Source organism: Siniperca chuatsi, linkage group LG10, assembly GCF_020085105.1.
Source record: "Siniperca chuatsi isolate FFG_IHB_CAS linkage group LG10, ASM2008510v1, whole genome shotgun sequence".
NCBI classification, from domain to species: domain Eukaryota; kingdom Metazoa; phylum Chordata; class Actinopteri; order Centrarchiformes; family Sinipercidae; genus Siniperca; species Siniperca chuatsi.
The window spans coordinates 28434982-28579160 of record NC_058051.1 but is presented as its reverse complement, the minus strand read 5'-3'; the positions used below and the strand labels follow the sequence as shown (position 1 = coordinate 28579160).

General features: G+C 39.0%; 2 protein-coding genes across 4 annotated transcripts; one reads left to right on the top strand and one right to left on the bottom strand.

The window, feature by feature from the left end:
- The first annotated feature begins 34221 nt into the window (after nucleotides 1-34221).
- Nucleotides 34222-135693, top strand: oprl1 (opiate receptor-like 1). 2 transcript variants are annotated; one of them, XM_044210132.1, is made up of 6 exons: nucleotides 34222-34753; nucleotides 40758-41004; nucleotides 102096-102183; nucleotides 103647-103829; nucleotides 107264-107354; nucleotides 128466-135693. In XM_044210132.1, exons 2-6 carry the CDS (start codon nucleotides 40796-40798, stop codon nucleotides 129011-129013), a joined length of 1119 nt encoding a protein of 372 aa, XP_044066067.1. In that variant the 5' UTR covers nucleotides 34222-34753; nucleotides 40758-40795; the 3' UTR covers nucleotides 129014-135693. The 2 variants fall into 2 exon arrangements, with proteins under 2 accessions (XP_044066067.1, XP_044066068.1); XM_044210133.1 differs by lacking the exon at nucleotides 34222-34753 and adding an exon at nucleotides 42425-42506 and having other exon boundaries at nucleotides 40888-41004.
- LOC122882599 (extensin-like) lies at nucleotides 104045-120337 on the bottom strand. 2 transcript variants are annotated; one of them, XM_044210135.1, is made up of 4 exons: nucleotides 118532-120337; nucleotides 107242-107320; nucleotides 106819-106956; nucleotides 104045-105664 (listed from the first exon to the last, which is right to left on the bottom strand). In XM_044210135.1, the coding sequence occupies exon 4, from the start codon at nucleotides 105545-105547 to the stop codon at nucleotides 104861-104863; it is 687 nt and encodes a 228-aa protein (XP_044066070.1). In that variant the 5' UTR covers nucleotides 105548-105664; nucleotides 106819-106956; nucleotides 107242-107320; nucleotides 118532-120337; the 3' UTR covers nucleotides 104045-104860. The 2 variants fall into 2 exon arrangements, with proteins under 2 accessions (XP_044066070.1, XP_044066069.1); XM_044210134.1 differs by lacking the exon at nucleotides 118532-120337 and adding an exon at nucleotides 110385-110527.
- Nucleotides 135694-144179: the final 8486 nt, after the last annotated feature.

Genomic DNA, 144179 nt, shown 5'->3' with positions numbered 1-144179 from the left:
CTGGTGAGATGTAAAAAAAACTCAAGGCTTATAAAGAGATCTCATGAACAAAGGAAATTTATCAGTGAAGATGAAGAAAAATATGCCAAAAACCACAAGAACAACATACAAAAGATATATAGAAAATAGACAAAAGAAATAATAAGAAATAACTACATTTGTGTTACCTAATTTTAATTACTTCTTCTTATTCTTGATGAACTTTACATTTTTAACCACACAGGCTCTAAAAAAAACTAAAGTGCTCTGTCATTATCCTGTCAGTGCTTACTTTATGAGAATGGCTCCCACATATTTTTCATGTAGTGATTGTTGTTGGTCTTAGTTCAGGCAACTCATCCCATTTCATGAAGAGACATATGACACAATGTAACAAAATCATTCACACGTCACTCTTACAATGGAGTGAGGTGCAGCTGTCCACAGTCCAGAGACGTTCATTAGTCACAAAGTGTAAGTCAGACTCAAGGCTAGAGTCTCCATAATGGTGCAGACTTTACAAAAATATCTATTCATAGTGCACAAATTATAACTAGCCTGGCGTCATACAAATGGGTTTTGGGAGCAATTAATGCAACAGAAAATTCTGTTGCAACACAAAACCAGCAGGACTATCTGTTTTGATTTTAGCCATGCACCTCTATAACTACACTCTGTGTAGATGGCATTTTAGTTAGTAACAAATTACATATACACACACACACACACACCTTCATTAGTTGCAAACGGATAGTTCACCAAAAACATGAGCGAGCGTGTTCAATGAACGGTGCAGTTTTAGCGTCTTCATGCACAACACTACTTATAAGATATGAAAGTAAGCCTACTTGCCACTTTGAATTATGTTTTCATATTTATTTTTTATTTGCTCCCAAGTCTGTTTCACACTGCTCAGGTTGCAGCTGAAAGAATTAGGCTAAAATTGTCATACATGCCATAAGAATACATTTAAGCAACACTTTTTTTTTAATGGAATACACAAATGTAATTTTATTTATGCCCCAATGATGGGGCAGTGATATTTTAACTATTAACTTACGCATTCACACGGCCAGATTTTTTTTTTCCAGCTGTTCTTCCTGCATTTGCAGCTGCAACTGTGTTGCTTTTAGCCTGAATTGTTTAACTTCTTAGTATTTGTCTAATATTATAGTTTGCTCTTCATTTATAAAGTATGTCGCTTGTCCATGTTTGTAATTGTTCATATGCCGCATTATGTGTAGCTAGATTGGGAAAAGTTGATAACCATTATCGTGTGACCACTTAGCATGATTGCGGTTGTTAGGGTTAATGAAGCCAGATAAGGAAAGATATCCAGGGTATGTTGAACTTGCTTTGTAGTACATGAATCAGGTGGAAGAAAAAGGACTTAGACTAAATCAATGTTCAAATGAAGGCTTATAGTCAAGCACGAGAGGGCAGTCAAAACAGTTAAGCAAAGCCCAAGGGGCAAGGCAAACAGATCATAAACAGGCAAACACAGATATCAGGCAGAAAACCAAGAACAGGTAAACAGGAGGCTAGAACACAAGTACATAACATTGACAACATGCCGAACTGGCAAAGGGAAAGAGCTGGTGAGCTGGTTATATACACTGAAAAACTGAGATAGTGAGAGGCAGGTGTGTCAGCAGGTGGGGATGATTTGGGAATGTGAACAGGTGACCTGTGGGAGTCAGGTGACCAGGGTTGGTGGGAAAGTCTGAGGGCATGTGGTGGACAGGTGGAGAATGGCAGGTCTGGAAGGTTTCTTAGATGGGCCTGGGGGAAGTGAGAAGTGACTGGAGGCAGGGACAGAGGGGCAGACTGAGCAAAAACAACTGAGGCAGCTGTCGTGACAAAGATGCACTATATTTTTATAATTTTATTGTATGAATAAATATCCACAGGTATTTTGCCTAATAGAATTAATTAATTAATCATGTAATATTATTGATATTACAGTTGTGCTGTTTCTACAACAACCTGGCCACTCATTTTACTGTCGCATCAGATCAGCTGACCAATCAATGTACAGATTCCGATCGAAGGTCGGGAGGAAGCATAACGGAAAGCACCGTCTCTTTCCCCTCTCTCTCTCTCACACAAACACACTCTGCACATCTCGACCTGGCATATTCGCTCTTTTGTAGAGAATACAATATTGACTTTATAAACTATGTTTTCTAACCAGAATGGTCCATGGTCATGAATATGTGTTTTGAAATTATTCTGATTGATGAAAAAATTGTGATATCACAATTTTTGAAAAGAAAGCAAATCATTTGTTTACATTTTGTCAAATCTGCTTCAATGAATGTAAATGGTGCCTTAGCTAAAAACACTTCCTGTTTACACACAGGCATGCATGTAGCTCTAAGAAAAACTCTAAATTTGATGATTGTGAACAAAGATCTCAGGTTATGAGGAGCGTCTTTTTTCAATGATTTCAAAGCTGATTCATGGATGCTTATCTTGTATTTATCGCGGAGAAATTACAATCATTGTCAACTGATTTTTACAGTATATGTATGATGTCAGTGTGTTCTGGTTTGAATAAAGGGTGCACATTTTTATGCAAACTGCATCAATCGGACTCAAAAGGTTTTTTTACTCTTTTTGTTTTTACAAAGACACCTGAACCTAACGTATATTGTTTGTATGAGTTTTAACAGCTTAATGAGTCACCCACATGAAGTTAATGTTAAGTTAAGGCTTCCAGGTTGCAATCCGCACCCATGCGGTAAAAGCTGGTGGGGTACAAAGCTAAGCAGCCTGTTAGTGAACTCCTAATACCTCAGGAAGCCCAGTCAACCTTTGATAATTACAGAAAGAGACACAGCTACTTTTAATTAGAATGCAAACACACACCCACAAACTGCACAAAGGGTCATCTTTAATTAAAGCTCACGTGCACAGAAAAGCCGACACGCATGCATACACACACCTTCGCTTTTACAAATACACACCTGCTCTGGATTTCCTGAACAAATTAACCTGAGTGACGTCCAACTCCTCTCCACCCCAATAGCATTGACCCTAAAGAGAGAGAAAGGGAGAGATGTTTGTGTTTTTACATCTCCTCTTGTGTGCATTCTATGTATGTGGCTGTGTGTACGCAAATGAAATGTGTGTTTGTGTGTGTTTCTGTGAAGAGGCTTGTTGCATTGGCAGGCCTGTGTATTTAATTGCAGCTATCTTTCCCTGGTGTTTTGTCTCAAGGGAGTCATGCTGCGTCCCCTGGAAACCATCAACACAACTACAACAACAACAACAACAGGTGCTCCAGACCATTTCTGTAATGAAGCTAGTGTGAGTTGAGCATGTTATCATAGACGGATGTGTTAATTTTTATAGTTTTGAAAGAACAATGAAGACATCTTCTAACTCCAGAATGTTTAGAGCCTTTACCAACACATCAATCAGTGTAACAATATATTGCAATAAACAATACAGGCTATATACAGTGATTCTGTATGTGGAACTTGGGTTCTGCAGCAGGACAATGAGAACAAAATGAAGACTTTGGAGTGGCCTAGTCAAAGTCCTGACCTGAATCCTATTGAGATGCTGTGGCATGACCTTAAAAAGGCAGTTCATGCTCGAAAACCCTCCAATGTGGCTGAATTACAACAATTCTGCAAAGATGAGTGGGCCAAAATTCCTCCACAGCGCTGACTCACTGCAAGTTATCGCAAACGCTTGATTGCAGTTGTTGCTGCTAAGGGTGGCCCAACCAGTTATTAGGTTTAGGGGGCAATTGCATTGATTTTGTTTTCCCTTAATAATAACAACTTCATTTAAAAACTGCATTTTGTGTTTACTTGTGTTATCTTTGACTAATATTTAAATTTGTATGATGATCTGAAACATTTAAGTGTGACAAGCATGCAAAAAAATAAGAAATCAGGAAGGGGGCAAACACTTTTTCACACCACTGTAGTTTTGGATAGTTTTTGTTTCCTGTCAATGTAAAATACATAACAATGAACACAAATGTAGCTCTTTATACACAACACACTGTGGAGTGCAGTGAATAAATAAGGTCTGCAACTAATGGTTATTTTCATTATTGATTAACCTCATTATTATTTATTCTATTGTTTGATGAATTGTTTTATCTTTAAATAAATGTCTTGTCTTTGGGAAATAGTATAAAATGAAGTAAAATTCAGAGCCCAAGGAGACTAATTCAAATTGCTTTTTTGTCCAACTAACAGTCCAAATCCCAAAGATATTCAGAGTCATATAAGACAAAGAAAAACAGAACATTTTAACATTTGCAAAGGTTTGACAGTTTTGCTTGAAAAGTAACTCAAACGATTAATCCATTATCAAAATAGTTGCAGATTAATTTTCAGTCGATCAATCTGTCTGCAGAGACACAAAAAAGTACCACAATTATTTAAAAAAAAGTATTTTGTCAACAAGATAACATTTGAGTATAGTGTTTTTTGCCATTTAATTTTGCTCTAATACTGTTAAAAATCTGCACTTACTTACTTGCTGTAATAATAATAATCAAGATAACATCCAGATTACTTTGACCATGATAATGTTCATGCAGACACAAAGACATAATGACAAGCCACCTATATGTTAAGATACCCTCATTCCTGAAAACAGCACTGATTTTGTTTGCTAGCTGCGACCAAGACATCAGACAAAAGTGACTGTGACAGCTGTGTTTATTTTCTAAAACAATTAAATGAGGCTTAAGCTGCATTGACAAATTAAAAATGTTTACAGGACATGACATGTCAACATTGAATACTTTCATATTAGGATTTTACTATTGACCTCTTGCATTCTGATTTTGCCATTAATATTCCCCTTAAAGTTAGGAAAAAACATTGCATGAAAATATTGCATGTATTTTGTGTACCTACTTACTCTAACACGTCATTGAAGTTGTGATGCTTATCACACGTCATCATTCATGCAGTGTGTGTTTGTGATGATAGATCCAAAGGTAGAGCCATGTTTGCAAGGGTTAATAGCCTCATATTTGTTTTTAGGCAGAAGTGTTAAGGTTATTTTAAAGGGTACATTTTGCAAGAACTCTCCCTCCCATAATCTTTAAAAAAAGCAAAGAGGAGTTGGGGTTACGGTTTGTAGGCCCTAAATATCTTGTTAAGTTCTGGATATTGCAGTTGCATATGTTGCGTTCACTGTCACAGAAGGGGAATAAATCTGTTGATCATGTACTTTGACTCTGCCGTGAATTATCAGGCGTGCTAACACTACCAGCAGATATGTGTGAGAGGCACAAACTAGGGCTACGTTTATGCAATGTTCCGCTATCTATACTTGGAGCGGCAGCTGACATACCTAACAGACCTCTCAGTCTTGCCTTTTTCTTCACGTTATGGAGGGGCCAGAGAATTCAGCTGAACTGAATTTTCAAATCCAAGCAGACACATACAAGCTAATTTTGATTTTACAAAATACTTTCATTGGAAAAATCACCTGTAATAACATCTATGTAATTATGTATACAGAGCAAAAAAAAATAGAGTGTGGTTTAAAGGTCCAGTGTGTAACATTTAGGACGAGCTATTGGCAGAAATGGAATATAATATTTCTGAGTCCCAGTCGCCTTCAGAACAATGCCACAACACCAAACATAATTGTACTGTCGATTATGCAAGAAACTGGACAAAAAAGGAACTGGCAGAAACACTTATTTATATTGCAAGCACGTTTGTCTTGATGTTTAGAGCTTTGTAGTTGTGCATCAGAAAGATGGCAACGTGCAGAAAACATATTCACATAGCAATTCTCATTATCACAGAATCAGAATCAGAATCAGAAATACTTTATTGATCCCCGAGGGGAAACTCTTTAGCAACGGCAACAGGCAGCATGCACGTTGGCGCATGCGCACTACATGACTTTGGAAATAGTTTTGAATAGATATCAGAAGCATATTAAGATTCAAGTGGAAGCTATTACGATGCTTGATGTCATGTCATCTTTCATTTCTGCTCTGTATTTGAAAATAGTCTTCAAGTAGCTTTCAACACTGGTGCAAGCCGTCACATCAACATCAAAATGTTTGCTCTGACTTATCTCCAAAGTTAGCTTTTAGTGCTGTACCAGTAAATGGAAACATGCTTTGCTCTTCCTGCATTTCATCCCATCTGACTGAAGCTAAGGTGTCGCTTTTATCATCACACCAAAACGCATTAAGTGACATCTCCAGATCCTCAAACAAATTTGATGTTGCACACATTTCAGTTCTTCAAACCAGATATGGAGGTCGTCAGACTCCCGCTGTGATTAAATACTGTACTGAGTAGTGTGGACAGAGTACAGCCGCAAAAGACATACTTTCACTGAGGAGAGGTGTAAAGGGAAAACAGGAGAAAAGTAACACAGAAATAACTAATAAATGAAAAGCAACCAAAACAGTATTGTATATTCATAAAATTTAACTTTCAGAGTCACCGTTTGATAAATTACATTGAAATTGTAACTTAACTTGTAAATGTGTTATTCTTCGGTCAAGGACAAAATTTGGAATCTTTAATTTTACTCTAGGCAATTTGATGAGGAAAAGTTTTACAGAGAGATGAAACCACCACTACCTAGTTAGAACACGGAAACATAAAGAAGATGTGGGTGTTGATATAGTGAATGATACAGTATGTACAACTGAATGGTATGGATGGATAGATAGAAAATACTTTTCAAGTTTATTGTATCTGGCATGAAACGCCATTACATAATATATTAGTTTTTCCATTTGATCTACCTTTTGATGGGGTAATTCTACATTTAGCACCAAATTTACCAGGTTTTTAAAATGCTTTGTGATCTATTCTTAGACCAAAAACTGACACAGCCTTTACTTTTAGACGTTTCTCTTAACTAGTCATTTTGGCAATGTAAAAAAGTTGCAGGAAAATGGGTACAAAGTAAAAGTAAGCAAACAGTAAACTTGCCATCTGCCAAGAGTACATTTGCCATCTGTGCTGGGTAAGTAGCTATCATTGAATTGGGCAGCCTGGTGTGGACACCTCTCTCAGTGTTTAATACATATGGTGGTAAGCACAACATGATCTAAACCATAAAATAAACAATGCTTCCTACAGCCAGCCATGAGTACAAACATAAGGTCATTCAGATATGTCAGCTGGAAAATACTTACCTCCCCATTGGAAACAGTTTATTCAGTTCTATCAAGACACTGAAGTTGTACCTTCAGGATCATAATCAGCTGTTTACAACTACTGGTGCTAAAAACCTGAGGGCCTACAATATGGCTGCCAGATGTTGTCAGATTGTGTCAACTGGAAGCAGAAGTCAAAGAAATCCAAAAACAAAGGAACAAAGAAGATAAACTAGAAAGAGCAGCTTTCCTTCTGAGGCTGTAAGTGGCTTTCTCTGTAATTACCCATCTGTAGTTCCCCCAAGCTTTGTAATATATTAAACTTGGACAGGGACTTGTCCTCTGAGACCTGCTCATTTGTTGGAGATATTTCTGTTTCAGAAAATGGAGGTAGAAAATGCCCTGGAGCAACATGGGCCATAAGTGCCTTTTGACTAACTTTCAAAGTGAGCCAAACAATATTACCACTTTTCATTGCTTAACTTATCAGATCCTGCTCCTCAGTCTGTATAGACAGGGAAATTCTTGAAATACTTGAAATTCTTGTTAATCTGCGGATTCAACTAATTGGATTTGATGGATTCAAAGATAGTTACTTTCATTAAATTCTGGTCCTTGAAACTTCTCGTCTGGACGTTTTGTTTGATTTGTCAAACTGTATAGTGCACTGCCCCATGGGTTGACAATGCAATATACAAGGGGAGAGGCCAGCCCTGGTGAGACTTTGCAATCTTCCCATTGTCCTCGCAGTGCTTCAAATAGAAGAGGAATCTAATAGAGAAAGAGAGGAGGATGAAGTCACATGGGTGTACTTGAGGAGTTATTGCAATATTTTTCAAAGGCGTGTTCCAGAACTCAAGGCCGCTTATTGGAAGATTAAAATTGGTTATTCAATTAATGAAGTATAGCCCCCTCACCACCCACTGGCCCAAATGTGCCCAGGCTGGCAAAGGGTCAAATCCCACCTGAATTTCTGTCCTATTTCTCACTCAGATTCTAGTGCTGTCAGTATCAATAAAATAGTGATGAGATTAAGAAGAATAAAAGAGATTCAGTAACACTTTTTGACCTTTCTAAAGACTGTCTGTTTGGTTGAGTGTTTATAGCCCTTTCTGGGTCTTTGTTAGATCAAACAAACAAGATTAAAGTGGGATGGTTGCAGTCTGGAGGTTAGAGAAACAAGCTTTTTGCTTGGAAGGCTGTCAGTTCAAATCACTGCAGCTGGCAGACACTCTCTCATGAATGCTGATGCAGTGCTATGAAAACGTTTCTGCACATTTCATTTAGACTTTTAACTCTTTTTTTTTTTTGGTCCAAGAACTGTTTTGATTACAACAATGACTATGACTGCCATACTCTTTCCTTTGGAATTCTGTGCTAGATCTCTATGACATAGTTTGACTTGTTTTAATTTTTTGCACCTGCCACCTACTTACCTGTTTAAAAGAGCTCAAAAGCCATCACAGATCCACTCCTGGAGCCCCTGCAGTTCACCTACAGAGCCAACAGGTCTGTAGACGATGCAGTAAAATGGCCTTTCACTTCATCCTCCAGCACCTGGACTTCCCAAGAACCTTTGCCAGGATCCTGTTTGTGGATTTCAGCTGTGCCTTCAACACCATCATCCTGGCTCTGCTGCAGGACAAGCTCTCCCAGCTGAGTGTGCCTGACTCCACCTGCAGGTGCGACAGGAGGCAGCCAATGAGGCTGGGGAAACATGTCTCTGACTCCCGGACCATCACCACCAGTTCCCCCAAGGCTGCGTTCTTTCCCCTCTGCTCTTCTCCCTGTACACCAACAGCTGCACCTCCAGTCACCAGTCCTTCAAGTTTCTGAAGTTTGTGGACGCCACCACCTTCGTTGGGCTCATCTCTGATGGAGATGAATACGCCTACAGGTGGGAGATTGACCGCCTGGTGACCTGGTGCAGCCAGAACAACCCGATGCTCAACGCTCTAAAGACAATGGAGATGGTTGTGGATTACAGAAAGAGCCCAGCCCTAGTCGACACTGTGGAGTCCTCCCACTTCCTGGGCAACAACATCAGCTCCCTCACCAAGAAAGCCCAGCAGGACATTTGGGTTTCTGTCTGCAGCCGGCCTCATCAACAAGGCCTGTGACCCCCGCTTACTCTGACTCATTACACCCCCCCATTATAGTACAGTAATACTGTAAACTTTTGCACTTTCTCATGTAAATACTTTGCACATTGCACACACTGTAATTTAAATAAGATATCATCATATTGTACATATTCTTTATTTTATTATTATTTTCTTATAATATTTTTATATTCCTTAATATCTTGTCTATTTTATATTTATGATTCTTGAACTAAAGTACTCACTTTATCTTTCTTTATACTTATACTTATATTTTTACTATGTTTATTGTCAGGCACCAAAACACCAAAGTAAATTCCTTGTATGTGTACACCTACTTGGCAATAAAGCTGATTCTGATTCTGATTGGTCTTCATTGGATTACTGAGACAAGTGAATGATTATGAGGATCACACATTTGATTGGCTAACAGTGCATTGCCGTACGTTGCATTGCATTCTGGCAAAAGCTGACCCCACAATTTTTAGTCAGAGCATCAGCATTAGGACCCCTGCATCTTGGCTGCGATTTGTGATACCGTGCTGTTGTCAGTCTGAACACGGTCTAAGACTTATCCTTAGAGCACCACTATCCTTTTGGGCAACTAAATTTAAATGTTTCAGGTTAGAGATGAATCCAACCAAACAGGTTCGATTGGAGAATGCCCGTATTGTATGCATGTGAGGCAGGACGATGATAAAGGGGAGTGCTTGGCCCATAAATTACTATAAAGTAAATACTCTATGTTAAGCTACATAACTTTACTGTGAGCTTTTATGCCAAAAAATGCCTGTAGTGACCCTGACTTGAGTGACAGTGCTATTTATTGCACCAAATTACCAAATTCTACGTCTAATTCCTATTTCTACTTTCAATGTGCTTTACACATTGAAAGGTCTGCCACCTCAGAGTGGATTATAATGAGGCCCGCTGTACACGCAGAGATAGTGAGACCTCGCTGGCAGTACCCAGCGATTGCCAGAGTGAAAAGAACTTAAAAGAGCAAAACACAGATTAATCAGACAAGCAAACACTCAAATTTAAAAGTAAAATGTAATTAATAACCTTGCTGTTGCTTGTGAATAGACTTTATGGAGCAAGATTATGTGACTATTCATGATGGTGCTAAGAGCGTGTACACTACTAAAAATGAAATACACAATGAAATCACCTCCCGTTTAATTATTTGTTAATTGAAACCAATGTGTGTTTTCAGAGAGCTTTAATGTGACAGTGTAGTGTCACACAGTCAGTTACATTAACTCTGGTTGTCATTTCCTAAATGAAGTGTACAGTACTCCATGATGTGAAGAGGCTGGCTCACCCTTTGGAAAGCTGATTGCTTCTATTGTAGAAAATCCCTTGACTTCAGTTACACTGGATGTGATTGACTCATTAATTCCCGTGCTGGTATTACACTTGCATTTGTGTGTATTGCATATGGCCACTGTAACACACTTAATTGCTCTCAAGAATTGGCTCCAAATATATAAAGGCATCCACAATATGCTTACAATAAATATTGTAAATGTTGTTTCAGAGAATTACATTAATATTTTTTCAATGGGCTTTAAGTGTCACATGTTCTGCATGTAATTTAATTAGTACTGGTTGTATTGGTTTCATGTATTTATGTATGCATGCATGCATGCATGCATGTTTGTATTAAGGGAGTTGCAGAGGGTGTAAATGTGGCTTCAGAGGAATTAATTATTTCTTGTTTCTATGAAGGGTTTTAGTCCTCTAGTTTGAGGTCAGTAGACAGAATCAGCACAGTTGTCATTAACAGACTAAAAATGCAGGGGCTGATTAAGTAATTAGCAGTGTTGGGTTGTCTGTGTACCAACCATATAGCCTACTGACACATTTGTATTACAGGTAAACAATATTTGCCTCAGTATAGTTTTCTGTTCACTGTGGCCTTGTTGAGATCCACTTGCCTAAATCAGATTTACCTGAGACCACAACTTTTTGGATACAAGGATACAGGGACCAGAAGGTCCAGTATCATATTAAAAATAAAGAAAAACTCCACACTGCATCTTCAAAAGGCTCATTTACAGTATCTGTCACAGACACGCCAGGCTCCACGATCACCCAATCACAGCGCACTCCCTCACCAGAGTTCTAATCACACACCTGGTCCCTGTCACACACACCTGCTCCCCATCAGCACCTCATCACCACCAATTTAAGAGCACCCTACTCACCTCAGCCAGCTGTCTGGTCTCGTTAATGAAAAGGACTCTTCTCCATCAATGTCAACGCCTCTTGGTTTCCTTCCCGTTCCTACGCCAGCGTGTACTTCCACTCCAGTGATCTTATTACCCATCGTGTGTTTTCCTGTCTCCAGAGAATATTGCTCCGGCTCCCAATCTCCAACCCCAATCTACAAGGACAGTAGCGGTATACCACTCGGTTCTCCATTCTGCTCCACCACCTCTCCTACCTGCCTTCTAGTACTCATTGCTGTGTTCAATAAAACACCTGTCTCCACCTCAGTGTCTCCTGCCCTTCTGTCCGTAACAATCTCTCTTGTGTGTTATTTTCCAAATCTTTGACAATTGCTTGATAAGACATGATGAGACAAATGGAGGTTCAGCTAATGGCGTTAATACTGGCTGCATTCTGTTTAGATCTGCCAAGCTTGTCATCAAAAGCATCTGTTTGCCAAGGCACACCTGACTGTACCAATTTGACACGTCTGCCAGGAAAAGGGCCTGAAGATCTTTTTCCCTGGTAGACCTTTGTCTTGTCATAGCAGAACAAGCTTGACTGTAACTAATAACATTTTGTCTGTCCTGTGGCATTATGGTGTCCTAGTAAGCCATGCCAATAAGCCAGCATGCACAATACCAGAAACGCTGGCAAACTTACTAGGAATGCAACCATTACCAATGTAATTAACACCTGTTTGGCAAGTGAAAATGTCTGCCATTGTTTTCAGAAAATGACCTGAACCTTTTTGTTAAACAGATGAGCTATCAGTGCTTTTTGAGTTCAGCTCTCACACAGAATAATTAGATCTGAAGTTTGTATGAGAACATCAGAATGTTTATTAGGCTCACATTAATTAACACCATTTGACTCCTGCATTATATTATCACTTTATATTCTCACTCACTTGACTTTGTTTTGCCATATGTACTGGGTGAGCAGCTTTCATTGGATTTAGAGGCAGCAATGTGTTTGGATACCTCGTTAAATGTTTAAAACTGTGGTTAACATTTTGACATAAAACAGCAGGAAAAATTTAGGTGTAAGCAATAACATTAATGATGGCTCCATTACTTTTGGATGTCCCACGGAAATGTCCGCACATGGGGTTGGTTTCACATATAAACTGTTTTACTAATGAATCAAATTCCTATAAAGAAAAAAAACGTTATCCGTGGTTCTGTATCTGTAAGGCCTCTCTTTGATTTTCTACATTGTCACAACACAATGTCCACAAGTAAGCCGTAGAAATGCCTTTTTTTTTTTTTTTTTGGGATGTTGAGCATTTTTGTCATTCTGCGTCTGTGTGTCGTACCTTCTCCCATTACTCTTTCATCCTATTGTTAACTCACACATTGTGTTTCTCTCTTTGTCCTCCCAGTTTCATTCATTGTTTTAGTGCTTTTGTATGTGCTATTTCTTCACAAGTCTGCCTTTGTGCTCATTCTCATTCAGCTTCAACTTATTCTCGACTCAATTTGAATCTTACTTTAAAGATAAAATTTTATCACATTAAAAACATTGACATTGCAGTCAAGGATCTAATTTTCTTCCTCACTATTAGTCTCTTGTGCATCCTAATATTCTGAATCATCTTACTTCCCCTCCCATAATGTTGCCTAAATCCTGGTAATTCAACAATACCAGCAGCTATTCACTAGAGTTGTTGTGAAATTGGGATACAACAAGGAAAATGGAAACAACCATTATAGAGCTTAAATGGAAAATGTACTATTATTCGTTTTATCTTCTACTCCTGTATTCTCTCCTCCTCCGCATCCTCTGCAACATAACACTGCCTCCAACCCTCACAGATGAACAGTCTATGATGTCTATTTTCAGGAGTGTTATGGACATTTGGGGATATAATGGTGTTGTGTTTTAATAACCCTGCTTGTCAGAATCAATCCAAATCTCATCAGAGCGAATGAAAAGTGACAGGGAGACGGAGGGAACCAACAGCTTGTTTACAGCTGTCTGGGAGCTGTCCAAAACAATCCGCTAAACTGTCCTGGGTCAGCTTTCACCTCATTATGTCTCCTCCTCTCTCAGATGTTTTCTCTCTCTGTCTTCCCGTATGGGTGCTCATGTTGCTCATTGTCATTTTTGCCAAATTGTTTCTGGCCTCATTTCACCTTTTCTTCTTTGATGTGCTGGAGCCAACAGCTAGTTGAGCGGATCAGAATGTTTGTTGTTATGCTAAAATGGCAAAAAAAAAAAACATCCTGGAAATAAAGATAAACAATATCATTCGATCCTAACATCGTTTGCATCAGTGACTCATGCATCCTCCATGTTGAGTGTTCTCACCAGAAAAACGACTGCATTGTTCACTTGTTTTAATGCTTAAAATGACAAGAGGTAAGTAGCGTGATGCTGCTTTAGAGGCACAACAACCTTTCTGACTGACATTGTAAAACCAAGGTTTAGATCATATGTTGTGAACCAACAGTTGACATTTGGTTTCTTTAAACCATGACCACAATCGTTCCCTAAACTTAACCAAGTATTTTAGTTGCCTGCACCTTACCAACCTTGATCATGGAGGTGTCTGATCATAAAAATTCATATGAGAAGCAAGGGTAGCAGCGAAGGCCCACAGAGACAACTCCCAAACCAGAGTGTAGTGGATCCAAGGTTTTCTGAGGTTTATATTCATCTATCGTCACACGTACTACAGCTCTCCAGTCAACAAGTCCTCCAAATTAAACTATAAAATATGTTTGTCCATGAAGCATTTTCCAATCTGACACTCCCATCAGCAAGACCTACCTGTTTGCTCTTGTGAGTCTGTGTAGTCTGTCCTCTTCCAGGTTTCCATGCTGGAGAGGAGTTTGTGTGGCTCTGGGCCAGATAAAGGCTGCGTATGAAGTATGGGTTGAAATCACAGGGCCTTTTGTGACAGGGAGAACAACGGTTAATTTCAGTGTTACTTCATTGTAACTTTAGCTGCTATCATCACAGAGGACAGACCCTATGAGTATATTTCCATATACCGCTTATTGACATAGTTCCAGTTGGGGGAGCAGGAGTGTAGCACATAATTCCGGGCCCTATTCAGCCCTAGCCTTTCTCTCTTGATCCATGTCTCTCACACATCTTTGGAAATTTTTACTATGGTTAAATGAGGTTTGCTTGGAGTATCATGCTGTTACAGACAGAACAGGCCGGAGACACAGTGATGATACAGATGTGGTTTATTGATACATCAGGAGTATGAATAGGAGAAGGGGAAAGTGAAACCGTCCCTTTACAGAGTGTAGAGTAGTACGGAGGGAACTGCGTTGCACACAGGAAAGCCAAGTAGCCCGGGACCGGGAACTGGAGCGACCCACACAGACTGGCGATACACGGAACTGGGAGCTAAAAAGACTCTGGAGGCTGGAGGACACAGGAGCAGGGAACAAGGATCGGGATACTGTCAGGTGAGACGTTAGTTCGTTGAGGAGTCCGTTACGTAGAGAATGCAGGAGACCAAGATCTGTCCTTGCGTCGAACGAGACCGGACAATGACTGTGGTGAGGAGTAGTGCTTTATAGGGGAGTGGAGTGCAGATAAGGTGCAGGTGTGTAATGAGTCACAGGTGATTGGCATTAGTACTCAGGTGAGGGAGTGCGGAGTGAAGGGGAGTGGCTGGAGAGAACATGACAGACTGTGACACATGCTTAAGAAAACATTATTATCTTTATGTTTATGTAATTATCATTCCCAAGGTCCCATCTTAGTTTTCTAACCCCTACATTGAGAATATGCGTACACATAAAAAAAGACGACTGAACAAGACTTCACTAGAGTCATGTTTTATTTTCAGAAACAAGAAGAAGGTACTGATGCTGACACACATGCCATTAATATTACTTGGTCTTTTGAAGGTCATTTTTAAGCTAATGCAAATCTTGAGATTGCAATGAATCTCTTGATACCTTGATGTACACGTCATGCCAGCTGACTGGGAAAGCGGCTAAATATTGCTCCAAAGTTGAACTGTCTTTACCGTGAGGTCCGCTACACCTCAGTGTCAAATGATTGCTTGTAATACCTTTTAGCAGCCACTTCATGAGCTCACCTTGTCTCACGTCCTCGGTAATAAATGAGGGACCCACTGCTGCTCCACTCTCTGTGGCTGTTTCTGAAACTGAGGGCCATGTGTTTCAAGATGTTGAGCTAGGTAATGTTGATAGATATAATGTCATATGCCATTGTAGCTATGATGCTGATTAATTTATGATACTGATTAATTTGTGTTATACAATGCAAATATGCTCAAAGGTAGATTCCTGGCTGACAGCCTTCAATGTACACAACTGCTGGTATTAGCTTAAATCATTCTCAAACTGTGTTAGTTGTGCTCACCTTTGTTTTGAAAGAAATGAGTCAAAAGCAGTTTTCCCTCAGTTTGCTTTCTTTCTCAATCCTTTCTTTCCTTTCTTTTTTGGTACCTTGATTTCCCTTTCTTGGTTGGTGCTCCAGCATGAGCAGCCACTCGTTCAATTAGCTGTGTTTAGAGAGGAATCCTTGTGCAGGGGCTGACTAAACCATTTTGCGCCTTTTGTAATGGGTGAGAGGGGCCTCAGACAGCCTCCACTATTTTTCTTCTGGATACGAAGTTCAGTAGCTCATATTTATTCAGCCAATTTTAATTTAGTTATGACACTAATTACTTAGAAATAAAAGATTGCAAACAAAAACAAACTTTCCATTCCAGGATTTTCGAGGGCTCTCCATCCATTGGAGCCCTGGGTTGTCAGTCTCACTTTTCCCCCCACTATGATGCCCCTGGGGAGGAATAAAGATTACGTATGTGTTTTGGAGAGACAGATGCATTTACACCTTTTCAAAATCTAGCCAGAATGCAATCGGAGTTGGATCCGGTCCGCCCAAAACGTGTGAAGTGATGAAGTGTTAAAAGGGTCTATTATTTCTATTGTGACAACAGCTGCCAAGATCAGCAGCAACCTGTCTTTCTTTCTCTGTCTCTTTCTTTGCTATTTTTTCTCAACAGAATCCTATCTGGGTTAGGCAGCAAGAAACCATTTTCTAATTTTTTTTTCGCCTTCTATACATTACATTCATTTCTTTAACACTTTGACTCTTGGGAGCATCAAAACACACAAGCCTCTTTCTCTTTCTCTCTTTTTGAAATAATCCCATTTGCGTAACAATAACAAGAAAATGCTCCCCTATTGTGCTCTCTTTCTCTCTCTGTCTCTGACAAATGATCCCTCAACCCGTCTTTCACTGCAAGCAACAAAAACAGTCTCTCTTGTTTCTCTTTTCCTGTCAACAGCACTACTGAACGGTACAAATAACTATTCTTTTTTGTCAACAGAATACACAAGTTTTTAAAGCACAAAATGCTGAATGAGAAAACAGCCCTCGTCCTTTCTCGTCTTTCTTGTTCTCATCAATTGTCTTGCTGTTGAAGTCAGCTATTATTTCTATTATATTATTTCTTCTCCCTGTCTTCTAAAATCTGAGTGTAATAGCCATAACATACTCCTCTTTTCTCCTATCCTTCCAATATTACTCTCCCTCTCTGTCATTCTTTCCATCATTTCTGCATTACCTGCCCACCTGGGTAGCAGCACAACAAGTTTTCACTTCGTAGATGAAATGAACCCAGGGACTGCATTGTGTACCCAGACCAAAACAAGGCTCTCACTTTTTCTTTGCATACAATGGATTATTGGATGCTACAAAGGATACACTGGTTGTGTCCTCACAATTTGGTAAAATTAGGCTATATTTGGATAAGCTTTTGAAATGGTACATTAGGACAGAGTCGATCTAAAATGTGGATTTAGGGGATCAGCACCTAAATGGAGACATAGCTACTATCTGGTTTGCCCTGTTTCCTCCAGGCCAGTCCACAGTGCATTGCAGCCACCATCTCTTCATAACAAAAAGCGTAAAACATTGCAAATCTTTAAAGTTTAATGACTTCACCAAGGTATCCACACAGCTAGCTGATGTCATTTTGCCATATGTGTGTGAGTGTGTGTGCCCTAATATGGTAATCAGTTTGAATGTTGAGGCATCCCAGACAAATTTAGCACCAATGCAGAAGAAACAAGCTGCGTCTCCAGGCTGCAGGCCTTCTGACAATTACTGTGTCTTCTCTCCTCTCTCCTCTTCTGCTCTCTCTCTGTGCTTCCTGTCTCCACCTCCTTCGTCTTTTGCTGCCATTTAATCTATTTCAGTGCCTTTTCCTGGGGTGTGTTTACAACCTGCAGACATTACAATCTTTAGTCTATTTCTCTATTTCTCTGTCTTAATGTCTGATTTTATGACAGTCACCGTAAGCAAACAAGATCATTGTTCAAAAAAACTGCAGGACTGTTTGTCAGCCTCTCTGCATTTCACACTATGAGCCACCGGGTGGGAAATATGCTGGATTGCCTTATGTTACATACATCCAGAACCAACAGCGGCAGCGACAGAAGATGGAACGAGTGAAAGACGGAGGGAGAAAGATCTACTCCAACATGTTTAACCTCTTCAGAAAACTAAGTGTTGACAAATGTGCAACATTACAATTTCAGTGTAATTAAATCAAATATATATCTTTATGTGATGTGACAGGGTCACATAATTTACTGTCACCCAAGTCCACCAGCAAACCCTCTGGATACATGTAAAATGTCTCTGATCCAATTTATTAAGAGCTGACTGATGTTTATATCATTGCCTTTGCTAAAGGCAGTGGTGCTCGCCAATAAATAAATAATAACCAATAAAAATAAAATGGTTTTGTACGATAATTTTACCACAAGTGTTAACTGTTGTTATACCTATTTTGCCTCCATCCATCCTCTAAAGTGATTTCCTAGTTCAGTGTCAGCAGGGTTTGAGTCCATTGTTTGATTGATTATTTTTCCCCACTGCACTTGTATTTCCATCATCTTTTCATTTATCCTTTTGTAAAATAACCTCTATTTTGAACTTATCTTAAATCTTGTTTATGTCTATGTAAAGCAGTGGAATGCCTATGTTTGTGTCAAATGTGTTCCTAGGACTAATGAGAGTTTAACCTAAAACTCCAATGAGGCAGGCTGAACCTCACTGATGTCTACAAAAGGGATGGCTTATGTAAAAGACGTCAATGGTCCTCAGACCACCAAGTTCTCACTGACAGGAGGACGTGCTACATAATTTTCTAAATTCATGAAGTGCATGCAGGAGAGTTAATTTCACTTTCTGAGTCCAGAAGTTTTGTCTTTGTTTGATAAACTTTTCTGGATCTATTCCAGGTTTCATTCAGCATTGATTCTCATTCTAATGCAAACTGTTTTAACACTTTAATCATGTTTAACACCACTGCTGAAAGGCAACTGAGGTTTCATTAAAACCACTTATAAAAACCTTAACCTTTGTCATTTTCTGGCTACCCTGCATCAACACTGCATTGGCAACAGTACCAGAATAAGCAGGTTTAAAACCAAGGCAATATTTTTCTGCTAACCAGTTGTCAGACCATTCACCACAGTTTCTCTCCCCCTCTCACCTTGGTTAACCTTTTTTTTTTCTTTCTTTCTTACGCATTGAACCAAACATAAGTCACTTCAGTGCAATACATAAAAAATCCAGGCTACAGTGGGTTCTTAGCAGCAGTGTACTGGCAGCTGAGGGGGCTAATGAATTGTTATCCTGCAATCGAAGCAAATTCAGCAAGCTGATAGGTGGATACCCGTAAAATCAATCCACTGCATCATACTGCCTGCAGCCTGCAGAACTCTGTGGTTTGTTTTAATGTTTACCATTGTTTTGTATATATTAAACCTTCTGTTTTAATCTTTTTACTACATACTATATCTGCTTCCAATTTTAGCATTTACATTTTGCCAAGGTAACAACAATAAATACAACACACTCATGGTGTAACTGTTATGAAATGAAGTAATTCTCTTGACATTTTGAATCTTGTCAACCTGTGGCAGAAAATGGATTCTCTGGAGAAATTTCTGGAAAATTAGAGTTTTAGACTGACACAGATTTATTAGAATTACTAATTCTTCAATATTTTACTTTAAGAAATTGTACTGTAGATTATCATTAATTTAAAACCGAGAGAGAACCTCCTACAAAATTTCTCATTACTGGGATGTTACAGTTTTGCTGCTCAAAAACTTCCCTTGAGCAAGACAATCACTGCCTGCTCCCCCTATGGAGTTTAAAACATGTATCTTAAATGTATGTAAGAAATACAAATTTATAAATGCACTCTTCACTGTTTTCAGAGCCTTGCCAGCAGTAGGGCTTGGAATGTTTGTCCTAAAGGGGTGGGATTAGGGGAAAGGTCACAGGGTTGTTAAATTGAACAGGGTTCATCCTCTGGGGACCAGAAATGAGCTCTGTCTGAGGGATGTTTATTGCGTGCAAATTAGAAAATTGAGTGTGGCACTGGAGGACAGCTCACAGTGGGGATTCAGATCGAAAAAAGATCGTTAAAAGAGTGCAGGGGGCTGGGGACGTGCTGTTTAAGGTACCGGTGACACATGAAATTTGATCCAGGAAGTCCAGTTGGAGTAACAGATTAATACTTTTACAGGTTTACAAGACGCCAACACACTGCACAATGGTTGATAATACTCACAGACAGGATTTTACAACTCTGGAAAGTTATCACGGCAACAACTTCTTTATATTTTGTCGCAATAATCGCAAGGTAAACAGTGAAAATATGGTCACAGAGTTCTTTGCGTTGGCACTCCCGCTGCGCTGACAGACTCCATTCAGATGAATGGCAGGGCTGCGCTTTTCGCACAGGGCTCACGTCGGTCTGAGTGCAGCCTTAGAGTGTCCAGAATGAAATCTGTTTATCCTCTGGGGAGCATGAATGTCCACAGTCAATTTCATAGCAATCTGCCCAGTAGATATTTATGTGTATAGGTGGATATTTTTCCCTGATGGTGGAACTGGAAGAAAGGTCAGGGGTTAGAGACTGACAGACTGAGTGATGAGGGCTCCCTCCTCTGAGCGGCCTGTGGCTGACGCAGCCAAACACTTCCTCAGCCAGAGTAATGGAGTGGAAACAGATCAGACAGGCTGTGTTGTTCTGCCAACCATGATCCATTTAACACACAACATTCAGCCTTATGTGATTTATTAAAATATCTTCTCAGAGGTTGAGACAATTCTTGTTTCGAGGATCTTCTTGAAAAGATTTCTAAAATTTGAAAGAAATAAAAAGCACTATGTTTGTCTCCTGCACAATATGTGAACATACTATCATGGGGTGATCACAACAAATGCATATCAGTGAATAAATTCTCCATGTTTTACATCAAGACACACTTCTGAATACATTAATGATCCTTTCGATGATTTCTTCATGCACTGTGAGGCTGCAATTACGCTCTCTGCTAGAAATTCCCTGCAGATATTGGTACCCAATGAAGTCTGTAGTCCAGCATCAAGAGGTTGATGGTTTAGCTGAACCAGCTCTAAATGCAGACCAGGAGCAGCCTAAGAACCCTAACATTGGCCCAACTCTTATAAGTGAGGAGCCTGTTGATACATAACGTAAAAAATATATAAATAAACAGAATAAAAAATAATAATTATAATAAATCTTACAGAAATACCTCAGCCACTTGGAGGCAGGGGGGCTTTACCTGGAGCAGCACCCTGCTTCCCACCGCCATGGACTACAGCTACTGCTACACGAATGACCTGACTGGCGCAAATGTTGTTATTTTTTTTTTTTTTTTTTACTTCTAACAACTTCACTCTCATTTTAACGCACTAGAAAGCTCCTCTGGTGGAGGTGGGAACCAGCTGCAGATCTGAACCCAAGACCTGCTGGATCCAGCAATATATCCTAATACCTTTTATTCACTGTAGAAATTCAAAATGTAATCTTAATGATTTGCTGATACTGGACTATAAACACACTAATGTGAAAAAGACACACATTATTTTCCACTCTGAGCACTTTTACTGTTGGCATAAAGTCTTTTAGATCTTGGTGTGCTCGAGAACCACTTACTTTTGTCACAAAATATCTTTTTGTCTAAATTTAAACCAACCAACAACAGACTATTCTTTTGGCATGAATTTTGAAACACACTCACCCACACACTGGCAAAAACACTATAAATTCAAAATACTTGCTGACTTTGTGGTGAGAGCTTAGCTAAGCCTATTTAATTATTATCTAACAGTTTCAGAAAATTGAATGGATCAAATGTTTTGAACTTTCTGAAATTCATAAATGCACTTTGTTTCTTCTGCTGCTCGAGTTTTGCTGAATGAACTTTGTTTCCTGGTGGACTAATAAAATCCAAAGTACTTGCTTCATTTAGAAGTGCATAGACACTCTTGTGATCACAAATAGCCAAAGGAAGTGGAGTCTGGAGAATCTGGGGGTGTTGAACTGTGCGCAGGCTGCATGGACCAAACCTCAAGCCTCACATTGGGCCTGGTGAGATTGGGAAACTGATAAATAGAAGGCTGATTAAAAAAAAAAAGCCATAATTGCTGAATGTACACTGAAGGAGGGCTGTCGACGCAGCTGCAGCTGGATTATAAATGGTTTCTACGGCAACCACCACTTATAGAGTGCGACTTTCAGGTCTGGTTGTGGAGCTCTGGGACAATTTCAAATCACAAATGCTGGTCATTTCTTTGTTCTTTAAATTTGACCGGTCCACTTTGTTTTTTCCAGATGCAATATTAGCTGGAAATGAAAAGCCACTTTCACAGAAAATCTCTTAAAGCTTTTACATTTACCAAATGACTCTGCTAATCTGTCTTTCCAGTATAAATGTATAAATGGAATACTCCGGTAAAGGACAAGTACATTGTACTTAAATACATTGCTTGAGTAAATGTACTTACTTTCCACTACTGCTTTCCAGAGAGGTATGATTAGCAGGGCAGAGCTGTGTGATATTTGGAGCAGAAGAGGATACATCCACGCATAGAATCGGTACTCATTAAAGTGAAAAATCACAGCTCACCTCGGCTAGTTTCCTCCTGTACCTGTTAGTAGCATGGTAGAGTCTGTTGAGTCCAGCGGAGTGACATCTGAAGTGATGAGGTGTTTCCCTTCTGTGGCTGACTCAGACAAACAGCTCTTTAGCCAGCGTAATGAGACAGAAGCAGGTAGAACAGCCTTTCCTGTTGTTTGATCCATAGCGCCAGGTTTGTTATACCGCTATGTTCGTGTCGGAAAGGCATTGATTCAGATTTATCTGGCCAAAAACAGCAGGTTGCTGATGTGTCATGACATGGGAGGAAATTACAGCCCAAAGATAGAGGCCATGCGTGCTCACTGTAATTTAGAGCAGTAGTTAAGATGCAACAGAGGTCTTGTATTCTATCTTGCTCTCTCCCACAGAAGATTAGTGTGCAGAGTGCAGTACAATTGTGCCTGGCAGAGACAAGAAAAGCAAAGTAGAGTAGAATGCAGTCTAGTACAGTGGATAAGACTATTTTCAGGGTTGTTTGTTATTTTCTTTTTAAATTTTATTTCTACGATTTCGCCCCATTTTCTCCCTATTTTAAAATGTCCGGTCCTGTCCTCTGCAGTCCTCTCCTGTTGTCCTGTGGACTTTGCAGACCGAAATGTGCTACCTTCGTGACACTTGCGGTCAGCTTTATGATCATTTTGGAGGTTGTAGTTTGTGGTGCTGTTGAAATGTATTGCGTTATACAGAGAGGTGTGTCTGTCATGTAGCCAACCCTCACTGATATAAATGGAGTGGACAAAATAATGGCCACACTTGTCAGTATAACCTTCATGAAGGGAGGATTTATTGCAGGACTGTTGTATTAGATTGAATTAGTTTTAGCTAAGTGTACCTAATAAACTGGCAACTGAGTGTAGTTTTTGCACTGATTTAGAATGGTGTTGACCAGAACTGCATTTGAGGGGTGTCGTAACACAATTTTATCACCTGCCAGCCAATCAGAAACGAGTTGCAAAGTGGGAAGGAGCCACTGGTTTTTTCCTCACTATAAACATAGACACACAGAAGTCTCCTGGATTATTTAACGCTACTATTGGTTTATGTTATGGCCATCAGTTTTAACTTTTGCTTCTCAGAAATCATGTGTTTTTCATCTGTTTAGTATTGCAAATTGATCCAAATGTACAGAATTTTAAGCTCGATTATTACAAGTTTCTTCCCAAAATGCTTCTTGGGAGTTGTACTTAACTTGCCTTTGTCTTTATGTCTTTGTTTTTAATCAAAGACTTAACCAAGAGAGGTTTATCTCCATCCAAGTCTTGGAAGTGCTTCAACTGTCAGTCAACTATGCAGACAATTTAATGGACTTCTACTTCCAAAACCCCAGACACCAAAAACAATTATTCCTCTTTGCTACTCTATTCAGTAATAGTAATGCTATCACAAATATCAATACCTAATACTAGCATTCAAACATTCACTTATGGCAGCTTCCAGACCAATAAACAGTATCTACTATAGATGAGAGAATACAGCACACTGATGATTGTGATTTCAGCCTAGATTACAGACAGAAAAAGAGACAGTGGTGTATGAGTCTGATGAAAATTCAAGGCTGCAGTATTTCAGTTTTTACATTATGGACCACTACCTGCTTTCTTATCAACATCAGCCTGTTTTATAGACATAAAGGCTTCATAAAAGAGAGCAAGAGCACTATACTGCAGATCTAATATCAAGCATGCAGGAAATTCAAAGCAGCGGGTCTGGGTGTTTAAGGCTTTGTCTCTCTTTCTCTCACTTTGTTATTCACCTCAATTTAAATTCCACATCTCCGGTCCGTCCCTGTGGCCGTCACTTCACACTGCCTCAACTCAAGAGTATTATGAAGCAGGAATTCATTCATCCCCAATGCAATTAGTTTAGTTAATTTGTCTATGAATTGATGCAGCATCCACCGCCTACAAAGGCACTTTGTGTATTCACTTAAGAGTGATATAATTGCACAATGAATGGGAATCAGAGCCTAATTGAGCTTTGTATATGGTTTGTATCAAAGTACTCAGAGTGGGCATACATGTGTAGATAAATATAGATGTATATATTAGCCATGTACATAGATAAGGGCTATTATTGACGAGATCACAATTTAAGCCTCTCATCATCTTGAGGAATCATCTTGTGTTTTCGTGGTCAGGAGATAACAAAAAAAAAAAATTCTGGAAATCACAGCAGTTCACACGTGTTTCTGCTGTTCTATGCCAAAATGAAATTCAGATGAAATTAAATTTTTTTATATATTTATAAGCTAACAAGCTTTGCAACATGGAAAAGCACACATGTGACAGAACAAATTAGACTTTTATTAATAGGAATGTAATATAACAGGCCATCCTTTCTTGAGAACACATAATTTAGGAGCAAAGCAACTCCTGTATTGCTTTGTTATTATTAGGCATACTGTAAGTGTTGTGGATACCAACAATCAAACCTAAAATTCTGAATAAAAGGTGTTTAACACTCAGGATTCATCAGGACTGTGTGTGGTTTGATCTGATTTGACTGACAGTGTTGGCAACATAAGCCAACAACTACTTAACTGTCAACACACATTATGATTTCAAATATTGCTAAATCCCGATTGGTGCAGGGAAATATATGACATCACATTTTACCAACTGAGTCCCACCCACTTCAAACCAAACAGACAAATAGATTTGAAACAACCAAAACTGTTCTAACTTGACAGAAAAAAAGTGTGTTTTTGTAGGGCCCTGTTACTCATAGTAAGAAGCTGATTTAGAAAATATGTTTTCAGGGCCTTTAAGTTATTCTTTGTGTGACCAATGACTAAAGAAAAACATGTACCCTATCTTAGAATATGGACAGAAATTCATCTGATCTCCAGTTTTCTGTATCTTTTATAATGGAGCTCTATGGGTTAAACACGTTTTGGGCCGAATGGGATTGTTTTGTTGTAGTAATGTAGTTGGCCACTGGGACAAATTGGGAGTAAAGCTGACTGGTCGCGCTATATCTAGCCCTCTTAATACAGTATATCCATTACAGAAACACTCCATGAGGACATACATTGCCCCAGGTGAGGCTTTAAAAGTAGCAGGATCTTCAGCTCTCTATAATAATCTTGAAGCCAGCAATTAGTGGTCATTAGAGGAACTGCAGCTTCAGGTTCTGCAGCATCTGTCTTGGTGGGAGGCACATTAAATAGAGCCAGTGCACTGTTAGATAGACCACTGCAGTTCATTTTTCCATAAGAAGAATAAAATAAACGCAAAGAAAAAAATCTTACAGAAGCAGAGAAGAAGCAGCTGGAGACTGTATGTATCACAAAGTAGTACATTTCTGTGTGCAACCACCACAGGACAACAGGAGAGGACTGCAGAGGACAGGACTGGACATTTTAAAATAGGGAGAAATTGGGGAAAGATAGTAGAAACAAAGTTTTAAAAGAAAATATTAACATATAACCCTGAAAACTTTGTCTTATCCACTGTACTAGACTGCATTCTACTCTACTTTGCTTTTCTCGCTAGGTACAACTGTATTGTACTCTGCTCAACAGTATTCTTCTGTGGGAGAGAATAAGACCTCTGTTACATCTGAACTACTCAAGCCATGGCGTCTATCTGTAGGTTGCATAAAAGAATAAAAGAAAACAATGTAAATAAGTGCCACAAATATCTACTGACTTCCTGCTTTGTCTTATGAACTCATTTGTCTGCATGGAATATGTCTTCACTTACAGTATGTGTATTTATCTCCAGAGAAATTCTGTAATTATCACATGACTGACAAACACATAACCAGCAGGTTCCAGCTCTTTCTCACTGCGTCTCTGACTTTGCAATCTGATTTTCATGTCATGCTGTTAAACCATCTGTCTGCACGTTGCCTGCGACAGTCGACTCAGGTTAGTTAAACACAAACTACCCCCACCCCCAACTGATCTCTCTATATGGCCCTTTTTTCTACATCTTCCTCCTCTATCCCAGTCTCTGTACTCCAGGTTACACTAAATAATTCATCAAAGACACTAACAACACATACACAACCCTACCTGCCCCACACGGTCTCTGCCTTCCACTAAGGCTGAACATTAGTGCCCCCTATGGCCGGTACATGAAAACACCAGCAGGCTCTGTGCACATCCTCTTCCTCCTCTTCCTCACTGCCACTTCTTCAGGTGTGTTTGTCAGTGTGTTTTTTCAGAAGCCAGAATGTTGTTGCATGAATCCCACATCAGCCTTTACAGGGGGGAATGTTCCTTTGAAAGTGTGAACTGAATTCCTTCCTCTATTTGTAAAACTCTTAGTATATTTAGTATGCTGGTTTTTGAAAAGTGCTCTACAAATAAAAGTTATCATTATATTCTTACGGCTCAAAACTTGAAGAATCAGAGATTTGAAGCCATTAACACAAGTGTGCACAAATCAGTTTTGCCATTTAAACAAGTGAATGTCATCAATATTAAGTCTGTCTGTCTCTCTCTCTCAGAAAACTGGCCAGAAAATTCACTCACTGAAATGAAAATGTAGACGACATACTAACTAAAAGCATCATACAGTCAAGCTGAAGTAGAAACTGTTCTGTAATACAAACCCGGAGAACTAAATCCTGCAAAACCAACAGATTGTCAAGATATATGCTGAGCAAGACTGAACATAATGCCTGTTTATGGTGTGAGTTACTCTGGTGCTAAAATGTCTAAAATAAGGAAAATGTTTTATTCTGGCTTTATAAAATAATAGGTTATACGTGAGACTCCTCAAGGGCACGAAAACAAATATCAGTGGCAAAGACGGGGATATTGGATATTGGTTTTATTTAAACTTTTGTGTAACCTGGGAGGCTGCATGAATCTTTAATGCAATCTAAATTCATCAAAATAAACCAAGTAACAATATGCGCATGATATTGATCTCCTAACCCTGCTCTAATTGAGTTTCAGATAAAATGTGATTTATTTTATTTAGAGGATAAAGCAAAGGGCAAACACAAGCGTGCCAAGGAGAGTTTTTTTTTTTTTTTTTGTATACGTACATATCGCTCATTCAGTTATTACCAATAGAAGAAAAAAGTGTGTTTTCAAGACAAAACTGGCCAAGCAGGCAGCATCACTGACAAACAACATGTGTGCACATTCTTTATTTGGATCCCCATTAGCTTCCAGAACGTGGTCACAAAATACGTTGTTTGTCCATGCCGTCTAGAACGACACATAGGCAGGACAACATCGAATGTCTTTGCCTTCCAAAACCGTTATAAATCTGTTTTATGATGAGACAACGCTATGGTTGAGATTTGGTTAGGTTTAGACACAAAAGCGACTTGGTTGGGGTTAGGGAGAGATCATGGTTTGGGTTCAAATGACTACTTTGCTGAGGTTAGTCATAGTCGTCATAGTTACAATAATAAACACTTGGTTAAAGTTAAGGGGAACAATGATGGTCATGCTTCAAAAAACACAACGTTGACTATCACTTGGAAATGAACAGTCTCCAGCCATCCACGCCGACCTCCTCTCTACACGGACCTACACGCTCTAAAATAATGTCACCTTACTTCCTCCTTTACTCACATCATAATTACTACAGCTGCTAGAAGGCTAGGCCACTTCAGTGTACACAAATGTTGATTTGGGGCACTTGCTGAGACGACTGCTGAAACGGCCGATGCTGTCGTTCTTCTCAAATGCAGGAATAATTGAGTGCTGAATCTCAGGTAATCATTTTTTCACCAAAAATGGACAAACAGTAACATGTGTGACCCATCACAGGATCTCCTAGAAGGATGCTCTACATTAATGTCATTAATGTTGAAATGTCCTGTAAAGCTTCAGCATGAGCTCAGTGCATGTACACACTGTGAATGACTTGGTTTTGTGTTCTGATTGTTTGCTGTCAGGAGTCTTCCAAGTGTAAATGTATGTCACTTCCTGTTGTCTTTGATTCTCATTTATTTCAACAGTTTTTTAACACAACTATACTAATTATAACAAGTAAAGGTAACATCTAGCTGAACCGTTTTTAATGAAAATCACAATTTTGAAAGTATAATTTCAAAACTATTACTAAAATTATAGCTGGCATAATTAACAATGTATTAATAAGCTGTAACAAGTGAAAGCTGAATCCAGTGATTGCAGATTTCACTGGCTATGATGATAACTGTGGCCAGTATATTTACTCAGCTGTAGTAAATTAGCGTTCATTCTGTTTGTTGAAAAAAGAAATCTTGGCTGGGGCCACTATGATGATGTCACATGTACACCCTCTACAGCCAATAGAGAATTATAAATCCGTTATTCACATTCAGAGCGACAATATAGGAGATTCTCAGGGGAGAAGTTGGGATAAGATTTGAGCTCAGGTCAGCAGGGCTCCATCTGCTACAGGAGAAGTGTGTTTAATGAGTCCTCTGTAGTCTCCAGGTTCCTTAAGCCTTTTGGAGCCTTTAGACAGCACCAATAATTAAACAACACTATAAAGCACAAAACAATTCCCACTGGCTTTTCTGTTACTTATTTATCATCTTCATCTGGGAATGGTTCGCAGAGAGTATGGCCTTTTCCAGGCATTTATTTCATAACTGTACAGACACATTATGGAGAAACTCAGTCCAGTATTCTCCCTCAGCAGCAGTTAACAGGTTTGTTCAAGGCTGGCTGTTTTAGTCAAAGTGTGAGTGTTCAGTGTTACTCATTCAGTTCCCTGCCTTTCATGTCACCCTCAGATCAGAAGAAATCAATGAGTTAGGTAGGTAAAGTGTTTGGACAGACATTAGTTATCCAACCAAACTGTAACATTATAGTTTTATCATATTTGTCTAACAAGATATAGTTCAATGTCGAGAAATGTTTTTAAATGGCTTTGGAAAAATGTTTGGTTTGTATCTTTAATGTGGAATTCGCTGCTTTTGATTTTACATGCCTTCTAAGGAAAAGTGGACATGTTGGTGCATGTATTGATTTTAATGAACTGTGAATATCAGTTCACTTGAAGCCCTAGATTGATGGCTCTAGTTTGTTCTTGTTTTTTGTAACCTTTTTTTCATTTTGGCGTTTGGTTTGGGGTAAATATTTAATTTCTTTCTTAATTCTTTCCTTCTTAAAAAATGTCTTTCTCCTTGCTACCGTCATCTCATCCAGATTTAGCCAATATTTTCTAGCGTCTTTTATTTAAAAAAAATGCAGTATAAATGAAGGAGGCAAATTGTTTTTTTGTTTTACAGATGTCTGTTTCTACTTCAGTGCCGTCAAACAGGACTTGGAATTTTGGGGGGCGTTGCCTGGAGCCAAAACTCTAAGTGTGTTTGTGTCCACTGTTCATTTTTAGCCAGTGTTAGTAATGTTTTCATGATTACCTGTGATTGCACATTGTATTACACCTGTTGACATGTGTCCTGAACAGCTGCACCTGCAGGACGTTAACACTCATTAGACAGAGCAATTGTTTGAATGGCAGAGTCCAGGCAGTTTGCCATTGAGACATTGGTAAAAAAAAAAAAAAAAACTGCAAAGCTACAACAAGTGTGTGATTTTGAATTTTAGGCCTTTTCAACCTCTTCTTCTCCACCATAATGGGAAAAGTGGGTTTGATAAAAATTGCTTTTATTGCACTCTAAATACCCTGGATGATCATTTTCATGCTTTCACTTCGCATTTGTATCATAATATTTATGATCTATTAGTATATCAATAAGTTCAACATCACAACAATGCCTCAGCCATTGTCCATGGTATACTTCTAAAAACTATTTTAAAAATGACTCAATGGATTAGTCTTCAACATACTTGGAGTAGAACAAAACATCCTTCACACTTCTTGTTTAGCCCATTGTCACTTCAGACTAAGACACTCCTTCTCAAGCGGTCTCTGTCTAGTTGTTAAAGGAACATACCAGTAGTTTTGCACAATCAGCCCAGTAAATTCTATGTGGTTACAACTTAAATCACTGACAACCATTTCCCAATTCATGCAAGCGGTGTGTGTTTTTCCTGCCTTCCAGGGATTCCACTGGTTCAGTTAATATTAGAACCTTATCAACTCAGAGATTTGAAACTTGCTCAACATAGCCAGTGCATCATCATAAAACACACATCCTCGCTGGTTTTTGTTAGAGTGGCCTGCAAATCCTTCCTTCATGCACTGAAGCGATGGTCTGATGCAAAACTTTGCCATTCAGCAAACATGAAGGTTGTAAATAATTCAATCTGACAGTTAGTTGTACTGAATGGTCTACGACAATTACTTGGCTGACCTCCGAGTGGAAGACAGTTTAGCTACATGACAGCACATAAATGCAACATTCCTGTATGTGGAATTTACATGTGTGCTATCTTATTGGATGTACAAGTTAGTAAACAGAAAGTAGTTGGTAGTAAAGAAAGTAATATCTTGATGAGTAATGACGATTACACTTTCTACAAAATGATACTGTACTGTACATTATCAGAGTGCATGAAGCATTAAGGTGAGCGTATCATCTGAGCATTTCATTACAACAGCTAAAATATGACTGCATGCTTTGGGAAATGACAGGCACTAATGGAAGGTGTAAGCTGACAGTAGTAATTTGGCTTAAACATGCAAAACAACTGATATGGTCCTTTTTAAGGCCACATTTGAGTTCAATCAGCAGCTTTTTCACCAGCCTACATGAACTGAATCAAACAATCCAGGGTTGGTGAACCATACCAAACAGGTTAGGTTTGGTTAGCCTTGAAATGTTCTCCAATAAACATGATCATCATCTACAGCCAAAGTTTATTACTTTAAGTACAGGTACCTCTACTTTAATATCAAAACCAAACATTTTTCCAGCATTTCTGGGGAATCCCCTTGGATTCAAAAAAAAAAACCGTTGGGGACGGTATGTTTGATAACTGTTGTTGTGTTGCATGCATTTTGTCTCAGCCATAACTTAGTTGGTTTTGTGAGCTGAAGGACTCAAATGAATTCATCTGAGGCCAGAAAGTGATCCCAGCACAGGAAACTGAGGAGTCCTGAGATCACTGCTAGACCAGGCATCAAACTGACACAGTTACAGACAGAAAATCACTCATTTTAGATTTAAAGCACAAACACACACACACACACAGACACACATCCTTGTACTTCTATCCTTGTGAGGACCATTATTGACATAATGCATTCCTTAGCCCCTTACCCCAACCTTAACCTAATTCTAGCCTAACCCTTAAAAATCAAGTCTTAACCTTCAAACAGCCCTTTGAAGTTGTGAGGACCGGCCAAAATGTCCTCACTCTGTAGGTAAAAAATGTGTTCACTATGTAGCAAGTACAAGTACACAGACACAGTAGTTCATTACCAGCATTTTGGCTGATTGGATCAGCTCAGGTCACAAAAACAACATATGACTTACCAAAGGAGAAGTCCGCTTTAAATCACTGTGACAGTGTTTAAAACACTGCTGACCTCATCCTGGGTTCATTTTCTTGTTTGTTTCTCTTCCTGTGAATAAGTGGTGATTCATAAAAGACAATGTAATGTGATGCTAACGTATTTTTAGCACCTGCGGTGGAGTTTTATAGAGAAATGTTTCAGTGATTTGGTTGTATTAATATTCCTTTGGTACAATAAATGACAACTTTGTGTGCGTGTGTGTGTGGCTGCATATCAATCGAAATGTCCTTCTGGGATAAAAAGAAGATTCCATCTTTTGGTGTCAGGTCGTTTTGCAGGTAGCAATTTAGCAGCAATATTTAATGACCCAACATTTCCTCACAAACCTTAACTCCAGTTTGTAACTAACCTATGAAAACTATTAATATGGCCATCATAACTACTGGATGCAGTGCGACAGCCCTATTCTCTAAAATAGTAAAGAATTGTTATTTTATTTCTTAATTGGTTCTGCACCTATTTGGTCAAATTGTGGTTCAGTTTTTTTGGGGGTTAAATGTGTTATATCAGGATATTCAAGGGGTACAAGAAAAAGAAAATAGACCAGAATACAATGCAGCAAAACGACTTTCTGTGTTTGAAGTGAGAAGAGATGCTATTTTTTAAGACAAATTGTCTTGCTCTTGCTATCACCATCGTGTCAAACAGCTGCATGCAACATGTCAAAGCACATTCTCTGCTGTTGGCATTATGGGAAATGTAGGACATAACTAACTGGAATATATAGAAGTGCAGTTTGAGGGTACATCTGAGGATTATTCATGCTCATAACTGAAGAGTTTGGTTTATAGATGGAAAATCAAAGTTTAAAGAGCATCAGAAAACATGAACGAGTTTAGGTGTTAGATGTATCTGACCCTATTAAAAGACCTGTCAATCAGTTTGGGAGTGACAGCAGGTTTCAATCCTGTGATCTGAGTTTTGATGGTGGGTGGCACATTCTTTGGTTCACAGATTGTGTCTTTATTCCTGCTGCCTTAATATTGTATGTCAGTGTTGGGGAGAGGTAGAAAATGTTATCTACTTGTTGCAATGAGACTAACTTCTTCAGATTTTGGCAAAAAAAAAAGATTGTATTGTGAACATTACTAGCTAGCATACTATTGTATTGTGAACTACATTATGAGCCTGAAACAGTCCCTGCTTTTTCTCTCTGTTACTGCGGCACAGCTTCTACAAAACCTGTCTGCTTCTGTTTATCAAGAGTTTAGTAATGTTTCTCACCAGGATCTGTAACAGCTTGAGGACGTGCTTGATTTGCTTTTTGATCCAGTGCTTCAACAGTTTCCTTGTGGAATTTGCTGTCATGGACAGGTAGTTCTGAAGCTAGGGCCCATTTCACTAAAGTGATTTGCGAGCATTGCTTACACGGAGATCTCAAATGGTGCCATCCTCATGTTCCACAAATGACTGTCACTCACTTTTTGTAGGTATGTTTGCAAGTCTTACAGAGCTCCCGCATGCTAATCCAAGTACTGCATGACGTTTGGGTTGCAAGTATGACTTATCACAGCATGCATGCTGCCTCATCTGACAAATAGCACTTTATTTATGGGCCAAATGAGACAAGGTAAAGTAATATTGAGCGATAGATATCAAAACAGATTTGTATTCAAAACACTGTACAGTATGGTGCAAAATGTTTCCCTCTTTTCAAGACAAGAAAAAAATCTGCCAGGCAGTGACAATGTTTGACCATGTTTCCAGTCATTCGAGAAAAGTGATCTTTGCACACTTGCATACAGACGCTTGTGATTATTGATGAGTCTAAGCAAGCTTAGCTCCTGCAAAGCTTAGCTCCAGTGACCTTCACAGAGGCTTGACAAAGAGCTGATTTCTTCTACTTTAACTTGTTTCCAAAAAAAAAAAAAAAAACGAAATGTGTAGCAAGTACCATAACTTTAGTGCATTAAGGTACAGTCAGATTACACTTGTGTTATGCTGATATTCATTCTGTCTGACAAATTCAAGCATGTGTGTCCTGTTTGTGTGCGAACTCCTGGCTGTCTCCAGCTGATTTACAAGTCAGAGTAATAATAAGTAACAAAGAAGTTATTATTTTAGCGATACAATGTCACATGACCAGCCTACAAACTGCATCACTCTCACACACATGGAACCATGACATCACCTTTCTTGGCCTAAGTGTTTCGTTAGACAGAAAGCTAATGTGACCACACCTTGTGAGTGAGAAAGTGTAACATGAGTACAGTAACAGGTTGTACTCCAGTCCTGTGTTCATGTGTTCCTCTTTAGATGACAGATGACAGGTTCAGTATATCATCACACGGATCATATACAAAACATATATGACACACGTGCTATAGGCACATATATATATACAAACATCTATCTATATATATATATATATATATATATATATATACATATATATATATATATATATATAGATATATACATATATAGATATAAATATATAGATTGTGGATTGTGGGGATGCACACACACACAGAGCAGGTCGCCTTCCCGATCCAAATGCGCATACAAGATGGGTTACTAGCGCGGAGATGGAAAAGGGGGGGGTGTTGAGCAAGCCCTCATCGATCTGTCCGAGAGAGAGAGAGAGAGAGAGAGAGAGAGAGAGAGAGAGAGAGAGGCAGTGCTGGGCTGCATCTTTATCCCAGCAGACCCCCCTTCTGTCTGTCTGTCTGTCTGTCTGTCTGCCTGCCTGCCTGCCAGCTGATTGGACTGGAGGTGAAGCGTTTTTTCTCTCCCCTCGTCATCCCGGGAAACCTGGACGGACGAACGGACTAACGGAGGTTTTTGGATTTTGACACCGGCTACTACTTGGTGATGACAGCGGGTGGAAACTGCGAATTTAAAGAAACCAAACCAAAACCGAGTGAGAAAGCGGACAGAAGCCAAGACAGTGCACAGTAACGCAGGCGGAAACACAACAACTTCCAGCGGTAGTCCTCGGTGCGGTCTGCGGGGAGCTCTGGAGCTGTTGCCATCGTGAAGGTAGGCTATTGCACAGCCTGCTGCAACAATGCAAACACATTTACACCATGTGTGCAGATATATGCATCTGTGTCCCGGACCACCACAGTGCGCAGTGCGTGTGAAAACGCGCCTCTGTCCATCTGCATTCTGTCACTGTGTTTATGTTGAGCTGCTTCCGCTGAAAGGTTGCCATAACACACTGTATGGATACTGATGTCTCGTGGCCCCGCGCGTGCGTGACGTACTTGTATTTTAAAGTCCTGTATCTGCGCATTTGTGGTGCATCTATGTGCGTTTGCAGTGCGCGTGGTGCGTTTCTGTGTGTGTAACACTTGCTTCATCTTGTGGTGCGTTTAAGTGACTGGTTGCATGGCAAAGAAATGTGGAAGTTTGGTGGATTAAAGTTTGTTTACACCAAACAGCTGCTCTGATGTGGTTCTGTGGTTCAACAGTGACTTGTCAGATTGTGTGTGTGTGTGTGTGTGTGTGTGTGTGTGTCAGCCGGTGGCTTTGTTTATTTTACTTTCTTGCAACACTTTCCCATGGTGTCTTTACTATAAGAGTGTGTGTGTGTGTGTGTGTTTGTGTGAGTGAGAGACTCTATAAAACATATGATAAAACAAATTCAAGCCCAGATTTGGAAGCATTCACACAGATCAGTAAAGTCTGACAGATTTGGAGAACTTGAGTACATTAGTTGGTGCTTGGTCACATTTTTTTGGTTCACAGGTTTCAAACAGGACGTGCCCATATCTAATCAGTCTTTAATTCACAGTTAACATATACTTTTCTAAACAAATGACCTGGCGTGACGTAGAAGGTGGAGTCTAACAGAATGACGTTTCACGTCCAGGTCAAACCCAGTGCAGTTTTGCTGCCAGGTGAACTTTGCATGTGAGGGATATACATGAAGAGCGAGCAGCTTTGAAAGTAGTGAGGAAGAAGCTACTATACTCATGATTCTGTCCTCATTTCTCCAAATTATGGATGTGTCCCTGAATTAGCTCTTAAATTAAGTTTTTGAGCTTTTTCCACAGTTTTATCATCAAGAGACTTCCATAGATCTACAGTATGTTTGCAGGTATTCAACTCAAAATCCACTTACTTGCTTGTCCTGAAGCTTTTGACTGCACCACACTGTCTTCATCAGCAGATGAACTTTGCTCAGTTGTCGTGGACCTGTAAATATTCACTTTTCCATTATTCTGAGCACCTCTAAGACTTATTGTTCATGTCGGCTTAAAAGTTGAGCTTTTGGCGAAGAATAGATGTTGATCAATCCAGTATTGTTGTCGCTCTGCAGAAGAATGAAGTCATGCAGAATAATCTCTTAGTGCTTATTAAAGATGAAAGCATATTTGTGAGTAGTACTGTGATGCCAGAAATGTGACATTTTCCAGTAATGACTAATGATTTGAAACTAATCCCACATAAAAAGCCCACAAACCCCAAAAGGTATTTGTTCACAAAGATCCTAACAACAGTGCAGTCAACTGATTAGCCAAGAGAGCAGCAACAATAGAAGTTATATATAGTATGTGGTCATACTTAATAAACTGTTTTGCATCAAGGCTCATGATTAAAAACAATAAACATACAGCCCCCAGTTACCTCATTATCCTCATTGAACTGTACTTGAACAAAACTACTGTATAGCTATCTCCTAGGTGTATGTATGTATTCTCTCTCTCTCTCTGTGCATGTGGGGGGACGTTTTCTGTGTATTTTACTTGCATGGGAAACAGAAGTGTCCGCCAAAACAGAGTTGTCTTGAGTCCTTTTTCTAAACTTAACGCAGTGGTGGAAGAAGTGTTCAGATCCTTTACTTAAGTAAAAGTGCTAATACCACACTGTGGAAATACTGAGATTGTACAGATTGTAAATATGTAAGTGCAAGTAAGTTCTGCATTCAAAACCTTACTTAAGTAAAAGTATGTAAGTATTATTGGCTAAATTTACTTAAAGTATCAAAAAAAGTACTCATTCTGCAGAAAATGGTCCATGTTAGTGTTTTACTATTATATATGATGCTTTTGGATTTATATTACTGCTGCATTAATGTGTATGTTGCATGTTACTGCTGTAGATGTTTACGGTTGAGCTAATTTTAAGTACTTTATATGTTGTTGAGTAGTTTAATCTAGAGCAATACATTACATGTTTGTAGCGCCACTGTCCTGTGAGAACCACGTACAACATGCAGTATTAGCATTAGTGCAGAACAAGCTGCTTTTTGCCACAATGGAAACAGAAGCAGCATAGGACATTTGTTATCAGTGACGTACAACAAGTTCTACGTTGTGCTTTATTTGCTGCAACAGACACAAAACAGAGACCAGGATTGTGTCTTAAATGTAACTGTGACCATTCGGACAACCGTGAACAAGCTGAGGGGTTGAAACAGTTTACCTGAACCTGAACTGTGGAAACTATTCCTCATTGAGTCTCATTGAGGGTCTATGTTTTTGACACTTTTGCCGGACCACAATGTGATGTGTGGTGGCCATCAAATACGTGCAATAGGGCTGTCGCTTTTTATTCAAATTTTTGTTTGAACGTGCAGAAAAATAAAATATTTTAACTGTAATGACCTGTTCGAATTCCAAATTTACAGTTTATATGCGCAACAAACTTTTTAAAGTAGTTTGCCATGTGATCCAGCGGAGGCCGCAGTAAAAATGCATCAGCTTGACCTATTGCATGCCCTACTGACTTATCAGTAAACTAAGCTAATAAGGACACTAGCAAGCAAAGCCATGCTGATCAGATAATCATGAAACTGAAGCATCTGAAAAGCAGTATTTTGGGTTCTACACTGTAGATTGCAAAATTACCAGAAAAGATAAAGCCGTTTGCGACAACAAATCTGAGGACTCACCTGCTAGCTTGCCACCATGCGAGGCAGCGGCGGCACCGGAAACGAGTGGAGCAACGTCAACTGTACAACCTCATCTGACCTACTTTTCATCCTCTCAGCAGCCAGTCAAAAGGCCATCACCGACAAGATAGCAAGATTTATATGCAAGAATATTTTTTTCTGAAGTTTTTCAGAATAATGACCAAACGTATTAGTCTTTATTAAACAAGAACCAAGCACAAAACACATGATTTAAACCACATTTAGCTATTAGCTAATTTCCATCTGCATACAGGGGCGCATTACACTATATGGGTTGTGTTCGAATTAATTCAAACTAATTACGTGTTAGTACGAATTTGTTCAAACTTCAGTCAAAAGTGACGGCCCTAACATGCAAGCGCACATTCCCAGTAGACTACTTTGTAACATGAACGTGTATTCCTACCGTTTACCTCTCGGTCGTCATGATGAAAGATAAAATTGCCGCCATGATTATTTTCCAGGGTTGTAAATCCTGTCTCGTAATATTTTAAACCTCTGTGCATTGTTTTGGCGTCTAATAAACCTTCAAAATCATGGATCAGTTACTCAAACTGTATTTCCTGGATCGTATTTCATAGACGTCTCGGTTACATATAAGATTTGTGTAAGCAGCATTTAAATAGCTACATTTCAGTGTAAAACAGTTCCTAACACAATACTGAAATGAAGTCATTGAAATCCTGTTGAAACTGTAGGTATAACCTGTCTGAATAGCTTTCACTTATCACTTACATATCGCTTCTTCTACTGTGGACAAAGCTGTCTTGCTGTGTGACATGACTCAGCAGAAAGACCCCAAACTGACAGAATAAAAAGAGCAGGTATGGCTGACCTGGTCGTCCCCAGTTTAAGTCAAGCCGATCACACTTGTTGCAAGTCACCTTCACTCTCTATCTCCATAGCAAGTGATAGAAACACCACACGACATCAAAGAAGACAAATTCATTCATTAAAAAAACAAAAATCCTATCTGAGGTTGGAAACAGTAAGGGAATGCCACCTAGAATCAGACTGTTGCTCGATTATTTATGTCGTCTTGTTGGAGTCCTCTTGCATGTATTCACATTACTGTACTGGTCCACATTTTATTTTGCAGACTTTTCTGGAAATTTGCTTAAAACTTGACAACATTTGGGTGGACACATAATTACTGAAATTACTTTAGGGATCATAACATCATAACCTAGATGCACTCTGTAAACACAGCATTTGAAGTGTAAAAACCAGTTGCTGTAGCTTTACTTTCCTGCATGCACCTTGTACTGTTGTATGCAGTAACAGTAATAAAACATCAGTCTCATTAGTGCTTCCTTGTCCTCTCACACATAGTAGAAGTGGTACAGTGGCCCACCCAGAGTGGCACTGCATCCTTACATGGACACACACTTCAGGCTCTAAGTTTAACTGCTTATTCATCAAAGCATAGGCAGCCAAAACGCACACAGCAACACACACACACACACACACACACACACACACACACGCGCGCAAACACACACACACTGCTGGTGCAGCAGAGATCAAACCTGGAAATCAAAACACACTGTGTCTAAATGAGGAAGGTGGATGTGAGGAGGGAAGGAGGAAAGGAAAAAGAGATGTTAACAGAGGGAGGAAGAGATGAAGAAGGAATGGAGGAAGAGAAATTAGAGCATATATAGCCCATGTGTATTGAGCCTGGCAGCAACCCCGGGGAAATTCAACAGCACAGCAGAGTTACTTTGCTGTTTTGATGTGATGAATATTCATGATCAGGCAGACAGAGGGAGGGAGTCTGTTTCATGGCAGCATTTTGACGTGTTGCTGCTGCAGCTCACATGAAGGGGTGTTGCAGAGAAAGAGAGTATTGGCTGTTTAGCCGAAGCCTGATATGGCTTATGTCTATAGCAGTGTCATGGACCTTCACTGTTGTCCAGAAACTATTAAAAACACATTAAAAGGCATGTTCCTTATGAACATGGGCACTGAGTCAGCCTCACATACACCAACCTCCCATCCATTTCCTGACGCGTATCAAGGTCTGGGTCCCAGTGGAAGCAGGCTAAGCAAGGTAGCTCAGGAGTTCTTCCACGTCCTCTAGCTCTCCCTGGGGGGCCTCGAAGTATACCTAGACCAAATGGGATACAACCCCTCCAGCCTGTTCCCAGTGTGCCCAGGGGCACGGCAGAAAGAACCACATCATCTACAAAAAGATGAGACACACTTAACCAGCTTGGTGCAGTGAATACTGACTAGCGCACCAAAATGTGTTAGCCTGGTTCCAGACCTCTGAATCGCCAACCGCATCTTAGATTTGTTCAGCAAATGTTTCCCCAGTCAGAGAAACAGTCGACCAATCAGAGCTTAGTTGGTGGGAAGCTTGGGGCTGAGGGCCAAGCACAGAGGTCAGAAGTCAGAAAATATTGAGAGTCTAGTGTAGGTGCTGTTGGTTTTGGTCGTGAACAATAAGAAAAATATAGAATAGCTTTATCCTTTAAATGCATAAACAGTTTATTGTTGGTGGTTGAAAATGCTCATTTTGTGTTCTGCTTTAGAATTGTTACTGATTAGAATATGATCACTGTTTTTCTCTCTCTTTTCACTGCATTAACTTCCATAAATATTCATAAAATAGCCCCCCCCATCCCTTAGTCTATCTCTCACACACATCTTGGCGTTAATATATTCCTCACATGTCAGTGCATTAATAGTAAATTTGATGCTGTCAGTTCCTCTCCCTAATTTTTTTTACAGTCCTCTTCCTTTCATTTTCCTCCATCCCTCGACTTCTTTCTTCCCTGCCTCCCGGCCTCCCCATCTACTCAACTTTCTTACCTTTCTGTCCTATTTCCTTGCTCCTCAAACTTCTTCTTTCCTTCCTCACTCTCTTTCTGGCTTTTCTTCATCATCCATTTCTTCCCTCCCTCCCCCTTCCCTGTTATTTCCCCCGTATAAAAACAAGATTTTCAGGTGGTGTAAATGTACTCTTAAATTTGTTCAAACATTCAAATTTACAAGAAAACATGACAGCCATAGTCAGTTTGGGCTCATTGTTTACAGTAGCTTAATCATCAAATTGCATGTGACAATGTTGCAAATTATGACGCTTTGACTATCTGACACACTTCTTCCTTCTTTCAGGTGGGTGTAAAACTCCCTCCCCTCTCTCTCAGTCAGAGATGGAGTTCCCAGATGACTTCCTGCTGGCTGAGCTGGGTCACCTGCAGCTCTACAACAACTCGTTTTTCCACAACAACTTCAGTGGTTCTTACAACGAGACCGACACCTTACTGCCAACGGGGGTGAAGGTCACCATCGTGGTCGTCTACATGATCGTCTGTGTCATCGGCCTGGTGGGAAACTTTCTGGTCATGTATGTCATCATAAGGTAAGAGGAACATGAGTTTCTGCAGGTACATAGTACACAGAATAAATCAACATGTTTCAAGAATTTTCTAGGACCAAGACCAAGGCAGACTGCCACACTAGAATCAAGAAAACAAACAGCTTCTAGAAAATTCTTGAAACAAGCTGATTTGCATCGGAAACAGGTTAAAATGACCTCACTATGCTGGCATATATTTTCACTTAGTATAAGTCTTTTAGGACCCTTAACTTACACAGAGGACAGAGTAAGCCTCAATTTCACTTTTAGCCCACTCTTGTTGAAAAGGATTTACGTGAGGTTTTATGGTCTCAGCACATAAATAGTTGAGAAACCTCAACAGCCCAGTCTTCCAGTTTAGTGACAGCACATTTTCAGCCGTTCCTCTAAATCAAAGGCTTTGTAGTCGGGAATGATGATATGACCACTGCTGCTGTAACAATCCACACAGAAAGGATGAAATACTTTAAATAATACATCTATAAATAATCCAGTGTAAACATATTTCAGCTGTTTTAGATTTTGTGAGGATTTAGTTTTATTCAAGTCACAGCTCAGTGTCACAACACCTGCTCTGTCTCACTCAGTCTGTCAGATGTTCAGTCACCACAGCCTGTTGATACTGGTGCTGAGTTATTAGTCCATAAATCAATATATTTATTGAAATGCAGTGTCAATCTTGATAGTAATTTAAGTCAATTATCAAGTCAAATTACCAAGATTTTTCTATGCACCTTTTCACTGTATATATATATATATATATGTACTGATCTTTCAAAGCACACAAGCCACCCTCAGCATGTGTCTACATCTGTCTATGTGTGTGTGTATACACATGCCCGATTGTGTAGATATTTTTGTGGAAAGCCTGGCAGGCAACTGCACAGGTCATGTGTGCCTGTCTTTTCTGTGTGTGTGTGTGTGTGTGTGTGTGTGTGTTTGCATGTGCACACACGGTATTCCCCCCATGGATTTGATTGTAGGTGAACACATGGGCGTTATGTGAGTTAGTGTATGTGTGCAGTCATGGTTGGCCCGGTGGGCAGCTGCTGTCTGTTCTTGTATATCATGTTAAACCAGGACACTGTGTGTGGGTGGGTATTATTAATGTTGTGGGGACTTAAATCTGTTTACACAGTCACATTGTGGGGACTCGCCTTCCTAATGGGGACAAAATGCAAGTCTCCTTAATGTAAAACATTACATTTTAGGGTGGTTTAAGGTTAGGTTTAGGGTAATGATTAGGTTTAGGTAAGAAGTGGTTATGGTTAGGGTTAGGGTAAGTCTCCAGGAAATTAATGTAAGTCCCCAAAGTGATGGAAACACGACTGTGTGTGTGTGTGTTTGTGTGTGACTTTGTTGCTGTTGGAATACTGTGCTGTACTTTTGCTCTGTATTAAAGCTTGATATTTGCTTTCTCAAGACAGACGTCATATCAAGTAGGCCGTGTAATGCATCATTGACAGCTCTGTCCCTGCTTCTGATTTTCAAACAGGAAGAACATGGTATGTGTTATGGAAGTGTTGTCAAATTTCTCCCTAAACTGTTCATCAGTTTCTGAATAAATCTGAGTAAAAGATAAAGGCAGTGCAGTTACAGAATTATGCATCGTTATATACAGATGACATCATAGACATATAATCTCTATGGCACTCTAATAGAGGGGTGTAACACCATATTCCCTCGTTTGGTGTTTTGATGATGGTGGTGGAGAGTGCTGTTGCTCCAAAAAATCCCATTGGTGTTAAATTGGGTTGAGATCTGGTGTCTGTGAAGGCATTTTCAAACCATTCAGTGACCCCACATGCTATCTGTGGAAGCATCCGCATTTGTTAAGTTACTCCACCCATTTATTCAGGTCTTTCTTTTAATTTCTCTATGATGCCTGGTTTAAAAAGTTGATCAGAAGCTTTTGGAGTCTTAAAAGGTGGCAGGTGACTCCTTTTTCTTAGACGTATCATTGGATTTTAATTTGACCCACTGTGGATTCAACCCAAGCTGCACATTTTCTTTTAAATGACTTCTGAGATCAAATACTTTATAAATATCTCCCAGATTCCCATATGGTACAACAGATTGAACAGACAACAAGTAGCAGTGAGATATTAATCCTGTTCTTCGGCTAATTCCTGCATGATGTGAAACTTGGCATAAACCTTCATGAAGCACTGTACTGGTGATTTGAATCAGATGTCTCCACAAAAATAAAATGAGCGGACATTCACAATGATGATTTCACTCAAGACATGCGTTATCTTAACAATTATCTGTAGTCCTGTGAACGAATCCTGTTCCACAGAACTAAGAATACTGCAATGTAATGTATGAAACTTTCAGTGAAGCGATGTGCAGTAGAGATGACTAAAGCTTTTGGAGTTGATAACATGGTTAAGAACTTTGAAACGGTCTCTCTGTCCCATCGCACAGTGACATGAAGAATTTTTGACATTCAAAATCATGTCTAAAACAAGTCATGTCATGCAAGTACTTCCCTTTAGCATTGGATGAGAGTACAGATGTGATGGATGTTAGCCAGCTTCTGAGCCATTGACAGTTCATTTGAAGTGCACGAGGAGTTATTGAAATTGATGTCTTTGCATGACACTACAAAGGGGAAGGATGTTTTGAACACCATTAAAAGCGTTGTAAGTGAGCATGGGGGCTTTGACAAGCTTTCAGCTGTTGTTACCAATGGCACGCCATCAGTGCAAGGAAGACACACACTGGATTTGCCGGGGTCCTCTAACAGAGCGGCACTAACTGTCCAGTACTGCACTGCATCATACATCAGGTGGGTAACGTTACGGTATCGCTAGCTAATTATTAATATATCAGAAAAACATTATTGATAGGGAAATTGGGATACATTTTTTCTCTGCAACATGGCCTTCCTTGCAGATATTACCTCACATCTTAATCACCTGAATATGCATTTGCAGGGAAGAGGCCAAACTGTGTCGGATCTCTATGATCATTTCAGTGTAAACTGCATGTTCAAGGAAGGCTTTTCATGACCATCCAAATTTGGTACATTTCAGTGTGAAAAGATGCATGCAGAAAACATTTAGTACACGGAGGACTGAAAAACTTTACAAGGACAGCTTTCAACATTTCTACGCCATGCAGCCATGCATTGTGTTTTTCACTGACCCCATGTCTGCTGTTGTCAGTGAGCAACCCCCAGAGTTGCAGCTTGAACTGTGCAAACTACTTTCAAGCAAAGCCCAATGAGAGGGAAATTTCAATTTGGAGATTAATACCTGAGTCCCGCTTTCCACTCTTCAGGGATTTTGCACTCTCAATGGCCAGCATGTTTGGGAGCATGTCTGCGAGAGCAGCTTCTCAACAATGAAGCACATCAATGAAGCCCATCAAGTCAAGTAGGAGAGGCCACAAGTATCTCATTAAGACAGAACTTTACACTGATCCACCTGTGGGTGAGGATCAGTGGCTTTTGAGATAAATGCATGCTTATTTTAAACATGTCATGGAATGGGAGGGCAGAGTAGAAATGCACTACAAACATGAATATTGTGTTTTGTTACTGTTGTTGCACTTAGTGTTGTGTTAACTTTTGTACCATTATTGAATGATGATTTTTGAGACCCCATTGCACTGAAATGATGGTATATCACTCAGGAATGTGGACATTTTGTTTCTGTGTTAAGTTCATTAAATGAATAGAAGCATTACTAAATGCATTTGAATATGAAAAATCAAAATGTTGGTAAAATAAACTTTGATTAAAGGTGTATATTTTGTTTTGATTAATTTAGTAGCTATAATTGGTTAATTGAATGATGTATCCTACTGGTGGAAGTACACTGTCACAATACACATACACACAAAACATGCACACACTTCTTCTGACACACACACACACACACACACACACACACACACACACACACAGGTGTTGAATCACCGCTGTAGTCAACTTGCTCTCCCGCTTAACAGGGTCATCTCAGCCGTTGCCCTCAGTAAAGATGGCCGCCCATGACAACTTGCCCTCATCGAGGGTGTCAGAAGGTAGTAGCCTCCATCATTTAACTGTGTCAGGTTGGATGAAAGGGCTGATTACACAAGATGGCCAACCACAACACTTGCCATCACCAAATGAGGCAGAGCAGAGTGCACGTATGTAGCCTCTAGTCCCCGGCAAAGATTCAGTGATGAATTTCTGCAATCGTATTGGTTACTTTTACTCACACACCTCCAGAGGTTAACTGAGATTTACAACAATTCTCATGTGAAGCAGGAAAAAGCTGAAGAACAAGAGTACGTGTCACTGTTGGAAAAATCCTCTGTTTAAGCCTTCTGATTGCCATATCTAGGTGGCGATCAGAAGGCTAATTGTGTGAGCATAATCAAAATCTCAAATACTCATGGACACAAATACAAGAAGGTGGTAGTTGTAGTTTGAAGTGCGCAGACTGTGTCCACCCTATTGGTCAGAAGTTTTATATCAATATAGAAGAAGAAAAATAGTCTTTTTATATAAATGTATGGATTGTGTGTGTATTGGCTACCAACACTTGATCCTGTCTTCAGGTATTGTGTACATAAAAGCTGTGCTACTCTGCACATTTTTGTTCAATCAGAAATGTATTTGTTTATTTATGGCCAATCAGAGATGTTTTCGATCTGTAGGTAAACAACATCACATCATTTTTAATTTCTTGCCATTTGTTGTCTAATGAAGCACATGTGCTTCAAAACATGGCCTTCATTGGTGTTAATGGATGTTGCCATCTGGGAGCTGCATGCAGTGTGTGAACCTGCTTATTTACCAACAAGATACGCATAAGCTGTAATTAATGTGCAGTTGATATGTTCCTGTTGATTGAGACTACTTATATGTATTTATTTTATACATTTTCCTATTATCTAGACAATTCATACCTTCTGGCACTGCTGCATTTACCTCCTTACTTGCTGCCTGTGTTGACTAACTTGTCCAAAGTTGGAGATATAACCTACAAAACTCCTCATTACTTTCAGTTCTCCTCATGTCTTACTTACAGAGACCACTAGTGGAACAGTGAATTTTTCACCTTCAGCTAGTAACTTTACAGTGTTTTCAAATATGACACAATGTGGCGAAATGTAGCAAGCACAGTGTGGGGAACATGACAGATAAGTTCATTCATTAAATACATAATAAATAATATAAATTGGTTTAAATTTTTATGAGCAAAGCTGTGGATTGCTGACATATCGAATTAGAGCACTGTATCAAAAAATTTAATTCAAATTAGAGACTTAAAATCAAGAATCAAATCTGTGTGTTTAATTTTTTACACCACTTAATTACAAGATATGTACGTACATTGTGTATTCATCACTCCACAGGTAAATTATACTGGCTGTCAGAGGCACCTTAAAGAGCTTGAAGACATTAAAGAATAATCTCAGACTCGATGCAGGTCAGAGCATCAACCGAGTGCTTTGAATCTAAAGATGTCCAATTACTTAAAGAATGGGACCCAATGTGACTCCACTAGGCTCAGTATTAAGGTGATGGATTGTGGGTAATTACCTGGGATGGACTCATATCTTTTCCAGGAGGGATGTAACAGGTTCAGAAGCTCATGTCCCATAACAATGTAATGCCTGACCAACTCACTTATTCATGTAGAGAGACTGCAGCGAGCCAAAGAAAATAAGAAAAATGGAAATTAAGTCTGTTTTCTCTGCGCACCAGATGTGACATTTGGATGCAGTTTTTAAAAAAAAACATTCTAGAAAAGCTAAGAAAAGTCTGAGTCAATCTTTTGTAGCAGATGGGAAGAGGTGACATTTAACCTACACAAACACATGCCCACACACTCACACACACGCACACACACACACACACACACACACACACACACACTACCATGTTCACATAAGATTTTTGTAACTTAAAAGGCAAAACTGTAAAACTCCATCACTTACTGTTTTCTGCACAGAGACCATTGAGTTGTAGCATCTTTGACATCACTCACAGGTGTCTGAAGGAACATTATGAATTTTGTAGTTTTGGTTTAATACTGTTTACTGCCACCATCTTGTCAGTTACTAAAGCTAACTAAAATCCTAATTTGGCCAGCAGGGTGAAGCTGAGCAGGGTCAAGCAAGGGGCAACTAACACAGCTTACTGTGATACGCTGAGAGATCTGTCAATCAAGCAAATGTGCCCCAAAATATACCCCTTCTTAAACATCAATTTCTTCTGAACGGGACAATACTTTTAACCAACTCAGCCAATCTTACACATTGATGTCTGTTTACAGGTCTTGAGGAGTACTACTGCTTATGTGAAAACAGTTGTATAAAGCCTTTTGTGGCCCCAGAGGGAGCTGCGCCAAGTCTGATAAATTGCCCCAAGTGATGCGAGGTTTTGACAAGGAACAAGAATGGAATTAAAAAAAAGACGACATCTGTGGTTCTGCTGCATCAATTTTGCTATTTATTTTTATACTGTCCAACATGAGTCAAACAATGTTATGAAGTGCAATGCTAAATCAGTGGAGTACTCTTTGAAGGCTACATTCATGGCTGGTATCATTTGAAAAGGGACACCTTGAACTTTATTTAGTATGGTCCCGCTAGGCAAAACACAGTGTAAGATACAGAAGTTCAAACAAGAAGTTCAGACTTCTTTTTTTCTTTTTTTGCTTGGTCACCATGTCGACTACCATGGAATAAAAGTTTCCATCTCTCGACCAAAGCTTCTGAAAATGGCCGAACATTGGGTGGTAAACGCTTCACTTAAAAGAAGAAAAGACTTTAAAGAACCAGTTTACCCAAGTAATGATCACAGAACAGGACCCTGCCTCCCAATATCTGGACATGCAGGATAATAAATATGTACATCGCTATCATGATCACTATATTTTTTATTATTTACGAAAATAGTCTAATGAGACTTGAGTTTTTGTAACTGTGTTTTGAGCATGAAACACAGTCTGGTAACATGACAAAGTTAAAGTTAAAATTTTTCACCTTCAGTCTGAAATAATGTGTCAGACCTTTTGTTGATTATTGCGACTCTGATGAACATTTTGATCCAGCTGATGTTCTCCTCTGACATCCAGATCATTTAAATTCTGTGTGAGAGCTGACATAGCTCAGAAAACTCTGTTAACTCTAATTTTCTATCTATCAGACTTGACACTGGGCTGCCTCTGCCGTTCTTCACAGTCACAGCTAAGAAAATTTAGTCACTCTTTAAGCCAGATGGTAAGACGTGACATTCAACCAAGACAAAAACAAACACACACTGTAATTATTAATTACTGAAAAAATGTCTCCCTCATGGTGTAGCTACATTAGATGGAGGAGAGAACAAAAGACAAAAACAGGCTTGTGCTGCTCATGTGTCAGGTGTGATGGAGGGAGGCGGGGCCTGTGGGAGGCCGGCATCGTGAGAGAGCAGCAGAAAGAGACAAAGAAAGATTGACAAAGACACAGAGTCCAGTGTCTTTGTCTTTGTCCAGTGGGTGGTTCACTTGGTTATAAAGCCCCAAACAGAGATGGAGATGGATCGAAATGCCCACAAGGATTATCTCAACTAGACTCCTCCCAGTTACAGAGAAAGGAAATCAGAAATTCAAAGGGAAAATGAGAGCATGACGGAAGATACATCAGTACAACATACACAGTGCACACAAGTGTTGGTAGCAGCAGACAACAGATACAGACACAAAACAGTGCAGTGAGAACCAAGAACTGCTATCTTATCTATGACTCATCATTTTCTGCCTACAAATGTATCATTATTTACATTACATATAAAAAATGGAGACAATCAGCTGAAAAATGACAACAATTCAGAAATACTGGTGAAGACTGGATTACTGGCAATTGTAAGTCCATCTTAATATAATACTCGCATGCCCATACAGTATGTAATATGAAAGCCATTAGTTGCTGTAATCATTCCTCCTGTCCATACTTGTTGTGAAGTGATCCCTCCATTCCTTCCAAGTTACTGTAAGCTGAAGCTAATATGATGCTTCAGCAGTCTGAGTTAGGCAAATCCAGAAGCTCTCTTCCAAAGTAACAGTCTTTCTAAATTCCCTTTTTGTGTTTTGCCAGACAGCACTTCCTTACTGAGTCGGAGCAGGGGGATGCTTCTTGGTTGTCCACCCCTATCCAGCCTGACAGCAACATTGATATTGTTTCAGCAAAACCCTGGATTATGTTCAATGACGTTTTTAATGGTCACCATTTTAGAAATGATTTCTTTCTACAAGGTCGCAACAACATTATTGTTAACATTTGGCAAAGGTCATGGTTATGGAAAATAAACTATGGCTAAGACATGGTTAAGATTAGGGAAAGATTATGGTTACAGTTAACAAAAGTGTGTGTCTGTGGTAGGACACAAACTCCTGTCAGACTCACTACACTCCCATCCATCACTGCGACCCCCACACCCTCACCCTCTACATAAAGCGCATGCTACTTTCCGCATTGGCACTGAATGTTGGCACTGGACGGAAATCGTCCAATATGAACAAAAGTTACTGGACTGGGTAGTCACATGTGGGTTTGTTACTGGGACACAACACTGGCATTATGACTTCCAGGAAGATATCCACTTGATGTGTCTGACTGAGACTGCTGGAGCCTCATATTAGCGTCGGCTGAACTTTTGATTGCATTCTGTTGGATTTTGTGCCCCATCTCTTACACTGCTGTTATGTGAAGAAGGGATCCCTTCAGGGCCAGTATGGACTGGAGGAATAATAGTAGCAGCCCATAACTCTCAAGGTGCATTTGTCTTGTACGTACTGTGTTATGAAAGAGTTGAAAAAACCCAAACCAATCCATTAAACATTTATCGCTGTTGTGTCAAGGGATTCTAGCTCATCTATACAGCATTGTCAGCAGCTAGTTTGCATTTTCTCTTGCCATTCTATCAGTGGAAATGCAATATATTCTGAGCTGCCCTCCCTTAACGTCAGAAGATCCTGTTTACCATAAAATGAGCTGAGCGTTGTCTGTCAACTGAGATCCAGGTTAAAAACAGGTCACTTGTTTTTAAAAAAAATCAAGGGATCTTTGCGATGATAATCAGTAAGATAAATAAAAACTTTAAGCCATATACAGTAAATATGGGATTTTTTTGGAGTTACTGAATGCATTTTCTGTCAAAAAGAATTGGGACACGTTATGTTTTCACATTCAAGATTTGATTTCTTCTCACACAAGCTCTGCTCTGCTGCATACAGCATGCACACTTGCACATTCTAAACACACTACACGATGAATGGGCACACATAAACATGCAACCGTTATGCAGATATAGTACACATCATCACACACACACACACACACACACACACACACACACACAGACATACTGCGTATGCACCTAGTTGTGCTTTAATACAAAACTCCTCAAAGTTAAGTTGACTTTTTGAGGGAAGGAGAAGAAAGAAACATTTCCGTTTGGTTCTCGATGGAGCACCCATAAATCATCATTTAAATGCCAGAATTAACGACAGATGGAAAGCAAAAGCGGATGTCAGACAGAGGATGTGCAATCCACCTCTACACAAAACAAAACTGATAAAAGACAGAGGAAAAGCCATCAAGCAGCATTAATTGAGGTTGTGTGTCTGTCGGGAAACTCATCTCTCAGCGTCTTTTTGTTTTTTGTTTTCCCAGATATGCTTTAGCACTTTTCCTGACAGCGCTGCAAGCTTAGCATCTTTTCAGCTCTCAGTGCTGTCAGAGAACAGTAGAGAAAAGTAGTTTAACTTTCGGCAGCAGAGCACCACAGTGCAGGCATGTTTTTGGCTCATAGCAACAACAAGAGCTACAATTAAGGATTCCTACGAGCATCTGTTTAGTGCTACAGGCCTGAAAAAAAGGAGGTGAACCACAGGGAGAGGGAAACATGCTGAATTCAGCACAGAAGAACAGCCTGGAGACAGCGAAGAGAGACAGAGGATGGCACACTGAAGCTGTGTTCATACGGAGCAATTTTATTTTTATTTTTTTCTGAGGGAAAAAGTGCTACCTGGAGGGATTTTTGTAAGGCAAAGGGTTCTGTTTCCATAACAACAGACGAATCCACATTGTACATGTTAGGACATCATCAGCCTATAGCATCAGTTTGAGACATCAAAATGCCATCATTCCTTGGAGCGAAAAACATCAGCCAGTGGGGAAAAAAATAAGAAAAACACACATTGTCAAATCTAAGGTGTATCTTGTGAAGCTGTATTCCGCTAGCATGAACAGAGCGTCCAGGTTTAGAAAGTAAATTTCTTTTCTGCATAGACAATGTTAGGTGAATGATAGTTGGAGCTCTTCCAAGGATTAAACAGTGATTAAACAGTCCCTGTTGAATCAGCAGTACAAGAGATGATCAACTGTGTTAGCGAATATCTCTTCTTAAGTCAAAGAGTACATATCTGTGTACATATAAACTTAAGTAAATAATTCAAATCCAGCTCTCAAAGAGCAATTAGGTAAGAAACATCCAGTCACATAGTTTAAAATTCCATTATATGCTCTGCTAATGGCAAGCTGAACCTAAGTAGTAGAGCTGAAACAATTAGTCGATCGAACTATTTTGATAATTGATTAGTTGTTTCAGTCATTTTTCAAGCAAATATAATGAACAAATGCCTAACATTCTCTGGTTCCAGCTCAAATGAGAGGATGCGCTGCTTTTGTTTGTCATATATCATTATAAACAAAACATTTTGTGGTTTTGGACTTTTAGTGGAACGAAACAAAACATTTGAAGACGTCACTTTGGGCTCTAGAAAATTGTGATGGGAATTTTTTCTCTTATTTTCTGACATTTCATAGACTAAATGACCTGCTAAACATTCAGTAGCTCATCAGTTCACTTTGCATTACATGTGGTTTGTGGTCAGTGTCACGCTATTTTGAGAGACGTAGCCATAAAATGTGAAATAATTTCAGTTTTTTCTAGAGCCTGTAGCTTTGAAACTATATTTAAATTGCTGTAAGATGGCGGCAGCAGAGATGCATCTCACAACATCTAGCCTACTGTATTTAAGTTACACCGCTAATGCTTGCAATGCTTGAAATGTTTGAGTTTAGCGAAACAATTTGGCAAACTTACAAGACTTTGCTTCAATGTAGCATCAATGCTATCTCTAGGTCTCTCTTCATCTGTTGTTAAATGTACTGTAGCGAGTGAGAGTGAGCTGTACCCAGCATGCCGTTCGGCGGTCTAACAGTTAATAGGGGCCCCCTCTCAATACAGTACACAGCGTGTACTAATAAATATTACTTTTAAGCTCGCACTTGACACTGCACTCCCTTGATGGCATGGTTTGGGTCCACTTGTCCCCTTAGAGAGTCACTGCAAATCAATACAAAGTTGTTCTGAGTGATCACCTTTATCCTATGATGAAACATTTCTATCCTGATGGGAGTGGTGTCTTCCAGGATGACAATGTCCCCATCCATAGGGCTCGAGGGCTCACTGAATGGTTCTATTAGTATGAAAAGGATGTGAATCATATGCCATTGCCTTTGCAGTCACCAGATCTCCACCCAATTGAACACCTATGGGAGATTTTGGACCGACATGTTAGACAGTGCTCTGCACCACCATCATCAAAACACCAAATGAGGGAATATCTGTTGGAAGAATGGTGTTCCATCCCTCCAGCAGAGTTCCTGAGACTTGTAGAATCAATGCCAAGGCACACTGAAGCTGTTCTGGTGGCACACGGTGGCCCAGGACCTTACTAAGACACTTTATGTTGGTTTTTCCTTTAATTTGTCACCCGTCTGTATATATTATAACAATTCTAGTTTGGGCATCTGCCCTTCAAAGAAAAACAACAGACTTAAAATTACTTAAAACTAATTTCCACGTTGATGTTGCGAGCCTGCGACTTTTCAAACATGTGACTGTTTGATTTTGTTTAATCTGCTAGTGTTTGCCTCTAAAGTACAGCTTTGGAGGAGTGTTTTGACATTCATCTTGTGCTTTTACAATTAAAAATGACATGTACAGTGTCTAACTATGACAGCACTCTGAATGGCTGGTTTTTGTGCTTTAATTTAGTGGGTGTGAAGACAAAATACAAATCAGGGGGACACTGGATGTCAAAACGGGACACATTGAACATCTTTTTTCAAGTCTGTCTTTCTTGGTTCATTTAAATAATTAAAAACATAAAAAGTGAAGAAACACATTTACAGCATAATAACAAAACCGAGCTCGAAGACAACAAAAGGTGAGAGGTGATATAGCTCAGCTGTGCAACTGGTAATAAGAATTTCATGTTGCTTCTGGACTGATCTGACTGAGCAAGGATTTCAAATTTGGTGAAGGAGGCGGAATGAAGCAGAGATTAGAAAGAATCCACAGAGAGTGAAAGGTAATTGGCACAGAAGAGGGATGTCAAGTAAATCTTTACTGTCCCTGGACAGCCGCGTAGAGCACACCTGAGCAATTAAGGGCTATATACTGATTGGGTCAGTAGTAAAAACAAATCTGGATGTTGCTGTTTTTCATTTTAATCCCCAGATGGAAAAATGCACAACAAAGTGGAATTTGCTACGAAGGAAGTGTTTATTTTCTGTTATGCTCTGTTCCCTATACACATACTGTAAACTGTATAAGGGAAGTAGAGGGGAGTAAAAGGAGAGGCAATAAGAACATTATTGGAGGTGAAGACACTTTTTTTCTTCATACAACTTTGGTTTTCTTCCATTTTCTCCCTGGTTTGCTCATTATCAGAAAATATTCTCATATTCTCATATTAATTTATGTTGATACATTGCTTATATGCGTGTGAGTAAGGTGTTTTTGTGTATGCATTTGCTCTTATACGGTGTAAAAAAAGAATAGTATTTAAAAACCAGCCATTAAACATTTTATCTCGGCCTAAGATCCCTAAAAACATGAAAATGACCAGAATTTTAGTTACAAAGCGGCGGCTCAGTTTGTGTCAGTTCTGACCATCTGCTGTGGAGCAAATCTGGCATTTGAACTGAGTTTTTGGTGCAAGAGTCTAATTAGGTTGTGACTGGGCTCTGAGCTTCACTGAGTGGCCCAGTTATCTGAATCTCTGATGGTAAACAGGCTGCTGGTCTGTGAACTGGTGGACAGTTTGTCTGATTTATTTATTATATAGAAAAATCCACTCTGAGAAGAAACGAAAACTCGAAGCACAAATTTCAACCAATTTCGACTTTGGCTTTTTAACTGATAATTGTAACTGATTATATTTTACATTTGGGACCAGCACGATGCACGATAGCACAATTATTTGAGTTTCAGCTTGGGATCCTTTAATATTGTGTTTCTGCCAATTCCGAGCCTGATCTGATGGTTACATTTAAATGTTGATTAAACATGTATTCATTGAAATAACACCTTATTTTTTAGGGCTACTTGATCCAAATACTGAAGGTCCTGGTTCAAAACGATTAAGTTGATCAGCTTGCATTATTGATATGATATGAATAAAAGTTTGTCTGGGAGAATGTGACTCCTGAAATGGATGTGAAGCAATCAGATAGAGAAACGACGTATCACTCTTTTGGAGTTGTTGAAACTACAATCATGGCTGTACAGCGGTGTTACAGAGTGGTTCTTCCCTCACAAACGAAGCTGCTGGTGTCCATTGCTTGGTTATTTGTGGGACTCAAACCTGTAATGTCATGGTTTACATGATAACAATCTCTCAGTCCATTCTGCTGTTTTTGTGGTGATGTCAGCCACTGTAGCGACCCAACAGTGTCTTCTAAATTGACAGAAACATTTGTGCTTTGGCGTAGAGATATAAAGCTGACTAAATAGGCAATTACGCACAGATGGTCTGAGTGTGAGTGTGTGTTTGTGTGTGTTTGGAGTCACAAAACACACACGCACACACACAGTGTCAATTTTGACCTCTTTTTAGTCAGCTCTTCAGAGGACTTCATACAAACCAATTACATTTATCATGTGTGTGTCCTTGTTGTTCAGCATCATTACAAAGGTCAAAATCAACTTCTGTTGTGTGTTTCATTTACAACTGTATCCTCAGGAAAAATCTAATTTAGACCAAAAAACTGGGGTGTGTGCATGTTTGTGTGTAAAGGTGTAGGTCGAGTTTCTTGGTGAAAATAGATTGAAGCAGATGGAAACAGAAGCAAAAATAGAGAGAGGTCAATAAACAGAGAGGGAGAGGGAGAGAGAGAGAGAATGAGACAAATAAAGGGCAAAGAGAAGAAGATATGAGATGAAAGAGAATGAGGGAGAAAGAGAGAGGGAGCATCCAGTGTCACATCATCTGATATCCTCTCATTTTTCATCTCCCCTATAGTTCCCCTTACTAATCAGAGAGTGTGTGTGTGTGTGTGTGTGTGTAATCTGCATTCACTGAGAGCCATTATGATCGTCCTAATGAAATCTGTTTATTCATTAGTTTGTTCTTTCATCCGTCACACAGGTTTATCTGCAACATCACTATTTGATTTTGACTAAATTTGGAGAATGATGCTTTGCATGACACAAACCGACCGGTGATATATTATCAGGTGAAGGTAAAAAAGCTTTAAATCTCACTAGTTAACACGTTGTATCTTGTTTGTTTAATTCCGTACACAAACAGAAATGTAAAAATTACAATTTGCGGTTTTAGGGGAGTTACATGTTGGAACTATTTCCTTAAATTCCACTGAGGACCATGAGCATCCAGACAAGCAAGCTCCTGACAAAAATCTGAAAAGAAACACCCATCGTGTTAAAATCTCAGGAAACGTCTCATTTCATTAAGTGTCTTACTGTATTTAATCCAGCATCTTAAAAACATATCTGATAGAGTTGTGTGACCTTACTTAATTTACATTCTTGTATGTGAATTTTGAAATTGAACAGTGGTATGCAGTATTTAGTCACTATAATATTTTCAAATATTCCTGATATTTTTGTGATCAGTATTATATTTATCCTTTGTAACTTTATCCACATTTATCCTAAGTCATCATACAGTAACATGCGTTCTTTTGTGGCTACTTAAAAGAGTACTCCACCGATTCAGCATTGCACTCGTATAACGCTGTCAAACTCACGACACGCTGTTAAGGGGGTAATATGTAAGATTTTAGCCTCAAGCAGAGATGAAGAGCGGGCTACAGAGGTCTGGTAAGCTCACTTCTTTCTCCTCACACCCTCAGATTTGTTTCATTATGATAGTGTTCTCTTTTATTGGCAAGAGGATCACTGTAATATTACAGGGGCTGTGCGTTCTGTCCAGAGACTCTCCTGATATTGGGGAGAGTATGCAGAATATTCATAACACACCCAAATCAGAATGACCACACCCAGGTGTTATCGGCAGTCACCACCAGTCACCACCAGCTCTCCTTATACCCAACACTTTTTTTGTTTGTTTGTTGCAATTTAGCAATATTCCATCTTTTATTCTTTTGGTTTTACGATCAGCTGTCGGCTATGTTCCAGTCTGACCCATCACAAAGGCTCATATAAACCAACTGTTCACTACCTGCTCAGCCACAAACAACAGACAGACAACATCTGCCTGTAAAGAAAAACAAACAAACATCTGCTTTACTTCTCTACTACACCTTGTGAGTGGTTGAAAGGGTTGGGAGAAGACTGCTGGCTAGTGTATGTCTGTGTGTTAGAGAGACATGTGGAAAAGAGAGAGATTCTGTCATGCCATCTGTATGTGGATCCCTGGGAGTGAACCAGCAGAGAGAAAGAGGGAGAGGGATGGCTGTCATGTCATATCTGCTAGTCCTTGACCCTGTGACCTGAATACTCTGCAGATGGATTGATGGTGTGTGTGTGTGTGTGTGTGTGTTTATGTGTTTCCATCTGTTCCCTCTCTGAAATTGAACTGAAAGTACATTCTTGTAATAAAAACATTCACCACATTACCATAACAGTTGATATAATGATCTTATCAAAACCAAAACAGCAGAATGACTGTTTCCTCTATCTGCTAGTGTTTCTGTCTGTACCTGTTGTGTGCTTGTCAGCCTCTGTGTGTGTGTGTGTGTGTGTGTGTGTGTGTGTGCCACAGGCTAATGACTCTGCTTTCCTCCTTCCTAATGACCACAGTGAATTATGAGGCCATTGACTCTGCACTGCAAATGAATCCCTCGTACTGACGGAGGTTGTGTGTATGTGTGTGTGTGTGTGTGTGTGTGTGTGTGTGTGTGTGTAATAGACACCAAATATAGCTGGTTGTCACATGACTTCCCTGTCTCTATGAGAAAGACACACACTCTCATTTGCATATTTTCAGGACATGCACACGCTTGATGTCCTCCCTGTAGCTCCTCTTTCTGTTTTGCTTCCTTTCTGCCTCTCTCCCTTTGTCTCTCTTTCTTTATTCATTTTTATTCATTTCAGTTCACTTCACTCACCAGAGTGTCTACACACAAACAGGCCAACATATGGATACATTAAGGTCTTACACCGGACACATCTTTTACACTTTTATGACATTGTGTATGGTTGTGTAAACTGTTAAACACGAAGTACTCCATTGAGTTAGTATGTCACTTCCATAAAGTTGGGGGACTCACAAGAAAAAAAAAAAAAAAGGTCAAAATCAAAGCAGCAGAGACCAAGATATTCTGACTTTTAGTCCCTAGTATGAGTCAAACTCCAAAAACGCTGTATTCTACACATTTCCCATAATGCAACTCAATACTGTCTTTCATTAGATTTAGTGATGATGATTATGAATTATATTTTTGTAAGTAAACCTAAGAAGCTACTAAGCCTAGCTGTTTGTGGAACAATCTTCCAGGAAATTTGCTTTAGCAACATCCCCACAATCATAAGTGGATTTTGCACTTTAACAGAATCTATTGATGAGGAACACCTCTTCAATAAAAATGTGAGTGCAATTTGTTTCTTATCATGGTAGTTCACTAAATTAATGTTGTTATGAAACATTTTGAAAATAACTGATGAGCCCATTGTGGATTTTATATGTTAAAACGATTGTGCCATGTAGTCGTGGTATATATAATATTAATGCTTTATTATGAGAAAACCTTTCACCCAGAAGGTGGCACAATAATGGACAGGAATTAAGGAATTAATATGTATACTGTATATGTGAAATGTTTATTGGAAAAAAAAAAAAGACTCACTGTTTTCAATATCATGTCCTTCCCAGTATTGTTTCATAAAGCATTCAAAATCACGAGCTCAGCTCTGAAAACATGACACCTTACAGTTGCACTATGCACTCTCACGCATAATGTAGTATTAAAAAAACTTTGTTAGCCACAAAGTGGCATTGCAGCCTTGTGGCTTTTAAAATTGTTCCTTGGAACAGTCCAAGTCCATCTTCTTATCAAAGCACTGGGTGTTCAGGACAGCTCAAATAAGGGCAAGGTTGTGTTGTGATAAACAGTATCCCACTGTCTGAGGTGACGGCTGCCATGTGGCTGCTGTGTGAAACCCTCACCCTGTCAAAAGAGTCTTGATGAGTTGATTACAGTTTGTTCTTAAAGGACTGGCAACATGGTTTTGAGAGGGACAAAGCCTCTGTCTGTCTCTTGTTGTCTCTTCCCAACTTCACAGGTGCTTTGGATACTGCTGCAGCATGACTAAGCACCCTGGAGAGTTAGTTTACTGCACTCTATATTTAGGTAGATGTAATTGTACACATTTATACAGACATTCAACTTTTTTCACAGCTTGGTTGGTCTGTTTCTACTATATTTCATTATTGTGTGGTTGCTTTATTTAAATTGTACATTTTGTGTATTTTATGTGAAATTTTATGTTCGTTTCATGTTTCACCTGGCTGCTGGTCAAATGTGCCTAATATGCTAATTTAAAGTTGACCGTTTTCGGCAGCACTTTAAACACCATTTAATAATATCTGAAGCTTGGTTTCATCAACATTAAATTGATTTACAGCTCAGCACATAACACTCCCAGTCACAATAGTGATCAATACTTTATACACCCTTGCATATGTGCTGGCACTTGATACTTTACTGATATTTGTCAGATATTTTACTAATTTTCATCAGATATTTTAATATTTTCTCTAAAGAATGGTTGTATCAGGTGTAGGTTTCATCTCAGAAACTAAAATCGTGTTTCAAGTTTCCTTGCTAGAGACCTGACTCACTTGCATTACCTTTGATTGATGTTCTGTAAATGAAAACATAGAATATTTTTTGTACCTGAAACACATACAGTGGAGGCTGAAATGCTTTGTTCAGCCCTCAGTAGTGTCTGCAGGTTAGTTCAATCACCCTTGAGTTTTAACTTTGATAGAGACAGATAGAGGGTCGGTCTCTTTCATGCTCTCCTTTTTTTCTCCTGAGTAGTGTGATGTCAGCCTGAGTTTGAAATCTCTCACCTTCAAGGGACAGTAAGCAGATATATCTTTGGAACTTTTCTGGAGGGCAGTGATGTGATTAAACTGAGCCACAGGGCACATGACTGAACTTTAAGCCAGCTTTTAACTCAGTGCTCTTCCTTGTCTGTCATTCCTGATGCATACATTTTTGTATTTACAGAGAAGCTTGCATATTTGCCCAAAGCAAGATAGTTCTCAATCAAAGCATAGTTTGGTACGTCAGGTTTTGTGTCCTGCGGCTCATTTTTGTCATACTGTATCTGCGCTCTCCTGAAAGCACCAGGCAGTTAATGGTTGCCCCATTTATCCTTAACTGCCACTTGATGATTAAAGATTCCAAAATGACATTGACGTTGACACCAATTGCAGAAAAAAGCAAAGAAGATGACAGTACTTGCCAAGAAGACTGTTTAAAATGATACTCCACCAAAGTTGGCTCCACCAATGACTGAGGACAGAGCTGGAGCTTGACCTGCGGTGTCAGAGATGAAGTAAACACCTTTAACATCTACCGGTTTAAATGGTGTGGTTCCGCCTCTGACTCGACTCTCAGGATCTGAAGTGACCAAAATCCATGAGGTCATCGGAGAGGAGTATGGCAGTGTTCAAGAAATCTGATCTAAATAATTTGTGATGCACTGTCTTCACTTTCTACTTATTTTAATATTCTAGACAGATGCTATAATTATTTCATGCTCTCAGCATTTTTGTCTTCTTAATATTTAATGCAGATGACACATCTAGTGGAAGCTGTCCTGAACTGAGTGAAACATTGTTTGTTCATCATCAAGTAGAATGATGACGGTCTGGGTAATCGTTTGTAACTTTTCCTCTAGTGCCACCAGCAGGTCAAGTATTCATTGGAATAGGTTTCCATCTTCTGGATGGATTGGCATAAAATGATGTACACATATTCATGGTTCCCAGACAATGGGCCTCATGCAAGAACATTTTTGTATTCTTATCCTTTTTTCTGTGTCTGTGACTGCACAAACTTGTCGTAAAATGCTCGTTTCAGCCTGATGAATGGCACCTGTTCATGAGGAGGTGCGCATTTGTGAGATTTGATCATTAGCATAACCGACACCCCTAAAATTGCCATATAAGGTTATGTGTTCCATTCGAGTTTCATTCACAAAATGTCATACAAGAGTAAAAAGAAGAATTTCACACCGCAGGGCTTCCAGTCCTGCTGGCAGAAATCAGCAGACAAAAAGATAACTAATTTAGCAGTGTCAGTGGTGACATTAGCAGACCTGAAACAATTAGAAAATTAATACAACTGTCAATGTTGTGTCATCAGCGTGGTAATTGGGGACATGACAGTCATGGAGATATTAGAAGGGATAATAATATTATACCAACTGAACTATATACTGTAAGTAGCTGCCCCGAAATATGCCAATAAAAATCATAAAATCTATGATGATGATGAAATGGCAAACAGAATATTATTTTGGTTGAATTCTAGTATCATAATTAAACTCTGAATCATTAAGAGTTTATGATTCTTTATGATTCATTATGATTCTTGAGTCAAACAAGTGGAGAAAGGCAGACTATCTATGCTTGACTTGTAAGACAGGTCTGGCCACTCGTGAATTTTGTTCGTACCTGAGAAAAAGTACAAGAATATTGATGAATGCCACAAATTCTCTTAAATCACTCGTAGGTGCCACTTAAGAACGAATCTGTTCGTACGAACAGGTCTTGCATGAGGCCCACTGTATTTAATGACTTCGGTCACTCCCTGAATGTTCCACTAGCACCACCATGATATTGACATTTCCGGTTCAGAGTGAAATGTCTTGACCACTTTAAATGGATTGCCATGCTAAAGGTCCCTAGAAGATAAATTCTAATGGCTTTAGTGATCCCCTATCTTTTCTTCTAGTGCCATCATCAGGTCAAAATTTCAATTTGTCCAATATGTACTTTGCGTAAAGTGCTTATTAGGAAATGTTAGCATTCTAATGGGCTAAAATTGGATGGTGAACCTGGTTAATATTATACCTGCTTAACATCAGCATGCTGCACATTGTCACTGTGAGCATGCATGCATGCTGATGTTACCATTTAGCTTTAAGTACAGCCTGGCTGTAAACTCTTTTCGTTTTTCTACATTATCTTCAGAGCTGACCTTGCAGTAAAGGGGCGTTAAGATTTAATTTGTCTTTTACTGTTCACTGGAACTTTGACATGTTGAATTAACATTTATGGATTTTTTTGGGTTTGAGGAGGGCAGAGAAGAATGTGAAACTGAATCTTTTCCTGGTGATGTGTGATTGTGTCTGTGGGACCTGCTGAGTTTTAAAGGTAATTTTACTGACAGGTTCCTGTACTGAAATGTGATAAAAAGCCTCTATTAAAAAGGACATCTGCTCGGTGTAGGTGCAGTTAATGAGAATGAAACTATAATTCTGATACTAATGAGGATCCAGATGTGATGAGAACTACAGGAATGGTCTATATTCATCTTGCATTTTTTTTGCCTTTTTTCTCTCCATCTTCTTTTCATCTTATGCATGATGTTTAAGGTTTATAATGGACTTTTGATCTGAAATCAGGTAGTTTGATTGAATTCAAAGTAGAGACATTAGCGTGAACTGGCCCATTCTTTTCCAGAACCTCTCTGTGCCCCTCCTCCCTCACCATATGTTCTCTCTACCTCTGGCTGGTTTAACAGTGTAATATAATGAAATTGGGTTCATTATCTAAATCTGTGTTGAAATGGATTTTGACTGTAGATTTTACTTAAGTGTTTCCACGCGATTAAACTGGTGTAAGAGGTCAAATTTTATACCAGGATTTTCTCCAGGGCAGATTTTTACTATTCCAAAACAAATGTCACATCTTTTATTAATTGAGTCTGAATGTGTGCTGAATCCAGCCCTGTTCAAGCTGCAAGTTGTAAGTTTTACCATATTAAAATGACAAGAAATTTCTGCAAATATCAAAAGTTTTAAGTGACACATACAGTATATATAGACAGGGGGCAAGTTAAAGGAAAAACCTGAATAAATGAATGGAGAATCATAAGGAATGCAGATGCTTCCAGTCACACAAGGAGTCACTGAATGGTTTGAAAATGATGTGAATCATATGGCCTTCACAGTCACCAGATCTCAACCCAACTGAACAGAGATGGGGGATTTGGTAGCGACATGTTTGACAGTGCTCTGCACCACCATCATCAAAACACCAAATGAGGGAATATCTTTTGGAAGAATGGTGTTCCATCCCTCCAGGAGAGTTCAAGAGACTAGCAGAATCCATGTCAAGGAGCATTGCAGTTGAGCTTGAACGTTCATTCTTGGACATGACTGCACGAGAAAGGTAAAGGCACGCTTAAGTCTCCAGTCTCCTAAATATAATGTGCGTATACTATTTAAGTCTTTTCCCTAAAACATGTTGGAGGAAAACGTAATTGGCAGCATTGTTTCAAGTGTGAGTCCATGTTGATTTTTTAAATAATTAACAAAGACGAGTGTTATTCCTATAACATTAAAGGGACAGTTCACCCCAAAATCAAAAATACGTATTTTTCCTCTTACCTTTAGTGCTATTTATCCATCTAGATTGTTAAACTAATACTACTACTTTTTTCAGGAAAAGTTGAGGTTATTCCTGTTATACTGTTGCTTTAAATCACACAATTCTTTCCCTCTAACAGTTTTCAGCGTCAAACTTCATGTCTGGTTTATGTGCTCTGCCCCCCTCAGTATTTCTTTCTTGCCCTCTCTCTCTGTCAAGGAATGTGCTGTTGATTGCTTGTTAAGACCTGATCAGAGGAGCTGTGACAAATTGGAGTGGTGGGAAGAAAAGAGGGAAAGAGAGATCAGATGGTGGGGAGAGGAAAATGAGGAGAGGCAAAAGAAGTTTTTCTATCCTTTTCTTGTTCTTCAGACCCTCATTATCCATTTTTGCCATGCTTTGATCCTCATTGTCAACTTCATTTTCCATCTCTGCAGTTCTCTGTCTCCTCTGTTTCTCTCTGCCATCTTTTCTTTCACTGCAGGTGTAAGTTAATGATAACTGTGGACTTTATGAACCTGCACAGGACAACAGACATCTGTAGGACAAAACAAGGACTTTTTCCAGATTTGTGTTCACATTTGACCTTCATTACACAGTTTATGTATTTATGTAAGATCTAATAGCATAAATACAGTGGTGTGAAAAAGTGTTTGCCCCCTTCCTGATTTCTTATTTTTTTGCATGTTTGTCACACTTAAATGTTTCAGATCATCAAACTAATTTAAATATTAGTCAAAGATAACACAAGTAAACACAAAATGCAGATTTTAAATGAAGGTTGTTATTATTAAGGGAAAACAAAATCCAAACCTACATGGCCCTGTGTGAAAAAGCGATCGCCCCCTAAACCTAATAACTGGTTGGGCCACCCTTAGCAGCAACAACTGCAATCAAGCGTTTGCGATAACTTGCAATGAGTCTTTTACTGCACTGTGGAGAAATTTTGGCCCACTCATCTTTGCAGAATTGTTGTAATTCAGCCACATTGGAGGGTTTTCGAGCATGAACTGCCTTTTTAAGGTCATGCCACAGCATCTCAATAGGATTCAGGTCAGGACTTTGACTAGGCCACTCCAAAGTCTTCATTTTGTTCCAAGTTCCAACTCGTGTTATCACTTTAACAGGGAAAAAAACATTATCATTTTAACATTTGGCGATCACATTTAGACCGACAAGGTCCTGTGGGTGGAAGCTTTCTAATATTCTACATGATAGTAGGATTGGTTTGGGACTAAGAGGATTGGCAACATCAAACCTCACAGGACAAAAAGAAATTAATCATGACTGACGGAAATATCTGTCTGTTGACAATCTGTGCTGTGAAGCTGTCTAATAACAATGATTTTACACCAACAATAGTCCATAAAGTATTTTACAAATGGGGACTGCTGATCACTGTGACAGATTAATCATTTGAGTTCTGTAGATATATGAAAGTAGTATCACCCTTGTATTTCTAAGATAAAAAGCTAAGTGTCAATTCATCCAAGAAGTCTTAGAGACAGTAATCTTTACTCCTCCCAAGTGCAACCACATCAATAAATGATCAATGGAGAGTAGCCTCTGCAGCATTTTTACACCTGTGATAATGGCAGCTGAAATGACCCTGAAATTACACTGAAATTAATGTTAGCACTCTTTCTCCCAGTCTCATTAAAGTAACAGGAAGAAAGCATCTCCAGTGAGCTTTTATCTGATCCCTAATCAGTGCAACCACTGAATGATGTGTGGGTGAGAGAGCAGCATGAATGAGAGCCCATAAAGATGAGAAAAAAAGTTTGTTTTGCTTGTTCCATGTATTTGTGTTAGTTTGTGGATAGTATTGCTGTTGTTATATTGTAGTATAATATTGTTAGCTAGCTAAACTGTAATTGTTGTAACTAAACTCCTTAAGCGCACAAGTTCTTCTTCTTCTGGCATTTTTGGCAGTAATCAAACAGCTTCAGGTGTTAATGGAAACACAGATCTGTGGCTAAGTGTTAACAAAAGTGAATAATTGCTTATCTGGATTTCATTCAAGTTCAAGTTCTTTATTGTCATATGCACAATAATTACAGTGAAGCAATATGTATAAAAAGAAAATCATGCAAGTAAAAGAAAAATCTAAGACATATATTAGTGTAGAAATTAAAACATAGGAATATAATATAAAATATATAGAATAAAAAATATTACAATAAAATAAAATTTCATACTGTGGTAGGCAGGTATACAGTAATGATACAATGAATATACTAATGTAGACAGGCAGTGCACATATATGAATATGAATATTGTGCTGGTTACACAGCTTGTAAACAGGTTGTAAAAATAAATGTATGATATACAGACGGGGGACAAATTAAAGGAAAAACCTGAATAAAAGAGTGGAGAAACATATCAAATGCAGATGCTTCCGTGCACCAGGGCTCACTGAATGGTTTGGTGAGTCCCCAAGGCACCATTCTGGGGACTCTTCTGTTTAACATATACATGCTCCCACTAGCTCAGATTATGGAAAACAACAAAATATGTAACCATAATTTTGCACACACGACACACAAATTTACATAACCATATCACCAGGGGACTATGGTCCAATACAAGCGCTGAGTAAGTGCATTGAAAAAATCAGAGATTGGATGTGTCAGAATTTTCTTCAATTAAACAAAGACAAAACTGAAGTCATTGTTTTTGGAGTCAAGCAGGAACCAATAAGAGTCAGCGCCCAGCTTCAATCTGCAATGTTAAAAACCACAAACCAAGCCAGAAATCTTGGTGCAGTCATGGACTCAGACCTGAATTTCAATAACCACATTATGACAATTACAAAGTCAGCCTACCTGAAGAACAGATCAAGAATTAAAAGACTTATGTCTCAGCAGGATGCTTGTCCATGCATTTATCTTCAGTCGACTCGACTACTGTAATGGGGTCTTTACAGGTCTCTCTAAAAAATCGATCAGACAGCTGCAGCTGATTCAGAACGCTGCTCACTAAGACCAAAAAAGTGGATCACATCACTCCAGTTCTGAGGTCTTTACACTGGCTTCCTGTCTGTCAAATAACTGATTTTAAAATATTGCTCTCGGTTTCTAAAGCACTGAATGGTTTAGGGCCAAAATACATTTCTGATCTTCTGCTACATTATGAACTTTGGGACAGGTCTGCTTTCTGTCCCCAGAGTCAAAATTAAACATGGAGAAGCAGCATTCAGTTTTTATGCATCATATATCTGAAACAAACTCCCAGAAAACTGCAGGTCTGCTGCAACTCTCAGTTCTCTTAAATCAAGGCTGAAGACTTTTCTGTTTTCTGTGCTGCCTTTTATTAAATCAAATTTGAGGCTTTTGGTTAATGTCTTACACTGCACGTAACTTTTACTCTCCTTTTTTATCTTATTTTTATTTTCTTTCATTTAACTTATTATTTAAGTTTTTAATTGTATTTAAATGTCTTTTTAAATGTAAATGCAAATGTAGTTATAAAAATATAGGATTGTTAAATTTTCTGTATGAGTAGTTTAATTGATTGTTTCAGACCAGATTATGGAGCGCAAAGTAAAAAGAAGTCAGCATTTGGCTGTGTCTCTCCTGGTGTGTATGACAGAGCAACATGTAGGTTTGGCAGAGATGTATAATTTCTTCACACTGGCAATGGATTGAACTCGGCTGGGAGGCCGATTCATCACAGACACACACACACACACACACTCACACACACACAGGGCACGGACTTAGTGGGGTTAACGGTGTGTGCAATCATCCCTGCTCTGGGCCTCTGCGAGCCATTTCCCTTAATGAGGGCCTCAGATGGTGAAACAGAGCCAGACCATTTACCATCATCATGGCTAATTTCTGCTCCGCCAGCCCAAACATGGCACTGCCTCTACCCCTGATCGTGCGTTTTACTGGCAGGCTTCTGGACTTTCTCTTGATTTTTAACAATGGAGAGCCAGGCTGATTTTTGACCAGGGAATGCTTCATTTGCATTACAGTAAGGGCTGGTGTGGGGTTTGATGGTGAATGAATGGATGGAAATGAATGTAGAAATATGGTGGTGATTTATGCAGTACAAGACAAAACAATTTCAACCCAAGGTCCACATACTCACCAGCTTTGCAACTTTTGACCATAACACACATTCCTCATAGGCAGATGGAATTTGCTCTGTCGCCACGAAACTGTGGCAGGCCCACAGTTTACAGGACTGCAGTAAATCAAGCTTTATATCAACTTTTTGAATGAAAGTAACCTTTTTGTGTGTGTTGTAATAGCTTGATTTTCATGATGTAGACATTTTACACATTGTGGAAAAACAAGAATTAGAATGAATCCAATTTTTCTTGATTTTAACCATAACCACAGTCTTTCCTAACTTCAAGCAAGTAGTTTTAGGTTCCTAAACTTCCAAACCCTAAACCAATCCTTAACCATAGATGTGGCAGTTTGGTATGTTTTTGTAATGGTAATATGCATTTTGAAAGGCATTGACGAACAATGTCATCTGCCGATAAGAAAACGCTCTTCCTGACAAACTCCTGAGTAAATTCTGCTGAAAGGGAAATGAATGCATCGTGTTGTGTTGATTATCTTTCTGCTTTTTGAAAATATTGTGTTAACTTGCAGCATACATAGAGGATGTTGCTCTGTGACACTAAACTTCTCAGTAGTTTTCGGTGACGTTGCACCCTCAGCGAGTCTAATTTTAAAAATATTGGAATTCATTAAAATCCCATCAGTGGAATCTGTGTGGCTGTATGTCATTAAGAGGCAGACAAACAAACAAATAAATCAAACTGCAGTTTCATCCTAGAGGACACAAAGACAGGAAAGAATTGAAAGCAAGAGGGAGGAGAGAGATTTGTAGCCAATGGCTTATTTAGGCACTTGCTGGTGTAAGCAGGTGAGCTAAAGAGGAGAAAAGGTCTGCACAGTGGCCTGACATGCAACAACATGTTGACAATGAGGGGAAAAAGAAGTATGACAGAAACAGAAAGAGGTTTCAAGTAGGCTAGAGACAGAATTAGACAGAAGGCAATTAAAAAGAGAGCGAGAGGAAGTGAATGTAAATATAACAAGACGTTAATGAGACGGGATGTGCTTTGACAAGAGAGGAATGTATGAAAAAGAAAAGATCTGATGAGAGAAGGGAGAAGAAAAGAGACAAAGATAGAGACAAAGTAAATGGTAAATAGATGGAGGAAGAGGAAAAAGTTGAAAAAGGGGAAACATGTCTTTCTACTGTGAAATATTTTTTCCCTGGAAAGATGTGGAGATTCATGTAATGCTTTCTGTGCCTGGAGTTGTTCGTCTTAAAGACAAAAAGATCTGATGAGAGAAGTAAAGAGAAGAACACTGAGGCTGTTATCAAAGATAAACAAACTATATAAAGAGATAATTACTCAATGCAAATATATTGAATTGCTATTGCAGGAAAATGCAGACCATGCATAGTATCAAAAATGGGGTTTGATTTCATGAAAAGAATTATAACTTTAAGAAGTAGTGGTTTATAATACTATCAGACAGGATTTTGCAACTGAGGAAAGTTGTAATGGCAACAATAATTTTATCCTCACTCTCCGCAATGAACAGTGGGTAAACAGTAGAAAGCCCTGCTTTTCCACCCCCTAAACATGTGTCACCTGAACAACACATGGCTACATTATTAGACCAATTTGTCAAAAATCTGACAATATAAAAACGGTTTAGTGCTTTTTAGGATGAAAATAGCGGCATAGCATAGAGAAGCCTCATTTTAACTTTAGTATTTTCTTCATGTTGGAGATGCAGAGTGGCTGTTCAGTCAGTATAGAGATGACAGAGGATGTTACGTAGTCAAAGACATGCCTGTACAGGCGATCAGAGACCTTAATAATGTTACTTAGGTAATGTCGTTGAACATACAGTATGTGGAATTGTGGCTGACAGCGACTGATAGAGGTGGGGTGTTGCAGCAATTAATTCCTATTCAAAGCACCCTCAGCACCCCTTCTTCTCACAAGCAAACAAGGTATTCTAAAATTGTCGGCTTGCAGATATTTGATTGGTCAATGCGGTATGTTGCTTGATAATGTCACATTGCACTGTTTTGCCAGATGACCATGAGTGCGTCAGCTGTAGGGAGCGTCTCTTTGTGTACTGCATATGCATTTAAGGGAGGAATATATAAACAGGAATGGATATGAGAAGTGCAGCTGATTTCCAATTCTACTTTAGTAAAAGGGCCTTAAAGAAAAGGCAGCTTTTGAGTGGAAATAATTTTATTCATATTTTCATGCAGCATCACTACATCATTTCTTTTCTAAAAATGGTGAGCTCTCTTTCACTCCCAGAATGCACCTGCAAAGCAGTCCCAGGTGCTGATTGGATAACAAGCTGCTGTCTTAGCAAATCAGGTGACAATTACACAGGAAAAATCTGGCCCCTAATGTTTAGAAAAGCAAATTCAAAAGCTTGAACTGGCCGAATTACCTCTGTGTTACACAAACAGCAGTAGAGCAAAACAAACACTCTTACATACATAAATGTCATTAAATTTTAACAGAAGAAAGCACCATAGACGGGAAGAAGAAAGAGCAAGAAAAGGGAGATGAATGTACCGTGCTGTATGTTGGGTAATTGAATTGTTGATATAGGAGGGCAGGAGGAGGACGAGGGTGGGTGGAGACAAGTGGGAGAAAGAGCTGGAGGAAGAAGAACTGAAGAGGAAAGAGCTGGGGAAGTAGAGGCCAGGGAGGGAGAGAGGGAGGGAGCAAAAAGATGAGATGGAGTGAGAGAAAGGTAATGCATTTTTAAGAATTAAAGACTTATATGTGCAAGTGGAGGAGGCATCTTGGCAATCTGAAGTAGCAGCAAGAGAGGTTGAGAAATTCCACTTTCCATCAGTATATGGATTGAAAGAAAAATAGGAATTTAGGTGGAAGAAGTGAAGAGAAAAAAGATGGAGAGTAAGTAAGAACAAAAGAAGTTGAAGGGGAGAGAAAACACATTGGAAAAGAGGGACTGAGAAATACAGATGGAAGGATAGAGGCCTGAACAAAGGAAAAAGAGGGAGCGAGCAGCCAGTTCGTTGAAGTGAAGAAGGTGGAGAAAAAGGGGAAGGGAATGAAAAGATGAGCAGCATAAAAAAGAACAGATAGAGGTGGAAAAAATAAGTGGTGGGAAACAGAGAAAGAAATAAAAACTAGGAGTTAGGACGGTGATAGGAGGGATGGGAACATTGGGAGAAAAGGTAAATAGGGAGGAGTGCATTAGAAGCAAAGCAAACTAAATAAGACCAGAGGTGAAGCAGGAAATCAAAACATTAAAGGTTAATTTGATGTTTTACAAATCTGCAGTCTGTGGAAAGACAGAGAGATGAAGGAAGGAAAAACAATAAGTGAGGAAAAGGTTAAAGAGGAGGAGAAGAAAAGAAGCAAGAGGTGGAGTGCAGAGAGAGAGAGAGAGAGAGAGAGATTAAATTTGAGGAGACAGGAGGCAGAGGAGGGGAAACATCAAGGGAAAGAGGGAGGAGGCAGGGACAAAACAAGGAAGATAAAGATGTGAGCGGACGGAGAGGTGATAAATGGAGAAGATCGGGATTCTCAACCTGCGTGGATCCCCTCAGGAGGGTGAAGACATGATTCACAGCCTTACAGGGAAACCTCAACAGGATTTTGTTGAAGAGGATGAAAGATGAGGTGGTTGAGAAGTTGAGAGAGCAACAGGCAGACGTTCTTGAGGACTGATATAAGCCAGCCTGAGACTGTCAACAGCGTTGGACATTTGTTCAAATGCTTAAATGGACCTATAATGACATTTTTCTGAAATGCAATGTCTTAGTGAAGGCAGACGTTATACCTGGCTACTGCTTTTGCTGTGATTAAAGGAAAACTCGGGATCATATTTTCATTACGTGGCCATTAGTTTTACTGGTTATGGTAACATTGTACTCACCGAGCTAATTACTGGAATCTCGCAATGCGGTGACATAAAAAGATAAAAAAGATAGGTCCAATGCGGCAGGAAACATGAGCAATCAGACAAGCCAGCAGTCAAGATGATCTAAACCACTTTAATTGGAGGTAAAACCAAAAGTGAGTGCAGCCATAATGTCAAAAATAATCCCTCATTACAAAACTGTGTGTGTCCTTACAGCTAGTGCAATAACAATAAGGTCAGTCTCTAGAATTTGTGGACAATAAAAGGGCCTTTAAAAGTGTATGCAATGAAACATCATAAAGGTTATCCTTGATGCATGAAAATGCAATAACAAAAGGTCTTCACTGCACTGGCTCTGTTTTGAACAGACTTTATGATAGGTGTGAACTAACCAGCCATGACAAGCCAATCAATATTTCTTGACAGCAGAGTAGTGAACAGATTCTCTTGCAGTCATTTTCCAACAGCATCTTCTGCATTTTCCATGACGTTCCACAAAGCCAGATTTAAAAGAAATCTGCTGGATCCTTTTATGGCATGAAACAGGTAGAGGGCGCTGTTCTTCTGCAGAAGATGGCGCTTAAGCTTTCACTGTCTCATGATGAAAAAAACTAACAAAACATTTTCAGCATGAGTTGAGTTGAGATTTACACTGTACTTGAAGGCAGGCAGGTTCATGGGAAATGTGTTTTTAATTAAAATAAAACCACTGGCTACAAATTATCTCTACTCTAGTGTCTCATTAGATCACCAGAATTGTACAAAGGCAGCGGGTTAAACTGACAATCGTGTTACTATTTAAAATAGTACATGCAGTCCATTTTAAAGCCTGAATTGTTACATAATTTACCACAAAAATGACCTGTTCAAAAACCTAGACACTTTTGACAATTTTCTCCTCTCAGATGATCCTGATTAGCAGCAGATAAATGGGCCACAGGTCATTAGTCTCTCTCTCTCTACAGCTTCAGTACGTAATTAGATGGGCTTTGAATTTATCCATTGAGACATGGAGCACCACCAAACCCTATCCAAACTAATTTCACACATGATTACACCTGTGCCCTCAGAACAATAGTGTGAAGATAGGTATGATGATGACTTGTAGGGAATGTGGACTCAGACAGGAGATAGTCAGGGATAGTACAGTAAGACTGACTTCTTGAAATATTTACATAAGACAGTTTGTCAGCTTGTTGCACAAAAACAAGCAAAAAAGATCCCAGTAGAATTCTATTTTCTTTTGTGTATTGTACAGCCCTCTGTCCATGTCCAGCCAATTCTAGCACATATACAGTGATGTGAAAACGTGTTTGCCCCCTTCCTGATTTCTTTTTTTTCTTTTTTTTTTGCATGTTTGTCACACAAATTTAAGTTTTTAAATGAAGGTTATGTGTAGAAAAATTAACACTTGAAAATAGTACATCAGTGTGATAAGAAGTACCTAAACAGCAGAAACCATCTTTGGGAAAAATGTATTTGACGTGTACTTTGAGTTTTTAGTTTGGCTCATGTCCCATCCGCTAACATGGAGGGGGCGGGGTTTATGACCTATACTGCAGCCAGCCACCAGGGGCGATCAAGATGATTTGGCTTCACTTTTGGGGAGCTGCCATGTCGTCCCTCTTTATATACAGTCTGTGGTTATAATCAGTTGTCGTCAACTCGAGTAACGTTCACTTCAGTATCTCTACAGATGGACACATTTCTACCGTCGCACGGTGTATATACCATCATATAGCCCAACCTTAACCCACATGTCATTTTGCCAGCGTAAAACTTAAGTGAGGTCCCATAGTAAATTATCACAAATTCTTTCTGACTTGTTTGACTCATCTGACTTGTTAAATCAAACCCCACAGTGTCAAATTAGGAGTATGAAGCCTGGTACCATCATGAATAAATGTATAAATAAATAAAATGGCTGCCATCAAACTCTAGTGAAAGTTTCTGAAGAAAACTTTAAAAACCTTTGCTGGCTTTTTTCTGGACTTTTACATCACTGAAAAGAAACTTTCTACAAACTGCAACAACCTTACTTCACCTTACTTCACCTTACGACACACACACACACACACACACACACACGCACACACAGAAATGAAAGGTACTGTGTTTTAAGTTCTGATCTTGCATCTTGCATGAACTGTTCAACTGCAAAACCCTTTCCAGATCTGTTCATGCATTTCAAAACTTCTTTATTGCCTTCTCGTAAGCTGTTTGACATACTGCTTTGATGCCATTTTCAGTCGATGCTCCATTAGTTATCACACAATTTGCATAATTTAAGCAAGTTTATAGATCATCTTGAGAATATATTTCTCATGCAAACAAAATAAAAGCATTAATGTGTGGAAATGTTTCCGAAAACAGAAAATTTGAAGATTTCCACAACAGAAAGAAAAGTGTGCCCACTGAGTTCACTGTTTTTCTGTATCAGGCTAACCATTACAATACAACAACCTTTAGCTCTTTTAGCTACTGTCCTTCTCCCACCTGAGTTGAGTACTTTTCTGTTCTTCTAGGGTTTCCTCACAAGTATTTATATAGATAAATTAATCTTTATTGATTATTTGGGACAAGTGAAGGATTGCATTTGCAACTAACATGTTAGCTAATGTTGGGCCTCACCATGTGTGGTGACAGAGGCCTAGTTGGAAAAGGCAAAGCCTTGACTAAGAGGCCTGAATGAAAAACAAAGGCCAAACAGTAAAATAGCGCCAAATCTTCACCAGCCATTAAGTCACACTTGTGTGCTAGATATAAGCTTGAATCCAAACACTGGATTCCTATTGGACGAGCCGCTAAACACAGCGCAGGAAATCCTGGCGCCCAGCCATGTCATCACCTCCATAAAAGCAGAGGCTGTTCGCTGTCTTTCCATTGTAACTCTGTTTACTACAGGAGACGCGCAACGTTGAACTTTTATTTCCCTAGAATGGTCTTGACTTGCTGGACGAGCAACAGACTGTTTTGTGTTTCAAACACTTTTTCGATCCCGATTGGTGTACTCCACGTAACAATCTTTGCCTGCAGAAGGATTTCTAAATAGAGGAGATTTACCGTTTTCTTCACGGAGAAGAGGACAGCCGCTGAGCCCCGCTTTCTCCCTACTAAAGTCGATTTTGTCCATTTTGTGTTGGTACCACGCTGTTGGACCATTTAACTGTGCTAGTTTTAGCCACTGTGGAAGCTATAACTGCTTTGTCAGACCAAAGTCCAGTAACACAGCTGTGGAATGAAAGTTTGCTGCGGGTTCCTGTGTGATAAAGGGGCAACTATTGTGCTTTACCACCGTATTTAAGATCTTTTGTGCCTTGCTCTGTGTGCTTTCCTTTCTCTTTCCTCCTCACTAACCCACGCACCGTTACATATACACACCTGCACACACATCTCAAACGAACTTTGTTTGAGTTTCGCATTTTGGATCTGTGTGTGACGACCACCCATTTATTTATATTCTTAAATATTGTTGATATTTTTGCTAATAATCAAACCTGCCCCACCTGAATCCACAACACTAACTAACATAGCTAGCAAGGAAATATTAGCGTGCCAGGGTAGACGGTCTTGTGTGTGCTAATGCATGATAAACTAATTGTGAATGTGTTGAATTTGTATATTTTTATTGGTTACATCATAGTGACATAGGAACAGTAATGGAATTACTTTTGCCTGCCCACAAAGGTTCGGCTTTAAATGTTATTCCAACCGGTGAAGCAGCCATCATTAGCACCTTAAAATCACTTGACAAAATGTAAGATGTGGGTGGCAATTGAAGGTATTAAGGACATAGGCTACTTTTTTTTTAATTGCTGAACAGATGCTTACATAAGGTCCTTTATAATAGACATAATGACAGAAAATGTCAGCTCTGAGAAAAGAGACTCCCAAACTTCTGGAGCCCCTCTTTTAGGAAGAAGAGGTGTGAGAAAGTGCAAGGCTCAGAAAACAATAGAAGACTGAGTGATGAGCTGTAGGGAACAGATGAAGCAAGAGGTGAAAAAGATTATAGTCATGAATCACCATAAAATATATGATGGGAAAAATCAAAATAAGCTCTGTACTGTAGGCTGGAAAAAGGAGTGAAAAATAAAAGACAAGAGATGGTGCTTTTTGGCGCAGTAGCTTGTACATTGGAGTTATTTCTGAGCAACAGCTGGGCTCAGCAGCATCTCAAAACTACTGTCTTTATAATGAAATAAACTTCTGGCTACACAAAACCCAACAATTCTTTGATGTATTGGTGATTAGCTTGCAAGCTAACAAGCTACAAGAATGTAAATACGACAGTTTTGCAGCTGTTGGAGGTTTTAGTTTTCCTTTGGTGGAAGCTACAGTTTTACCCCCTGTTCCAGTTTTCCAGTCCAGCTGTGGTAGGCTAAACACTTCTTGGGCCCCTGTCCACTGAATGCACAGAGATGAAATTGATATGAACCATCAGCCCGCTGTGTGGTGCACTGAAGTCACTTTGAGACTTATTTTTAAATAGAGGAGATACATAGTTGTTCCCAGTTTACCTTGTTTAGAATCAGTGTATCTTGCAAGATGAAAGATTAATAAGGCAGAATAAAACAGATGGTTAAGATAATTACCTCACTTCCACTAGCAGATTTTTAAAGAAAGCTCAGAAAATAAGCCTTTCGCACTCAGTAATGGACTAATTGAGTAAATTGCTAAGACAGATTTGCAGTGCAACTACTTTTGACTTTAGTATTTTTTAAAAAAAACATTTAATAGCAGAAAATAAATGAGCAGGCTTGCTCTGCTCAACTACAAATAAATGCAAAGTGAGCAGCTAGAGCTCAGAGAACACACACACACACACACACAGAGAGAGAGAGAGAGAGAAATGAGCTACAGAGACTATCCTGTAACATAAAGGTCACAGATTTGTTCCCCTGCAGTCGCTAGGTCTTCATCAACAAACTTGGTGAGGACACTGGGCCCTTTACCTGCTCGTGGCTGACAAAAGCCTGGGCTGTAATTTCCACAGGAGTTGAAAGGTTTTCCGATAATGCACAATATTTGCCAGGAGACAGCAGTCAGCAATCACGAGGCCGGCACTCTAATGCTTTTGGCAGACCTTTGAGCGAGGTTGGCTGGCTGGCAGCAGCAATAAAAAGGCTGTCAAAGGGAGGAGAAGCCGGCTGACCAAGCACGCTCAGTGCTTCCACACTCCGCGCCCGGATTTATAGACAAATCGTTCATTATTTACAGGCTGCCGAGGGCCACCGCTGTACGCATACTGCACCGCTGTGTGGGAGGGGGGTGTTGCATGACTCTAAGTGTGTGTGTGTGTGTGTGTGTGTACACGCACATGCAGCTGCTGACAGCGGCAGAAAATGTGACAGAATGCCAGGTGAGGCACTAATGAACATCTCATCCCTTTTTAAGATGAGGGCAGCAATGCACCTTCTGTATGCATGACTGGGTGTGCATGTGTGTGTGTGAACGAGGAAGAGAGAGAAGGTCTGGTGCATCTGTGTAGAGGTCTTCACAGGCCTTTGTAGTAACTGAGGGCCCCTATTATAATCAGTTCTATTGCTGCAGGTCTTTGTGTGTCAATGTGCTATTGTGTTATTGTTACATTGTTTTTTTTGTGCTAATTTTGAAGTGAGTTGTTATGGCATCATCAAGTGTTTAATATCCCCGAAATCAACACAACCTCTGCTATCCAGTCACTAAATAAGGTGTACTATACTGTAAAATTCAAGAAATAAGATAATGATTGTTGAAAAAACACAAAACTCGCCTATAGAAATTCATCATTTTTTATCATAAAACAGACAAAGGTTACATATAGAAATTTTGCAACACAGAAAACACAGAAATGTCCCAGAACTGTTTTGACCGTTCTGATTTAGTCCCCCTTTTCATTATAACCTTCAACAGGCATTTTTTGCCCTACAACCATACCTGTAGTTGTGGTATGTTTCATGGCTGTTTCTGTCTACACTGATGCAGAAAGGGCACTTTTTTTTTTGTTTTGTTTGTTTCTTCGCCTGGCCTCTGCTCCGTCCTGTGGCTGGCTGTGGCTGCTCTGAGGTTGACAGAGTTGGCGTTGGAAGGCTCGGGCCACGATGACCTCTGCACCCCTGGAAATTGGCTCTGGCTCTGGTCTCTGGGACTGCAGGGAGTCATCTTCAGCAGTGCTGAAATCCAGTGGAAACATAAATAAAAACTGTTTCATTGTAATTATAACTATACATATCAGGTTGCTGAGGGGAACTCTCTGCAAGCTAATGTAAATGGCTTGAGCGGGATGTGTATTACTGCTGCTCAGTCTTGCTCTCATACAGACATCCAAAAAATGCCCATTCAGGTGTGATACACATCCCCACTAAAGCAATTTGCATTAGCTTGCAAAGGACCTACTACAGACATTTATAAACTCAAACTGACAAACATCTCTCACTGCTGCATGTGCACACACACAAAACAACAAAAAAAAATCTAACCGAGTGTAGCTGAAAAACTACATTAACTACTTTTCCTTCCTCTATATACAATTATCCCTCAAAATAGGTAGATCATTTACTAATACTTCCTGTTGTGGGTGCCCTCAATAAAATTGCCTTCATCTTTGATGTAGCTCGATTAAGGTGCACATGAATTCTCCCTCCTCGTCGCTGCTTTGGAGAATCACCTCCACTGTGCGTTGCTGTGTATAAAACGTCTGTGCCATGGAAGAGGCATTTGTTTTCCATGTTTTTGCTTTTGTTTTCTACCAAGCTCATTATTCCCTTGACATCTCCTACAGCATGTAGAAGCCAGCGGCTGCAAATACGGGGAAACAAGCTCCGATTCACTGATTTACCCCAGCTGGTCAAAGAAAATCCATGATCTGATTGGCTGGGAAACCTTGCGTGATGATGTTATTGATGACAACTATTATTGTTATACTGAAAACAGATCTGTATAACAAGTGAATTTAGCATAGTAGCATAATAAGCAAATGCAGTTTTGCATCCACATTTTTAAAAACTTTCAATTTTCAGCGGAGTTATCCACCCACAGACGCAAACAATGCTGCTCACTGTGTAGAGGGAAATCTATGGATTCAGGAAAAAAAAAAGTATCACTCTAGGCCAAAGTAAACAGTTTGGGTCGTCCATTAATCCCAGGGTTGGTGGTTCGAGTTGCTCCCGATGGGCAGGCCAGCGCCTTGCATTGCTGCCATCAATGTGTGAGTATATGAGTGAATAGGTGAATGGGAGGCAACATTGTAAAGCGCTTTGTCCGTTGAGGTAGAAAGTGCTATATAAATGTAGTCCATTTACCATTTACTCAGATGATAGTAGTCAGTGGCGGGGATAGCTGGAGGAGTCATGGAGCTCTAGGTGATGATCAGTGGAGCCTTAGGACTCTTAGAACTCGAGTGAGTCGATATGAGAGCGAATGAGAATGAAGAAGGGATATAGGGTAACAAAGAAAGAGGAGACAGTGCCCATCCCCATCCCTGAGAAAATATTCAGGGATACAGAGGAGTAAAACATTCAAGTGGCTTATAGGGTGGAGAGTGAATGAAAAGCACAAGTACGGCCTTGTTACTTGACCTGCCTTAAACTTTAATTCATTTCATTAAATTGATGTTGTTTAGATAGCACTGCATACACACCAACAGTCCTCAAAGCTCCTTAACACTGGCAAGGTTCGGAGTTTCATTTACTGTGTAGTTCGGTGGAGAAAGGCATAAACTCTGCATGCACTGTGGATAAAAGCAGCAATGAAATGGCATGTTGTGCCACAACAATTTACAAGAAGTCATTTATCTGAGCCAGGGACACATTTAAAGATGTCAAAGCCCTTTAAGCAAATGATTTGAAAAGCTCTGCAGCTAATTTGCTGCTGAATTACTTGGCTGATTGCAGATCAACAACCTTTAGAAAAGCAGGTTAATCCAGTGTTCTCCATCATTGGCTTTGAAATGTTAAACAGAAGTAAGTGACCTGATTCAGGCAAAGACAGAAAGCCAATTCAAATACATGTATTCAAGTCATGATACCCATTCAGTGATATAAACTGCAACACGGATTAGCCACAACATTTTGTGATTTTACGCAGTCTAGAACGGACTCACAAAAAAAAAAAAACAAAAACAAACAAAAGAAAATTACACTAAAACGACATTTTTATCGAGATATTTTCTTTTGTACTTTGAGCCATCACTCCTAACAGACCTGAAAATATTTACTCACAGACGTCGTACAGTTTTTCACACTGTTCAAAGACAGACAGCCCTGACGTTGTCATCCAGGACAGGTGCAATCACCAACATCACTCAATGTTTCACCATACTCCACCATACATAATATATGAATCAGAAAGACTTGATGTGGCAGCAAATGACTTCTTGTAATCCAGACTCAATCACAGAAATGTTCTGTCTAAATCAAGAGCTGGAGCCATCAAATATCAGTGATGTTCACTTAGCTGGTGAGCAGTGTTCATCAAAAATGTTTTGTTTTCACTTCTTAGCTTTTTACTACCATAAAAATACTATTAATACTATAAAGTATAAAACTATAAAACCTATCTTTGCTCTGTAGCTTTTACACAGAATCATGAATGGCAGCCTGATTCAACTGTGCTGATGGTGCATCAACATGGTTACCTCAACACACAAGCAGCCAATGGTTTAGTCAGCGTTATACTGAAACCTGATGATTAAAATACATGCAGATAAGAGTTTATTTTACTCTGAAGAAAACCTTGAAAGAGTTTAGTCATGTTATGGTGAAGAACATTTGGAGACGGGAAACTCCAACGGCCCGACTGTAGAGGACACATTTATTGATTGCCTTTTCCTCCTTTAGATTGTGAGCCTCTAAATGCAACTTTAATCAAAATATCGTCATTAAGCATAGTTATAAATTAGCAGCAGGCCTCATTAGAAAACTGTGAGATATGGTCTGTGCTTAGAATAAATCAAGGCTGCTAGGGTAACGCTGATATCATCGCCATAAATTCTGTTTTAAATTATGTTTTCCAGTTTTCCAGGACAGTTTGTTCCTTTAGAATTGAAAAAGGTGTAAAGTGGAGACAAGAGAATAAAAGTAGAATATATTTGATTTATATTGTTACCAGTGGACCTTTCTAGATGGATTATTAAATCACTGGTGGTGTTTTCTGCTCCACAGCCTGATAGACAGCCTGCTTTGAATGTTTTGAGATAACCTATTGGCCATCTAGGCCTTTGAAAAAGGCACATCTGAAACCTCAAGTACATTCCTTCAGCTTGAATTTACTTGCAGACCCTTGGTGCTTTGTAGCAGGAGTATTAACAATAAAGAATTAATGGAGTCATGTTGTTTCTTTGGAAAAGAAACTCTTGCTCTCTGTATTGATAATGCATTAATGTCTCTTGGAGCCAAGTTTTTATTATCATCTCAAAGATAAATAAACACTTTGATCATATCAGCTGACACTTTTCACTTGTCCTCTTACAGTTTTACCACATAGAAGATTATTTATTGGCAAACAAAGATAAGAATAGACAAGACAGAGTGTGTAATTGTTTGAGGATATAAAGAGGACAGAAAAAGAAAGTGTGAAGCAAAAAAGACAAATGCCTCAAAAAAGACTGAGATTGAGAGGGACAGTGGCAAAGTCACAGCTGGGATAATTTTGAAGGTAAACAAGCATGAGACTGAATCTAATTGTCACCTTCATGTTTGCAGTTTGGAGAGTAACAGCTGATTTTATACTGGTAAAAATATCTCCCTGAAAGGCACATTGAAAACTAGAGCGTTTTTATATCAAAATTGCAAAGAGTGCAATTAAATTTTTCACAATGTCTTGACACAATGGTTCCCAACCCTTTTGGCTTGTGACCCTTTAAAATGAAGGAATGTCTACTTGTGACCTAAAACCACATTGGTTCAATGTGATTTTCGAAAAAAAAAACTATTTGATTACATTACATACAAACATGATAAGATACAGTTATATTAATCTAATAATTTTACGTGGAATTTTTAGGATTAAAATTCATTCAACTGATGAGGTATTTTTGAAGCTACAATAAATTTGCTTAAAAGCTGACGTTCCTCTAGCCTGGTTCCAGACTTCTGAATTGTTGCCCACATCTCTGATTTGTTCAGTGATTCAAACAGGTCTGGCGCTGCACTATTTGACAACTGTTTCCTCTGTTGATGAAATAATCGACCAATCTGGGATTTGCAGGGATCACAATCACAATTTTGTTCAGAGAAATATGTACATATTTGCCAAATAGTTGAGCCAAACTTTAAAAAGCACAAGGACACTGTGATGATGCCAAATGGTAGCAAGAGAAAATTCATGAAAGGTCTTCGAGATCTAGGAAAACTGTAAAATGATGTCAACATTGTCACGCCTGGCCAGTCTGTGGTGTTTTACACCAAAGAGACAAGAGAGAGACAAAAGATTTAACATTGGTGAGTCCGGTCCTGTCATCCTTTAATTCACCTCCTGCTTGGAGGGAAAATGTCCCATCTGCGTCCTTACTCAACATCAAAATTTCAGTGTAGCCCGCAGGGCTAGTCTTCCACATCTCAGTCAGTGAGGTTGAGAGCAAGCTCCTCTCTTCATCCTGAATTTAACCGACAACCGACCAAAAATCTTGCTTTGTGCAGCTGTGGCTCCCTCTCGAGTGATATTCACTTCTGGAAACAAGGCTAAAAGTGATTTTCTTGAAATAAAATACATGGTTCTTGAACCACTGTGATTATACACATAATCATTGTTTTAAGCAGGTGGAGTTTGTAAGTCTGAAAGTTGTTTAAGGACTCCAAATGTTGGTGGAAAGGAATTACAGAAGTTCAAACACTGAGGATTTTGTGAGTAGATACCTGTATCTGAGTGTAAACTGCTTCTTATGACTGTCTGCTCAGCTCAGAGCCTCTGTGGAGCTGCAGCCAAATGGATCAGTTTGAGAATTCACCAAAAATAAGCAGTTTGTGTTGTTTTTCTAAGGCTGAAATCCAGTAAGATGTCCAATAAGTCCGGACCAAACAAACAAGATGTAACGTGTTAATTAGTAAGCTATAGCAGGGCCGGTAGGCAAATGTTGTTACCTTTTGACAGAGCCAGGCTGTTTCTAGCCTTCGTGCTGACCTAAGTTAGCCGGCTGCTAGCGGTAGCATCATGTTTAGCATACAGACCTGAGAGTAGTATCAATTAGCACTGATACTGCAAGAAAGCAGATACATGTTTTTTTCCAAAATGTCAAACTTTTTCTTTAAGAAGATATTAATTAAACCCTTAATATAATTATTATGGGGAGTATGTTTGTGTTTTAATGCTAACAATGATATTTTATAAAGTTTGACTTAGCAAATAGTTGCTTATTTTACACATCCAGCAAATATGGAGCAAAATTAGCATTCATTTGGAGTCGTTTTTCTGTCCACCTGATTAATGTAAGTCCAATATTCATTCCCCCTCTAGCTCTGGTTTGGTCCCCACCAACCCCTGAGGGTGCTGGCAAAGTAGTATACAGTGGGCTTTTTATAGCATTTCCACTGCAAACAACACTGAAAAGAGCAGTGCAACTGACTTAAAACAGTAAAGTTGTGGCCTGCAGAAACAAAAAAAATAAGGTAAAGCGCGCTAAAAAGTTCCATAGAGTTGAAGGGAACTGCAGTCGGGTAATAATTCTCCCTTTTACATCATTTCATTTCATCATATCCATTGCTAATAATAATAAAAAATGATTACAGCAGCTTTAAATTTAGTTCCTAGTGTAGTGTGATTGGCTGCTGGTTACATCACTCATTTATTTCCTTTATCAAACAAAACACCACACTCACCACACAGGTAAGCAATTACTTCCTCCTATACCTTTTTTTGTCTTCTCTTAGTTAGTCTGTTTGACCCTAGGTCACTAAACTGGACATTGAGCATTACATCTCCGCCATAATTAATAATAATTGTGCAATATTCTGTTTACTACTCCCGTGCAATATTAGTTTTCCCTTGTTAGTTTTTCTTATTTATTGTTACTGATACTATATACCTCAATTACTCTTGACAGTACATGCACCTCTGCTTATTACTATTATTTATTACATAATTAGTGACATTGTATTTTATACTGTACTTCACCATCAACCAGTAAAACTTGGTACTCCACTTAGTTTATCTTTCTTATCCATGATACTTAATTTATTTCTGACCTGTTTTATAGTGTTTATAGTGTATCATATGAGTACTTTCTCCTGTAACTGACGTAAAAAGCTACTGTAACATAGAGTTTCCCTACGGGGATCAATAAAGTATTTCTGATTCTGATTCTGATTAATCTTAACTAAATGCGTGACAGTAAACTCAAACTTACTCATCTATCCAATGACAGTAGGTCTGAGCATCTAACATGCAGTGGAAGCAGAACTTAGTCATATTATGGTGAATTTTATGAAAAGCACCTTATATTTATCGCTTGTTTGTTATATTTTAGTGTATGGATGTACTCTTTGTGAAAGTGCAAAGTGAGTGTTGACTATCCAGTGAGCCTGTTTTCTGCATGGCTTGATTCATACTGATGCTTTTGTAAGTTTTCAATCAGTGAGATTGTAACAGTCCTTAGCAATGAAACGAAAGCATTTACTAAATTTTTCAGTCTTTGTGAACATCTCTGGATTATTTTGCTGGAGTAGAAAGGACATCTTAGGAGACACAATGAGTCTCCTCTCTCCCTCTACTCCCATTTTCTTTCACAGCGTTAGCTAACAGCATCAGGGGAAATTACTTTCAACCACTGTTTTTCAAGAATGTACTCGAAGAAAAAGTCTCTCCCGCTGACAATTTATTATTTTTACCAGTTGGGATGTTGATATTTGATGTGTGTGCGTGTTTAAGACAGAAATACAGAAGGAAGTCAATACCTAGGAGGGGGATGTACAACCTGAAATTGCAGGAGATTTAATTATTTTCTACAAAAGGCTTCTTTTTTTATCTTTACAATCAAATGGGCCACTTGTGTCAGGCAGGAAAGGTTTGGGGTAATTTCCTGTACCAGCACCAATCAAACAGTCAATCCAAAAAAAAATATAAAATATATATATAAAACGTCAACATAAAATGATTTTTGTTGCTTGTTTGATGACTGCATGCTCATACACAGTATCATCAGCAAATTTGGTAATATAATTATTGGGGTATACTTTCCTGCAGTCATTAGTGTACAATGTAGAAAGTAGAGGTGATAACACACAACCTTGTGAAACCACTGTATTGCTGTGTTTGTTGTGCTTGTGCTTATAGGCAAATTGACTAGACTTCCTCCTTGAGCAAGGACACTACAAATTTCTCAAAACATTTCTTGACAATCGAGGTCAGTGCTACAGGACGAAAATCATTATTCACTATGGCACAGGGCTTTTTAGGCACTGTGGTTATGATTGACGTCTTCCACAAAGCTGGGACAGTTGGAATATGGGACACCATGCTGATGTCAATTCCTCTGCATGGCTTTTTAGCCAAAAAGCTGGGTCCACTTCCAGTCAACAGGTAGCATCAGTGTCTGGCAAAGACTGCAGCATATCGTCATACTCATGAGAAAAGTTTTGTGACTCGAACCTCAAGTAAAAGTCGTTCAGCTCGTTTGATTTTTGTTGTTCATCCACAGTGATAATTTGTTTCTTTGCAGGGTAATACCGAAAGAACGCTTATGGAGGAAGTGGGGGTAAATGGGTGAATGTGTCAACAAAATGTGTGATTTGTTATACAGGACACCTCTGTTTGCATTAATATTCCTACCAACAATGTGACACAATCTTAACCTTAGCCTAACAAAGTCATTTTTGTGTCTTAATCCAACCAAACCTTAACCAGGTGGAAAATCAGAAAACTGTCACATGAATCTTTTAGGGTTAGAGTCATTTTTAAAGGTTTTGGAAGACAAGGACAAACTATATATCTTGTTGTTTAGTTTGGGGGACTTATTTAACAGCCAGTAAACAATATAACAATATAGTGACCTTAAGTTAGACTTATGTTATATATCTGGAAACTCAGACTGCTTTGATATTCAAGCTCCTGGTCAGCTGTCATCAGATTAAATATAATTGAAATAATTTGCTTTCTAGGGACACTATAACAGCATATTATATATTTATTATTATATTATATATTTTTTTATATTTGTTTTTGAAAAACTATATATACACATTTTAACCCCATTTAAATTGCTCGGAATTATAAGACGGCAAACCAGTTAGTTGTGTGTCAGGATGAGAAATGCATCACTGTGACATTGAAAACAAACCTGTTTGAAATGACAGAGGAAGAGGCAACTAAGCAGTACACCAGATGTCTTTTGTGCTTCATAAAAATATCATTTGAGATATTTGTAATGTACGATAATTGAATGTTATAGCTCTATATTTTTCACATATCGTTACTTTTTTTCAAAGCATGACAGTGACAGGCTGTCCTTTCTGTTCAAAACAAGGAGACAAACACAACAGTGATGTGAAGGGACGCTCCCAGTGGACAAATGGCTTGAGCTTCCTTTAAAGGACGGCTCTTATTACAGCTGAAACAGTCATCTTACATAAAAGAGGAGACCACGAGGGAGGAACACTGCAGTGAGACGAGAGGTGGTTAGAACGGTGTGTGTGATTTGTTTCATTTTATGTTCACATCATGAAGAAAAATAAAGCCATTAAGGTACAATGATGCCTTCAGATGCTGTCATGTTTAGTATGTTCATGAGAAAACATAATATCCATTCAAGCATTTTAATGTAGCAGTACATTTCTGTTGGCTTAACAACAATTATGAAAGTACAAAGGATTAGGTTTAGTCAAAGACCCTACGGAGAGTAGCAAGGAGGGGAAAAATAGGAGAAAGAAAGCGGTGGGAGGGAGGGGCGCAGAATACGAGAGCGAAAGAGGAGGAGATGGTTTAGGTGGGTATTTATGGGAATGCCGGAAGTGGTGTAATTGAGGTGCGGTCCTGCTCCTGAAACTCTGCTAAATAGCTCCAGTTAGAATTGCTGAAGCTTTTAGAGTATAGGGGTAGGATTTAGCGCTAGTTTACATCTTGCCTTCACAGATAAAGATTAGAAATAATGTTAAGATACCCTGATTTTGTTATAGTAACCCAACCATATTTTCTACATGGTTTTCCACTGTTTGATTTGACTGGCACTGTTTTAATTATGCCATGTCATTGTGCCCTCTTCTTCTGCAATGCTTTTATGGCACCTGATTGGAGAATCAGCGCCACCAACTGTTCTATCTTGATGCGTTCAACTCCTGATATTCACATATCGGTAGCTGATGGAAATGCACATTCATTTGCATTTTCTTTAGCTGATTTTCTAAAAATTCTGTTAAAATTTGCACTACGTTTTGGATGAAAACCTGGCTAGTGAGTTTGTCCTGAAACAGTCAATTAATTGATTAGTCAGTCAACAAAAAATGTATCAATCACAATTGTGATAACTGATTTATTGTATAAGTCATTTATAAAGGAAACATAATAAATATTATCTGGTTCTACAATGTGAGGATTTGCTGCTTTCCTTGATTTTATTTCATTGTATATTAAATATCTGTTGCGTTGAGTCCGACTGTTGGTCAGACAAAACTAAACTATTTGGGCTCTGGGAACTTGGTGATTGACATGGCAGTTTTCAGTATTTTCTAATGTTTTCTAATGTTCTGTTAACCAAACAATTAACTGATCAATCGTAACTGTGATTGATCAAAAATGACAACAAAAAAAAAAAAAAAAAAAAATTTGTTGCAGCCCTACAGGGAGTATTTCCTCTCATTAATGATTAGGGATTTGGACTCAGGTTACCGTTAGGGGTTAGGCTATCAATTTCTAAACAATACAAAATACTACATGAATGCACAAAAAACAGAGGCAAAATTTCCCATGGGGCTATGCATCCACCTCTCATCCGCCTGCAGTATTTCAGGACCTGTCAGTGACTGTTATTATAATACTAAACTGGAAAAAGAAAATCCTGTAGGATACAAAGGTGTCAAAATAATAAATTCAATCTGTGATAATCCCTGAAGGCGACTCGTCCTGGTGTCAGTAGTTCATGGTGTTTGATGTTTGTGTTGGTGTGTGTGCATCAGATGGGTTGTGTTGACTTCATTTAGTTGCACTCTCACTGAAGCTTGTGTGTTTGACTGTTTGCAGTGTCCACTCAAGTGCTCATCAGCGCTACTCGAGTCTCTTTTTCTCTGGATTGAATTCTGATTAGCGTAATAAAGTGGGCTTTTGATTATGTGTCTGAGTAAAAAGCATGTGTTTGAAGTGTGTGTATGTGTGTGTGTGTCTGTGTGTGTGTGTGCACACACTAGTCTACCTCTCCATTATCAGTGTGACCTGTGGGACTCCAGTGAGTTGGTTAAAGAGAAAGAACTGAGGGAGCTATACACTCAGTTAACAACATTACCTTATTAGCCATTAAAAAGACATCTTAATGGTTTATAGCCAGTTAGACCATTTAGAAATTAGGCGCATTGTGATTAAAAGGTGAAGTTAAATGGACTTCTGCATCTTTAGCTGCATTTTCAATGAGGGGAGATGAAGCATTATCATGGGGTTTGATTAAATCTTATTAGCCTGATTGTTGTTGCTGAAATGTTAGCCAAGCATGATGGATTTATGAAATTAAGAAAATACAGATGAATTAGAGCATCGGTCCAGACTGTGATTTTCTTTGGAGGAAGTGCAGATGTCAATACGGTCTTACATTTTGGTGTTTTTGTTCACAGAGGGCTGAGATTTAAGTTTTCATATTTAGAGATTTGTGTGATTTAGCATCATATTTCAGTACGGATATGAAAGGACCCACACTGTGTCACAATGTGCAGAGCTGTAGTAAACACAGGTGAGTTTATGAATGGTTGTTACTGAAAAGATAGTAGCTGTTTTTAAGCTCTTTTGACACACTAGGTCTTCTGAGTGCTGTTTGGATTTCCAAAGTGCTTTCCAGGTACTACATGACCCACATGAGGAGGTTCGACGTGTTTGGATGGTTCAAACACAGGACTTTCACCCAGGAGACCACTGGATCAGTAAACTAGTCATGAAGAGTACTATTCAGCCTTTAGACGGTTGCATAATGTCTTCTGTGGGTCTGAGAGTTTTGTCAATCCTGAGAAAATCACTTTAAATCTAAAGTCTGGGTGACAAACTCGGGGTGTGTGTTTTTTTCAGTTGCCAGAAAGAGCCAACCTGAAAGTACAGATTTTAGCTGTAGCTTGTCAGCAACATTATACACACAACTGTGTGTGTGAAGTGTTTCTTTGTGACAGCTCAGACTCTAAAACTTACCAGGAACTCTTTTTTTTTTTTATTTCTCCTCCAGTTTCTCTACTTTTTCCTGTTGTCTGTGATCATGGAGTCAATAATCTCAGAATAAGCAGGCATGTCTTTGTTCAAGTTTTTAAATTGTGTAGATGTGCTTTGCGCAAATTTGCACCACGGACACTATTCCACCTCTTCTAAAATTTGCTTTGCCTTCAGTCTTAACACATTAAACTGTCGTTACCAGGACAAAAAGGATGCACTGGCACAAATTAAAAAGGTATCAATTTTATGTCATTATGCTAAGGCTGAACACTGATTGTCAATAAAAGTGTTAGACACTGTGCAACACTTGGCTGCTAAAAGGCAAAGGGAGCTTTGTAGGCATTCATGACTGAATTCCTAAAGTGTTTATTTTAAAAGGAGCATTGTAATCCTCACAATATATGCCAACACTCTGAATCTACTGTTTGACATCAACACACGTTTCACTAATCTGTCTTGCTGCGCACTAGAATTCCCTTTCGGCTAGGCAGAGATAATCATAAACCCATTGGATTGCTTTCAGAGACTCTTATAGACCTTGAAGAATAGGGCTGATGATGTCACCAGAGGAGATCTGTGATAATAACACGGTGCTGGCGGCCATGAATTGAATTGTGTGATTGTCATCAAGAAAGGCTTAGAGACAAAGGAGAAAGAAAAGGATTTATTGTAAAAGTGATGTTCATCCAGCAGATTTGGCAGAATTTAAGGCTTCTGCTTTCTAATGATTCTTTGCTGATTTGGGAGACAGTGTTACCTGGTGCTTCTTAAACTGTCCTTAAATGTACATGTTTTGAAATATAAGGGCAAATAATTCAGCAAATGACATCATAGTTAGTAGTTCAACAAACAACATTGGGATTTATATTAATGCAAACCAACATAGTTTGTCAGTGTAGTTCACGTGTTTCAAATGCTGGTAGTCCAGTTTTGGAATTAAAATCTTGTTGGCTATCAATAAAATGCAGAGACTGTACTCACAAGAAAAACAACAGTTGTTTATTCAAATGTTTAAAAATGAATACTCTCTGAATTCTGGCCAGTCTAAATATGGGTCATGCTGACTTTTCACTCGCCACCTCTGTTGTAGAGATTCAGGAAATATCGGGGCAAGCAGTGCAAACCTTATGAAGCTACAATCATTTGGAGCACTTGTCTCTGAATCCAACCAAAAGTAAACACAGAAATTAGTCCCTAGATTAGCTATTGAAGCTAACTGCATAGGCATATACTTCCAGGGTAACTCGGTAACTCTATGATGTGACAACGCTATGGTTAATTTTTAATAGGTTTAGGCAAAAAACCTAGAAAAAAACACCTGGTTGGAAACGGGATGGACCCATCCTTCCACCCAGGCCTCTTCCCTACCCAGACGTTGTTACTCTATAATAATGTCACCTTACTTCCTCCTTTGCTCCCAGCATAATTACTAGAGAACTTTTTTGCTTCAATGTAAACATAAGTCGTTTCAGCAAGTGCCTCAAAATGACTCCACAGAATCTGTCGTTTTTCTTGGGAGGACAGTTTCAACTTGCCAGCTAACCAATCTAGCTGCCGTAATAACCAAAACATATATTACTGTACTTGTTGTTTCATATAAATCATGACTATTTCAACAGGATGAAACATAAATATTACGTAAGCGTCCCGAAGGGCTTTGATTGCTTTGTAGGGCTTGTGAACTGTTGCTTACTATATGTAGTATGGGTAGAGGTAGATAGATTGGTCAACAAAGTTTGTTGTTGTGACACGTGAGACCACTGTTCATGCCCCATTCCTTCTTCCGTTCTTGTTTTAACTAGAACAAAAAGTCACCAGAAGAACAACATAGACTAAACATGGCTGCGCTCTCTGCTATATAGCTCCTCAATGCTGAGGAAGAATTGTAATTAATTGTAAACTGATATCTATTCATGGACATACATACCACCATTCTACAATCCCTGTAAAGTACTTTGAACAACACATGTATTCTAATGAAAGGTTGAATATCCTGTAAACAGTTTGATTCTGCTGGCAAAATATTACTTACGCAACTGTAGATTTTTAAGAAATGAATTCATTACTTAACTTCTTAATTTAAGTTTTTTGCTTTTATCAGCATTTGTTGCAGTCATGTACTCAGTTGTATTGTAATTAACTAATGTCATGTTCTACAGATGCCTGTTTGAACTTTTGTATTCAACAAAGTGTGACGCTGTGGACACCTAGTCTCAATAAGTGGCAGACGCATGACCACGCGCCGTGCCGACTTGCATATTCTACACGTTCGACACAAGAGCCACAATGACAACACTTTTGGTGCGCTCACCCTCGTGCCGGGGACACTGCGTCAAGCATGAACAAAGCTTTAGAGCGATGCGCGGACAGTCCTCAATTATGTCCTCAGGAGCACATTGACCGTACACGGTGCAGCCATATGCTAGGTTTAGACCTAGTCTTGTTTTTGTAAATCTGGTCCGCAAGTATAAATCATCCAAAAAAAATAAATGGAGGAATTAAATGCTCCAGAGTTCAGATTTACAGCTGGTTGCTCTATACATTGCCATCATAGCAAAAGCTTCTCCATCTATGAAGCTGAAAGAGGAGTGTGGGCAAACTCCTTTCACTCTGATCACATTTAACTCTTCTTTGCATCATTCTGTCTGTAGGGTCAGGTCTGCTTCACATGGTCTGCCGTTATGCTTTTGTTTGTTTTTTCATAAGAGGTTTACTTATGTAATAGCAGAAATGGTGGTGTTATTCATGCTATGAAGAAGCATTCATCTTTCAAAAAGCTGCTACTCGGTCACTGAATGAAGATCTGAAGGCCTTGTTCCATTTATTTTTTCCATTTGTTTTATTCTATGTGTGTTTGTGATATTTTCATTCAGAGTGACCAACAGTGAAGCAAAGGGTCACACACCTGCAGAGCTCTGAGAGTAGACGGCATAAAACATTTCTTTGACCCTTGAAACATTTTGTGCGGTGAGAAAAGAAAGACAAGCCTGAGGAGAGATTTTGTCTTTGTCAGACACACAGCCAGATGGATGAAACAATATTTTCATGCCTGTGAGGCTAAAGAGCTCATGCAGAGAACATTTTTTTGAAGTAGCTTTCAGTGATAAGCAGTGGATGAGCCTTGATGGAAAACAAGAGCGCTAACCCACCTTCATTTTGAAGACATTTCAAATTAGCAGACTTCATCTTCTTAAGTTTAGCTGGTTGTCCCTGGGAGGTTTTCAAATTCAAGCAAATATCTTTGTGTGCCCTGTTTCTGTTTCAGCTGCTAATGATATTACTGTGATATTACTGACCTGTCTGCTGCAGTAACCACATAAAATAAGACATCTCTAAAAAGTTATTAGTCTTGCTTGCATTTTTTGTACTTTGTAGTAGTTTTACAATGCTATCCATGTGTTCTGTCCTATCAAATGACCTCTATTAAGTTAAGTATGGCCTGGTACACACACACACACACACACACACACACTCCCAAAGTCAAGAGTATGTACACGCACGCACACAGACATTTGCGCCAGCGTGTGACAGCTCATTCAAGCCGACACAGAGCAGACCGGCAGTTCGTGAATAATTCAAAGTGATTATTAATATTTGAAACTGAACAGCACGCCAGATGAAAGAGTCACCAGATAGACTCCTTTCATCCTCCTTCCTTCCTCCTACCTCCATTAATGGAGAGAAGAAGCAGAATGAGAAATAGAGAGAAAGAAAAGTCTGTCAGAGATACACATGGAAAGAGATGAAGGAGACGACTGTGATGGTGCTGGTTCCGTGAAGTCAAAAGGACAACATCATCTGCAAAGAAGTACTGTTACATGACTCAATGTTATGTCACAGTCTGCTGTTATTATATGAAGACAAGACAATTAAATTTTAACCTGACAATGGTGCTAAATTAAAAGTTAGTGGATCAACAATTATAACAATTCATTATGAGGTGGGCATAAATGTGTGAACCAAATCTATGGCAATCCTTCCAATACTTGCTCGGACTCACTCATTCATGGGAATCAGGAATGCCTGTACACCATTTCATAGCAATCCATCCTATAGTTGCTGAGATATTTCAATCTGAACAAAAGTTGTGGACCAACAAACCGATAATGCCATCCCTAGAACCATGCTACTAACATGGTTAAAAGGAAGCTATTGATGGTGTGTGTGTGTTTTTAAAGACCTAATTACCTGAATGTTTCTGTTTTCATACATGTCAAGCAGGGTAGCAGGAGGACCCAAATGCAGACACTGAGGCAGAGCAGGTACAGGTCAATGATTTAATGAAACAAAAAGTCTTACACAGTTTTCAGACAAGCAGTGGTCAAAATCAGGGAAGTAGTTCAACCAAGGCAAACAAATCCAACACGTAGCAGGCAAAGTCCAAAATCCATGCAAGGTCCAAGGAAAACAGAAGATAATTCCAACAGAACACACAGGTAATCAAGGCAAGGACGCTCGACAAACAACAAAGACGATCTGACCAAGAGACAAGGGAAGCACACAGACTAAATACACTCAGGTGAAGGGAGACACAGGTGAAACTAATCAGAGCAGAGCACACAATCAAAACTGGTGGGAAAATCAAACATAGACATGAAGTAAAACTACCAGACACACGAGATGGAAAGAGCTTTTCCAAATAAAACAGGAAATACTATACATAAACCCTCAAACCATGATAGTTTCCTTGTTCACTTGCTCCTCTGGTTGGATAATTTACTTAGTATATATGTATAAGTATCATTTAGATAGAAAGTGCTGTACACTTCTTTTATTCAAGTTCTGCTGATACCTTTGAAGCACCTGTCACATGTTAATTTTTAGTATTTTGACTTTAATTTAGATAACAAAATGCTTCTACAAATGCCTCTGGTGAAGCTAGTGCTTTCGTCTCAGAGTGATATTAGATATTAATAATGTAAATCTAACATAAAAAAGAAAAAACATTTTATTAAAGGTTTCCTGTGGCGTTTTAGACTAGTAGGGCTATGGAGCTGTTTTTGTATGAGTCCATGGTGTGGGTCCACATTTTGTTTATCTGCACGCACATGTAGGTGCACAAGTGCACACGGGTGATGCGATACACAGTCCTACCAGAGGTGTCCCACTATTCCACTGATCAACAGGTAGCGGTAACACGCTAATGTTTTATGAGGAAGGAAATGCATTCAACACATTAGATACATATGATGCATTTTGGTGAGTAACACTGGATGATAACATAACTTTTGTTTGTTTACAAGAAAACTCCATAGGGCCCCTTTAAATCCAGTGGTGCTGTTACTTTACAGATATTCACTGACTGATCAAGAAGTCAAGTCAGGCCTACATGTGTGAAACTAAACTGCATTCTAAGTCATGTCAGTATTTTAACTCTGACTAATGTCAACCATACTTGCTTTTGCCACTCAGCTTGTGATCCTTCTTCTTGTAGATGTGATTTAATCTCCCTCCAGTGATAACAAATGGAATCACTTGTAGATGAATTGCAAAATCTTGACCTTATAACCCTCAATTATACTCCATGCACCAGCAAATTCAGTACATTTCATTATTTGCTACAAATGTGTTTCCTGAAAGGTTCACAGTCATCCGTAATCCATCAATTGCATTTATTAATTACAAGATCAATGTTGCATGCAAATAAAGGCGAAAGGTGAGAGGAAAAAATAAAGATGAACAGCAAGAGAGAAATATGCAATCAAAGGGGGAAAGAGAGAGAGAAAATAAACAGAGCTGAGACTGTGAAGCAAAAAGCTGCAAAAGTACATAGAGAAAGAATAATAATTTAATTAATTATTATTTGGTATAACTCATTTGATGTGACATGAAATATTAATAGTCATCTGAGCAAAAAGCTGGCTGCTCAGTGCTATGGTTTGAGAGAAGACAAAAAGAAAGAAAGACAGAAATAATACAGTACAGGTGAGGAGGACATACAGTAGGTGATCTCTCAGTTTTTTTATATGCATATCTTTGTTGCTGTTTGTAAGTAGAGATTGATTTTTACTGCACGTGAGAGCTGAAGAATAATATGATTCACATCGTTCATGTTGGAAACAGAATTAGTGAAGTGAGTGTTTCCCTCTTTAGCTCACTTTGTTTGGCTGAGTGATGTTATCTGTCTCAGGTGGCACCAGAGAAGAACACAATTTGCTTGAAAATGTGATTCCTGGTCTCCTTTGTTATTGGCTAGTCAATGAAATTCATAAAAATGCAGGAAATGAGCCAAAACAACATGGATATGAGTGTGAAGAGTCACATGCAGCAGCTTTTGCTTTGAAAGACCTAAAAATGAAGTCCGCACTAATGCTCATAACAAGCTGTTTCTTTGTGATCTTAACAGGAATAAATATATGAAAAGGGAAATTATGACAAAGGAAAAAAAGCATAATTAATGTCCAGCTGGAATTACATCAACTGGATTACAAGTCAGTATGTTCGATGCAGGCTGACTGAACCTCCCAATAAACTAAACCTACACTCAATCCATGTTAGTTTTGTTTACTCTCTGTGGCGTTCATGTAATGTAGTAATGTAATAAAGTAAAGTGAAGTAGTATTTGCTTAAACCAAATGCAAAAAACAACGTTACTTTTTGAAAGACCAATTCCAGGTGTGATCACTCCTTGAAGACAGCAGTGAACTCATCATTAAATCTATTAATATGAACATCATCAAAAGTGGAGAAATGTTAAAGGCAATTATTTTTTTGATGACCTTTGGGCCACATCTATCCCCACTGTAACTTCGAACAACCCTGCTCTAGAAATTGTGTTTATACTAATTTGCTTTGCCATATACATTTTGACACTTGCTGCATGCATAACATCCACTGGAATTTGTTTCAATGCAGGAAGTATTTAAGTTCTTACAGAGCAGGCTACTAAAACGCTTAAGGTTAAGAAAGGTTGAGTTGCTAAAACTTAACCATTATAATGTTAATTGCATTTTAGTAGGGGAAGCACATGAAATGTGTTGACTATGAAGAGATAAAGATTGCAGATAAATTCAATAAAAAATGTTTCTTCATTATGTTGATAAAAAAAACAATCTAGGTTAACATATTATCCAATGCAACTTAGTTGTATAAAAACATAATTTTTAGGAAACGAGATACTCTCACCTGGAGCTGCCAGCCCAGTATCCTTGGGAATTACAGTATTTTCATAATGGACGTTTCCACGGGTCATGACTTCCAATGGCAATGTTCAATGCAAGAAGTAGTTATGTCTTAATGTAGAGAGACAGAAATTAAGGATGTTGAGGTTGGGTTGTTGGATGGGCATCTAGCAAGTCTGACTTTTTTTAATGTCCCGTCTCAATCCAACAGTTAAAGTTTGCTTTTTTTAAGCATAGGCAGGACTTTTGTTGCCTAACCTTTAAGTTTATTTGTTTTGGAGAATCTTAAAATATGAACTTTGTGACTGGGTTAGGAGCTGCAGTCAGTATGCTGGTATTAGCTAGCAGATTGGATTTTCTTCAGAGAATATTACCGGCCTTAGTGTTTACATGAGGACATTGAAGAAGACAGAACTAGTCAAAAGAGAATTAGAGAGAGAGCTGAGGAATTTGCTGGCAGGAGGGAGAAAACAGCGTGAGAGAGGCATAAAGCAGTAAACTCTCTTTAATGGATGGCTAAATATTTCATGCTTATTTTGGAGATTGTGGAATTCCTTAAGTGCAGACAGACCAAGAATGCTAATAGAACTGAGTCTTAGAGATCAGTGTGTTTCAGCTGCATTTCAGGAATGTAAATAATATGCACTGGGGCGCATTAGGACTGACTGCTCAGCTCACACAGTGGGAGTAGATTGAATACAGAGAAAAGCTTTGATCACATGTCATATTCACAGTTGAATTCCTGATGTGGATGAATTGGATAGTGTTGATGTGATTAGTAAATTAATTGATTTAGTCGTTCCAAAGGTTAAGTCATTTTAGCAGCACCTTTAGTGTTTCCTTGCTTAACAGCAGAAACAGTAACACAAAGAGGTCATTTTGTACTAGAAACTAGAACTAACCTTGAAAAATACCCTCTTAATTTGGAACTGTAGAAGTCATTATGCATAGAACGAGGACAGTGAATTTTGACCCCTATCACTTACATTGTAATGGCCTTAGGAAGGGATCGCTTTACCGCCAGCATGGACAGGAGAAATGATTACAGCAACCGTTAACACTCTTTCACTGTACATTTGAGCATGTGAGTTTTGTATTAAGTGCGAAATAATATGAACATGTCTTATGTAAAGATTCCAATCTTAAGTCTTCAGATCCAGTCACTGCTAGTTGTTCTCATACAGCTTTTTTTTTAAAACATGTTTTATATTTGTGACACCAGCGACTGATGATGTCACTTGTGTGTCGCCCATGGGAGACATACCAGTTAGCTTTACCTGAGGTTACCTTCTTTTTACGAAGTTCATTCACCTCCAATTCCCTCTGTAAGCTATACAGTCCATGCTGCCCACGCCTCTCCATCCAGGATCTCACCTAAACTCTGTGCTTTCTTCCTCCTTTTTTGGCCTTTTCAGCACAAATTGCAGTGCATATAAACAGTGCAAGCTGCTGGTTGCCATCCATGTTTGTTTTGGTACAATAACTATTGTACAATTTGGTATAAGTGACAGTTAGCGTATGGATTTGTGGGATCATCTACCACCAGAACTCCAATAATTATTGGCTCATTGTTGCATGTGCAAAATCTGTGCAAGTTGGAAACAATCTTTATATGCGGTTTGTCCAGTCTTTGTAGATTTTAGCTAGTCTTCAGGTTTGTCCCAAGCTTTAGTTTCACGCTTAACTGATAAAAGTAGTTGGGTTGTTTGCTCGTGTTGCTAGGAAAACACTACTGTCAGTCATTATTGATCAAACCACACCCACACAACCCCCGATGAAACAGATTAGCTGTGTTTTTGAGTGTTAAACTTCGTAATTTACAACTTCACATCTATTTTTTCTACCATTATCTTAATTATTTCTTAATTAGTCATTTGACTTGATTTTTCCATTGGTTTTTTCTGCCTTCTGCTAGATTGTCCTGCTTTTTGAGCATAAAAAAAAAAGCAAGATGATGCTTGAGACAATTTTTGGCCTTATGGATCACAAGATATCAAACACGTCCTGGAAATACATAACTGATTGAGCCACAGCATCAGTAAGGTTTTCTTCTGTGTCCTGGCACAAAGATATTGACAAAGTATATTGATTTGTTTATTTCTTTTTGCTTCTGTACTTTTATTCGTGGTAACTTGTCTTTAGAAACGTCTTGATTATCTTGTGCGTTTGTCTTCTTTGTTGTACTTTCTGCTTTTTCAGTGTGCATGTAAGGCAAACAAGATGTTCCTACAGTATATTGTGAAAGCAACAACGGTGACGCAACTCCTCGCATCTTGAACTCATAATTATAATGAAATCATGCTTTCACTGAATGACAGAGAGGGAGAAAGAGAAAATGAGATAGTGTAGGGAGCAGGGCCGAATATCCGGAGACTGTTTCAGTAGAGATAGAGCAAAAGGGAAATTGTTTTTGAGCCGGAGAGACAGAAGGCCAGAAGACAAGAGAGACCTAAAGAGACTTATGGAGAGAGAAGACGAGATGTTCTGGAAGAGAGAAAAAGACCGAGATAGAGGGTTTGCCTGTGTAGACCATGTCCTTGATTTAAAGGGGAGGGCAGGAAAGCTGAACAGTTATAAAATATTCTCTCTGAAGACGCCTGCCTGCAAGTATTCAGTATGCAGAGAGAAGGAGGTGAAGAATGTAAGAAAGAGAAAGAGGTGGAGGAGGACAAGAAGGCAGAGAGAGAGAGAGAAGGAAGATTAGAGGAGGTGAAGCAAGATATAGATGCGATAGAGAGAATAATGGGATAGGAGATGGACAGAGAAATTGAATGGAGCTGAAATGTATGCAAAAAGTGAAGGAGGGAGGATTTAAGGTGGTGTGAAGGGATGGAGAGGGAGGGAAGACAGGATGGGAAGATGCAGAGAGAGAGAGAAGAAATGGGAAAAGAGGGGCGTGATGGAGAGCAACAGTACAAAGGCAAAGGTGAATTAAGGGAGAAATTGAGAGAGGAGGAAACAAGCACACTGGCCGTGAAGTGATCCCTTCGTTGAGGAACTACACCACGAAAGATGGCAGACAAAATCCACAGTCCTCGTTCTGTGCAAAAATGCATTCCAAAGCTTAAAATAATAAGGGCTATTATTGAGATTTAAAGGCAAACTGAAATTAAATTGCTGCTTTGAAAGAAAATCAGATTTTTTTATTCATTGGAATGTCGTTAGTTCTCCATCTATGTCGATGAAGAACTTGCTTCCATGCAGCCAAATGCCAGTCTTTACTCTTCAACACCACTGCTAACAAGACACTGTCTGACTGTTTCGTTTGTCTCTTGGTCACCTGCCGGGGCTCAGCCTGCCAGCTGCTGTCAAACCCCTCCAGCTGCTGAGACAAAAAAAGAGCATTTCTGATATTTCCCCATATTTCCCCTTTCTTTCTTCCTATTGATAATAAAAAAAAAACTATTAATACATTTAAGAAATACATTTACATTATTTTTGACCGCAAAAAGGGTTGTGTTTCTACGGACAGCGTTTCCTCCTGACCTCCAGCAAAGGGATAGATCCTGGATTCATATTGTGAAAAATATGTTTTTGGTTCGACAGTTGATTATGACATCGTGAAAAAACTCTTTTGCTCTTGCCCTTCTTCTTATGCTGCCCATTTCAGAACTTTCATTACTTGCATTCAGTTTGCAGCTTTTAGGTCTTAAATTTAAATTTAGGCATAAAGTATTATAAAAGTATTGAAAACATCTTCAGTTCAGGTTCCTGAAACCTGCAGATGCAATGCAGACAAAGGCAGGAAGGATGAGAGAAATTAGAAAGAGCTAAGGGCGTGGAGACAGATAACAAGTGAAGAGGAGGAAAGATACAGAGAACTAAAAGTCAGAGGAAGGTGATGAGAGGGATGAAAAGGATAAAAGACTGAAAGACACAGATGTTGAGATTCAAGGGAATAGATGAGTGAGAGACCTCAAAAAAAGAGATAAATGTCATCTAAAATTGGAGATGGGGCAAAAAAAGAGGACATGAGGAGGAAAAAAGAGGCAGAGGAGGAGACGGAAAAACTGGAAGAAAGAAAGAAGGGGATGTGCTGAGAAAAAGGGAGAGCGCAAAAGAGCCCGAGGCCAAACTGAATGAAGGGGTAAGGGGAGGGAGAGAGAGGGGTGGTGGAAATATTTGACTGCAATGCGTTTTTGTAAAGTTTTATCCAGGGCAGCTGAAGCAGAAAAGCCTTCAGTGTGTTCGCAAGTCAAAGAGGCAAAAATCTGCAGTTAAAGCAATGGATACACCTGACACACACACAAAGATCGTGACAAATTTCTGACTTTTATCAGTATTTCTAAGATTCACATACAATTTTCTATGGATATTCATTGGCTGCATCCTGATATTGTTCACTGTTAGGACCTAAGGCAGTCTAGTTTTTACCAAGAGGCCAATAATATATAATCAAACAGAGGCAGAAGGCAGAAAGTAAACACTTATTTATTTGTGTTGGGTGTGTGTGATCCAAAAATATCAAAGTATAAAATATCAACCAAAAAAAAATGTCATTTGAGAGAGACAGGCGAGCAAGATGAAATAAAAATATGGGGAACCCTCAGGGCAAACCAGACACTGTACCATCAAAGAAGTCTATACTCTCTCCAGTCTACCAACAGATAACAGAACTAAACCTGACAGGACAAAACAACAAAACCGCAGAAAGAGGGCAACCAAACAAGTAGCGACACAGACCACAGGGTCACATCAGGCCCGTACCTGACCAAGACCACCTCACCTCAGGGCAAAGGACAGATCAAGACCTTTCCTCTAGTATCAAAATGATAGAAGATGTTGAAGGATGGTTATGTCAAAACACCCCACATGAGAACAAGGCAGATAACCACAGGGTCTTGTTAATTTTATAATGGACATTTGTGTTGTGATATTTACACAAACCATCCGCCCACAGGCGCTAGCTTGCTGTGGCGGCAGTTTGTGGAGCTTCTCTCTGCTGCTTTGGTGCTACAGGAACACAAATATGAGCTGCCCTGGCTGAGGCGCTCTCTTCCTGGGTCTGTCTAGGTTGTAGCGCCGGTTGGAATCATAGCTAGGCTAGCATTAGCAGACCCCTGGAACGGTTTAGCCAATCAGAGGCAGAGTAGGGGCGGGTCTACAGATGATTCTTCTTCCAGTACAGACTGTAGTTCCATCAGCTCATGTGAGGGAATCTGGCCACCTGCTGGTGTAGCTAGTAACTGCACCTCACATTGCGGATTCCTTTTTTCAGATCTGTCGCGGTACGAATTGGACAAAATTCCACAAATAAATAGGAGGGAAGTCACAAATGTCACGTGGCCCACACGCTGACAGGAAGCAATCTACAAATGTGAAAAACCTGTTTCACATGTAAAAATGGATCCACAAATGCACTTAACATGTATTTGTTGTGGTGGAACTGTTTTACATTTGTAAAACCTATATAATTTTTTGATGTAAACAAATCCGATTAAAAAAAACAAACATTCTAAATGTGACTAGGCGTTGAGGGTAGACACAGTGTATGCTGGTGAAAATGTTAATGTTAAAGCGAATATAATCAGTATTTTTACAATGTAAAAACAATGTGACTATGTGAAAGGGGTTGCTCGTAGTGATGAACCTAACTTTTCTCTCACCAGCTGCAGCTTCCTGTTTTGGTTCACTCTCATTCCATCATTTTCTGCTGCAACAGGCAGCTGTTTTCAGTGAAGAAAGCTCCATAAACCTACTGTACACTACCTGCTCAGCACCAACAGACTGACACAGTTAGAAACTAGCTGGTGAACAGAGTGGAGCATTTAACAGCTAAAGAGCCAGATATTTCCCTTGGGGGTTGGCAGCGATCAAAAACAGTGATCAATCAATCGCCTGAAAATAAGAATCGTTGTGTTTTCGTTACCTTGGAATGAGCCGTTTTTATCTACATAGGGAGCGGGTCCCCTTCCACAGAGGTCGCCATGTTGCTCCACCATGTTTCTACAGTAACCCAGAATGGACAAACCAAACGCTGGCTCTAGATAAGGCCGTTCGCATTTTTTGCAAGTTTCGTGGTCACCGTAGTTTCTCCTACACACTTGGAACGGGAGGGTGAGGTGAGCGGTGTTTAAATGGTTGCAATCTGCAACAATCGCTAGATACCACTAAATCCTTCACACTTTAAATAGAACCAATACTATGTTTGCTTACAATAAAAACTCCACAGAGTACTGTTGAAGGACATGAGAGTTTGTATTGAAAGTTTTCTATGCAAGTATTATGTGCAATACATTTCATCCAATTTACAGTTATGTAATTTTGTCAACTTCAATCACATTTAACAGCAGAATTGACATTAATTTCAACTTCTGGAGGCAACTACAGTCTTGTGTGCATTACTTCTGATTAGGCTTTGGCTCACATGATGTCACTTCAGACTGTTTCATCTAACTACACACTCAGTATTGGAATATTATAAAACAAAGAATTCAGGCTGGGAAATAAAAGCCTAAAGTCACCACTTCCAGCCAGATAAGCACCACAGGCTGCACTCATTATTAAGACTAGAAAATATAGATAAACACTAGTGGTCATCTTGCAGTTTAACGCCATAGGGGTTTGATTCCCACTGCCGCCACCGATGTTAACAATGTCCTCACTCCTGCTACTGCAAGGTGCTTTGGATAAGTGTCCACCAAATCTCATTATAACCAGCAATTTAAGCAGCAGCATGTCCCTCTGCAATCTACGATGCAACTGCAGCCACACAGAGTGTCTTTGTTTGTTATGCAGACTGCAGACTGGATTAAATTCTGAATTGGCTGCAGACGCTTGATTAAGGTGCTAAAGGTGTGTGTGACCTACAGTAAAATGAGCTGCCTGTCACAGGTTTTCTCATTTAACTGAACGTTTTGCATCTGTGCTTCCTCTTTCCTCAGATACACTAAGATGAAAACGGCCACTAACATCTACATCTTTAACCTGGCTCTGGCTGACTCTTTGTTCCTGGCTACTTTACCTTTCCAGGTATGACTTTATCAAGCACTCTACACATGTGCAACAGAGCATGTCAAAGCATTTTCATAGCATTTCAAAATATCTCCCTTGACTTTTTACACTATTTCCTGAGCTAGTCTTTTGCCCAATCTTAAGATTTCATTAAAGTTTACTTTAGTCACAGAATTTAGATGACTGAAGAAAATGTGCATTATTACTAAGTAAATCAACCTTTTATGTCAGTTGGGATGATTTTCGTCAAAAAGAAATATTTTAAATGTGTGTAAACTTTTAGATCATATAATACTCTTTGATTTTTGTTGTGGTACCTGCATTTTGTTTTCCATTCATGTCTGGTCTAACACTGCATTTATCCGCCCCATGGCTGTCACAAAAAAAAACAAGTTCAAATGATTGTAGACTAACATAATTTGTTAGAATTCGTAAACATCATTGCCTAACCATAAACAAAGTTGTAAAATTGACATTCTATTCATTTGTGATGCTGTTGCTGGCTCACTTGGTTTGACAAGCTAACAGGTGACATCAAGAATTTGTTGTTGTGGTAATGTTGCTTTTTAGAAAGTTGGAACAGCCTTATCCTTAGCTTTTATTCTTTTCAGACGCATTCTCTATTTGGCAAGGCTCCCTAGTTTACTCCATTTGACATTATCAAAGAGAACAGCAATACCCAAGTTCTGGTAGGGCAGGGAACCTGAACAGCAGTTGGTGTAAATAAATTGTTAATAAGTTATGAATAATACTACTGAAGATGTACTGCAGTAACATTACAGGTAGAGCTCCTTACCGGCATACTGTGTGAACATTATTACTATGTGCACATTCTGACATACAATGATTATTAAGATTGCAGTGGTTTATATACATTTTGAAAAGTAATATTTGTAAAAATACAAAAGCTACTGCCTATATTTTAACGCTTAAGGAAAATTTATTCCGATGTGTGTGACTTTGATTGATGGTAATTAATTAGTATTGATTCAAGTAAATGCAAGATGACATATTTTCTAACCCTAACTCTAAGACCAAGATCATAAACTATACAGTCTCAGCATAAAAATATTAATTCTTAAAAGGCAGCATTAGCTATCAGAGCAGTTGTACTGGACTGTACCAAAGATGTAGCTTTTATTGTTATTATTCCTGGTAAAATAAATAAATATTGCTGCACTGTACTACATCACTGATTTAAATCTTACAAACTAACATTAAGACTTATCACTTACAAAACACTTACACTTATAAAAACCTGATTGTGTAATTCAAGTTTTGCTCTCTTGCCAGCATCTGGATGTTATGAGGACTCACTAGTTGGTTGTCAGGTGTTACGGTTTTGTGCTTCACTGCACTGATTTGTTTCTACTTCATTGAATAATTATCTCCCCAAAGTCATATTTCAGAGGAGATGGAGTCCTTTGTTCTGCCTCCAGCTGTATTTCTTTGTTTATTCTTTGATTTCTGGATGTTTCCAGGGTACCGACGTGTTCCTGGGCTTTTGGCCATTCGGGAATGCTCTGTGCAAGGCGGTGGTGTCTATCGACTACTACAACATGTTCACCAGCACCTTCACCTTGACAGTGATGAGTATGGACAGGTATGTGGCTGTCTGCCACCCTGTCAAAGCACTGGACATGAGGACTCCTCACAAGGCCAAGGTAAAACCGTTTCATTTCAAAGTGAGATATTCACCTTTTTAAAACCTTCACACCTCCTTTATTCTCCCTGAAATGACCGCTGACATCAGATCAGATATCAACAGTCACTTCAGCTCACATCAAACACTGTGGTCAGTTCATGAATCCTTTAAACTGACAGTGTCTACTGTTGTCAAACTGGGAAACTAAAAAAAATGCCTTAACCAAGCTGCCTGTTTGTTTCATGTTCTTTATTTTTATCATATTTAATGTTTTTCCAGTCTTCATTAAGACTTCACAGGAAAGCAGACTGGAAATAAAGCATGAGTTTACATAACCAGATAACTCCAATTGTCTGGTGCAACAACTGCACAGCTGTTTTGACATTTTAAACAGCTGTGCAGTAATTGCATTTGTGGTAAATAAAGACTGCAAAACTGGTGTCGCACTGTGTTACAAGTTCGGCGTCTATTTATATTGGCATGTGCTATACTTTGTGTGGACACCTCTGCATATGATAGTATGAGAAAACAAAGTATAAGCCATTTCAGAAATTTCGTCATCCGACATTGACAAGTAAACATTCTGTCCTGTGATGACATCTTAAGAAACATGCCTTTCCAAACGCTGAATGAGTTTTTCCGTCCAATTCTCCTAATCACAGTGATTCTTTCAGATTTGTGTTGTGTAAAAAAATAAAGATACTTTACTTCAAAGAGGAACTCCACCGTTTTTACACATCAAAATCTGTTCACAGGTCTTTGGGAGTACTACTGCATAAGTGGAAGAAGTTGTATAAAGCCTTTTGTGGCTCCAAAGGAAGCTGTGCAAAATCTGATAAATTACCTCAAGTGATGTCACTCGAGTCAGCCTCGGTTGGGTCTGAAGACTACAAGTTTGAAAATGAAAAACAAATAGGACCCAATTGCAGACACAGAGGCAGAGCTTGGTAAAGTTAGGGATAAAGTTGAGGGATAAAGGCTTACATGGATGGTCAGGCAGGCAATGATCAAAACCAGGAAAGTCAGTCCAAACTCAAGAAAACAAATCTGTTAGGGAGCAGGCAGAAACTTAGCAGGATCAGGACATTGCTGCAGCTCAGGAGGATCAGGAGACTGCTTCAGCTCAGGAACAGGACCTTGCCGCAGCTCAGGAGGTTCAGAAGACTGCTGCAGCTCAGGAGGATCAGGAGACTGCTTCAGCTCAGAAACAGGAGATTGCTGCAGCTCAGGTGGATCAGGAGGCTGCTGCAGCTCAGGAACTGGTGACTGCTGCAGCTCAGCAGGAACAGAAGACTGCCACCACTTGGGCTCTATGGGTTGCTTCAGCACCGGAACAGAAGACAACTGCAGCTTGGAAACAGGAGACTGCAGAGGTTCAGCAAGATCACAGTATTGCTGCAGCCCAGCAGGATCGGGAGGTGGCTGCAGCCCAGCAGGATCAGGAAGTGGATGCGGCCCAGCCAGGAGAGGATGTAGCTGCGGCCCAAACGAGACAGGATGTGGCTGCAGCCCAACCAAGACAGAACATGGCTGCGGCCCAACTGGGCCTGGGGACTGCAGAAACTGTTGTCGGCCAGGCTGCCAACTGGATACCAGGAGCAGGAGTTGGCTGGTCCACCGACAGAGCCAGGAGCAGGAGTCAGAGGCTAGCTGGCTGGAGGTTAGCAGGTAGGGATGAAGGCTAGAGGCTAGCATTCTGGGAGCCAGCTGGCTGGGAAGCAGACTGGAGGCTAGCATGCTGGTGGCTAGTAGACTGAGGGCCAGGAAGGAGGTTGGTTGCTAGCAGACAAGGATACAGGCTGGAGAGCAGCTGGCTGAGAAACAGATGGGAGCCGGTTGAAGGCTAGATAAAGGCTGTAGGGAAACACACAATGACAGGAAGTGAAGTTACAGACATGCGAGGAGAGGAGAAATACAAAATAAAACAGGAAACATCGACAGAAAAACATGAAACAAAGGAAAAACTAAGGAGCAGAGCAGGTCATGAGACACTGTGGGTAATGTATGTGGCAGCACTGCGCAGCGCCGTTTTGAGCTGAACTTTTGTCGGATGCCCTGTTTCTATTTATTCCTGTTGCTCGCATTGAAAGTGCCGTAACATGGACCAATAAGGGTTGATTCATGAAGTTTAAATGAGGAATTAACCTAAATGAGGTGGCAGCTGTGTGGAGATCACCAGGGAGCTGGAAGTTTCTAGAAAGAAGATTTATTTTTGTGTGTTTTCTGTCAGGATGCTCAGCAGAGCTTGCTAGCTTGCAATAAAGAAACATCTAAATATCACAACATAAAACGTGTTTTCTGCTTAAAAAGTGCAAACGTAACTTTTTACTTGAGTGGCTAACGAATCCAGTCTGATCTCGAGCGCACAGCTGATAGGTACATGGTTTGTTTACATTGAACAGACGTGCATATTTAACAGATTGAGTGTAGTCAGAAAGCGTCTGATGCTCGCATTCAGTTAGGACACGGTGTTACCAGTTATGGTACACGCCGTTTCCCAGCATTGGGCGCTTGATAGGCGTGCCACTGGATGTCACGATAGATGATTGACAGGTGCTCTGCTTCCCTGAAACACAACAGGAAGTGCCTGGCTGCACCTGATTGGACAAACGCTTTCACTGTCTGCTCCCGGGTTTCAAACCAGACTAACATGGCGACTCGTTTGGAAACTTTTTCTTATGTAACAAAAATAGTTCACCAAATAGTTCATATGTTTCTGAAAACATTTTAGGCGAGAAATAAGTCATGCAGTTGCTGAATCTGTCTTCATTTTAGATCGACAGTGGTTAGTTTAAATGTTTTTGGGGAGTTTTCCAGAGGCGGCCAGTCACGCTGGACGCCCCTGATTTGCATAAGTAGCCTAGATTCAACTTTATGCAAATGAGGAGCGGCCAACACGACGGCCCATCTCTCAAAATGCAACGCTACACTACCAGAATGCATTGCAGGGATTTCTACATAGACAATGAATGGAAAGCGTGGAAATGATGGATCCTGTGGACACATACCGTTAGAGGGTCCTGGAATTGTGTATGCCGACTCACCGTCATGGCTTTCTCATCTCACATCTCACATCAAGTTATAACTGAGCCTGCTGTAAGTGGTGCGATCGCTCACTGATGTGCATTTGAACAGTGATGTAATTGCTTAGAAGAGCAAAAGAAAACAAACTATATATTAATTATAAATCATTAAACTCAAGTGAACAAAATTATTAACATTAGCAAAGTAATTACTTTTTGTTTTACAATTGTACAAGTGAATTTGAATGTTAACGATAGACTGCACTCATAGAAAGTATTGTTCTTCTCACATAAGTGTCATGCCAGTTGTCATTTTAGATTTGTAGACAAAAGGGTTATTACACAATTAATCTTCCTATGCAACCACTCTGCATAAATTATTAAAAAAGTGTTGTATATGTAATTCACCATCATGTTATCTTGTCTTCAGGTGGTGAATATCTGTGTGTGGGTGTTGGCTTCGGCCTTTGGCGTCCCGGCCATGGTCCTGGGAAATGTAGAGGTAGAACAAGAGCATGACAGTAAGTAATTCACACACGTACATTGTACACACACTGCAGGTATGCATGTACTGTTCTGTACATTGCACAGTTGTGCAACAGTGCTAAACTGCTTTTACAGATATATTTCATTATCTGCTGCTGAAAAAGTTGTGTGTGGAAAAAAATTGCTTCAAGCTGTACTTCAAGAGATTGCTTTGGGAAGTGTGATGTGAGTGAACCCATTTACAAGTGTTGTTGTTGTCCCAGTTTTTATAGCTTTTATTGCACAGCACCTTACTAATAGGCTCGACACACGTTGTCATGCGATGCCCCTTTTCCTCTTCATTTCCTATCAAACAAAAAGATTTCTAACCGGCTGCCTGCCATAGTCCACATGATGCTCGATGTTATGAACTTTCACACAGCAGAAGCCTGTACTACAAAGCAAGTTCAACATACCCAGGATATCTTTTCGTTATCTGGCTTCACAAACCCTAACAACCGTAATCATGCTAAGCGGTCACATGACAGTGGTTATCAACTCGGTAAGTCTACCCAGGTTTTCCCAATCTAGCCACGAACGCATTAACATAAACATTAACAAGTCTACTGGGAGCAGAGTGGCATATTTTACAAACGAAGAGCAAACTATAATATTAGACAAATATGAATAAGTTAAACACATAATTCAGGTTAAAAGCAACACAGTTGCAGCTGCCAAATGCAGGAATGACAGCTGGAAAAAAATCGCAGACTGTGTGAATGTGTAAGTTAATAAGGCTTATAATATCACTGCCCCATTAAGTAGATCTGACTATAATTACATTTGTGTATTCCATTAAATTAATGTGTTGCTTAAATGTATTCTTATGACACTTTTAGCCTTATTCTTTCAGCTGCATCCCCAGCGGCGTGAAACAGACTTGGGAGCAAATAAAAAATAAATATAAAAAAACATTTATACAAATTCAAAGCCGTAAGTAGGGTTACTTTCATATCTTATAAGTACAACAAGTACAAGGCTTTAGTGCTTCAATCAGTCTCTGTTGTAGGATGATATAAGTATACAACAGCACAATGCTCAGATTCTCATCGCCCACAGCACGAACATAAAAGTACCCTTAGCAAAGTAACGCAAGGCAGTGCATACAGTCTGCGGGAACATACAGCTAAAGACGCTGAAACATCCCTCCGATGAGAATCTACTGTATATCTCTCATATAAAAAATCGTCAGGGAAAGTAAAGGGCTTTGTTGGTCTCTGAACACTCTTCCCTCCTAAGAGACCCTCTCACGATCTACGCACCGAGCGCCACGGGATCTTCTCATGGATGTATTATTAGAACTTAGGTCTTATTAATATATCCATGGATCTTCTACGACTGGTGATGCTATTTTCCAAGAGAACTGGTTGGTAGGCGGTGCTTTTATACATGTTGATCTGTTATCGCGAACATCAACTGAAGCTAATGTGAACCAATCAGCAGAGGTTATGTTGATAGATCGATGAGATAACAGCATGAGTCACTAGCTGTTATTTTTTTGATTATTAAAAGCTAAATGACTTTGAGTGGGTCCAGCTGAAGATTTAATGTAACCTGTTGCACAAAGTCTGTGTAACTTTACAGAATAATGACAGTTCAGATGACTGAATGTTTTAAATGAGAGAAACACACACATGTGAATTACTAAAATCATCATTTACATCATATAAATATGCATGTCTGAGATTACCTGGATGAGGAAAATACAACTGAATTCAGTGCAACTGGATTCAATCAGCAGAAAGTCATAATTATAGTTACTCAGTTTCACAGGAATTATTATACAAATAAAGCAGAACCATAATCCATTAAACATGCCCAAGCTGCAGGATCCGAGATTCCGAGATGAGAAATTAATAAACTGTGGTTCTGAATTTATTTTTCTCAACCATAAATTGTCATCATATGGAGACCAAACTAAGAAAACATTTTAATGATATATCAGAATTCAGATGCAGCTATCAGGTCTGTTCGAAAAACACCACTGCTCACGATGTTCCCATTGTACCTAACAGATCACAGAAGTTATTATATTACATAATCAGAGAGCATGGGATCTTATAAAATTTACAAATGGCGAGTAACAACATTATATCAGTATTTAATTGTCTTATAAATAATTTGCTTTAACTGGCCTCTGAGTTTTCATGTTTGAATTATGCATGTCTTTGTTTCCACCCCTTGTGAGTAGAAGGAAGGATGAGTCGGGTATATTAATCATTTTGTGGACCTGCAGCTCCCACAGACTCCACAGAGAGTTCTCATTTAGCTGCTCTAGTCTAAATGCCCTGCTATAACTGTAAATCCAAAGTGTAAGTTGATTTTATGTTACTGATTGAACAGAATAATAAAATCTGCCTTTCCCCCCTTCTTGCCACTCCTTCTGCCACCTTAACATCAAACCTTCACGATAAGGCTATAATTCTCCATACTTGACAACTATATCTACTTTCTCATTGCTGCTTTTTCTCATTTTCTCATTCATTGCCCTCTCCTTCAAAAGGAGCTGCTGCCAAGACAAATCCAATTGTACACACAATTTGATAGAGCATGACCTGAAGTTAAATAATAAAATCTAGTCTGGCTTTAGCCCTCCCTTCCAGGATGCACAGCTGAACTCCATTTCCTTTAATGAGATGTCAATCTATTAGTTGCTCAACCTCTCCATGCAGGTTAACCTCTTCTGTGCTGCTCTTCTACTACAACATAAATGATCTGTTCACGCATGACGAGCGGTTTGTAAATTCAAGTTCAACAGTTTGTATATACATGTAACAATATCCAAATATGTTTTTGATGAAAATTGCAAATACTTTTAATTACATATATTTGTGGATTTCTATTTTAAACAAGAAATATTTGTGTGTGCATCAGAAATACATTTGTGAACCTTATTTTTTTATTTGTGGGTTTGTAAAACGTGTGTATAACGGACACCTATGTCTGAATGGCAAACAGCCATTACTTTAACAGAAAACCAGAAATGTCACATATATAAAAACGGCTACAGCTACGTTTGAACTCACGCATAGTTGGTGCAACTGCCTGCTGGAGTATGTAACTGTTGGAAAGTAAGACTCTTCATCACAGTCTCTCTCTCTCTTTCTCTCTTTGTTCACTTCAGTCTCTTCGATAGCTGATAACACCTGATGACTCTTTTCATTTCTCTTCTTATAGCTGCTTATCAGTTTCTGCTGAGTGGATCCAGCTGGGTCCTTCTTCTTTATACACCGTGTGTGTGTGTGTGTGTGTGTGTGTGTGTGTGTGTCTGTTGCCATAGATCATCACACACACACATGTATAGTCTAATATTGGAAAAGTCTTGCAGTGGAACAGATTTTACTCTACACATACTAAGTTGTGTGTGTGTGTGTTTTAAAGCAGTGTATTTGCCTTATAGGGTTGTGTGAGTGTGATGATGAGCATTTGTTCGTGTGTGTGTGTGTGTGTGTGTGTGTGTGTGTGTGTGTGTGTGATCTGATCATGCTGGCAGCCTTGGATATCATGACAAACGTGCTGTTGGAGTTACAGCTCACAGATGGTGGCTCTTCTCCTAAAAAGGCCAAAAAATTCAAATGACTCTCCTCAGTTTCTATGGTAACAAGTGCACAAAGACTTTTATAAGGTGCTCTACATGAGGTTTATACAAACCCAAAGCTGAAAATGACCAAAATCTGTCATCAGTAGGTAAACATGGTTGTTAACACTAGTAGCTCAACATTTCTTCCACAGCTGCTGCCATTTCTTGCTTATAAAACTACATTTCTTGCCTCTATTCTTTTTTAGGTTAGCTTTCTTACTCTTTTGTGTTATGACAGAGTGACTTTACTGTTTATGACATGTTTAGATAAAGTTAGAAAGGAGAGGACAAGTTTAATGTTATTTTTTTTGCTTTTGGTCAAAAGACATCTAGATGTCCAGGTTTAAACTTGGCTAAATTAGTTTTTTAGATGTCGATGTTACATATAAAAATTGTTTCAAGAGCGTTTAAATGAATGTTCTTCATTGTATAGCATCTGTTCTATCCCAAGTACATGTCAATATATAGTAATTTAAATATTCAAATCAATCTTTACCAGGTTATCTCAACAACTTGGATTGCCATAATAATTGGTATGAACAATCACGGCCCTGAGAAGTTGACTCCAATCAGTATTTGTCATCCCTCGACCTTTCCGCTAGTGCCACCATCAGGCTATGTTTTATAATCTAAGCCAGTGGTTCCCATCTTGTTTTATTTGTGAGCCCCCCCCCCAATACGATCCCCTTATCATATCACATTTATGAGTTGTGAGCAGTTCAAAAAAGAGTGATTTCCCTTATCAGATTTCAAACTTTCAACTTAATAGTATTTCATTAGGGAAAACCCTTCTACCCTACTTTCCCTCAGTATCGGTCTGCCTCTTTATATGTTCTTCTTCTTTCTATTTATATCATACACAGTAGATAAAAGGATGCTGGTACAGTCTGATAACAGACCGCCAAGACTTTAATCCAAGTATCGGGGTGTTAAACTGTTGACCTGCATTAACTTTGCTGCTTCATGATTTTTGTAGAGGCAAGTGGTGTCTTTTGGTTTATTTCTTTGTCCAAAATATTCTTTTTCTTTGTTAAAATAGTAACAAATCAAAACACCTTGTTATGCATTACTGCTTATTTAAAGGTACCCAGTCACGTTTTTGACCACTGGTGATGCTATGGAGCAATGCGATGATGAGGGGGTCCTTGCTGTGTTTATATTTCGTGCTATACGTGCACACGCACAAGGACGCACATGTACGCACATACAGTATGCGTGTAATGCAAAACACATCCTTGCTAATGGTTTCAAGCTATTCCACTGATCTCCCACTGGTTGGTAGAGAAAGCTAATAAACATAGCAGTGCATCAGCAAAAGGTGGGAAAGAAGACTGCCAATGTTAATATAAATATAAAGATACATGCAGATTTTTAAAAATAATCTCCAAAAAATCGGCTTCGTTATTGACAGCTGTTCTGTTAACTTCAAACCAGAGCAGCTGGATATTTCAGTCACTAGTGATTGTTGAAGGCAAAATCAGATCCTCCATCAATTTCAGACTGAATAATGAAGTGGCAAAAAATGTCCACTCAGTCTGAATATCGGGCTTGGTTTCTCTATAAAAAGCAACAGACTAGATAATACTAGTGAATCCGGAAACAGTGTCTTTGCCACTTTCATTCTGAATATGTTATACGTACATGATTTGTAGCAATGTGACTAATTTTAATTTGATTCTTAAACTGCCGAAGTTTAATCGTGTGTAATCCAACGAAGTAATATCGCCAAGATTAGCTCTTTTCTTTGATCCACAGACCAGGAGACGGTCATCAACGCTTTTTCTTCCCTCCAGGTTTGATTACTGCAACTGGCTTTCCTCTTGTCCCAGCAAGCAAAATGCCTTCTAACTGTAACTAGTGCTGCCAGACTGCCAACATGCTCCAAGAATCTTGTTATTCCAATCCTTTCTGCCCTTCACTGGCTGCCTGTCAGTTTTAGAACTGATTTTGCTACTGCTTTTTATAGATTTGCATGGTCAGGTTCTTGCTTGTCTGTGAATTGATTTTCCTCTCTAAGTCTGATCGAGGCCAGAGACCTCTGGCAGCTCTCCTTGCTGTTCCCAAATCTGTCAGTGACCTCTTTTAAAATCCATCTTAAAACCCATTTTATCTCAAGATTTTCCCCTAACTCTTATTTATGCTCTCTGTTGCTGTGTTTTCTTTGTTCTGTGTAAATAAATACATTTGTAATGTTGCTTTGAGAATGAATGCACATAAATAAGTCTCTACTGAAGAACTGGAAGACGAACTGGTGGGACACAAACACGGAAAAAACAACAATCATGCTTTTCATATTTATGTTTATGCTAAACAGAAAGAAAATCACAAACTGAAACAGTCAATGATTTTCCAGATGGCCACACATAGCACACTATTTTGCAGTTAAATTGAGTAATATGTTATAGCCAGCAGGGGAACGAGAGGTCTAGTGGTAAGATATTGATCCAGTCTCTGCCTGCAGCTACAACCTAATCCTATAATCATTTTTATTAGTCTACTCTACAGCTGAGCTACGTCTGCACTGTAAGTTATCTCTGCTCTCCTGCTTTTTCTTCCTTCGTCTCCTTTTCTCTGTTTTCCTCTCACAATTATTTCCTCAACTCCTGCTCTTTTCCTTTCTCCTTTTCACCTTATTCATCTATCATTTTTTCGTTTCATTTCATTCCCTTCTCCCTAATTTAATTTACATACTCACTGTAATCTCATTTATTCTCATCTCCGATTATATTTGTCATTCTCATCTCCATTCCATCCTCATCTAATTGATTTCCTCTCACCTTTATTTGAGTCTCGTCTGCTTCATTTCATTCTCATCACTTCAATTTCATTCATATCTTATTGCCATTCCCTTCATTTCAGTTTTATTTTATTCTCAACTCATTAATTTCATTATTATCTTTCTTGTCTTATCTTGGTCTCTTGGATGTCCTCTTCTCTTACTGATTTCATTTTATTCTCATCTTCATCTCATTCTCATCCTCTTCATTTCATTCTAATTTCATTCCCACCTTGATCATGCTGTTCACACCTCCTTTGTTTCATTCTCTTTTCATTCACACGTTCTTCATTTCATTCTCGTCTTATCTACACTCATTTACATCTCCATTCCATTTTATTTACACCTCTCTCATTTTCATTTCATTTTTATTTTATTCCCATCTTCGTCACATTCTCATTTGCTTCATTTTATTTACATGCCATTCTCATCCTCTTCATCTCTCCTCTCCTCTGCCTCGTATGTATGTACAATTTGTTGGCCCTGTCCTGTAGCTATTTGTTCATCATCTGTGTTCTTAATGTGACTGCTAGCTGTACAACAAATTGACATTCAGGGAAAATAAAGGTTAACTTTACTCCCCTTCTATTCCTCTCCTCTTCCTGTCTCTTCTAAACAAACATGGGACAGAGCAGCTTCATAACCGGACAGCTGCAGGGAAAGTCATGGCACGCCGCTCTCAGTAATTGGGGTCAAAAGCCTTGCCCAAGGACACAGTGGCAGGAAGGAGGCTATAATCAGCAGCCACCCTGCTGTCACTAATAGATGCGCTGACTAATCCATCCAAAAGACTTGTAGGAAGTGTGTCAAAGTGTGTTTCAAAGTGTATTGCTTCTGCTCCTACACACATTGGGTTTGGTTCTGGCTGTGTGAATTATGACTCGTCCATCAGCAGCAAAGGCGGAAGTAGTGTGATGCTGGTATTTGCAACGTAGTCATGGGAGACTGCTGTTTGTTTCCTCCTGCCAATAGTCAACTGTTCTTCTTTTCTTTTAACAATGACTGCAGTCTTTAAGCAGGTAGTTTTTGTGCCTAAAACAAAACCTTACCAATAGATATTATATTGATATGTAATTATTATAATCGATAAAGAGTACAGTCTAAACCTGCTCTATATGAAAAGTGCGATGAGATAACTTCTGTTATGAATTGGCGCTGTATAAATACAACTGAATTGAATTGAATAGAGGTAGCAGATCAGAAACATATAAAAGAGTCATATGGGTCTTTTTTGGCAGGCAAAAACAACTGATGACCACAAAATGAGCACAAAAAAGCATACCAATAATAAATATGGACTACCAGAAAAGCTAAAAAAGAATTACTGCAATAATTATTACAATCAATAACAAAGCAGTTTAATTGTAGTGGAGTTTAATAAGCCATCACCTGTGCAGACTCACAGTTGGATGGTTTTATAGTCCACATCCACTGCCCTAACTGAACAGCCCTCATTACTGCAAACAAAGGTGGGTGGGGATCGGGTGGGGGTGTAAGGGCTGGTATGAGATTGAGCCATGAGTTATTGGAGAGAGAGGTAAAACTAAGAAGATGCACCCTGATGAACAATCTCAACCAAACAGGAAGGAGGGTCACTGTTTGGTCATGTAAACACTGTTATTTATTTATGTAAAGTTATGAATTATAATTTAAGAGTTTAGCTCTTTATATGGTGAAGTGGAATAACTTGAGTTCATAACACAAGTTCATTCCCTCGTGTTTTGTCTTTGCTGTTGCGTCTACTCAAGGCTACAGTATGTAAACTTTAATGAATGAGTAATTACAAAAGCAAAGAGATATGCTAATATAATGCCATTATAGTAACAATGCATAATTAATGCTGCCATGCCTCATCATCTACGATGGTGTGGTATATCTTTTATGAGCTAGTTATTGTGAAAGCAGTGATACATAGAGTATAATGAGGTAATGTGTCACGTATCATTACTTTGGATTGATGATGATACTGATGATAAGTTTTAATGTGATTGTTTGCATATTAGTCTCGGATTGAATCTTTTTTTTTCAGAGAAAGATTATGCTAAGAAAGTACAATCTTATATTTCGTCACATTATAATTTACAGATCAGTAACAATTATTTCTACTGCTGGACTCTTAAGGTAGCTATCAGAGTATGTGCAGGATTCAAAAAACCAAGCTCTTTACAGTATTAGCTTACAGTGGGTGGTCTCAATAGAGCACATGCAGTGCTTCCACCCATGCTATGTGATAAATCACTCCTGTTTCTCCTATTTTCTTGTTTCCAGTACAATATCATCATTCTGTGGTGGCAATAATATTATGTCCTTTTATCAGGCCTGCCACCACCCTTCTTACCACACTGCCTCCTGGGTCGCATTTCGTGTTTCTGTATTTCATCTTCAGTACAATGCTGGAAAGAATGTGCTATGTCTTTGCTATTATTAAGCGGCTCTGTACAAATAACGGTCATCTGTTTTCTGTGTGCCTTGGTTCCTCCCTACCAGAGCCAAAAAATCATCAGTTCATGTTTTATTCTTAAAACGCATTACGGTGCAAATGCTGCTGTGTCACATTTTAAGATATGATGTAACCATATGCTACAGTATAATAATGAGATTAATGAGATCAAATTATCAGCTTGACCAAAGTAGTTTCTCGTAGATTCGTTCTTTCAGCAGAATGTTGCCGCTTTAATTCTTTGAGAGCTCCCTCGAAGAGCCTTTTGCGCTATATTGAACCATTTGCTTTAAATGGTCAGTTCCTTGATATAAGTGTATCTGACTGAATTGACTGTACGTACATGATGTATGAGGCAGCAGTTGATGACGCATTAGCAATTTATTACAGAGTCCCTATTACTATATATTATAAACTGATAACGTTAAAATGTAAATGACACATTAATTCTGCATTAACTTTACATCTTTTTAGTGGACCTGATTCTCCGTTCTGCAGGATACATAAAAACAGATTAATAGCTGTTCTGTTAGTTCTGTGCCTCTTGCAGAGTGATGAAACATTTAAGAGAAACTGTCTAAAAAAAAAAAAAACAAGTGATAAAGTGTGATGGAAGAAAACTGTAACAAAAGAACCATTCATACTGAGAAATACCATGCATAGTGTGTGTGCATGTGTGTGTAGTTTTGTGCCCCCTCCCTTGCTGTCACAACCAGATAAAACTTTTATGACAAGTGCTGTATCGCCTAAGGATAGACACTCACACGCACACACAGTAACTCAGAATACACACATAGAGAAGGCAGACATGCCCATGGACACACACATGGAACAAACCTACGAACACATGCCAACTTGTGGAAATTTGTGGAATCAAACTGGCAAACACTTGTACACACACACACACACACACACACACACACACACACACACACACACACACACAGCCTTCTGACTGTCATCATATCATTTTTTCCCCCTTTTGTTTTGCCTGAAGCTTCAATGTGAGATGAGCTGTAGACATACATATGTCATATACAGGAAAAAACATGTACATATACTCTCTCTCACACACACATACACACACACACATTAACAGGTTATATAAGTTCAAAGTTGCCACAGTCCATTTGTCAGCTTGAAGTTGCAGCAGGTAAACGACTATCACCTGAAACCTGAATTAAAGCCTAAACTTGTGACTTTCAATCTTTTGAACCCTCCATAACCAGAGTTCCTGCCCACAAGCTCTCTGACAGGAGGAATGAACACACAGAAGGATGAAATGTGAGCACTGATGGGGACTTTCATTTTCATTTGCAGGATATTTTACTCAATTAGTGGAAAACAGCCCTGAGGCAGAACATATGACTAAATCCACAAGAGGCAGGCATCAACCACAAAGACTGAAATCATTTAGACCGCTCAGCATGCAAAAATGATCTCGACCCTCAACAGGTTGAATAGGCCAGATCACATCACATCAGCTGTTATTTTGAAATTGGCTCATTCTAGTTGGAGTTACACTCTAGGCACTTGTTTTAAGAAATGTTGATGAGGTTTGCCATTGGTTGTCAATCCCAGAGCTGTCAAACTTGATGGTTGTCTAGAAAGCACTCAAACTTCCTGCATGGCTGCACTATACTACTACATTTATAATTTTAATAATAGAAAATAAAAGTTTTCATCTGGATCAGTATCCAAGTACATATAGTGACAGACAATCACTGTGTTGTCTGTCACTGTGTTAAAAATGCGATCACACAAAGGTTTTAAAATAAAAGTCTTGTCCCACAAAGTCTGACGACTCATGAGCTCAGACTCTAATACAAGATTTAGTCTGAAAACAGCCACTTAGAATCAGTTCCATCCATCCATCCATTTTCTACCGATTTAGGGGTCGCGGGTGAAAGCCATCCCAGTGACTTTGGGCCTTAGGAACACCTGGACAGTTCAACCTGTCGCAGGAATCAGTTCATACAGGCTATTTTAAATACTATAGAGACAATATGCAGGGCAGTGAAGATCTAACTAGAGCTGCAAGGTTTTCATGCAAAAGCAGGTAAACAAGGGCAAAGCCCAGCTCAGTTACTGCCAGAGGCATGTATTTTATCTTTCACTGTTGTATTTTATTTCTTTCTCGGTGAAGCACTTTTTATTTTTAGAGGTGCCGGGTGCCGTAAAACACAGTGCGTGAGCGTCATTAACTCTCGCGGGACTGAATGCCGCTCAGGTTCATTAGTTGCAAACGGATAGTTCACCATTCACCGAAACCATGAGCACGTTCAATGAATGGCGCTCTTTGAGCACGTTCATGCACAGCACATGCACAGCTCTGAGTTGATATAGCATTTTCCTTAGTTAAAAGATTAAAACTTACCTCCTTCTCCACAAGCTGGTGTGAAATGATGAAAACACTGGGCAGTTGGAGCAGTTGAAAATTGCCTTTTTTTCTTGGGGAGGGTTTGGATCTCACTCCTCTTTGCCATTTCCCTCCAAAAACGACATTAAGATGTTTTCCTCATTACATATAAATTATTTAGTTTTCTTTGTCATTTAAAACCAAAGAAATTGAAGATGTGAAGTGAGTAAGTGCTGTTTTTAAAACAAACGTGTCCCACACCCTCTTAAAATTGTTCCCCAGTCCTTATTTAAAATATTTTGGTTGGAAAGTAGGCACATTGACACATATTGATTAAATGTTAGTATTTTTAATGTTAAAAACATGGCCCAAGTACAATGTTGATTCAATGGCATTTTTTCAACATTTAAACTGTGACTGCTGTAGAAATGTTGATTTAAAGTAGATTTTCCAACCTCAACCATATACTAACCTTCCTGATCATAACTCAGCGTTGAATTAACCAAGCTCAGTCTCGCACTGCACATATGCTGTTTATAGTGACAACGGTGGCAGATTTAATATTGAAATTTGAAGTAATTTTTGAAACACTATGTCTTCGATTCCACACAGAAGTAAACAAAAGCAGGCTTCTAATTTCTAGCTGACAACCGTGGATTTTGTCGGCTAAAATGATGACTCTCACTAGCAGATTTTATAAGTGTAGATAAGAAGATACATGTCCCAGACATAACATTAGCATTCTCACCAGCGCCAATTCACAACAGAAGTTATCTCAGTGCAGCGGACCTTGCAAACGTCCCAACAAATCCCAATTTAACCCCTTGAGTTTGGAAAATGCAAAGGTATCTAACACAAGTTTTGCTGGAGGTACTGTAGGTAGTAAGCTAGTTAGCTGGACATGCTAATGTTTGCAGCTTATGTTAGAGCAGATAAAGACAATGTTTAATCCATTCCTCACTCATTTGCACTTGTGTTTAACTATCGGATGAATTGCCATGAAATTTGGTACGTACATTTATGTCCCCCTCAGGTTGAATTGTAATCACTTTGGAGAGCCTTTGACTTTTCCTCTATCGCAATCAGTGGATAGAAATTTTTCCTGTAAAACTAATGTCATTCCCATCAACCTCAGCTATACTTAGTTAGTTAATAATTAATTAGTAAATAACTTTTTGTTAGCATTTACACAGCTGATGATAGCATTTTGCTCAAAGAACCATACTTATATACAGCCTCACAGATCTGCAAATATAGCTATATACTTAGTCTTGTTTTCAATTCAAGTCATTATTAATTGTTGAAAGATGTCAAAAAATAACAAGTGCCCGTTACACATTCTGTCTTCAGATTTCTTTTTTTTTCAGATTTACCTAAGTTACAGTGTATTGTTTACAATGATATGAAACAGAGAGAAGCACAATTAAGACGCTGTATAAGTTTGATATTTGTCATTTCTTTTTAGAAACTTTTGTAAAGGCCTAGTAGTCAAGTATTGTTTTACCTAATGTCACTATTATCATCAGATATGTATTTAACTGACGGGGTCCTCCTACAGTCTAGTGCTGCCCTGACTAAAGTTTTGCTTTTACATAAGAGATTTCAATAGTTATTCCAATGCTGCCTTGTACTTTAAAGGTTGATAAGTGTTATCATTAACAAAGCAAGGTAATGACATGTGACAATTTAATTTTACATATCATTGCTTTATCAGTAACCCATGCAATTAAAGATTTCAGAAATTGTACTGAACACTGTTGCACCATGGTGAAGATAATTACACGACTTTAGCAGTAGACTGCATTATCAAATCATGCCGTGTTTTGTTTAATCCTAAAATTCAGGTAAAATATCAAACGTGGCATCAGGATGTTGGGACTCAGCAGCTACTGAGGCTGCTGTTTAACTGATATAACAAGCTTTAAGGTTCAAAGTTCAAGGTAATCTTTATTATCCTAAAGGGCAATTTGTCACTTTGTCACTAATCAACACACAAACAATTCACACAAAAACCATAGAATTGCATAATGTTATTCAAAAGGCCAATAGCAGCAGGGACCAATGAGTTCTTTAAATCTATTGGTCCTGAATCTTGGCAGATTATATCTGCGACCAGATGGAAGCAACCAGAACTCACCGAACAAAGGGTGACTAGGGTCAGCAAGGATTGACTGGGCCTTCTTTGTGGCTCTGACTTTGTACACTTGGGAGAGGTCAGTCAGATTTGTGCCTGCAATTTTACTGCACATTCTAACAATTTCTTTTAACCTGTTCCAGTTTTTAAAGGTAAGTGACCCAAACCAGCAAATAAAAGAGAAGGTTAGAACAGATTCAATAAAACATTCCCATAAAGATGGTGTCAACATTTAAACTTCTGAGCTTCTGATAAAAGTGTGTTCAGTTGGGAGGGCTGCAGGATCCAATCATTGCAAGACCACAGCTATTGTCCTCAGATAGAAAATGGAAGCCATAGGGGGAGGAGAGAAAAGAAAATAAAGAAATGATGAGTGAAAGGTGAAAGGAAGAAGGAAAAAATGAAGAGGGAGGGGAAAGGGGAGAGGAGAGAAAAAAAGACATAAAATGCAAGAGAGCAGACACAGGCCAATTGGAGAACGGAAAAGTTATTTTCCGCAGAGAATACAGGTAAAGAAATAAAGAGAAAATCATAAAAGAGGAGAAGTGACCAAGAGCAAGCAAGCAAGAAAAGAGAGGTCCAAAAGAGGAGAGAATGGACAAAACAGGACACTGAGTGAAAATGGGAGGAAAAACGAGAGAAGAAAAAGAACAGATCAAGTCTAGAAAAAGAGAAGATAATACAGTGAAAGAACAGAGAAAGGCAGACAAGAGCAAAATGGGGGAACAAAAAACAAGACAAAAAGCTGATGAACAGAGAGGTTTAAGCAAGATGAACACAAAGAGAAAATAATAGATCTGGACCAGAGGTGAGGAAAGTAAGGAAGAGCAAAATCAAGGAGTTGAAAAGCAATAGATGAGAAGAACAGCGGAAGCGAGAAAAAAATACAGATGATCCAAGCTGGAAGAAAAGCAAAAATAGAGGTAGGCAAAATGCAATAGAGGGGAAAGAAGTGATAAATGAGAAAAACTAAAGCAGAGGTGGAGAATCATCAACTGTGAAATGGAAACCAGGATGGGACACAGATTCATGGTTATATATAAAAGAAAGAAATGGAGGAAACTGATGGTAGAGATAATGTGGGAAGCAAAAAATGTGAAATGAAAAAAGAAATAATATGGAAAAGTTAATGCTAAAGGGAAGAATCAAGATTGATGGTGAAGAAAGACAAGACAAACAAAAAAACAAGTATGGAAGAAAGACGATAATTTTACTTCTTTTTGCCCTCATATCTTAAGTATCCCTCCAGAGACTAATTCCTGTATTGAAACTAAGTTTTGGGTTTAGATATAAATCTTGTTCTACTGTCCTCCAATATGACCGTTATTCTCTGCAGACGGAGCAGGCCTACATCTAGCTGTTAAACATGTGGCCGCTTACATTTTTTATATACAGTATGTCCTTTGAGATCCATGTTTCCAGTGTTCCTTTTCTCCAAATACAGTGCAAATAGTGTCCACATGTATAGTCAATACAGTATAGTACAGTTCATGAGGGGTGACCATCATGCAAGGCCCCAGAAACCCCAGAGTTGGCTGAGACTGAAGTCATTACAGCAGGCATCACTGTGTGGTCGAATGGCTGCACTTGGAGCGCTCCTTCGAACACCTCGGTAGGATGAGACGGTTACTGAAGGTGCTTCTTAGGTCGTTCATCTCCTCATGAAGGGGATGAGATGGGTTCTCCAGTATGTTCCATCACCAGCCATAATGCCGCCTCCCCAGCACACAACAGCAAAGAAGACCACCACTGTTTCGTGGAACATGTGAAACAGCCTATTACACACATTGAATGACCTGAGCCTCCTCAGAAAGTACATTCAGCTTTGTCCTTCCTTTAGATGGCACCACCATCATCTGACCAGTGTAGTCTGTGGTTGAGGTGTACCCCCAGGAACTTGTATGACTCCACCACATTCACCTCCTCACCCTGAATGGTGATAGGTGTAGGTGGCTTCCTGTTCCGTCAGAAGTCCACTACCAGCTCTTTTGTCTTGCTGATGTTTGGCTGCAGGTGGTTGATGTTACACCAGCCGACAAATCTCTCCACCAGATTCCTATACTCATCCTCATTGTCCCCAGTAATTCAGCCGACAATGGATGAGTAGATCCATTTTCACCGTGCACCCAGGCCTTTCCAGGTGAGAGTAAGCCTTGTGCAGTAGGTAAATGATGGCACCATCCACACCAAGAAAATTTATAAAAATTATAGAAATTGATGAAAAAGACATGATGATAAATTCGCTGATGACATGGTGGAGAGTACCTAAGCGGAACTATGAGTTTAACGTTCTTTGTTGTAGCAACAAAACATTACCACAATTTGCTTCTTCCAACATGATGATGTGAACTTGTTTGACATTAAGCCTTGAATTAATGAAGGTTAATCTGGGCTAATTGTGAATACTATTTCATTCATGGTTTAAAACATGTGACAACACTAGTTTGTATAGAAACAGAGGAAAGTGAAAGTCATCCATTGACATTTCAAAAGGTGAGATATTTTGAAACAGCCATTGAGTGATTTTTGCTAACAGCTATCGAATGATGGCAGCTTAACCTTTTCGCATGCAGCATCCAGCGCTGCAGAGAAGCTTTAATGGAGTAGCAATAAATCCCGTCTCTGAGACTTCCACCTATCAGACAACAGCTCCTCAGAGAGATGAGAGCTGAGGTATTTAATTTCTCTTGTCAAAATACTGACAATATGTTTGTGTGTGTTTTTATGTATGGGAATGTGTTTGCATTAATGCAGTCTGGGTAAACTTTATTTCCTCCTGTCAAAATAAAACTCACAGGGAATGTGTGTAGGTGTGTGCATATACAGTGTGTGTGTGTGTGTGTGTGTTTGGAATCACATCTGTTGAAAAGCGTTGGCAAACGTCATGTACATACAGTGTATGTTTGTGAATACAAGTGTTGATGATTAAACAAGTGGAAAATGATTCCATTTAAATGTATTACTGAGTCAGTGCAGCAGTGTTCTGGTGCTGTGGATTTGGATGTAAGTAACACAGTCTTACGAAAATGTTCAAGGTGAGCACAAACGCTGAAACAGATTACATGTTGCGGATATGAATCATGTGAAGGCAAAATGATTTGTATGACAAATTGACCTCATGTGGCCTGACAATTTTTTTTCATTTGGTCCATTTCCGGTTTTGTCTCTAACCTCCAGTTGCTATTGCTGGCTTTAGTAAATATAAAGAAAAAGTTGCAGTTCTGATCGGTTCACACAGCCTGCTAAAAATTGGGAACACACCTTCACATTTTTGAGAAGGTCATATGGCGTGACAACACCACATCACAGATATCGGAGTAAAAAGCTGACCTTTGGCACAAAGTGACTAAGTGCAAACAAGCTTAAAACTAGCTCAACTAGCTTACTTTGTATTGCAGTAGCTGTTTCTATGATGAAATATTTCAAGAGCTCTAATACTAACTTCCCTCCAACTATGTAATATAATAATAATAATATTATTGATAATATAATGTAGAATAATTAGCTTGTCACACAATAATAAGCTCATGTCATGGAAAACTGGACTGTGCATTGTAATAGTGTAACTAAAATAAGTCTCCACTGTGACTGTGTTTTGGATGAAGTATTGTATTAACACAAGTTTTGACCCCCGTACTTATGAAATGACATGTATACTTCCTTTATGTGATGCAAATCATGTTGAAATTGAATGTTTGTTGGGGTTGGCGCATAACATAGTTGACTGGAGCCAGAAAAGCCAGTTGTGAATTTGGGTGAGTCAGAAGACATCAAAGTACAAAGACGTCTTACTTCATGACTGGCAGAGCTAGAGTGGGCCGCAGAGTGAACATTTTAAACACTAGACTTCTCAGACAGGGCACTTTCCTTGTTTTTATGTTGTTTTTAACGTGTATTTTAGCTTTATGTTAGTCTACGTGTCTTCATGTTGATGTGTGTCAACAAATGCTCTCATATGTAGCTGTTTAGAAGCTGAAGCTGTCGTTATTTAGGTCTTAATGTTGTGGTGTATGTCAGTGTACTGACGAGCTGTTAACTTGTCTCTGAGCAAGGTGTCCGCAAGGTTCACTGTCAGAAATATCAGCACTGTTTAAAAAGAGGAAACGAGACACAGAGGAAGCAGTGTCCTCAAGATGAAGACAGGCGAGAAGGGGAAGATGACATGAAGGCAGAAATGAGAAGATAACGTCAGAGACCCCATAAAGCTATAATTTCAACTGTTCGATAGGTACAAAATGGAGCAGCAACTTTGCTTTTCTTAGATTCTACTTATAACATGTTACCACTTTCTCCCTCAGGGGACAGAGAGCCATTTACAGCATTTTTTTTTTTATAAAACACAGCTTCACAGCCTTATCAAGCAGGTTATTACTATTCCTGTCCTTTCACACAGACTTTTACTGTGTTTTTGATCAATGGCTGGAGCGTGGCAGTAATGGAGCCGGGGCTACGGCTTCCATTTTTACTGAGGACACCCACACACTATAAATCGTGCACACTCATGGCCCTGCAAAATGCATCGGATAAAAGCATCCACCACCAAATGGAATAATAGATCAACTTTTTCTTTCAACAGTTTCTATTCCTATTTGTTTGATCTATCTGGTTTTGTCTTGAATATTTATGCAGTCTATTCTGCAGTGTGTGTGTGTGTGTGTGTGTATGTGTAGGTGTGTCCTGCCTTATCTTCCTGGTGCAAACACAGTTTAAGGATTTAATTCAAAACAAAAACACTGCATTTATGTTTCTTTTATAGCCATAACCACTACATCATAAGTCTGAGAAGTTACTTGTGACTTTGGTGAAGAAAAAATAAGTCAAAAACACCACTAAATGTGTACATTGTTGAAAATAAAGGTTTTAAAGTAGGAAAAAAACATTTCTAAAGTTTTTATGTTAAAGTGGTGTCCCTGTTCTTAAAAACTGGGGAAAAAACAGGCAATAATTAATTTTAAGTGCTGCTCTCGAGGGAGTAAAATTTCACTAATTCATTAAAAACACACTTGTTCATGCAGGATAATTATTATAATCAGACTAACTAGAAGGCACGCAGAGTGCAAACCTCTGCTCTGGCTGTAGTGTTCTCCAACATCCTGCTACACTTTAAAGGCTCATTGCTATCACTTAAATTTGAAGTCAGATTGATTTATTGGTCTTGTAAACAACCTCAGGATTTTAAAAAATCTAATCTTTAATCTCAGCTCATTTAAGAGTTTTGATTAAAACATTTTATCTAATGGCAGAAATCCCAGAACCAGATCGCATCTAAAATGTAATAATTCGCTGTTTTGACGATGTGTTGTTTCTTTGACAAATGGATTGTAAAACATTCAGAAGCAAAGGAGATTTTTCCTTCTTTTCATCCCTCTTTGTGCTCCGCCAGGCTCAGAGCGTGCTGTCGTTTCAATGGGCTGACTAAGCAAGTATTAAACTGCCTTTGTAAGCAGTTCAATACTTTATACCTCTTAAAGGAGCAGTGTGTAGGATTTAGTGGCATCTAGCGTGTAGGAAAAACTACGGTAGCTGTGAAACTCGCTTGTTGGTTCTGAGCTACTGTAGAAACCTGGCGGTGCAACATGTCAGCCTCCGTTGAAGGGGACTCGGTCCCTCTGTAGATATAAATGGCTTATTCTAAGGTAATGAAAACACAACAATTCTTAATTTCAGGTGATTATACACTAATGAAAACATACTTGTGAATATTATATTCCATTTCTTTCTATAGATCCTCCTAAATGTTACACACTGGACCTTTAAGTTCAAAATATCGTTGAGGAAGTGCAAAAACAGCTGTATGTTTTAATTTGATTATCTTGATTTTTCAAAACAAAGTTTTTGCTGAATTTTCTCAAGCCATACCAAAGTATAATCCTTAAATTGTATTTACAGCGAAAAATGGAAAAACATTTTCACATGAAGAACAAAGTAAGTGTGATGTCTCATAAAATAATGTCGCAGGATGACTCGTATCGATGACACGTATTTCAAAGCAATAAATTAAGCATATTTGACTGTATTGCAAATGAGAATGGAATATTTTGTTTTTAGCCTTGCTAGCAGTATGGCTCTAGGGACGGCAATGTTTGTTTGTTGGTCGGCCAGTCCATCTGTCCATCATTTTGGTCCAGACTATAATACCTCAACAACTATTAATGGAGAAATTCTACTGACTTTGGTAATGCTGGATTTTACCTCTAGTGCCACAAGCAGGTGGACATTTTTGGTCTTGAGTCAAATGTTGTGATAAATGTTGGATGGATTATCATTACATTTGGTTGAGATATCCATGGTGGCCAGAGGATGGAGCCTAATGACTTAGGTGATCTCTTCCACCAGCAGGTCAAAGTTTACATTGTTTCAGTGAAATATCTCAACACCTACTGGATGGATTGGCGCAAAATTTGGAACAGAGATTCATGGTTCCATGAATCCTAATGACTTTGGTGGTCCCCTGATTTTTTCTCTAGCCCCACCAGGAGGTTTATATTTGTGATTTTTAGTGTCTCGACAATACTGGATGGATTGCCATCAAATTTGGTACACACATTCATGCCCTCAGGATTAATTGTAATAACTGGTGATTCTTTCACCTTTCATCTAGTGCCATCATCAGGTCAAAATTGCAATTTGTCTAATACTGCAGTAAGAGTGAAGATTGTATTTTAAGGTTCATCATTTCCCAGAAATCTTATGAGAAGATGAATCAGTAAATACCGCACCCCTTGGATCTGCAATAAATCTCTTCTTATTGGCTGATGAAGAGGTTCAGTGTTTTTTAGGAGTACATTTTGTATTTTCTCTCAATTTGTGATTCATTGCTTCCTGCATGTTAAGAGGATTTTCCTCCGGTGTCCAAACCCAACACCTGAGTTTCATTAAGGCAAACAAGGTGAATTTATTCAGTCTTATTAGGAGGACTGGGATGCTTGTGATTTAGACTGAAAACGCAGGTGTGTTTTTGTACAAATATTGTAAAATGTATTCTCCTGTCGTCATTCATTGAACCTGTTCCTCCTGTTTGTAACTCAGTGTAACCTCCAGTAGGTGCAGACACATTTTTTAGTTTTTCTCCTCATTTCTTTGTCCCCTCTTCTTCCCTGCACATATTTTGCTGTTACTCTGTACTGTTTGTTCTAATATATTATTAAAGAACATTTTAATGCAAAATTAAACTCTACAGTCATCATTCATTCTTTTATTTTACCTGCCTCTTCTTAGCTAACTATAGGTCCAGACACATTTATCTTCACATCTCCCACCCTGTCCTCATCCTCCTTTAGCTACAGACTTTATTATGATTAAGCCTCCCTGTGAAAACTGACTCTCCTATCATTGTTCATTTATCCTTTCATACTTTGTCTCCTTTGAACCTCCATCATCATGTCCTACTATAGATGATTTTTCTTTTCTCAATTATATGTACCTGTCTTTTATTATCAGTATCACTGCCTAATTTGCATTTATAATAAACAATTGGAATTCAGATATCACCCACATTGTTCCCTGTGATATACAAATAAGGTTTTATCCCAGTTTAATTACATTAGAAATACATTTTTCAGAAGTAAAAAACTAGACCTTCCAGTAGCTTGAAAGCTGTCATGTTTTACCTTGGTAGCTAGCAAGCTAGTTCCCAGTCAATCCAGGAGTCTCTCTCTGCTTTCAGTCTTGATGCCAACTTAAGCTAAACACATCCTGTACATACTTTGTCGTTGTACTAGGCTGTACCCAGTGTGCTCTTACAATTTTTTTCTTACCATATATTTAACTTTTTTCTTTTACCTCTCTTCTTCTTTTCCTCTTCTCCAATGCATCTAGGCATTGAGTGCATCGTGGTGCTACCTGAATCGATGAGCCACTGGTATCCTGTCTTTGGCACCTGCGTCTTCCTCTTCTCCTTCCTCATCCCTGTGGCTATCATCAGCATCTGCTACAGCCTGATGGTTAAGCGCCTGCGCAATGTTCGCATCCTGTCCGGCTCTAAGGAAAAAGACCGCAACCTGCGGCGCATCACCAGGATGGTCCTGGTGGTGGTGGCAGCGTTTGTCGTCTGTTGGACCCCCATCCAGATCATGGTCCTGGCTCAGTCGCTGGGCTTCAACCTGAGCAGCTTGTTCACGCTGGTCCTGATGCACTTCTGCATCGCACTGGGCTACGTCAACAGCAGCTTGAATCCCGTGCTCTACGCCTTCCTGGATGAGAACTTCAAACGCTGTTTTCGCGAGTTCTGCCACCCATCGCCATTCCGCCTCGACACCCAGCAGTCCGGCAGGATGAGGAGCATCGCTAGGGAGGTGGCAGCGGCCTACAGCTGCAAGGCCGGAGATGGCGGGGGGCCTGGGGGAGGGACGCCTAATCCAGCATGACTAGGCGTGGAGCTCCCCTTGGTGGGGGTAGACCCCCAACAGAGGAGAGAGACCCAGGGTACAGGGAGCTCCAACACAGAATTGACTCAGATTACAGCTCTCTAGCGGCACGAGCCTCCCCGCCCCCCAACTAGAAGACTGGCCTGGGGCGGGGAGGAGGGAGATGAGGAGGATGGGGTAGAAAGGAAAAGAATTTAAGAATAAGGATGGGGATGACAAACATAGACCCGTAGGGTGGTTATATGGGTGGAAGGAAATTGATATGTTGAAAGCTTGGTTGGGAAGGGTGGTGGACATCTGAGTTGGAGATGGTATGGGAGTAGGTCAAACCATTGTGGATCTTGGATCTTGGAATGACTATGACCCTAACTCCGCTGAGGCGGTAAGATATTTTGAAATGGAGCTACAGACCTCACTAAGACTTGATTAAGGATCCAACTATCTTGAGGTGGATGTAAACACAAAAGAGGTGACAGCATTATTTGACATTTATTGCAGCTCCAAAAACAATATCCTTACTAACAGAAACTGGATCTGCCAACTGATGGTACCCAGTTGCTGCAACTCTAGAAAGATGCCTGACTCTGTAGTTGGGTATGATAACACATGGGTTGGGGCTAGACAATAAAAACAACACAGGATTAATAAGGCGCTGCACATACCAAATCACTGAAACCACCATGCACTACTTTGGTGCTTGTAGAAAGAATATTTCCAACATTGGAAGCACGGACCGTGGCTATCTGGCAGTAAGGACCTAGGACTGAGGACTTGACAACAAAGAGTAAAGCTTTCTGGAAGTGTGAAATGGAGAATAAACTCTTTCACTACATTATTGTATCTTTATCAGTTGATGTTTCAGAACGTTATGTCATGAGTGGTGGGAAGCGGTAGACATAACGCCTATTGTCCCACACTGATCTCAGTATGGGGTCTTTAGTGTGATGGTTTATCTAAAAATTGGTCTACATAATGATATTATGCTGCTGAGCCATTATTAGGACTTAAATGGACACACAAAGTGTAATTTGATATTTGAGACTGTATAGACAGGAAGTTGGATGTAATATCTACAAACAATAGTTGGCATAGAGAATAGAACAATGTGCAACAAGCTACTCTTGAACAGTATTTCTTAAACTGTATCTATGGACAGGAATTCAACACATGAATGTTATTTCCCATAGGAGCAACATTTATCAATGTGTCCTGAAACATAAAAAACCTGAGAAATCCCATCCTAAAACAAGTTTCTTAGAGTTTTTGTGATTTTTGAAAACTTTCTATGATCACCTGTGGGGTGTTGGAAATTTTGAGTTTGGGGTGGGGGGGGTAACCTGAAAGAACAGCAAAAAGTCAAGCCTAGTAAGGGTATTATCACCGTTATTCCTTTTCTTCGTCTTGCTGTGTTTTAGGACACAAAATGAAAGACAGTGCCTGTCTATGGTGGGTCCACACATGAAATGTTAGTTAGCCTGTATCCAAGGATGGAACTTTTCAGGATAAAATGCATTGAAAATCTAATGTAAGGAACTGCACACTACCCCAAACATGATAGCAGAGTCACACAGTCTGCCTTGTGTTCGTTAAAATGAACCCTTAAAGACATGCTCCTCAACGTTGCCACAGTTAGTTGAAAGAAAGAAAAAAAAAAAGAATGCTTGCTAGTAATGATGATGAGTAGGGCTGTGTACGTTTAAAGCCCTGATTTCTTGAATCTGCTGCAGAAACATACCATGTTCCTCCGTGTGCGAAATTACTTCCCTGCAGTGATCCCATTTTTCTGTATCATCACTGTCTTTTGCAAAGCTTAGTCACACTTTTGACTACCTCCGGCCCGCCATACTGTAAACACTATACATGAGCATTGATGCATTCATAACAGTTGATGTAGAGTGAAGTTTACTAGCATAAATAAACCAAAGTTTGCTTTCAGGAGAGTGGAATTGTAGGGTTCATTTGTAAGGAAGGTGTGGTTCTTATAAATGTGTGTATAGTTCTAATTTCAAAACATTATTTTGATACCCAGCCCTAATGATCAGATAGGTACTCAACTGGTAACTGGCCAACAACTGAAGCTGTTTATATGGTACCATTTCAATTATTTTAGGGACATTATTAGATTAGTCAATGATACAGGTGTGGAGTGGCAGGTTACTACCCATTTTACTCAATCCACTAAATTTGACCCACTATGGAAAGGACACATCTAATATAATGATGAGAACATCAGATATTTCTGTAAAAAACAATTAGGTGGGAGGACAATACCATCTGAGACATCCTGCTTAAATACATTAAGCATCCTTTTTGAAAATGACACATCTGGGTGTGTTGTTTTTCCCAGGTGTGTAGCTGCTGTCCGATTTGGGGAATCAGAGGTGAAACTGAATGGGGTCGAGGTTGGATTTGGGAGTGAAATCTGGTTTGAGATATTTTGTGGTTGGGACATTTACATTGGACAGGGTTGGGTAGGGGTTTTGTCAGTGAGTCATTTTGACTCCCAGCACCACAGTGGCAAAGCAGGAGGAAGGGGTCACAGTGCTCTGACCCCACTCCAAGGGACAAAGGGGCTCTCTCTCTTCTTAGTGTCTTAAAGTGAAAATCAAACCTAAAACAGAAACCACATAAGGTATTCTAATTGTCCTGGACAGTTTTGGAAATTATTTGACAGCATTAGATACAGTGTTTCAACTTTTGGACATCTTCTGGGACACTTAGTTGACACTTTAGCTTATTTAAAAATAGACAAATATCAAAAATATGACCCAATATGATGAAATGATAACAATTTCATGCAAAATATAATATGATTTACTTCTGTTCTTAACTGGAAATGTGTCTCTCACATTAAATCTCTCAGTGACAAGTTTTTTCGTAGTTCCAGTTCTATTTGTAGTAGTTTTTATATTAACGATATTGTGATGAACAAAAATTATAACAGGTCTTTCTTAAATGTTTGCAAAAAGCACTATGTTAGGACAAATAAAAGACAAATTATTTACAGTTTTTTTTTCTGGCACCACTCATTACAAATCAGCTTCTCATGAACAGTCAATGGAGCTTCTGTCCAGAAACGGTTTCTTTCTCAATTTCTGAGTCTGACTGTAAGAGAGTGGCCAATACAGTAATCTTTTGAAGTTTTTATTGTGAAGCTTAATGTTCGCTCTGAGGAATTACGTAATTTTACATTTTTGAAGTTACACATTTTCACACTTTGGATATTCCCACTGCTCTGATGAGGCAGAAACTGTCCAGGCATTAAGAATTAACATGTGTATTCTGTTTTAGGGTTGGTGTCCCCTTTAATTTTGTATTTGTGTCTCTCCATATAATTTGGATCAGTTAGATTGATTAAGATGTCTTTACTTTAAATTCAAAACATGTTTTTTTTTTCTTTGTAACTTATTTTTTTCATTAACAGGATGAGTTTCAGGATAGCAAGTTGACACTATTTGCTGCCACGAAGGTTTGCTATCCATTGTAGAGTTTTTAAGTTATGTCTGTACAAACCAATTTGTTTTCTGCAGCTACTCTTTGCAGCACATATTAATCTTTTTGTTCATTTTCTTAATTTTGTCTTGTCTTTTGTTTGAGAGGAACAATTCTATGAACTTACATTGCCTTAAATATCAAGTGTAGTCTGTTACTGAAGCTCGCTCTCTGGCTGGATCAAATGTGTTCTAGTTTTTACTGGTGCTTCGCTGTTAGTTTATACTAGTCCAGACCTGTATTTATAAAGCCTCTGAGGACAGGAGTCGTCAGGCCAGAGACCAATTCAATTTTGAGTTTGTATTTCTTAAAATAGCTGTCTTTAGCCTTAAACTAAGGGTTTAACTACTTTATCAATGGCTACCAATTGATAAAATATCAGAGCTAAATCTAGTGTAATTAACTCTGTTGGCATTTTAGGGAAGTGGACATTTTTCTTCCTTAAACTTTGTACAATAAAACTGTGAGCTGTCACCTTGATTCTTACCTTTGTGGCTTGCAAAAGTAACCCACATTTGATAAAATGTAAATTGAGATGATGGATATGGAAAGCCAAAATGTAAAGATAAAGCGTGGATTATACCATGGCCACAGAAAATACTCCTTTCTGATTGGCTGGCAAGTGTGTCAGCTAAAACTATACATGTGGATAAACCAAACACAATCCTGGTCAACAGTTTAACCTCAGTTCTAAATCAGTACACAAAGTATATTAAACTGCATGTATCCATGGCAGCAGCTCTTTCGACCACTTACAGTCAACTCTCATGAAATATACCTTACAATGGGTTAAAGTGACTACATAGACACTTTAAATCAGATGATGATTTTAACACAGCTTCTCTTTTCGCCTGTGGTAATTGGTCATCGGATAAACCAGTAACACACTCTGCGGTGTCCTCAGAGTGCATTATCGCTTACTTAATGTACATTTGGGAGCCCTTTGCTTTTGCAGAATAATATGATGTGGTTACCTCTTATAAACTGAGGATTCCAGCTGCATCTTCAGTAAGCTGAGCACACCTTTACACCATGTGAATTTAAAGTCTACACTGAGAAGAACAGTAAACAAATGCTCCTCTAGGAAGCAGTTACTAATATAGGTCAGGAGGCTGGAAACACTAGCTCTAGCTCTTAATGACACAGATATTGTATTCTACAATTAATTACTTGCTTCTGGATCTCATAGTATTGATCTAAGTTCATCATGTACAGTAGGTCACATAAGAAATTAAACTAGACCATGACTGTAAATGCAAGCATTAATGTTTGAAGATTAGTCTGTTATTGCTCTTTTTGTAGTTTCACAAAAGCAGCCAAATATTCACTTTACTTTTTTCGGTCCTGGAAGTCACAATAGACATTCTTCATTTCAAGTAGGCTGCATTTGATGATTGACAATGTTCTCATTCACCTAAACATCAGTATGAACTGTTTGTACATCTGATTGGATCAACACCCCACTCCCTCATCAATTTTGGTTCTCAAATTTCACCTAAAATATCCATCTAAATCAGCTTCTGAAAAAATCTAAAATAGGGCATAAAAATGGAGAAAATCATTTTCATTATTTTATTTTAATCCATAACACCTAGTCCAAGTAGTTTAAACATAAACTCCCTGATAACTTGTTTTACACTATGGCCATGAACAAAACTTGTTGAGCCACATAACTAATTAACTCTCTCTGGTGAAACTAATCTAACCATGGGTAAAACTGATAAACAGTTAAACTGAAAGAAATTGATGATCCTTTTTACTTTATTTAGGTTACCATGCCATAAGCATGATTATACACTCCAAGGTGTTCTGATATAGAAAATAATGGACTCGGCTTTGCCTTCAAATTGAGCATTGTTTTCTTGTAATGTTTTCTTCTTATAATGTCATAAATTCTTGAAAATGTTTAAACACTAGCTCTACATAATTATTAGTGCCGTTAGCTGAGTGCGATAAGAGCTCTACATTTCTGCCATACCTCTGGTATCCTTGATGATCAAGACTGTCTGTTCTGTTCTGAGATAGTTTTATGAATACTGGTCGTCTTTTGTACAACCTAGCAGACTTTGTGTAGGAAAATTGGCCGGAGCATCGAGGACACTGGCTTCGACATGATTCGCCTTCATGAAGACGTGCTATAACGCAGCTGTGAGGCTCTTTGTGCTTAACTGTCACTGTTAAAACTGAAGACGCAACGATATTTTGTATTACTGTTTGGTGTTTTTGTAGCACAAAACTACATAAAAAGGACTCCAAGAGGGTGAAATCCTTCTGTTGAACAATGCAGAGTCTGCATAATTATACTGTCTTTTAGCTCTGTATAAACATTTTGTTTGAATATTACACTTACGTAAAAGTATAAACATAGTTCTGATCATTTAACGTCTGACCTCTTTCTCTTGTTATTCTTGGTGTATAAATAAAAACTATTTCTCGCCAACCGTAATGGTACGTATTGTTACCTCCATGCATCCGATCGCAGGGAGATTCCTTTCATTCGTTTACATTTTACAGACCACATGAATGTCAAATGAAAAACCTGTTGAAAATCCAAATCTAGGAAGAAAAAAAACATACAATGTTGATGTTGTTGTTATTACTATTATTGCTATCAAAAGAGAAAAACAGTGTTGCATTAATGTTTTTTGCTGTGCGGGAGACTGTCTGGTATGTAGCTATGTAATACTTGTGGACTGCATTTTGCTCACTGCCTGAGTCATGAAATGAAACAGTTCTTACGGCTCAAAAAACCTTGTATCGCCTTTTTTCAATCACAAATCCACTCACGCAACATGGCCGTGATCACAAAACTTTAAGTAGTTTCAACACTTCTTATCTCACTTTGGGGGTCGGTACTAGGTCAGAGCATCAGCTAAATGCTAAAATGTAATGTAATTATACATGTTTTACATATGAACTGATGCTATCTAGTCACAATTAACTATTACTAGTGGGATTTGAATATTGGTTGTGATTGCTGGGGTCAGGTGACAGAGCTGTTTGTATCACATGACTCTGGCTGTAGCTACATAAACTTACTTGTGTCTGTCCTGCAGGTGGCAGACTGAATTACCATGCTAGCTGGCTTGTTGTCAATGCATAGAGACTTTTTGCTGAAGCTTGAATTTTAAATTGTATATTTTTCTCTGCATATGAAATGAAAAAATTAATAAACATGTATGACTTATTGTTGTATTGTTTTAACTGTTTGTCAGGTGGATTCTAAATGGGATCAGTCAGCTCATTTGGTACAAATCACAATGCAGAGTTCACATCCAATGCACTCAGTATTTATATAAAAAGTGTGAATTATGACTGCAAAAAGTGGCCATTCAACACATTCCAACTAATAAACTAAACTAATAAATTAAATCATCTAGTTTTACAAGCAGATTTCTTTCATTTATATAAAATTAAACTGAAGAATAAAAAACCTCAGATAAGTATTGAGATAAAGAGCTAATGTCTAAGAAGCTTCATTGGACAAAACAATCTCCAAACGTGTGTATTTGTATCTTGCCAGGAAACACCTGTTTAGGCATTTTCCTACTGTGCAGCTTCAGTGGAAGATTTTACACAAGTTCACATCTTTAATAAGAAACTTTTACCATTATATTGCTTAGTTATTCCATCAAGTATAGACTATGTATTTTTACTTTGAGCATACCTTGTAGGAAAGCTTGGCAGAGTGGTCTCCTTGTGTTCTTCAGCAATTCCTTGTTATCAGTTGTTAAGACAGTGAGTTTTCCTTTCAAAGCGGACTGACAAACACAAAAGATGAACAGCTAACAAGAGGAGGAGGCTTTTCCCAAACACCTACTACAGAAGTTCATGTGGGAGAGCCAAATCAATCAAACCTGTTTATAGTTACAGATAGTTACGGACTACCATCATAGAAACACATCAGACACCAATCTTAGTCCCAAAAAGCAGATTCCTAAACACCCTTTTAGAATTTGTCTACAGTACTGTCAGCATGTTTTGATTTAATTTTAGTAGTTTGCAGATGACACTGTCTCCCACACTGCACACACAGAACCATCGCCACATTGTGTTGTACTCTGAAATAATGTTGATCCACATTACAATTGGATTGACACAGAAAATTAACATTATTTCTATTCAATTTCCTTCAATTTGAAATGAGTATGTTTCTTTATGAGCTGAGATTTGTGTATGTAAACATTAAAATTTTCTGACAATATACATTTTGGAGACAGAACAAAAGTGCAGCAGTAGCTCAGTGAGCAAGTGGGCCTAGTGAAGCATCTACAGTACATCTGTATTATAAAGCTGTCTACAGCTGTCCAGTTATGCCTCTTTGTGAAGGGAAATCAACAGATTTGTCTTCTTTATCTTCTTGAAAAGTCCTTGATCCAGTGTTAGATAAAGTAAAATTATTGATCCCATACTATTTTTTGTTTTCCACAATGGAAGTTTGAAAAAAGGTATAGAAATTCACTTATAGAGAGGTTTCAGTACAATGGCTGTTGCTGCTGTCATCCTGACATACTGTATTTACAGATAACCTTAAAGTAAGTGTGGATTAATACATATACTTATTCAGAGATAATGGAATGTTTTTATGTTTCTGGAGGACAAACCCTGCTGATACAGAATGTGCAGAAATATTTCTGCCATAGTATGAAAAAGTTCCTTTGAATCAGAGGTGCAATGGGGCTCATAAGCAACCCAACGTATACCCAACTCTGGGAAGTGGGACTACTGTATACCTAACTAAATATAGCCACATGCAACATAAGTACCCTCTATAAAATCACACCAAGCCTGGAGAGAAGCGCTGTCTAAAGGACAAATGTCCCTTCACTTGCTGTCATTCCATGATCCATGAGGTGAGTAGATGGATGAATATAGTTAAAACACTAGTACATGACTCACTAACAAGAATTGAACACAAAGACACAGCATTAAATTTTGTCAGCAAGAAAAAAACTGTCTCTCAATGATGCCAGTGATGACAGTTAGGAGCTAGAGGGGGAAGCATCTTCAGAAGGAGATGAAGACGGACATGACATTAGTTAACGATGTTACACCGGCAGCCTGGGCACCACAGGGGGTGTGTGTCGATCCTTTACTTGAGTAAAAATGTCAATATGTCAATATAGAAATACTCCATTACAAATTAGAAACTACATTATACCCACCTACCAAGACACCACTACACAAGGAGGACACAATGTGAAAAACAATCAACTGAGACTTTTTCATGAACAACAATTTGACCTTTTCAAATAGTTCCTTACAATGGGTTTCGAAATAATTGTGAGAGGAAAAAGGTTAAAGCAATTTCCCAGTGTCGCCCTTTCAGCACTGAAGAGCATCTGTTTTCAGCCTTTAGATCTGTCCTGTATTTGCTGCACAGTGGATACTTTAGACAGCAGCTTCCTGTGTGATGAGTTTTTGACTCAAAAGTGGCAGTCTAAAAATTGCATTGTCATTCAGTCACTTTGTTGATCTGTGAAAAACTTTGGTCCAGAGCAAAATATGTCACCAACTACTCACTAGATCAACAAAGAATTTGCTGTGGAAATGTGTGGTTCCCAAAGGACAAATCCTAATGATGATCGTGATCCCTGTTCTTTTGCACACAACCATTTTCAGGTCAAATTTTCATCTTGACAAACACTTTGGTACAGATTTCCATGACATTTACTTTGGATACTCATGTTTCCCATAAGATGATCCCATTGGCCCCCTGATTTTCCCTCTAGCACCATTATCAAGACACATTTCCCATTTCCTTCAGAAATATCAAATCCAAATGGGCATATTGCTGTGAAATCACTTGAGTACTCCCATACTTCCCAGAGGATGAACCCCTTTGATTAAAAATTTTCCTCTGGCATCACCACAAAGTCAAAATATTATCTTTACACACAAAGAATCTTATAAACTAATAGGCATGCTGCCTTGAAATTGAATTATTACATTCATGCCTCCCAGAGGATGAACCCTTTTGATTTTAATGACCCCATGACCCTTTCTCCAGTGCCACTCTCAAGACAACCTTTATGTTTTTAACCCCAACTACTTGTAAGGCTCTGAAATGCTCACACAGTTGTCCAATATGTGTTTTGTTTTTTTTGGGTGCAGTGTAATGGGTGCTGTCCAGAATCAGGCAATTAGATGCAATTATTCACTTTTTCTGGGAGTTTTGTTGGTATGCCCCATTTTGTAAATTAAGTATGCTTACATTGGATAACCTTTTAAAACAAAACAAAACATAATTTTAACTGGCATTTTATGTATCATTGTTTCAATTAACCAAACAGTTCAAATTTAGTAGATTTGTTGGGAGCAGTTTCAACTATTTTCTTTCTGCCGATAGTTCCTACATGAAACTGCTCACAACAAGGTTTGTGGGTTATCTTGAGTAAGCGGGTCATGATTTCTGGAAAGAGACGTTGCTTTGTTGTTTTTCATGTATTGTTTTGGCGCTTTGAGCACCACAAGCCGAGTGCCCTATAGTTCCATTATATTCAAGAAAGGCAGATATCTTTACGGCTGATTTCTCCAGAACTCTGCAGCTCACACCAAAACAATCTAGATGGATAAATAGCACTACAGGTGAGAGGAAACATATGTATTTTAGCTTTTGGGGTAACTGTCCCATTAACGTTAGCTAGATTGTGGGTTATCTTAGCTAGGTTGTGGACGAGACGGTTTCCCAGCCAGCAAACCAGCTCCAGACAGCGATACTCACAACTCTCCTGCTACTATAGCTAACATCACGACAACAGCACATCTTGGCAAACTATAAAGTTAGCTGAATGTCCGTGGGCAAGTCTTTTAACGTCACCTGACACACAAATCATGGCTGGAATAGTGTTGTGTGGCTCGGTCCGGTTCTTTGTTTCCCATTTACAGAGCCAGGGCTGTGTACAAACACCAGATTTTTTTTTTTCAGTGCACACACAGAACCAACGGCTAGCAGACCGTGAGAAGATATTCACTGAATGTGACAAAAAGACATGTATTGGATTACAATCACAACCCCCAAATCACTATCGCCACATGAGTTAACACAATGGTGATTGTGATGAAATTATATGAAAGTCCTTGCAGTATACCTGTAGTATTAAACCTTATTTGCTGTTAGCACCAGTAACTAGGTGTCGCCAAATCAACCAGGACTGAAATCTGTCTTTCTGTTTTCGCTCGCCTGTCAACTGTGTAGATTTCGAATAATGGCAGATTTTTTGAAAATTGATGGCAAATCGAAATTGTGCTCCAATGTTTTCGGAGTTGGGAAGCTCAGAGGTTCACATAGCAAGAGGTAAAACAAGGATTTGATACATAAAGTGACTGAATGTTAGTTACAGAAAACAAAGGCCAACGACTTTATACGTGAAACATTTATTACACACACAACTAATAACTACTAGACACACAAAAGAAAGGATAAATGCAGCCATGAATGTTATGAATACAGCAATGAATAGTTGATAAATGATTGAGGACCAGTGTAATCAGATAAGTAGATAATTACCCTTTATGCGTCATGTTACAGCATGTTATGACCATTACACATACATATGTATACATATTCTTAAAACAGCAAATGAGAAAGTAAAATAAAATCAGTTCATGTCAGTGTTAATTCATGTCCATATTCTTTGGATCACAGGAATGTCTTGGTTTGTCTCTGAGAGGCATGCAGAAGAAGGGGGAAGATCCATCCCCGAGCAGCATGAACTCTGAGGCGTGAATGAAGGATAAGTGGAGATAAGTGGAGTTGAAGGATCAACATCAGCATGTTGAAATTCCCATTCTATCTATAACATTAATTAAACATTGTACATCAATTAATGTATATTTAAATCTTAAATGTAAAGTTGGTTTCTTTTGTTACTTGTTCCCTGTATGGGTTATTGATGAAGTCCAGATTTCACCCTGAGGGTGGATTAGTGAGGGCCATTAATTGGCCCATTGTCACTTAACTTTTATTGGCATCCTCTCTGAGTGCTGGCAGGGGTCGGTTTTATGACCCGAAAGGAAAGTGAAAACAGGATATTTAGGGGAAGTTTATCTTCTGAATTCTCACAGAGCTTGTTCATGAGTCAGATGGCATTTGCAGGCTGTTTAGGAGAGGGCATCAGTTCTGTGTGGAATATTAAAATCTTTTATCATCATCATCATATTTCCTACTGTATCGTATTTATTCTGTTTAGTTAAGGACTACTTTAGGTCAAACAAAATAAACATAGCACAACACTGTCCTGTCTCATCCTCTTCTTCATCCTGGCTCTTCTCACTTGCAGTCGCCTCCTCAGCTCAGCAGCTCCTCTTCTGCTTCTCAGTAAAGCATACCGACGGTAGCTGCTAACATTGCCCGGTCCGTCTTTGATCTTAATAGTTACTTTACCTTAATTCTTTATTCTTCTTTTAATCACACACGAACCACAAACAATAGCCTTTACCATTTCCCCTCTTTTTCTTTAATTTGCCTTAAAATAATACTGTAAAATATTTCATTGAGTGGAAGAGGTAATGTTGATTTACTTTTGTGATAAACAATTTTCATTCAATGGTAACTCGGACCAGTAATGTTGTGATTGTAGCAGGTGATGCAGAGAAGACGTATTGCTTGAATATACCTCATTGTGAACTGTCTGCTGGTAATGGCATCTCTAATCGTTCATTTAGTAGGCAGTATGCAGTACATACTGATGAGCATGTACTGCATACACCCTGGAACACAGATTCTATGAACTTTCTATGAACTCTATACAACCTAAATAAAACATATGTTCCTAGCAAATGTGCAGATTATATATATAAATATATACATTTTTTTCCCCAAGTTGTGTAAGACAATTAAGGGGGTTTTGGGGAACATAGTTGCTGGGCAGGATTGTCTAAATTTAGTAATACATAGGTTTGGGCCGGGGGGTCAGGGTCATATGCATAGATCAAGAGTATGAAAAGTCAGGCACTTTGATAGCCGAGGGCTTCTTTGACGATTGCTGGGGGACACTCTGTCAATCCAAGATTGGTTTGAGACTTTTACTTTTTGTTTTGCTTGATTCGAAGCTTTGATAAATGATGTCCTCCCACTGTTTGACCAGTAAGAGGCATCCCTTTTTTTTCAAAATGTTACTGGTAGTAACAATGCCTTTGAAAGTATTTACAGCAGGTATTTTTAATACAAACTTATCTCTCTCTCTTTTCTCCTTCTGTCCTCTGTCTCTTTCTGTCCCTCATCATCTCTCTGCAGTTGTATTTATTTAAATGAACTTGGATGACAAATGAACACAAACACAAAGTGAGGACAGGAGCTTCACCTTGTCCTCACTTTACAAGGAAAAGTCCTTGTATCTATTCATCTGCCTCCTTGCTTTTATCTTCCTCGCCCATCTATCTCTTATTCTGTCTCCTCTTCTCCCCTTTCATGCCATAACAGCTCAGCTCTGTCCTTTTTTCAACTTCTCTCTACTTTTCATCCAAACTTTTCACACTGCCCCACTCACAAATCTACCTATAATCAACTCTCACAAACTTCTCTTGTCCACTGCCCTCTTCTTCCACTTTTTTTCCTATGATTGTCTTTACCTGCTTCTTCTCTCCCCTATAAGAGCTTTTGTCTCCTCTTTTTACCCATTTATCACATGACAAACCCTTTCTGTGCACTCTTGGCTCTCTCTAGTCCTCATTTACCTCTCACTCTCTCTTTCATCTACCTGTACCTGTGTTTTTAGTAGGTGCTTTTATCCAAAGTGCCTGCTTTGAGCTTATAAATTATGGATATTGTAACTCTTCTGAAAATAGACCATATATATACTATTTTAACTTGGATTTACACAGATTTCTTTATATGGTCATCTGCTCCAGACGCATCATGGTCAAAAGTTTATTCCAAGCCAAAAGCCTGTCAAGCTACGGTCTTCTTGGTAAATGTATGTACACGTTCTCGCAAAACAGTCTACTTGAGTAGTATTATAGGCATTTAATGTACTCCAGCATACAAATAACCAACGGTGCAGTGGGATACTATACAGTCATTTGGCGACAGCAGAAAAACATTTTACTAGCTATGTTACCATTGTTATTTCCTGACAGCAGACGTTTTCCACTTCAGTCAGCATTTTGTTGCATTTATTAAGTACCAAATTAACTTACCCAATGGAGACAAAGCAAGGCATTATCCAGCCTGTGTCTAACCCAGGTCAGGAGCAAGGTTGGATGACCCTTGCTGACCCCTTAGATGTTCCGCAGAGTCGGTTTAAAAAGGGTTTGCATGCAAGAGAAAATAACTGCCAAACTGAGCATGTTAGTTTGTAAGTAACAAGATTGCTCGCTCTCAAAACTACCAATCTGTCAATGCACATTCTAAAAGCTGAATTTATTTTATTTTATTGGCCACTTGTGGACAGAAAAACATGCTGAACAACCTGAAAAACACAGAACCCTGACATATTCACACCTACTTACACTGTTCAGGCTAAAGTCTTTGCAAACGGTTGCCATGGTATGCTCTATTATCATCCCATTGAATTGGTGGTTATGTCTACCTGATGACTAAGTCCAATATTCACTCTCCTTCTCACTTTGTTTTGGTCTCCACCAACTCTTGAGGGAAATGTCTGACTCTTTAGCTGCTAAATGCTCCACTATGTTCACCAGCTAGTTGCTAACTTTCTCTTTGTCTCTTTGCTGTTTGGTGCTGGGCAGGTGGTGCAGTGGGTTTATCAGAGCTTATCTGCAGAAAACAGCTGCCTGCTGCTGCTTCTGGCAGTGATGAGACTGAGACTGACCCATGCAGTAAATATGCTGTAAAACCAAGAGGTTAAAAAGTGCCATTTGATCCAATATAAATTTACAAGAAACTGATAAGTAGCATTCAAAATCTAGATTTTTGGATGACATTAAATAGTGTGAAGCACACTCACAGCAGGTTCAATAATATACCTTGCACACTTACACAGTATGTAGCTCTCATTATAATTCCTATCACATACACACATACACATGGTGGAATTCTCCCCTGAGGGCTGATGTGACCATTACATTCATAAATGTCTCTCATCCATCTGCTGATACGATGGAAAGAGAAATTAGCATATTTGTTACACCTGCAGTGCTCTGACTGACCTTTGACCTTTATTAGGTTGAAAATGAACAAATACTAAAAATAACGATATTAAACATGGCGGCTGAAAACCTTTGCTCTTTACAGTATTATGTTTACATGAAGAACATGCCCTGAAAGAATTTAACTGGAAAGCAAACCTGACTATTAACATTTGTCAATCTGACTACACAGTTGTTGATTGAATTTTTTGTTGATTTTCTCAAAATCAGCAAAGTTCACTAATAAATAACACACACACACTGAACAAATGATACACCGCTAATTACCTTACAATTTTAGGGCAGTGTGGAAACTATGAAGCTGAAACATGATGGTTTACAGTGTTGTGCAACACCTCTGTCTCTAGACAATGGCCACTGAGCATCACCAGACTATAATAACAGAAATGTAATTGTGTGCAGGTGTTGCAAGATTGAAACTTCACCTGCAGTAATGACCCAGAGCAAAGCATGATGTAACTGTTGTCCAGAGAGGCCCAAGCGCAGAGACACAAAAACACAGGATATCTTGAAGCCTTTTAATCAATTGTCGGGGAAACGGGATTCAATGAAGGAGACTCTT

Excerpts from the sequence above, each read along its gene's own strand:
- oprl1 (XM_044210132.1), top strand. The coding sequence starts at position 40,796 with ATGGAGTTCCCAGATGACTTCCTGCTGGCTGAGCTGGGTCACCTGCAG. Across the intron at positions 41,005-102,095 it reads GTCATGTATGTCATCATAAG|ATACACTAAGATGAAAACGG; the intron begins GTAAGAGGAACA and ends CTCTTTCCTCAG. Across the intron at positions 107,355-128,465 it reads GGTAGAACAAGAGCATGACA|GCATTGAGTGCATCGTGGTG; the intron begins GTAAGTAATTCA and ends CAATGCATCTAG.
- LOC122882599 (XM_044210135.1), bottom strand. The coding sequence starts at position 105,547 with ATGCTAGCCTCCAGTCTGCTTCCCAGCCAGCTGGCTCCCAGAATGCTA.